The 110898-nt window shown below is 39.1% G+C and overlaps 2 protein-coding genes, 1 long non-coding RNA gene and 1 pseudogene across 5 annotated transcripts; 1 reads left to right on the plus strand and 3 right to left on the minus strand.

The window, feature by feature from the left end:
* Positions 1–13259: 13259 nt before the first annotated feature.
* Positions 13260–60703, minus strand: LOC125247246 (anoctamin-1). 3 transcript variants are annotated; one of them, XM_048158505.1, is made up of 26 exons: positions 59828–60703; positions 55243–55392; positions 46144–46473; positions 39705–39803; positions 39468–39619; positions 38379–38433; positions 38239–38290; positions 38048–38103; positions 37681–37722; positions 36221–36285; positions 36015–36149; positions 34875–35035; positions 31263–31345; positions 31142–31153; positions 30791–30862; positions 29230–29304; positions 23422–23623; positions 23171–23282; positions 21437–21494; positions 21252–21352; positions 21009–21151; positions 20614–20766; positions 20356–20408; positions 16147–16331; positions 15971–16076; positions 13260–15658 (listed from the first exon to the last, which is right to left on the minus strand). In XM_048158505.1, the coding sequence occupies exons 2-26, from the start codon at positions 55330–55332 to the stop codon at positions 15434–15436; spliced, it is 2817 nt and encodes a 938-aa protein (XP_048014462.1). In that variant the 5' UTR covers positions 55333–55392; positions 59828–60703; the 3' UTR covers positions 13260–15433. The 3 variants fall into 3 exon arrangements, with proteins under 3 accessions (XP_048014462.1, XP_048014461.1, XP_048014464.1); XM_048158504.1 differs by lacking the exons at positions 55243–55392; positions 59828–60703 and adding an exon at positions 49431–49671; XM_048158507.1 differs by lacking the exons at positions 31142–31153; positions 55243–55392; positions 59828–60703 and adding an exon at positions 49431–49671.
* On the plus strand, positions 46364–77228 carry LOC125247326. Its single transcript, XR_007180058.1, has 4 exons — positions 46364–46502; positions 49626–49766; positions 55311–55421; positions 76172–77228. It is a non-coding gene; the product is annotated as an uncharacterized LOC125247326 (long non-coding RNA).
* A 149-nt stretch (positions 77229–77377) lies between these two features.
* On the minus strand, positions 77378–79642 carry LOC125247265 (annotated as a pseudogene).
* A 399-nt stretch (positions 79643–80041) lies between these two features.
* Positions 80042–107213, minus strand: LOC125247315 (receptor-type tyrosine-protein phosphatase beta-like). Its single transcript, XM_048158567.1, is given in 33 exon segments — positions 80042–80302; positions 80381–80501; positions 80600–80735; positions 80852–81015; positions 81098–81220; positions 81307–81441; positions 81650–81726; positions 81804–81894; positions 81982–82063; positions 82293–82310; positions 82511–82588; positions 83700–83805; positions 83885–83991; positions 84260–84533; positions 84617–84760; positions 84847–85125; positions 86610–86894; positions 87016–87282; positions 87493–87756; positions 87848–88117; positions 88407–88670; positions 88795–89058; positions 91904–92167; positions 92262–92516; positions 93619–93885; positions 93987–94247; positions 95363–95629; positions 95985–96248; positions 102072–102205; positions 102207–102340; positions 102873–103933; positions 104199–104600; positions 107053–107213. Coding segments are annotated over 33 exon segments (6933 nt in total). The 5' UTR covers positions 107105–107213; the 3' UTR covers positions 80042–80279.
* Positions 107214–110898: the final 3685 nt, after the last annotated feature.

A 110898-nucleotide genomic window follows, 5' to 3' on the forward strand; every position in this document is an offset into this window, starting at 1 on the left:
TACATCACCAAGAGCAATGCAAAGCGTGGGATGCAGTGGTGTAAAGCACGCCGTCACTGGACTCTAGAGCAGTGGAGACGTGTTCTCTGGAGTGACCAATCACGCTTCTCTGTCTGGCAATCTGATGGACGAGTCTGGGTTTGGCGGTTCCAGGAGAACGGTACTTGCCTGACTGCATTGTGCCAAGTGTAAAGTTTGGTGGAGGGGGATTATGGTGTGGGGTTGTTTTTAACCCTTAGTTCCAGTGAAAGGAACTCTTAATGCTTCAGCAGAGTCCTGACGTCAACCCGACAGAACACCTTTGGGATGAATTAGAGCGGAGACTGTGAGCCAGACCTTCTCGCCAACACCACTGCCTGATCTCACAAATGAGCTTCTAGAAGAATGGTCAAAAATTCCCATAAACACACTCCTAAACCTTGTGGAAAACCTTCCCAGAAGAGTTGAGGCTGTTATAGCTGCAAAGGGTGGGCCAACTCCATATTAAACCCTACGGATTAAGAATGGGGTGCCATTAAATTAATATAATCTAATATGGAAATTAATATAATGAAATTGCTTAAATGAATGACTACTAGTTGACTAGAAAAATCATTAGTCGCTGGCAGCTCTCATCAATACATTAACTTAGTTAACATTATTTAGTAATTCAGCTCTTCTACAGCTTCTTCTTCATAAGTTGAGTTAATATAATTAGTTGATAAACTAATAAGATAATAAAATAAAGATTAAATTAAGATGCTCACCACATATTTCTATATGTAGGTGCATTGCATGTTCCTGTCACCACCACACAAAGCACCATTTTTAAGATGTCAATCCGTTATAAATATGAAGATTGTACTGTATCTTGAAGATTGTATTGTATCTTCTATTATAAAGATGAAGATAGACATTGTGTTAATAAAAAAAAGCACTTCTTGTAAAAAATAAACAATTTATGCTTCGTTAGATGTGTTTTGAATACTTGTTGTATGTTGTTTCATTATATCTCTAGATAACAAAGATATATTAACAAAAATCTTAGAAGAGTCTCATTGATTAATTTTGCCGCCACTTCATTTTTCATTTGCCCCTGGGTGTGTGAGTCTCATTATCTCCACTACTTACGTTCAGTTCTGTTTGAGTTTCATGGTCGGGTTTCATCCGTGTGTACATTGTGTTGGACTGCTAATCTGATTTGGAATTTGCCTTGTGAATTATTAAAGCTGGTTATACTTAATTCTTCTTCATTTTGGGTTTGTCTTGCGCCACAGCTTGTGACAGCTAATATTCCAGTATCACACAGACATAAAGCACACAGTTTATAATAAACTGATAACCACCATGAATAGACAGATGGTATGACGGAAGGCCTCATAATGACTTAGACATCATCAAAGTGGCCTATCTAAGCTACATGTACAATAGAAATGAACAGACAGTGCACAGTGTTACCCATACACAAGACAAATCAGCATCAGGGTAACATACATGACACTGAAATAACAGAAAATGCAACATAAAGCACCTACATTTTTATAACATCCTCCTTTTGTGATACTTTCTGTCACAATCTTTCTTTTTCTCTCCTTTTCTATCTATTTCCACAATGCAAAACTAGAGCATTTCTGCTGATCAGAGCATGCTCTAGCTAACAGTTAGCACAGATTCTCCAGATACGTTGAGCTGTGATTCTTACCTTCATGAAACCTCATACAGCATGTTACTTAAGATTGGGAGATGCAATGGTGGTACATTGAACCTCAGGCAAACATTCATACAGTGTGTACAGAATTATTAGGCAAGTTGATTTTCTGATCATATTTTTTTCCCAAGCACATTTTACCAATTCCAATCCACATCAATCTTAATAACTACTATTAATATTGTTTTTAATCATTTATAAGTGATATATAATTGTTCATGAAGGCTGGAAATGAAAAATGCCTTATATTTAGGTGTGCAGAATTATTAGGCAGGTTTTCTTTTACAGGCAAAATGAGCCAAAAAAGAGATTTAACTCAGACTGAAAAGTCAAAAATTATTAAATACTCATGAGAAGGACGCAATACTAATGCAATATTAGAAATTGCAAAGTTAAAGCATGACCAAGGGACAGCAAAATGCTCATTGGGTCAGCGGGGTCAGACAAAAACAGGTGGAAAAGAAAAGACACATGTTAACTGCAAAATAATTAAGAATTAAGGTGAAGAATTAAGTGTGAAACCATCAGGAACCCTTTAGTCTCCAGCGCCACCATTTTCCAGAACTGCAACCTACCTGGAGTCTCCAGAAGTGCAAGGTGTTAGGATCTCAGAGACTTAGGTTAGCTAAAGAATCCTAAAAAATGACCCGCACTTGATAAGAATCACAAGCTGAAGTGTTATAAAATACATGAAGACTGGGTTTTTATAGGCCTTATAGACAGACAGCTTGAGAGTGACTCCTGATGGACCAGCACCACATCCTCTTGTACCACTGTTTGAAGAATTTATCCAGAATCTGGCAGTAAAGTGTGGGAGTTCACTTTTAGTCCATCTCTTATCCTGAAATGTCTGTCTTGCAGAGATGGACTAAAAATGATCTTCCAAAACTTACTGCCAGATTCTGGAAGATAAATTCTTCAAACAGTGGTACAAGAGGATGTGGTGCTGGTCCTTCAGGAGTCACTCTCAAGCTGTCTGTTTATAAGGCTGACAGCCTATGCGAGTAATGATCGGGGTTCCCAGCTGTGTATGCTTGTTAGGTACTGTCTAGTCTCGTGTAGCTAGCGCTTCAGACTGACCGCAGAAGGTCTGGACTCTATTGCAGCTTTCATTGGCCAAGGACCACCCAAGAGGACGTTTGACGCAACCAATCACAGTTCGTTTTGCTCCACGTCATGATAGGGGAAATGTAAAGTCGATGTCCCTACAGTAACAGACCGGCATGCATCTAAAAAATTATTCATTCAAGAATGTTATGCAAGTTTACTGCAGCAATGGAGCCTTGAACTTCAGCATTTAGTTGATTTAGTTGACACGACACACACGGCTCCCGGACATCCTGTAGAATTCAACCAACCAGATGACGACTTTGAAAATCTTTAAGTGTTTCTAATTAAGTGTGCCATATGTGTCAGGCCTTCAGCCAACGGTCCATGGGTGTGACGTTTGAGGCTGAGACTAGGCACTGTCATTGTTTGTTCTGTAAGGAAGCCCCCGTCAGCCCAAAAATGGATTCCGATGGCCTGGGCGAAGGTATAATACGTACATGTCTTTTCAGCGCCCCTGTGAAGTTCACTCAATTTTTAGAATTTAGTTTCAATTTTACTTTAGCTGCTTGTTTAATCTGACTCCAATTTCAAATGATTATTACTCTTAGATTGTGTTTCTAATTAGAAATTAATCATTGATCATGTATTAATTTAGATATTTGATATCCCGTACATTTAATAATTTTTTCATTGCGGACACAATATCACTTAGAGTCACAGGGTTACTAATGCATTTGAGTCGAATCACCACATGCTTGTTCATACAAAAACAGTTTTCTTAGTCACGATACTGCAACTTGCTAAGTCAGTGATAGACAGAAATCCGAAGGTCTCACATGATGTGCAACATGCTCCTTTCATTGAGCCTTAGTTAGACCTATCCTGACACAGATTTGCGGAAATATGGACTCCAATAATCTACTGGTCATAATGATTTCAGAAGAATCCAGAGTAAATCAAATATAACATTTTTTTTGTCAGGTAAAAATGTATCATGCCAATTACATAGATAGACAATCAGCAGCCATATCACCCTGTAGCCCAAGACGGGTTGCCCACTGAAGCTAAGCAGGGCTGAGCCTGGTTAGTACCTGGATGGGAGACCTCCTGGGAAAACTAGGTTGCTGCAGTTCCTGCACTAGCTCTGGCCTGCATTCTGTGATGTCTGATGTGTCATCCACTCTGATCACTGTTTCGCCATCACTGGCCACTGGCTGCTGTCCTTTCTCCCTGCATCTTAGTAATTAAACTGGGCGGAGTGCTTAGCCCTTCACAAATCTACATGTTTGAGCCTGTATAACGTGCCACACATCCACATAAGACCGCAGATTCATCTTTCCCAAACACTGACCTCTCCACCTCCGGCCGTGCGGCCTCCAGGTGAGTTTCAGTCTGAAGATGTTCACCGACATTAAGCTCTGGGAGGTCTTTGGCTTTCACGTCATAATGGAATTTTGTCATGGGCCGTTTCCAACTTAGTTTCTCTGAAACTAACCACCGGACAACTCTTAGTAGTTTATCTCCTTATCTATTGACATATTAAAGCACATCAAACATAGTGAAACAAATATGTAAGCTAGAAGCTGCGTCGGCATGTCAGCCACAGGCACATTAGAAAGGTCACTCGTGACGTAGGAGGAAGTACCGATCAAATGTTTACATAGTGAATGTGCAAAGACTAAGTCAAACAGCCTTTACAAAAAAGATAAAACAACGATATTGGATGATTTTGAAGTTGTAAGAGAAAAGGAGATGGAGTTTTTCACCCTACCGTGGTACTTTCTGCGTCACACGGGCTTTCCAACGTGATTATGTAATATATGGTGCATTGCAGAGCAATGCAAGAAGAGCATTTGTGGTTAAAAAGTATAAATATGTATATATTTATTTATTTATTTGAAAAAGACTAGTGACCTTATACCTCGTCTGGGATCATGTAGAGCTCTTTGAAGCTACACTGAAACTGACATTTGGATCTTCAGCCCGTTGAACCCCAGTGAAGTCCACTATATGGAGAAAAATCCTGTAATGTTTTCCTCAAAAACCTTCATTTCTTTTCCACTGAAGAAAGAAAGACATGAACATCTTGGATGACATGCTCATGAGTAAATTATCAGAAAATTTGAATTCTGAAGTGAACTAATCCTTTAAAAAGAGACCAATCTTAGGTATATGATTATGAATTACAACTGTTTGTGCTGAGAAAGACATTGAACAGGTTAATCTAGTGTCTTTTCTCCAGCTGGACTGAGTCTCGTATCTGTACAGATTTACGGTCATACAGCTTTAAAAGCATTCATGCCACCTCAGAGCAGCATGAAACAGTCTGTGTAGAGACCCTTAAAACCACTTAAGTGTTTCTGCAGTGTCGATTTGGCAACATGCTGCGTAAGACGAGAATGAACCTCATTGGTTCTTGAAGAAGCTCAAATGTGCTGCGTAACACGAGAACGAACCTCATTGGTTCTTGCTGAAGCTCAAACGTGCTGCGTAACACGAGAACGAACCTCATTGGTTCTTGCTGAAGCTCAAACGTGCTGCGTAACACGAGAATGAACCTCATTGGTTCTTGCTGAAGCTCAAACGTGCTGCGTAACACGAGAACGAACCTCATTGGTTCTTGCTGAAGCTCAAACGCGCTGCGTAACACGAGAATGAACCTCATTGGTTCTTGCTGAAGCTCAAACGTGCTGTGTAACAAGAGAATGAACCTCATTGGTTCTTGCTGAAGCTCAAATGTGCTGCGTAACACGAGAATGAACCTCATTGGTTCTTGCTGAAGCTCAAACGTGCTGCGTAACACGAGAATGAACCTCATTGGTTCTTGCTGAAGCTCAAACGTGCTGCATAACACACGAAAATGAACCTCATTGGTTCTTAAAGCTCAAACATGCTGCGTAACAAGAGAATGAACCTCATTGGTTCTTGTTGAAGCTCAAACGTGCTGCGTAACAAGAGAATGAACCTCATTGGTTCTTGAAGCTCAAACGTGCTGCGTAACACGAGAATGAACCTCATTGGTTCTTGCTGAAGCTCAAACGTGCTGCGTAACACGAGAATGAACCTCATTGGTTCTTGCTGAAGCTCAAACGTGCTGCGTAACACGAGAACGAACCTCATTGGTTCTTGCTGAAGCTCAAACGTGCTGCGTAACACGAGAACGAACCTCATTGGTTTTTGCTGAAGCTCAAACGTGCTGCGTAACAAGAGAATGAACCTCATTGGTTCTTGCTGAAGCTCAAACGTGCTGCATAACAAGAGAATGAAGCTCATTGGTTCTTGCTGAAGCTCAAACGTGCTGCGTAACACACGAGAATGAACCTCATTGGTTCTTGTTGAAGCTCAAACGTGCTGCCTAACAAGAGAATGAACCTCATTGGTTCTTGATGAAGCTCAAACGTGCTGCGTAACACGAGAATGAACCTCATTGGTTCTTGTTGAAGCTCAAACGTGCTGCGTAACAAGAGAATGAACCTCATTGGTTCTTGTTGAAGCTCAAACGTGCTGCGTAACAAGAGAATGAACCTCATTGGTTCTTGTTGAAGCTCAAACGTGCTGCGTAACACACGAGAATGAACCTCATTGGTTCTTGTTGAAGCTCAAACGTGATGCTTAACAAGAGAATGAACCTCATTGGTTCTTGCTGAAGCTCAAACGTGCTGCGTAACACGAGAATGAACCTCATTGGTTCTTGTTGAAGCTCAAACGTGCTGTGTAACAAGAGAATGAACCTCATTGGTTCTTGCTGAAGCTCAAACGTGCTGCGTAACACGAGAATGAACCTCATTGGTTCTTACTGAAGCTCAAACGTGCTTGCGTAACACAAGAATAAACCTCATTGGTTCTTGCAGAAGCTCAAACGTGCTGCGTAACAGGAGAATGAACCTCATTGGTTCTGGTTGAAGCTCAAACGTGCTGCGTAACAAGAGAATGAACCTCATTGGTTCTTGCTGAAGCTCAAACGTGCTGCGTAACATGAGAACGAACCTGATTGGTTCTTGTTGAAGCTTAAATGTGCTGCGTAATACAGTTTCAGCAGAAAAAACATCATTGATGCAAGTGAACCTATATTTGCTTTGGTTGGTGATATTGAACATATTAGTCCCTTGAGCTGTCACATCCTTTTTGCCGCTCTTTAATGTGGCATGACAGATAATGAGTGAAATGTGCCACTTCTCAGGAGCAGGAGTCTTGAATGGGATTGATGGGTACCGCTGACGACAGGCCGGCGGTGACATGACCTGTATATCAGAAATTTATACAATCTATAACTTTTGTGTTTAGCTGTTACGTTGGTGTTGAAGTGAAGCACAAATGAAACATTTTCAGACAATTAGTAAAGGCCTTCTTTTTGCGCTTGGACACTACAAATAGAGAAGCCAGTGCCGCCCTGTTTTAAAATGACATTATTAGGTATATGCGTCAACTTATTTTATCACCCTTGCCCATTATTTCACAAAGTATTAAGCTGTATTTCACAACACTGAAGAACAATTCCAGACTGTCATTTCTACTACTTCACCCCGTGTCCTGCATATCAAGTCTGCATATCAGTCTCGACATCAAATGAGGGAAACCTCATTGATTTCCAAGTCTTAAAAAGCAATGAATGAAAAATCACAGCTTTAGATAAACATACAGGTTTTATGCACAAGTTGAGGCCAATAATTAGAAATATCCCAACTGATACCTGAAATTGGTGTTATAAAGACGAGACTTGCAGTAAACATTTTGTTATTTATTTAAATATCTATATCTACACAAAAGGTGTGTGTGTGAAAGAGCATGCATAATGGGGTTAACATGGAAATTTGTGGTGGAAAACATAAACATAAAATAACCATTATAAGCAGTAGATGGCAGCAGAGGACAACTTATTGGCTCATTCTACTCACTGATATGATCAAAGTTTACCACTTCATTTGGTTTCACTAGTTTTCAGAATCAGAATGAGATTTATTGTCAAGTATCCTTACACGCACAAGGAATTTGTCTTGGTGACAGATCCACAGTCCAGTGCACAGACAGAAGGACAACAATAAGACAGATAATAAAAATGAAATAAGTGAATAAATATATATACGTATGCAATAGACAAAAATAGAGTATGAGTATAAATAAGTATGTACAGATGTTATATACAACATATATAGCAAATAAATATAATCATGTTGGGTATTGCACATGTTTTTAGTGGGGAGATCTTTAAACTGTTCAAGAGGTAGATGGTCTGAGGAGATGGTCTCATCTACTTTCTTGTGTCTGGCAGTTCTGGTGTTCAGCTCTCTGTAGCACTGACAAGATGACAATAGTTCCAAGAGGAGCTCTGGATGAGTCCAGGGTGATTTCCTTTTCCTCCCTCTGGATGAGTACAGTTCTTGGAGAGTGGGAAGAGGAGTACCAATAATTCTCTCAGCAGACCTGTAGTCTTCTGAAGTCTGATTTAGTAGCTGAACCGAACCTGACAGTTATTAAAGTGAAGTTTTTACAATTAAGCCACATTGTGATTACAGTGAAACAGTGTCAGACATACATTTAGGGGTGGCCAAGACCCTAACAGCATAAGTAATAAAACTCTTAAAGGGGGCATATCATGACTTTTTCTGTGTTTAAGTTTTTATGTAAATAAATTATAGCTGCGTTAATCTGCACGTTTCCACCCACGGGGCTGCCATTGTGTTTTCACAAGCGACAATGGTGTACCAGTTCTAATGCCAAGACAAAACATGCAACAAAGGCCATGTTGGGCTGCTTTAGAGAAGAGGAAGAGTAGTTGTAGTAGAGTGTTGTTGCCATCATTTTACACCGGACTGCTTCACAAACGAGGGTCAATTCAATTCTTCCTGAGTCTCTCCATCAGTGTCGACTCCGGTTTGAACAATGTAAGGCTGAACACCGTTACTGACAATCCTCATTTTGGCTGCGTGAGATTCTCCAGCTTTTTTGTTGTTGAGCAACCGAAGAGTGAGCTGTTAAAGTTCCGCCCTCTTCTGGAGCAGCAGTTCATTTGCATTTAAAGGGACACACACAAAAACACCCAAATAGGGGCAAATTTGATAAGCTATAATACAAACCCGATTCCAAAAAAGTTGGGACACTGTACAAATTGTGAATAAAAACAGAATGCAATGATGTGGAAGTTTCAAATTCCAATATTTTATTCAGAATACAACATAGATGACATATCAAATGTTTAAACTGAGAAAATGTATCATTTTAAGGGAAAAATAACTTGATTTTAAATTTCATGGCATCAACACGTCTCAAAAAGTTGGGACAAGGCCATGTTTACCACTGTGTGGCATCCCCTCTTCTTTTTATAACAGCCTGCAAACGTCTGAGGACTGAGGAGACAAGTTGCTCAAGTTTAGGAATAGGAATGTTGTCCCATTCTTGTCTAATACAGGCATCTAGTTGCTCAAATGTCTTAGGTCTTCTTTGTCACATCTTCCTCTTTATGATGCGCCAAATGTTTTCTATGGGTGAAAGATCTGGACTGCAGGCTGGCCATTTCAGTACCTGGATCCTTCTTCTATGCAGCCATGATGTTGTAATTGATGCAGTATGTGGTCTGGCATTGTCATGTTGGAAAATGCAAGGTCTTCCCTGAAAGAGACGACGTCTGGATGGGAGCATATGTTGTTCTAGAACTTGGATATACCTTTCAGCATTGATGGTGCCTTTCCAGATGTGTAAGCTGCCCATGCCACACGCACTCATGCAACCCCATACCATCAGAGATGCAGGCTTCTGAACGGAGCGCTGATAACAACTTGGGTTGTCCTTGTCCTCTTTAGTCCGGATGACATGGTGTCCCAGTTTTCCAAAAAGAACTTCAAATTTCGATTCGTCTGACCACAGAACAGTTTTCCACTTTGCCACAGTCCATTTTAAATGAGCCTTGGCCCAGAGAAAACGCCTACGCTTCTGGATCATGTTTAGATATGGCTTCTTTTTTGACCTATAGAGATTTAGCCGGCAACGGCGAATGGAACGGTGGATTGTGTTCACCGACAATGTTTTCTGGAAGTATTCCTGAACCCATGTTGTGATTTCCATTACAGTAGCATTCCTGTATGTGATGCAGTGCCGTCTAAGGGCCCGAAGATCACGGGCATCCAGTATGGTTTTCTGGCCTTGACCCTTATGCACAGAGATTGTTCCAGATTCTCTGAATCTTTGGATGATATTATGCACTGTAGATGATGATAACTTCAAACTCTTTGCAATTTTTCTCTGAGAAACTCCTTTCTGATATTGCTCCACTATTTTTCGCCGCAGCATTGGGGGAATTGGTGATCCTCTGCCCATCTTGACTTCTGAGAGACACTGCCACTCTGAGAGGCTCTTTTTATACCCAATCATGTTGCCAATTGACCTAATAAGTTGCAGATTGGTCCTCCAGCTGTTCCTTATATGTACATTTAACTTTTCCGCCCTCTTATTGCTACCTGTCCCAACTTTTTTGGAATGCGTAGCTCTCATGAAATCCAAAATGAGCCAATATTTGGCATGACATTTCAAAATGTCTCACTTTCAACATTTGATATGTTATCTATATTCTATTGTGAATAAAATATAAGTTTATGAGATTTGTAAATTATTGCATTCCTTTGTTATTCACAATTTGTACAGTGTCCCAACTTTTTTGGAATCGGGTTTGTAAATGATCTGTGGGGTATTTTGAGCTGAAACTTCACAGACACATTCTGGAGACACCAGAGACTTATATTACATCTTGTGAAAGGGGCATAATAGCGTTTGAACCCCGATAATTGCCTGCAGATTTCTTAGAATTTTTTTTATTAATCTAGTATTCTGACAACCCAAAACTTATAATGATTGAGTAAGTTATTATGGCTTGAGTTGACAGACCACTTCCCCCAATATACAATATTGCAGTGACAATTTTTTCATTCTTAGCTTTATTCCATTGAGCAAGCACAAACAGTGCTTTCAAGTGATTGCATCTGAAAACAGCAAAACACAGAGTCAACAAAAATAAATTAGAATGGGAAAAAAATACTCAAAAAAAGGATAAACAATCAATTGACAGGTTGAAGGCTAAAACTGATAAACAGGTATTATAAATATTACTGGTGTCAAGTTTACTGAAGCAAATCAATAAAATGAGCCATTGTGTTTATTATGAGGAAGCCAAAAATCATATCATTGAGGGACTTGGACAGCTTCTGCGACTTTGGTAAACAACCAGGGAGACAGGGACAGCCCAAGGGTGAAGACCTTTTATTGGTACGCCCGACCCTCGAAGGTAAACCGAAGAAACGGTCTGTGTTGAGGTAGAATCGAGACATAAAAGTACACATCCTTCAGGCCGATTGCTGCGAACCAATCTTAGGAATGAACCCATGTGAACCCATGTCCGTCTGCTTCTGGCCTGCCGAAAACTGATGGACGAAGTCCTCGACAGTACTGCCAAAGAGCTCACCTTGCAAGATGAGGGCTAGCCAAAGATGCCACCTGTGGACCACCAAGGTGGACATCATCTGGGCGAGGGCCTGTGCTGTGAATGTCATCACCTGGAGGGTGAGGTCAGTCTCCGTACGCAGGTCCTGCATCAACCCCAGCTCAGAACTACCCTACTGTGCAGTTAGTTCGGTGCTTTGGCCTGGTGTACTTGCAGGATGGCCATTGCATGCAAGGCAGAGGCGGCCTGACCAATGGCACTGTAAGCATTAGCAGCCAGGGCTGTCGTCATCTTACAGGCTTTGGATGGGAAACACGGACGGTACTGCCAGGTGGCCACAATTTGCGGGCACTAGTGCACCACAATTGCACGCTCCACCTAGGAGAATATCCACATACCTTCTGGTGGCCCCACCATTGAGCATAGTGAGAGTGGGTAGGCTGCAGAGTGGCTTTGGGCAGTAAAATGTACTTTCCACAAATTCTGAACCTCATGCACTTCCGGGAAGAAAGGCACCAGGGCAAAACGTGGCTGTGAACCGGGCGCCACACCCAGGAACCAATCATCCATCTGTGAGGACTCAAGGTGGAGGATTCCATTTGAGTCAGATACACGCGGCAGCCTGGGCAAGCATGGCCGTCAACTCTGAATCAGACTCAGTATGAGTAATCAACCTGAAGGGGAAAGCTAAGCCTCATCTTCCTCTCCAGAGTCAATCGACATCTGATCCTCAGCTAGAACAACGAATGACATGATGGGTCCCCTGTAAAGCCCGGGTATACTTCACTTTCCGCACCCGGACGCGTCACGCGCGCAGTCACGTCCGCGCATCTTTCAAAGTATACTAAACCAAGGATGTGTGCGGATGAACGAGTTCGACATGCGCAGTGCAACTTTTTCTGTACTTTTACCAGACATAATGTCATCAACCGGACATTCGCTGGGCAAGATCGGAGAAGAAAAATAGTGCATCCACCATTGCAGCATAGTTCAGAAGATACACCAAGAGAACAGGAATCAAAAACGATGGAAAAGGCATGCTTTTGAGTTTATTCATCTTATTTTTGAATCACTCTTCTTCGACGACTGCACATTGTGCTCAGTACTGTGCATATTGCCACCTAGTGGACTCTTCTTTCCTGCGTGCGCATGCACTGTTGTCCGCGCGGTCTCGAAATTTGGGCTGCACGCGGACAGGGTGTGCGGCTGGCCGCGAGCCCTCCGCGTGACGAAAATTACGTCATGTGGACTGTGCACGAACACGGACGGCTGAAGTATACCTGGGGCTTAAGAAGAAGGCTTAGGGGCACACGACACCCTAGAGGAGCGGGGACTGGCCTGGTGGAAACGCTCCCACTACAACCCTCTGGACTGCAGTGTTGACATGATTGTCTTCGCAGGCAAAACACCACTGACTGCACCTTAGATCTTCCAGCTAAGAGAGATCCCTTCTGCAACTCTTTTAAGCTCTTTTTAGCAGGTGAATGGAAAGACCGACTGCTGTGTGCAACCACTCGGCTCCGAAGTAAAAATCTGAATGAGTAGATGCTTATATACGGGGGAGAGGCTCGGCATGCAAATTCTAATTTCATTGGCCGGCGAGAGCCTGGCATGAGAGTGACAAAGACCACACAATAATAGCACAAACACATCTTTCCATTGATTTGTCTTTGGGGGCTTTGGGTTTTTTACATAAAAACAACCATCCAGACATACAGTGTGACTACTGACTCTAATAGTAATAGATAATAGACTCTAATAGACTCTAATAATAACAGCTCTTTTAATGAATTATTCAAAGACTCGCAAACTCACGAGTTACCTGTTTAAATAAGTCTGACAAATCCTTCACTGAAAGAACTCATCCGAATCTGTTGAAATATTTGTTAATAAATCAGATTTAAAATTAATTACAGACATCCTGAAATTAATCAAAGATGGTGTGATCAGTCATAGAGAAAATCGTAATTGCAGCTGTCGGGCATATGGATTAATCTGACATTACAACCCAAAATACTTCCACCTACACAAAATTACTTACTAAATTATATAATTACAACTAAATTACTGAAACTGCAAAAGTAAGCAATACAATTTGACAACTGAAGTAGACTTTATTTCTTTGAAGTCATACATTACAGTACACAGCTACACAAATCACTAAAGAACATTGTGTTTCTGGTTTAAGGCAAGCAAACAAGATATAATTTATATGCGTTAATTTAGTAGACATGTAAGGCAGTAAATAATAAACATCATACTTAAAAAAACAATATGACTGTTCTGCTTTATATTTAAGACCATATAAATATAACAGCACAGAAATGGTTTATCTTTGGAGCTTGAAAGTTAGTTTGTGTCTTTATGTGGTTCCTCGTGAGGTTGAGCTGTGTTTGCTTTTACTGTACAATCCATTTGGTGCAAAAGTAAATGTTGATCAAACCCAGAAACCTCAGTATACAGATGTGTTAAAAATCTAACAGTCTATGTGACTTTCTAAATGATTCTGTATAAAAGCTAAAACATTACTGGACCTATCATGGAATTTATGGTTTTCAAGTCTGTTACACTCTATGAACACGATGTGAATAATGTTCCACAAAGTTAATGCTTGCTCAATGTACAGATAATGAATACGCTATTAAGCACCATTAAATATGAAAAGCGTCAAATGTACAAAAGAATTAAAGGCATCAGAAAAATACCATCATACAACGAATGTGAAAACATGAATTTCCGAGGTACGTTAGATTAAAAGAATTAAAGAATCATCACAACGACGGTGTCTTCTGTCAGGGAGCCTCGCATTCAGAAGAATCAGTAAAGGCCGTCCACTTAAAATAAGCTTGGACGATCCAAAAATTAATATAAATATTTAAAATTAATATCTATAAGGATCAGCGTAGGATCTAACTGCATTGTGACCTCTGATTATGTTTTGATGTCAATTTGTCCTAATAATTGAAATGTTCATTAAATTAATAAAGTTCCTATAAATCCTTACGATTTCTCCCATATTTAGGCTTTGTCATTAAATAAGGATTGGAGATATTTTCAATCACATGAAACTGCAAACAAAACAACCAGAAACCTTAAGGGTTGAAATAAACTAAATTAAATATCACATTTCAATCAAAATATCTAGCAGCCCTTTTTATGGTCAAACTGGTAAATTGTTAATTCGATGGAGGTTTTTAATGCCTATGAGCATTTCATCAATGTATAAAAACAGTTCAATTTGATTTAATGTGATGGTTAAGATATTTACATATGTAATTTGTTTAAAGAATCAATTAGTAGGAATAATAATTATTCATAGGCTAGAAACATACTCAAGTATGTAAAAGTGAATGCTTGGCCAACGTGTTGCAAGCATGTGGTTTCGTACCTTACATACTTTAACATTTGAGCTTGGTATCAATCTATGATAATAGGTGCTAAAAACCTCAGGACTCATATGGGCGATAGATTTACAATGTTTGTTTTTATTTCATAGGACTACTTGAATATTACAGGCAGGTAAACTGCTTTACGCTGATGTCCGCCACCTGCTACATTATGAATCATACTCTGACGCAAAGATGCACAAAACCAAGCTCACGTAGCCAGAAATGTTTTTGTTCACATGCTTGCGTAGAGTATGTTTTGGGCCTTAGCACTTTCCCAGGCAACAGGGAACGTTCTCAGAACTTTAACGTTCTGGCAAGGTTCTCTCAAAGTTATGAACAAACGTTATTCCAGTAACATTAATAGAATGTTCGTTTAAAGTGATCTGCTCTTTAATAATGTTCTCAAAATGTTAGCACAAAAACATTATTTATACATCAGTCGTGGAATTTTTTCTGAAACGTTTTAGTTGGACGTGCAACTAATGTTTTTTAATGTTACTATTTGTTTCAGAACATTCAAAAGTAACGTTGCCATAATGTTTGAAGAATGAGAAAATGGAAAAAACTGGACATTTTGAATGTTGAGAGAACATTCCGAAATAACGTTTTCCTAACTTAATGGGAACGTTCTTAGAACATATTTTGTTAGCTGGGTTGTTGTCATTAGTAAAGTTCATGGCTGCTGTGGCACATTCATTGAAAGAGAAAAACTGAGGAAAATGAATATGATAAAAAGAAGCGTTGAGCACACAAATCAGTGTGAAGAACTGTACAATATGAAGGCAAAGGCAGTGTGCACTGGTCACAGGCTTTACTTTAGACCTAACGGCACGTCTTCATCAGTGGAATGTAAGGGTAGAGACTCTGAGGCTGCTGACGTCAGTAGTTTTTGCAGGGCGTGTGCGATATGGAGCGTGAGCGCATTAGAGGACTGTGACGCGTCTCCTTACTCGTCACGCTGTCCTCCGTCCGTGTTTTTCCCTTCTCCTCCTTCATGAACAGATCCATCATGAGGATCTTCTCCTTATGGATCTGCAAGCTGATGTCTTTGGGAATATCTGGGATGATCCAGTCCACAACATCACTCATCAACATCACCACATTCTGCACAAATAAATCACAAAGTTCACCACAGTCTCATCCATGACGGCACTACAATAAGAAACATCCAGGGGAGCATTTCCCGAAAGCATCGTTAGGCAACTATGGTCGTAAGTCCCATTGAACTCTATTGGTAACGACGAAACTTGCGACCATAGTTCGCTTTGGGAAACGCACCCCAGTTCAACTGATGTTCTGTACTCATTTTCTGAGCAACTAATTGTATTTGATTTTATTTTTATTGACTTAATCATTTAAGGTAGCGCTGCACTGATACCGTAAGTCTCCATGAGCCGTTAGATATCAGACACTCACCTGAAAGACAATGACAAATGCTAGTCTGGCTGCCAACACAGCCCAGAACTCCTTAGAGATCTCGTACGGTGTTGGAGACCATGGAGGCTCTCTGTAGTCTTTATACCTGGAGGAGAAGGTCATTAAACACTATGTAGAGTGGTAATGGAGTTGTTCTGATAGTGAGTACTCCGTACCTGCAGATGTCCACACGGAAGCCCAGGTGGAACGGCTCCAATGGGGCGGTGCCGTTCTGGAAGTGACTGACGTTGAAGTAAGACAGCGTGTGATTGACAAAGCCGTGCATCGAGCCATCTGGACTGTACATGTACTGATAGACCAGCCGTGGAATGAAGTCTGAAGTGAAGGAGATCACAAATGCCTGCAGGAAAGATGGTGGTTTATAAGAGGTTTCTGAGATGTGATTGCGCAAAGGTGTTGTACTAATGGTATAGTTACTTTTTTCATAAATTTAGAAAAATATTAATGAGGACCTATAATGCCCCTTTTTACAAGATGTAAAATAAGTCTCTAGTGTCCCCAGTGTGTGTGTGTGAAGTTTTAGCTCAAAATACCCAACAGGTAATTTTTTTATAGCATGATAAAATTGCCACTTTTTGGGGGTGAGCAAACAAATGTTTTTGTGTGTGTCCCTGTAAATGCAAATGAGCTGCTGCTCCCAGCCACATTTCAAGAAGAGGGCGAAGATTTAAGAGCTGATACTCCGGCATACCAGCAACAAAACAAAAACAGGACAATCTCACGCACTGAAAATGTCAGAAACTGTCAGTAGCAGTGTTCGGCCTTATATTTTCAGCTATCTGACTGTATTGTGCATAATAAATGTGCGTTTATGAATTATGCAGGTGGTGAGCATGGTGGGACAAAAATAATGACATAGCCCTGGTCTCCTGGTGCCTTCACGTGCTATCAGAAAATTACAAGCTTTCTTCGGGACATTTCCTCTGAAAATAAATTTAAACCACGGTGTCCTCAGTGACTCAGATGGCAGGAGTCTATGGAGAATCTTATGTGCATTGTTACATCCTAAAACAACACTTATAATGCCTCTTTGGTGCAGATATTGTACAACTCCAGCTGCTACAGCGAGGATACAGAAATGGCGGACTGTGTGCTACTCACTCAGGGCAGTGTCTCTGCTAATGGAGCAGATCCAAAGATAAACCGTCTGTGAGCGGGGCTTCTCCTTACCATGATGCATTGTTGGGGGGAATGTGAATCAATGCATTTGAAGAGACTCTTTTGATTTATGGGAATTCTAAAATAAATGAGTGAGTGGATTTTTATTACAGGCTGGTTTTTCTCACACTGCGGACACCTTATTAAAGTGAATTTGGAATAATAGGTACCCTTTAATATGAACTCATGAATCATAATCAATTTGTAGAATCTTTAGCTTTCAGGTTTTACAACTTCTGAGCAGTTTTACAATCTTAAGACCCTGAAGATGACTCGTTTGTGGTCATTTTTGACTTCTCTCCAATTCCTGTCAAGTGAAGCTCGCAGACATCCCAAGTCTCCCGGAAGTTCCGGGAGTCTCCTGCATATTGATAGCGGCTCCCTGATGCCCGCAATGTTAAAATCTCCCGGAATCTAGAGCGAGCAAGCAAGAGCGCGCATGCGAGACAGAGACTGAGTTTCAAACCGTGAGTGGTCTCAAACTGACTTCGGTAAAGTTGGTTTTATGTTCGCACATTCGGACATCCGTATTCAATAGCCTTGTTAATCACACTATGGGAATTCAGTGGACATTCAAAGTAAAATGCCATTAAAACAATACTTGCCTATTTTGATCGACTGGAAAAATGTTTAAGTTGACAATCGTTGGTTTCAACACATGTCGCTGCTTAAAATTCGCAAACATTAATTTATTGCACATTTCACGAGTTCACACTAACAAATAAGTCAGGTAAATAAATTGGTAAACGTATTTGGCGTGCTGTCCGGGGAGAGGGCTCCGAGCTCGGTAATCGGCCCGAACACAGAGTAGCTTTCTCCTTCTTTTCAAAGCGCTTGCGCTCCCGTGGCGTCTGTCGTTGCTATGGAACCTGAACTACGATTCCAAAGAGCAAAGAAAAATGGATTTCTAGCCCTTGCAATAGCTCTACTAATAATTTGGAGATATAGCTATGATAGTTCGGCTGAGCTTTCGAGTTGTAAGGAAAGGCCGAAGCTCATTGGTTGGTCCTTTAATAGTTGAGATGTTTTCACTGCCGCGGCATAAGCACGCCTGGAAAAACGAGCGCGCCGTACCAATGCCTAAATTAAATAAAAGCATTGCGCAAGTCGCGAGCGTCGATTTAAACCACAACGCTCCGATGCGCTCAAACGGATCTTGGCATGTGGCTCCGCGTGTGAGCAGAAGCGCTTACAGAAGCGCTGTCAGGTGTTGGCAAGACCTCTGTATTCAGGGATTGATTTGTTCAGTACAGTGTTGTTCAGTCAAGATTTTGATGTTATTTAAGCAAAAATAAAGTAGGGAAAATATTTCATAACATGATAGAGACACTGCTGTTTAATGGGGGGTCTCGGGATACCTCCCTGAAAAGACTTTTTGCAGGTTGGGATGTCTGAGCTCGCCAAAATAAAAACAGGAAAGGTGCAAACATAAACTGTTGTTATGTGACTTTTGGAGTATTTGTGGAGCAACTTTAGTTTAGACCGTCTCTAGTTTTAGTCTTTTAATAAGTTTAAGTGAAATCTGGAAAAACATTTAGTTGTTGTGTTTGTTGAGGGATATCTCTGGATCTGGATTGTGAGTATGACAACAGCTATTCAGAAACTCATTGGTTTCTGCTACATCAATCACACTGCCTCCAATGTTATCAAATAGAACGGGTAACAGACGTAGGCTGGTAAGAGCTGTGCGTGTAAACCTCACTCTAGCGCGTTACTTCGTTAGCGCGACTAATGCTAGAGACTGTGTTCTTTAGCTTCTTTGTTAGAGCACCCGACTCACGTGCGGATGGACCGGGGTTCAAGTCCCGCTTAGAGCGGGCAGTTCGAACTGGAGAGGCTACAGTGGTGGCACCGTATGGGAATGGGAGTGTGGTTTAGGGGTGTGAGTGTAACAGCAGTAGGGTAGTAAGAGCTGTGCATGTAAACCTCACTCCCCTGAACTCAAGAGGCACAACTAGAGACTGCGGTCTTTAGCCTCCTTGTTAGAGTACCAGTCTCCAGGGTTTGAGTCTCACTTAGAGTGGGCTGTTTAAACCGGAGGGGCTACAACACAAGTCCTATTGCTACAATTTTAGATTTCAATGGAATTAACTGAATGGGGAGTTGAGGCACTAGAGCAGGGGTAGGCAAGTTCAGTCCTAGAGAGCCACTGTCCTGCTCCAACCTTCTAATCAAGCTCTTCAGGATTACTAAGGCTATAGGCAGCTGAAGGTTTTTTTTTTCAGGGTTGGAGCTAAACTCTGCAGGACAGCGTCTCTCTAGGACCGAACTTGCCTACCCCTGCACTAGAGTTTGATTAATTCATCTCATCTAAGTCATCACAGTTGGAATCCACACTGAAAATCAGTGGTCTCAAACTCCTGGAGAGCACTGTCCTGCAGAGTTCAGCTGTAATCCTAATGAAACACACCTGAATCAGGCTCATCAAGCTCTTCAGGATCACTAGGAACTTCCAGACAGGTGAGTTGGAGCTGGTTGGAGCTAAACTCTGCAGGAGCAGCATTTGAGACCACTGCTGTGAAGAATCCTGCCTGATGGACTATAGCCCTATATGGAATGTAATTGCTTCTCATGCGGACATAAGATAATTTCAACATTTACAGGGGTTTGTCAGTGATTTTATTGCCGTCCGACTCCAGATTGTTAGTCTTTTTCTCTTGCCTCCCTCATAAAAATTCCTAGTCGAATCACAGACAAACAACAAGGTCTGAGTTTATAAGAGGGGATCAATCCAGAAGTCATTTTGTAAATTCTTTCTGTCCTACTGTCGAGCACCATACGGTAATTGTTGCGCTTCATGATAAAGTGCACACTTTTCAAAGATGAAGGCAATAACAGACATTTGTTTACGTGAGCAGCGTGTTCCCGGGTTCGTAGGATCACAGAACTCAGACACCATGCAGTTTCTACAGAAGTCCTTCATGAGAAACTGTTATCATCTGAATAGGTTGAGAAATGTTCACATGCAAATTTGACTAGTGAATTTGCAGTGCTGACCGATAAGAAGTTGCTTGCTTTGGCAGTGACGTCGGTGTGGGCGATGCTTCATCAACGCAACACTAAACTTTCAGTATCTATTCAGACACTTCTTTATAATGGCACTGTTCAAGACTATGAAGTGCAGGAGAAATAGAGGTGGATTCTGTTCAAAGGTAAATGTGATTCACTAGCATTAGAAGGACCACATAACAAACAAACAGACTTACATTGACAATAACTGCCACTTTTGCGACTCCTCTGAGAATATTATACCAGATTCCTGTAAAGACATCATGAAGAACACCATCAGTTCATCAGGTGAACCTCTTATAATACACCCAATGGATGATGCAAAAAGAGTTATTGATGTAAAGCTTTGCAAAAATATTTCAATAATATAATCTATATTCCATAAATATTCCACTCTTTTTCTCAAACTGGTGGACAAGTTCAAATGTTTTTTTTTTAAAAGTGCAAATACAGACCGATGTCTTTGCCTCTGGCTGCATCTGGTCTTCTGAGTTCTGCCACGAACTTCTTGGCATCCAGTCGTATTTCAATGATGTTGTTGAGGAGGGCAAACAGAGGCGCCAGCGGGAAAGATGCCACAAACAGAGTCACAAAGCCAAACTGGATTACTGCAGGAATGGAACAGTAATAATTACTGCAGTAATACCAGAAATGAGCCATCTTACAGCTGAAGCTTTATTACAAGATCATTACAGCTCATGAGTCAGCGTTTCTGGTGTTAGTTTGACCCATATCAGATCTAAATGAGAATTAAAAAAGACCCACACCATTCTGTTCCAGTGAAATAGATATGAAAACAGAGAAGTGATGAAGAGTTTATGTGGTCTGATGATTTGGTCTGGACACTCACTCATCTCCATGTACTCAGGCGTGAGGCCAACAAAGGGCTCCAGGAAATAATCCGTCTCATAACGCTGCAACTTCTTCTCATTTTCCTGTTCCTGGTAAGAGCCTCTCTTGGATTTAATGTATCTGATCAGTTTCTTCAGTTTACTGCAATAAAGCAAATATGACCCAAACCACAGCAAGGCAAAGCGTTCAGCATGTCCATAAAGCCGGTCATGTTAAAGTGTGTGTTAGTTGCAGTACTCACGGGATGCCGATCTCAAACAAGTTGTTCTGGATGAGCTGTTTTCCCAGCATTGTGATGCTGAGCTGGATGCAGAGCTCCATGAGACAGCCGCCGTGAGCGCACTGATCAAACACATCAAAGCAGCCGTCATTCACCCGCTGCAATCAATCTGCTCATTACAGAATTCACATGTGTCTGATTTATACCTCCTCCATGCGATAGGACTCAAACACGTAGAGATAACTGCCTGGACGCCCACCGAGTCTGTGCGGAAACACGGCTTCAGCATGAACACATTCATATTCAGCGTGGATTCAACAATACCTTTTAATGATAAGTCTTTAATAAACTCTCCTCATCATTTCAAAAAGACTGTGAGATAAAACTGGTCTGCAAATGATGGAAGCTTGTTTCCACCACAGAATAAAAAAAATAAAAAAATGTAATTGCTACTTTTTCTCACAATTCTGACTTTTTCTTGTAAGTTCGCATTTATAACTCACAATTCTGACTTTTTCCTCACAATTTCGAGTTTATATCCCACAGTTCTGACTTTATTTCTTACAATTCAGATTTTTTCTGGGAATTTTAAGTTTATATCTCACAATTCTGACTTTTTTCCTCACAATTGCGAGTTTATATCAATATTTGGTTTATTTCTCGCAATTCTGACTTTATTTCTCACAATTCTGACTTTTTCTTGCAATTTTGAGTTTATATACCACAATTCTGATTTTATTTCTTACAATTCTGACTTTTTTCTTGCAATTCCAAGTTTATATCCAGCAATTCTGTTGTTTTCTTCCAATTTCGAGTTTATATCCTAAAATTCTGACTTTATTTCTTACATTTCTGGCTCTTTTTTTGCAATTCCATGTTTATTTCTCATAATTCTGACTTTTTCTCACAATTGTGAGTTTATATCTTACAATTCAGACTTTTTCTTGCAATTTCGAGTTTATATCCCACAATTCTGACTTTATTTCTTACAATTCTGACTTTTTTTTTTGCAATTACAAGTTTATTTTCTCATAATTTCGTGTTCATATCTCACAATTCTGACTTTTTCTTGCAAATTCGAGATTATATACCACAATTCTGATTTTATTTCTTACAATTCTGACTTTTTTCTTGCAATTCTAAGTTTATATCTCACAATTCTGACTTTTTTCTCACAATTTTGAGTTTATATCCCACAGTTCTGACTTTATTTCTTACAATTCAGATTTTTTCTTGAAATTCTAAGTTTATATCTCACAATTCTGACTTTTTTCACACAATTGCAAGTTTATATCAATATTTGGTTTATTTCTCACAATTCTGACTTTTTCTTGCAAGTTTGAGTTTATATCCAGCAATTCTTGATTTTATTTCTTACAATTCTGACTTTTTTCTTGCAACTCCAAGTTTATATCCAGCAATTCTGATGTTTTCTTCCAATTTCGAGTTTATATCCTACAATTCTGACTTTATTTCTTACAGTTCTGGCTCTTTTTTTGCAATTCCATGTTTATTTCTCATAATTCTGACTTTTTCTCGCAATTGTGAGTTTATATCTTACAATTCAGACTTTTTCTTGCAATTTCGAGTTTATATCCCACAATTCTGACTTTATTTCTTACAATTCTGACTTTTTTTTTGCAATTCCAAGTTTATTTTCTCATAATTTCGTGTTCATATCTCACAATTCTGACTTTTTCTTGCAAATCAAGATTATATCACAATTCTGACTTTTTCTTGCAAATTCGAGATTATATACCACAATTCTGACTTTATTACAATTCTGACTTTTTTCTTGCAATTCCATGTTTAGATGTAAACTCAAAATTGTGAGATATAAACTTGGAATTGCAAGAAAAAAGAATTGTGAGATAAAAAGTTGCAATTAATTGCTTCATTTTGTGGCAGAAACAAGCATCCATAGGATATTGAATACCCACCTGCCTCTGAAAAATGCGATGTATATGATGGGAGTGAACGCATTCACAAACTTCAGGATGAAGGTTTTGAAGATCAACCTTTCTTCAAAGCTCTTGTCTGTTTTAGGAACCTCTGGGAAAACCAACAGAAGACAAATGATTGAAGTAACCCTTCCGTTTAAAGTTTCACACAAGAAGTCAAATGTCATTAAGCCTGGTGAGATAAACGGCATCACATGATGAGAGAAGCACTGCTAATCGAAGCGACTGACCGAGGACAGTGAGCCAGCGTGCCACGGCCCCGTACACTTCATCCAGGATGAGAATGACCACCAGGTTGATGATGGCCGCAGTGGTTTTAACCGTCAGCCTGACGTTGGAGCGGGTCATGGGGTTTGAGCTCATAGCGAGAGCGGCTTTGGTGGAGATCCGGTATAAAATCACACCAAACACAATAGCAAAAGTCACACCGATCTGTAAAACAGTGAGGGTGCACTTCATTCAGCGTGTTTTCAAGCACATACATGCGTTTTATTTTAAATGAAGACAGCTATCATGAGTACACAACTGAAAGTACAATCAGATAAACACTAGAATGAAAGCTGTGAAAAACAGGATAAAATAATAAAAATGATATGCCGTGATATGATGATGATATTAAGTATTTAAGTACATGTTGAATGCACTTACTATATCAATGACAGTAAATTATGTATAATTACATGCAACTAACCCAAAACCAAGTTTAGGTTTAGTTGCATGTTGTTAATTAATAGTATGCAGTACTTAAATGTATATTCTACACAGTAACAACAACACCTCAAAATAAAGTAACTAAAAATCTATATATATATATAAAAAACACTGAACAGATTTTGAGTATCATATTAAATGAATATTTGCAGGTGTTTATTTACCAATTATTGCTTTGAGTCAGGATGAAAAAAAATAAACAATAATATAAAAGTTACTATGAATCTTTCAGTGCATTATCAACAAAGGACACATTGCTTTATTAAATTAAAACAATCTTTAATTTAATATTTTTAGTTTTCATGTTAATTTTAGTTTAATTTTTAGTCGTTTTTTAGTAATTTTTAACATTTAATTTTTTGCTGTGGCTTTTTATTTTATTAGTATTTATTTATTTATTTATTTATTTTTATTTCCACTTAATTTTAGTGCTTCAAGTTTTTCAGCTAATATGTTTATTTCAGCTTTATTTTAAGGAACAGAAATGCCTTTAATAGTTTTAGTTAAGGATAATAACCTCGCTCTGTACTTGACATTTAAACAGTCAACAGGGTGTGCGAGACTCATCAGATTGTGTTGAGAAGCTGGAGGCGTTTTGGCCCAGTCCCCGTTATACTGAACTATTTCTGTTCATGTGTATTTTTGGGATGTCCCAAAAGCTTCAGTGTTTGACCGTAAGGTCGTGATTCTGGACCAGTTTTTTTGCTTTTCTTGCCATGTGTTGTGAGTTTGAGATAACAGCAGATGCCTGGACATTCTGCTGGAGAACGTATGACTACATGATGGGGATGAAACCAGAAAATTCTGCCCTCTTTACCAGCCCAAAACAAACTGCGTGCCACATTTAAGGATAAGACAGCTGTTCATTTTGTAGGGGTTCATATCAGGAACTTTCAATAGACAACTGTCTACTGAATACATTCAATAGACAGCTGCAACCTCATTTAAAGCAAAAAAGTTGGAAGACTATCTGGAATCTGGATCACCTCAGACACATTAATGGGTGTAGGACTCGAGAATAAACAGCAAACAATATAGAAAAAAATAAGATTCAGTTTTCAGTGGGCAACAAGAACTGACCCACACTACCAATCAGACATTTGTTTTTGTTTTTTTAAAATGTTTTTTGAAAAAAAGTATTTTATGCTCACCAAGTCTGCATTTATTTAAACAAACATGCAATCTCACAACTTAATGCTTAAGTAAATTTTCAATACTGAAATTTTAAAAATGTAACGATACTAGTAATACCAAGTACTGACTCATTTCGGTACCGGATACTTTCAAACACTATTTGCATTTGTGCAAAGGTTTCTATTACAATGTGTATCTGCAGCATTGAGCACTGTTTATTCAAGCACATCATTATTTGTTTAAATTCATGTGCCTCAGAAGCTTGGATCAAAATAACGTCCTTTCCTCTTGCAGCAACAATCTTTTCTCTTCTCTGATGATGAGGGCGGGGCAACCTGTCACTCACATGAGATCCACTAACAGCAAACCACAACCATCCAATCAATTCCTCATGGACAAAATCAATGTGAATATATTGTAAAATGTAATTTATTCCTGTGGTCAAAGCTAAATTTTCAGCATCGTTACTCCAGTCTTCAATGTCACGTGATACTTCAGAAATCATTCTATTATGCTGATTTGCTGCTCAAGAAACATTTATGATTATTATCAATATTAAAAGTGGTTCCCTTTCAAAGTGGAACTTCAACGCTGTGTCTTGGTGTTGATGGTATGGGGAACCCCATCAGCGTGACAGGTGTCTGAGGCAAAGGTAAACAAATGTGCCACAGTAGTCATTGGTAGAATGCAGTCCATGATGTCACATGCAGAACGCCAGTGAGTATAAAAGGGAGCTTGTGTTACACTTCATCAGCTTTTTTGTTTTCAGGATTTGCTTGATTGTATGTGTAAGATAAGAGTCTGTTGGAGCGTGTTCAACTCTTCGAGGGAGCTGTTGCATTCCCGGTAAGAATCTTTCTCCTCGATGCTTTGATCTCACACTCTGAACTCTTGGGTCTCCCGATGAAGATTACAGTTGTAAGAAGATTACAGAGCTGGGGTCTCAATCAGCAGCTTTCAGGAGATGTATCCCTCTCTGGGGGTCTGTGAGGGCTAAAGGTTACACCATTATGGTTGATGCAGGGTGAATGGAGTTATGCAGGGCAGTATAGATTCCCTCTACTTCATTCACCTCCTTCCCAAATACTGTTGGGTTTTGAAGTAGGAATATATGCTTTCCTTTGGATGGGTGCTCTACTATAGCTCTGGTTCGACAAAACTCATAGGTAGAGGAAATTTGATGTGGGACAACCGTCCTTATCTGTCGCATACTGTGGTCTAGTACTAAAAGATAAAGATGAAGTGCTAGCTATAGCGGGAGTTAGGTATAGTGCCTTGACTCAAGGCAGTGTATGATCTGCTCTCCCCAAGTTACATTGAAGCCCCTATGCCCCTTGGGCTTTACAGCCTGGGTGATAAGAGTTATGTCCTGCTCTCGTTTGCCTCCCTTTCCTGAGTAAGGGTAAGGATGTATGCTTCCCCTTGGATGAGTGGCAATAGCAATTACTGAGGTTGTTAGCATTTTACATGCTCCCTTTGGTAGGCTGCTCAAGTACCCTTTAGGGAGCTATGATGGGCAATTCACAAGAGTCCCTCTGTTTCATTTACCTCCCACCCAAACTGTTGTTGGGTCTTGAAGAATGGATATTCTCCCCTCTATAGGGATGATCAATGTTACAAACTGATGAGTAGAGGTGGCTCACTGATGGCATCCCACCTTATCATTGTAGCATTCTATAATTTAGTCATAGAGTCCTGAAGAAGTGCCTTTACTGTCAGGGTATGAGATATTCTCCCCTGATCACTCTAGGATCATTAAAATGGAGTAGAAGCTCCCCTGCAGTAGGCTGCTCCCTAAGAGCCTTGTCAAATATTGCTAAGCTATGCCTGACATGGCTGAGGCTATGTTGGGTATTTCCCCTTAGAGCTCTGCTCTTGGGGCCGTATAAGGCTAAGGTATGTCCCACAGGGAGGAGGAAGGTGTAACAGCGGGGACTTCCCTTCCTGTAGAGCATAGAAGCTTGGGGATCCTTCTTAGTATTGCGGGGTATTGGCTTAGGGAGCAGCGCCACTATATGAGTCACATGGGATGTGCCCCTGGGGTTGAAACGCTCCTGACACCAGCTGGGTAATCAATAGTGTCAATTTACGTTATGCCCACTTTGTTTGTGCATATTCACAGCCCAGTGAGACAGGCATTCCCTCAGCATGGTGTAGTAAGTATTGGTTCCCCATAGCGTCATTACCAAAATGCAGCATTGAGGTTCCATTTTGAAAGAGAACCTTTTAAGTTACGACTGTAACCCTGGTTCCCTGAGAAGGGGAATGAGACCCCTTTTCCACCAAGGCGGTTTGAGTGCTGGTTCAGAGCCAGAGCCTAGTTTCAAATCAGTTTTTTGTCTTTCAACACCCAAACACCAGTTCTGAACCAGGAAAAGTGGTTCTTAAGTAGCACCCAAACATTGCTGTTCTAGAAGTAAGAACCATTTGCGTCAGGGGCTGGGTTACCGTGACCAACAAGATGAACAGAAACTTGTGACTGCCATTTTTGAAATAGCTGCTAATCGAGCTAATAGCAGCTCAATTGTAATCTCAGTTTATACAAATTATGGCAAGCTGCACAAACGAGTTGGATTCAGCATGTTTGGATGCCAATGTAGGTTCACAAAGCCATGAGCATCAATAGTAATGCAACATCTGCCATTGATGATGGAAGGCTTGTTCGAGATGCATTGGCGCTTTGCAGACTGATCAGCATATGACCTATATTAAAGTACAGTGAGAGCGTTTGGAGAGCATATGACTCCTTATGCTTTTGAATCACTTTCACAGTACTTTGATGTCATACATGGATCGGGCTGCGAGAAGCCGATGCATCTCAAACAAGCCTGGTGTATTTGTGGTTGGCACTGCTGCGAGACATATACAGTGACAAAAGACCTGGCTCTTTGGTGGCTCTCCAGCCTGTGGAAAGGCAAACGAGTTCTTAGAAGGCTCGTCAGTCGAACCAAATTTCGAACCGGCAATAGCACTAGCTCTGAACTAGCACCACAGTTCATGCTGGTGGAAAAGGGGTATGAGACGCTACTTCTATGGCACCTGCCCATCTCCTTTAGACAAAATGATGACATGTAACTCAGGCACCCTTTTATACTTGCAGGTGCTCTGTGTGTGACGTCATGGACTGCTGTCTGCCATTGATTATTAATGTTTGTTCACACGTGTTTCAGACACCGGTCACACTGATGGCGTTCCCCATTCGCATCGATACCAAGACCCAGCGTATCGTTCCCCTTCTCAGGGAACCAGGGTTACAGTCATAAGAGGAGATGTTTTCAACACTGCAATACATCTTTTCAGACTTTTTATTCTTTACTGTCACTTTTGACTTTTGATCAGTTTAATGCATCCTTTCTGACTCTACGTATTCATTGCTGACCTCAAACTGTTGAATGTTAGTTTATATTGTAAATGCCCAGCGAAGAGATGTACATGATGCATGGTGCCCACTACCACAGTGAATAGCAACAAATACATTAACAATACCCAGTGTTCCTAAGATTGTATTCTATTGAAAAGTGTATTTTTACCTGTCTGGATCTCCTGGAATAAAAGACAGAAGCTGATATTCCAGAGGCAGTTGATGCTTCATCACTTTCGTCAGCCATGTTGAATTTATGTTGTCGTAAATAAAGAACACAACGACATATAAAGAGCACAGTCATATAGAGTGATGGGTAAGGGTCAAAGGTCATCGCCCGTGGTGGTTTGGATGGTTAAAATGGTAAAGATCTCTAGTGGACACCATGCATCAGAGGGTTACATGAAATCATGATTTCTATCTGTGCTATTCATGACATTCATGACATGCTATTCTATCTGTGGTATTCATGACAAAATATTCATATTCACATGCGAGACTGAATATGAATATTGGATTTCAAATGGGGGTAACACTTTACATTAAGGTTTCATTTATTAGCATTATTTAATAGCAATTACCAATGCTTTTACAGCATTTATTCATCTTAGTCTATGCTAATTTCGACATTTACTACTGCAAAATCAAACACTGTATCAACAGTTAATGAACATGAACAAACATTAAATAACTGCATCTCTATTAATAACATGAAGGTTAAGAAATGCTGTTAGCTAACGCATGAACTAATGTTAACAAATAAGACTTTATGGTAAAGTGTTACCCAGAGGTGGGGTCAGATGTATGGATTCATAGGAAACACAAACCTTACCATTAAAAGCATCATGATGAGGTTTGTCATGTATGCAGGGAATCTGTCTCTACATGTCAGCTTCTCTTTCTCTGGCTAAAGAAGAAAAGATCAATAAAACATGTCAGAAAGAGACTGAAGCACAAAACATATTGAGCTACGCTGCAAAAAAAAAATGATGTTCTTCCTCAGTATTTTTGCCTTTTTTTGCAGTACAAATATCTAAACATTCTTAAAGGGGACCTATAATGCCCCCTTCACAAGATGTAATATCAGTCTCTGGTGTCTCCAGAATGTGTCTGTGAAGTTTCAGCACAAAATACCCCACAGATCATTTATAATAGCATGTCAAATTTGGGTGTGAGCAAAAACACGCCGTTTTTGTGTGTGTCCCTTTAAATGCAAATGGGCTGCTGCTCCCGCCCCCTTTCCAGAAGAGGGCGGAGCTTTAACAGCTCAACAACAACAAAGCTGGAGAATCTCACGCAGCCAAAATGAGGATTGTCAGTAACGGTGTTCAGCCTTACATTGTTCAAACCGGAGTCGACACTGATGGAGAGACTCAGGAAGAAGTTACAACTTTTAGACGTTTCTGAATGGTTAGTGGATAAATTTATGTAGTTGCTGTGGAGTTGATTCAACTCATCCACTAGCATGTGCCGTCATGTTCATCTTTTGTGTTGAATTGACCCTCGTTTGTGAAGCAGTCCGGCGTAAAATGACGGCATGACAACAACACTCTACTACAACAACTCTTCCTCTTCTCTAAAGCAGCCCAACATGGTCCCGCCCCCTTTGTTGTGTGTTCTCGGGGGCGGGGTTTATGTAAATTTTAGGGTTTGTGATGTCACCAACCCAGGAAGAAGCTCGTTGTAGTCCCTATCAGCCATTTGTTGTAGTCCTTAAACAGAGATTTCTGTAAAAGAAAATATCTCTCTTTGCATTGAACTTTGAGCGTCATAACTTTGCAGATGTTGTTTATGATCAAACAGCAACATTACACACTAACTAAAGTTAAAAAGTCAAATCATAATCAAGGACCCCTTTAAAGATAATTTTACTGGAGAAGAAAAAGTCTTGTTTACTAAAAAAAATAAACAAAACTGAGTGACTTTGTGCTTAAAACAAGACCAAATGTAATATCTGGCAATGGGTTCAGAAAAATAACTAGTTTCGCCTTTTAATTAATTCTGTTTTTTCTGACCCCACTGGCAGATACTTGTTCTTGTTTTCAGCAAAAAAAAAAAAAAAAAAATTGCTTCTCTAGTAAATCTTTCTTGATTTAAGAATGTTTACATATTTGTGCTGGAAAACAAAGACAGAGATACTGAGGAAGAACACCATTTCTTTCAGTGCATTTTTAGTGCTGGCAAGGTCAGGTATCTTATTTTAATCTAGTAATTCTATGGTTATAAATATTTAATAAAAATCTATAACTATTAAATAATTTAAATAATAGATGTACTTGCAAACATTATAGGCTACTGCACATATTTCCTTTCATTTCGGCAATACATACTGTTTCAAAGCAGCTTCACAGAAATACTATAGAGCAGCGCAAACATATTCATAACAAAATCACCTTCTGTGATTTGTGGTCTTTCTTCAACGTTTTTTGCATGACTCTGAATTCATATTCGGCTCGCGGGTGATCCTGACATAAACAAATGACAAAATATATGAAAAATTGACACAAAACCATTGCGAAAGAAAGAAAGAAAGAAAGAAAGAAAGAAAGAAAGAAAGAAAGAAAGAAAGAAAGAAGCAAATTCTTTCTGTATGGTTTTCTTCAGGTGAGTGTTTCTGAGAGCTTTCAGCACTGTAAGAAAGCGCATGCTAGAAATCCTGCGAAAGATTGGTTAGGAAAGTTGTGAGTGGAGGATAAAGGGAAAACAGTCAGAGATGATGTGGAGAGATTTTAACATGTTCAAACCTTTAGTGCTTCCTACACACACACACACCGGGGAAGAAGAGGATGACAACATTAAATGACAGACTAGAGAAATGAGCTGCAGTGATCATGTGACTGTGTGTGTGTGGTCATGTGTTCAGACCTCCTCGTCCTCAAAGCCGGTGAGATCCCACTCGTAGTTGAGGCGCATCTGTCTCCTCTTCCAGTGCTCCATGAAGAACGCCGCTGAAACACACACATTAATCACACTGACACCAGGAAATGAACTCCATCACACACCTGAGGAACTGCTGCTAAATGTAGCAGGAAATGATCAAATATTAACATTTCAATTATAAAGGTGACTAATAATGATGAGAGCAGCTAAATCAGTCTGAGTGTGCAGCAGACTTTCACACATTGGCCGAATTAATGGATGAGAATTCAAATGATCGAACACAGACGCTTCAGTTTTCCATCCATACAAGAGCTCAAATAAAGAACAATGAAGATTTCTGCCCACGGCTCTTGAGCTGTTCCTCCAGGCCTTCGGTGTACTTTAAAACCTTCGCTGATACTCGTATCTTTGTATTCAAAGAGCAGCAGCTGTCATGTCTCTCTTCCAAACAGATGGAAGCGCACTAAATCTGGTGTGTGAACTTCTGCCCTCCTAACAGAGCCGAAGTCACGACTTCCTGTCCAAATCCCACAGCACACGACACTGAGCAGAGCAGAGAAACCTCACAGAAACGAGCAGGTCTGCCTACAGTCACACAGACACACGGATGATAAACCCACCAGACGAGAGATGTTTAGTTTAAAACAGAGAGAACGGTGAGATATAGAGACGCACACTGAGAGAACGGCTCCAGATTCTCCAACAAACACAAATTCACAAAATAGTTGCTAAATTGAGCTACTCACAGATTGCACTTGTAAGGCAATATACTAAACTGTGTCTAGAACACAGAAAATGATAATTTAAGACACTTGTAAACAGCTAATATTCAGCATATGATGGTTAGTTTTGACCCTTGAATGTGTGTTTTTTTTATTTTTTGTTTTTTTCGAGGGACGATCCAAGCCTGCTGATATAACAGTCCAACAGCACAGCGATGCTTCACTGTTACAGACCGAGCGCTCAAGCTCAAGATCTGAACCATTTTATTCTAGCTTCATGCATTCTGCATTCTTGAATTCTTGAAAATCATGTTTTTGTAAAAGACTTTATCCAGATGGGATTCCGAGCGATGATCAAAACACAGATGGAGTAGATTGAGTCCATCAACACCTCAAATCGTCACAGTCCTATAGCTCGTCCTGGGTCGACATTTCATTCAGTAACGTTACGCAGTTTTGATTTAAGCAATGCTTCTATCGCTCGATTCTGCTTCTTCTTCACCTGTGTTTTGATCGGGAGATTCAGTACTCTTTCAGAAGATGTGTAATAGCGCCTCCTACTGTATAACATTAAAAACATGGATTGACGGAAAAGAGTTAAGATTTGTCACAGTGTTTACAATTACACAAACAAGTACTGAGTATTATTAATGAACAACATTATGGTTTAGTTGCTTAGTTGTTATGGATAATTTACTGTTATTTACTGGAGGAAGTACATGTGACATGTAACAAGCACACTGTACACTCTTATAAAAAAGGTTCTATGGGGTTCTATAGAACTCTATTGTTCTCGACTTGATTTTAAAGAACTCTTTAAGCCAAAAAGGGTTCTACATAAGGAGAAATGTCTTAACTGACAGCATAATACTTTCATTTTTAATGGGTTATTTCCATCTTTTTTCTAGAGATAAAGTATTTTACAAGCTGCTTAATTCATAAAATGTAACTAAACAAAAATGAATTAAAACTAAATTAATGAATAATAACTAAATCCATAAAATTATCCCATAAAAGGCTCTAATTATAAAGCTCCTGGCAAGCTTTTAAACAAATTTTCTTCTAAGGGGCTGTTTACATTTTCAACAAAAAACGGAAAACTTTTTATGCGTTTTGGCCATTCATTTACATGATAATGGTGTTTTAGTGGCCTGAAAAATCAAACTTTTGAAACTGGGTTTCATAGTTTTAAAAAATGGTACAATTATCATCTCTGTGTAAACTACAAAAAAGCAAATCTGTGAAAACGTGTGTATTAAGCGTTTAGTCTATCCAGCTTATATTTCAGAGAGTTTTCTGTGAATGTGCGAGACTTCTTTATTAGCCGCTACAGGGAAATAGTGATAATATCAAAGTGCAGTAAACTATAAAAATAAGGTGGATAGACATGCGCGAGGCGAGTGCTCTGTAAAAGAATGCATATGCGCAGGTGTTTGCGCAGATCGGTGTGAACAAAGATAGTTTTAATAATGTTGTCATCTGTACAAAGAAAAAACTTTTACATTTTTAGTACATCGTTGTCATGTAAACATACCCTAAGGGTGTAAAATAAAGTGTTACCAAATTTGGTAAAAGTTTGGCCTATTATAGTTTGGCACAAGTTTTCATTTTGCAACTAAAATTATTTTATATTTCAGTCAGAGTGAAATGTACTAGGATGACAATGAAATGTTGACTAAAATTATAGGATTTCTTTGTCAAAAACAAATAAAAGTACAAATCAAAGACACTGTCAAAGAGAGCTGTTGTCTTGGCCAATGATGAGAAATTATGGAGAAGAGTGTTATGACCAGGTATATATTCAGATATATACAGCACAGATTGGGTGTCTTTAACTTAAATTAAATTTGGTAACATTATTTAGTAGCAATTTATTTTACAGTCCTGCTCTGCATGTACATATTATCTACTTATTATAGCAATTACAATACCTGGGTGATAACTAGGTACTAACCCTGAACCTACCTCTAAACCACACCTTAACCCCAAGTTACCCAGTAGTCTCTTTGGTAAGTTCACTGTTAGTGAATGTAACTGTACTGTACTGTAAACTTCAGCACAACCCTTTTGGCACATGCATTTAAAGGTGCCCTTTATAAAATTCTTTTTCACAAGATGTAATATAAGTCTAAGGTGTCCCCTGAATGTGTCTGTGAAGTTTCAGCTCAAAATACCCCATAGATTTTTTTTATAAATTGTTGTAACTGCCTATTTTGGGGCATCATTAGCTATGCACCGATTCAGGCTGCGGCCCCTTTAAATCGCGCGCTCCCTGCCGCCCGAGCTCTCGACTATAATACAGTGCATTTACAAAGTTCACACAGCTGATATAACCCTCAAAATGGATCTTTACAAATGTTCGTCATGCATGCTTCGGATCATGTAAGTATAGTATTTATTTGGATGTTTACATTTGATTCTGAATGAGTTTGAGGCTATATGCTCCGTGGCTAAAGCTAACATTACACACTGTTGGAGAGATTTATAAAGAATGAAGTTTGTTTATGAATTATATAGACTGCAAGTGTTTAATAATGAAAATAACAACATGACTCTGATCTCCGTGAATACAGTAATAAACGATGGTAGCTTTAACCACATTTAACAGTACATTAGCAACATGCTAACGAAACGTTTAGAAAAACAGTTTACAAACATCACTAAAAATATCATGATATCATGAATCATGTCAGTTATTTTCCATTCTCTGGCACCTTTAAAGGACATCGCTGACTGCCTTTCAACCCTGAATCACCTGCATCTACCCGTATACAATCCTCAGTAGGTGCAAAAGTAAATCTGGCGAGAGTGTGCAGAACAGCATGTGTGTGAGTCCGAACAAACAGGAGTAGAAATGAGGAAGGCCTGATCTCACCCCACAGTGCCATGAAGATGGAGAAGAAGACGGTGGTGGGGTTATCAAACAGATGGCTGGCCCGGGCCGTCCCACACGCGATGCTCAGGTTCCAGTAACTGCACACGCGGTCACACAGCGGACACATGGTGATGTTCTTCCGCTGGTCACAGATTTCCATACTGCCAAACAGGAAAAAAAGGCTTGTGTAGAGTTACTAACACATGTAACTACCCCACAACTGATTCAGGGTCAGTTTACAACCCTGTTACCTGTTTTTACATACTTCTCTTCATTTCATTTTCTGAAGGTTAATCAATTTCCAACTCCCGTTCTGTCTTCACTCTCATGGACAAACACTATAAAGCATAATTTTAAATTAAACTAAAATTAAACTATTTTATAGCTATTAAACTATTTTAGGTGTAGTTTCTGGATAAAAGCCGCAGGATCAGTTCCAGCAGGCTCTTTTCAGACTGTCATAATATCCTGACAGTGACAAACTCCAGAGGGACTTTCAGACAGATGTTTGGTTTTATATGCTCTTTCTCAGAGTATGAACTTCCTCTTGAGCAGTTTGAGGGTTTAAGCTCAGGATGGGGGGCTCGCACTTTATTACCCAACAGTGTTTTTTGGCGTCACAAAGCAAGACTGTTCAGAAACTGTTATGCAACTGTGCTTAACTGAGACATGAGTTAAAAGTAGTTCCAGTTATTAAAATAGAACTTGTCAAAGATGTTATGGAGAATACACTGTTATTTTTTACCCAGACTGCTGGGTTCGGTCGTTTTGGTGAGTTATTTTAAAAAGTGTTGGGTAATGTTGGGTTCCTAGATAAATGTAATTGTTTAGCAATATACAATGCTGGGTAGTAACTGATTACATGTAATGTGGATTACGTAATCAGATATATATAGTGCTGGGTAGAGCTAAATTCTATCATACTTAATAATATGTTATTTTGGTCCATTATTTAATTATTTGGTCCGTACTAAAATAAGGTGAACCACTTTACTTCTGACATCTAACATTTGTCATTTTCTGATTGAGAGTAATTATGAAAACGCAATGATAACACTGCTTTCTTTTACAGTTATTAACAACAAACGCATATGAGATTGTGTCTCGCACTTTAGAGCATTTTGATTGGTGTCCACTGACCTGGGAATGTCATCATCAACAGTAACACATCCATAGAGGAACACAATGACGCCTACTAAGGAAGCAGGGATCAGCATTTGGGTATAAACCCCAAGCCAAGCGAAGTAGAGGCCGATCTTCTCCCCGAAGTACTTCCTGTCAGATAAGCGAGAGATTACTAATGAACCTGCAGCTCTGAAAGAGCAGTTTGAGAGTTTGAGATGTACCTGATCAAGCCGATGGGCTGGTACTTATAGAAGACACTGTAGCTGGCCCACTCTTCATACAGCAGCTGGAATACAGGCAGAAACATCATGACCGGCCTCACACACAGAACTCGTCTTCACAATCAAATGAGACCGTCGGCTTTTCAACTGCTTGCTGCGGCAAGCAGGGCGGGGCCGAGAGCCATGGGAACGGAGCGAGGCCGGTAGTGCGAGTGTTAATGAGCGTCACCTGCATGACACATCGGTCTTGAGCCACACAGAGGAGCTCCGGAAGGGTAAAAGGAGGAGTGATGACAATGAAGGATGAGAGAGAACAAGTCCAGGACGTTACGTTGTGTTTTGTTTATGTTTGTGAAGCAGTCGTCCGTGAGGGGCTACCACTTTACTTTCATTCTGTTGTTTGTTTATTTTATGATTAAAGTTACGTTGATCATTTGCCGGTTCCTGTCTCCTTCTTCCTTGAACTTTAAACATGGTGGGTCTCCAAACTCTTAAAAGTAAAAGTTTTTATTTGCATCGATGGTTCCATGAAGAACCATCAACATCCGTGGAATCTTTCTTTTGCACAGAAAGTTCTTATATTATTAAAATGTTCTTCACACTAAGAAAAAGTAGTTCTTTTAAGAAATGATCACAGGTTTTCTTTGGGAAACCAAAATGGTTCTTCTATGGCATCACCTTTTGGAGACTTTATTTTTAGGAGTACAGGACCAGGATTGAAAACCTGATGGATATGGTGACGGATGAATAGTTTATTGTGTTCTGCACATGTGGCTTCCTCAAGCTGATGACACATTAGCTACGTTTACCTGCACTCAAATCATCTGTTAGTGATGGGATTGATGGCTCAATTGGAGTGAAAAGACATGTAAACACCTCAATCCGACTGAGCTCGATCCCAGTGACATTTCGAGAAAACTGAAAGCTCTGCTGACGTTATTGCAGTGGCTCTCTCAGCGACCGACTCACTGCGCATACGCTGAAGTTTTGTTCGGAATACGTGTAATGCACATATAAAAGAATATGTTAATCAGATTGCAACATTTAAATAAACAGAGCATTCAGAATCTGAAATTGGTTTGGTTTCATTTCAATTGATGAAAATTAGTGCATGCAACCTATGTTTGGCTCAACCCATGCTGTTAGCCACCATCTAAGCCACCACTATGCTGTTATCAGGGTGTTGTGTTTGGTCAGTATCCTGATTTATAAAGAGATCAGCTCTAGTTTCTTCCAAATGGTTTGGGTTTTTTCCACAGACATGACGTAATTAACTTCATTCTACCGTTTCAATGACTATTGGTTTCTCTCGATGAGACACTGTCAGTCAGTGTGAACTTCTTGTCTGGTTGCTTAATTGCACAAATCCATTTACTTCTGTTAAAAGTCTCAATCCTTTTTTCACATTCACACAGAAGACACTACACACATCTAGAGGTACAGACGGCACTGAAACTCACCTTCCTGTCATTTGGTTCAGCATTTTCCCCTTCTACATCACCCTGTTAGTAAAGAAAATAATCTATCATATTTAACAGATCTGAAAAAGCCCATACATTTACCCACCCATAGACCCTCCCCTCGAAGAAACAAAGAGACAGATTAAAACACCAGGCGTAAACAGGAATGTCTTCCTCGTCTACTTGTGATCCAAATGCATCTTAATGCCATGTGGAAACAGAGCCCTACAGATCCATCCAGTGCTACTAATGTGCTTCCATTAATCAAACAAGTCTGTCACTACAATAATGCAACTGTTGATCAGCTCTGTACATATAGCTTAAGATCCACAGAAACAGTTCAACAGCAGTAGTGACGGATACTCACATCATGTAGTGGATAGGCAGCCAGATAAACGCCGCTCCCAAGCAGGCTAGTTATTCCTGAACAACATGTCAAAAGGATTATTCCGTCAAGTAATTGTCAATGGTGCAAATTAACTGGGTACCAAAGTGTATGGAGCACTGGAACGTATGTACAAACAAAACAAAAACTGTATAGACAAAGTAGCTACTTACCCATGCTAAATTTGGCTTTTGTGCACTTGGTTCGCTTCAAAACTTCACATACCTAAAACAATACACATTATAAACCTCAAAACATTCAAATGATAAAATATGGCAGTAACACTGCGCATTTGACAATACTTTATACTTACTAATGAACTTCTTGTTTTACTGTCGAAAAAGGAATCTCTGTCGGACAAATCAAACCTGTAAAGACAAAAGGTCACAAGTATGTTTTTCAATGCGTTTTCTGCATCCATCCGATGATTTGATCATTTTCTAGTTTTAAGGCCCATTCACACAAATTATATGTGAAAATCTCATTCTAAACACCTGAACAAAATCAACTGCACTCTGGCCATTAACTTGCTGTAAACATTGATCAAATGTCAGGTAACAATTTAATTTAATTTTGAATCACTTGTTTTAAACAAACGCCGAACAGAGGAAGAGTCTGCTGGCAAAAAGACAACGAGACAGAGCTCGTAATAAAACAAGAATCAACATCGGCTCGGCTTTTCAGAGATGGCGAGAACTGAGGGATGTGAAAGATGTGAAGATGTGGAGATGATTGTTTTTTTTATTAGTTAACAGGTGAGTAAGGTGTGAACAGCTAAATTACTATATGTAGCGCTCTAATAGAGTTTCACTGTAAAGCATTATCTATTGTGAAGGCTCATTTCATTATGGTTGTTGTAGCTGTGCTGGAATTTATTTTCAAGGAAGTACCTGTCTATTAATGGGTAAAGCTACAGTAACGTCTTCAGTTAGTCAGCTTGAGATCCTTTCCATCTAAACTGGTTATAAGCCTTAACCTCTTAGCCTCTTAAGCCTAGTAGAGAATGTTTTATGAGCAGTAGGATAAACATATTCATCCGCATAGTCCTGCAGAGTCAAAGCACAACCAAAACAATGTTCTTCCGCAAAATATATTTAGTTTTTTAACCACTAGACGGTGAAAAGTTACATAGTGTACCTTTAAGCATGAAGGTCTTTTGAAAAAGTAGTTAGTAGCACTACAAGCTACTGACAAACACCACGCATCAAAGCTGAATTATACTTGTGCAGAACATCTCAAGGGGCGTGTTCCTCTTTATATTCTTGTCACGCTGAAAACTGAACTCAGTGAGAATAGGCCTTTGAAAGGTGAGCATGATGAAAGTGTCACACTGACCGTCTAACCGTACATGCAACAGACATTAAGATGTGTTTGGTGCTTGAGAATGGAGGCAGACACTAACAGATGCTGCTTTTCTCTGGAGAACGGGTACGAGAGGTGCTTCACGTTCTGTATCCGGTTCTCTTCTAGGTTGGGATGAAGAGGATCTGTGAGCTTGCTGATGAACGCGTTGATCTTTTCCATGACGCCGCTGCTGTGTTTGACTTCATACACCTACAGTAGGAGCACAGCATCATCACAGTCACTCATCACATCTCTGCTTCACACACAGCAGCCCTGCATGCTGGACAAACCTTACTTTTTTGGTAGGCATCTTCAGTTTCATGAACTCAGCCTCGCGGCAGAGCACGTTCCACGGAGCATGAATCTTCACAAAGCCCACTCCTGGAGTCTTGGTCTGGAAACACACAACAGATTTTGAAGCAAACACTTTTCATGATGTCGCCATGTAGGTAGAAGCTCTGTTTGCTTCTGCAACTTCAGAGTCTGAACTTCACTGTTGGAGCATAAAGCAACTGGCTCATCCCTGCAGAAGCACACATTAATACAGGCACAGTCTCTCTGAAACCTGGGAACGACTTTATTTCCTGGAGGACTGATATAAATCCAATCAGACTGGAGCTCTCGGTTTAGCTTGACATGTTTGAACGCAGTGTATCTCAGACCTGTGTTTTCTGCAGCACTACACAGAACCAGCAAAATATGTGATTTGTGAACTTGCAGTCTGAATAAAATGAAAGGAGTTAAAAGACAGTGAAATAGCCACAAAATAACACTCAATATAAACATATTGCATGCAAACTCTCAACATAAACGCACTAATGTAGCCTCATATTTATAATAAATCGCACAAAATTACTCACTGTGTGCCTAATATATAATATTAAAGATTTTTTTTACTGTACTTGCAGATAATATAATATTAATGAAATAAAAAGTCCACTTAAATGTACTTTAAGCGAAAACACTTTCATAATTATGTTTCTTACAGAACTTCTGCTTTTAAACAAACAAAAATTTTATTCTAGCTTCATGCATTCCTTTTCATCAACACTTGAATGTGGGTAAGTTTCTTTAAAAAAGTAACATTTTGAACAAAAAGCTAAGAAAATTGTGTTTTTATAAAAAACTTCACAGTCTTCACAGTCCTATAGCTCGACTTTATACGCTGTTTAATGTTTGATGAACATGAGCATCAGCAATTTTATATCACTTGTTTCTGCTTCTTCTTCACCTGTGTTTTGATCCGGAGATTCTGTACTCTTTCAGAAGATGCAATAGCAGCGCCCCCTATAGTATAACAGTGAAAACATGGATTGCTGGCGGGGAAAGTGAAAAAATTAAAAAGTGCACTTTCTCTATCAAATAATATCAAATTAAAAATTGTACTGTAAAGTACATTTACAATTATTATGTTGTACAAATCTTCTGTCATGTTTTAAAGAAGCATGCTTATTTTGTTGTTAACAGACTAAAGCACATGTGAAGTCCTTGAAACTTAATCATTAAAAGGGTGTAATTACAAATACATTAAATACATGACGTTCAAGTTTCAACAGAAATGACATTAATATAAAGTATATTTTAGTTTACCATAAATGCCTGTCAGTACATTCAGCAGATACACTTCTTTGGAACATTCATGCTCCATGTTTTGTCTCTTGTTGTGAGCTCACGGGTTAAAGGATTAGTTCACTTTAAAATAAAAATTAGCCCAAGCTTTACTCTCCCTCAAGCCATCCTAGGTGTATATGACTTTCTTCTTCCTGATGAACACAATCGGAGTTATATTAATAAACATCCTGACGCATCCGAGCTTTATAATGGCACTGAACGGGATCAATGAGTATGAGCTGAAGAAAGTACCTCCATCCATCATAAACGTACTCCACACGGCTGCAGGGGGGTTAATAAAGGCCTTCTGAAGCGAAGCGATGCATTTGTGTAAGAAAAATATCCATATTTAACAATTTATGAAGTAAAATATCTAGCTTCTGCCAGACCGCCTTCTGTATACAACTTAAGAAGAAGTTCAAAATGCTTCCTATGCCTTCCATACTCAAATTACAACTTTTTCCTAAATTGAATATGGAAGGCAGTCTGGGAGAATCTAGTTATTTTACTTTATAATGTGTTAAATATGGATACATATATGTATATATATATATATATATATATATTTTTTTTTTTTTTTTTTTTTTTTTTTTTACACAAACGCATCGCTTCACTTCAGAAGGCTTTTATTAACCCCCCTGGAGCCGTGTGGAGTACGTTTATGATGGATGGATGTACTTTTTTGAGTTTCAAATAGGTGGATTTAGTTCACTGCCATTATAAAGCTCGGATGCATCAGGATATTTATTAATATTTCTCAGATTGTGTTCATCAGAAAGAAGAAAGTCATGTACACCTAGGATGGCTTGAGGGTGAGTAAAGCTTGGGCTAATTTTCACTTTAAAGTCAACTAATCCTTTGAGTGTTCATTGACTCATTGTGTGCTCGTGTCTCGTGTATTTTTGTAGAGCGTCTGGTTTATGTGTTCAGTGTAGCACACGGCTTGTGTTTTCCATTGGCCATGTGCTTTTATGTAATGTTTTGTGTGACACACAGTGGGTGAGAGCTCTCATTGGCCGTGTGTTCTTGTGTCATGTTTTGTGCGGACACATGGTATTGTTTTGTTTGTTTCTATGTGCCATGCTCTTCGCTGTCTAATGTGTTAACCCCGCACGTCTTGTTACCTGATTTAACTGCCCCACCTGCTCTCCCTTGTTACCCTCATAATTTCCTCTCGTATTTATTCCCCTAGTGTTTTCTGTCCTGTGCCAGTTCATTTTGTAACCCTACTTGTGCTTCCAGTTGCCATCTAGTCTATAGTCTGTGTATCTACTGCCCATTTTCCCTGTTGTGTTTTGTTTCACAGATCTGCTGGCTGATGTCTGGGTTTGTTTTTGCCCAGTTTTTTTTTTTTTTTTCTATTGCCTTTTTAATTTGTGTTAATAAAGATATTTTTGAGATATTTTTTTTGCTTCCCTGGCTGTCCTTTGCTTGGTTTCTGTTTGCAAATCTGTATTTTTACTGACTGGCTATCTACAATGACACAAAGTAAAATAAATGCAGGGTTTTGTTAAAAAAATCTATTTAAATTTCGATAAAAACGTTACATTATATTTTACATAATTAAAACATCTAAATATGCTATCAACATATCAACAAGTATTCATATAACTTTAACGGCGTGTCTATTTACAGTAAGAGTAAATAGCCCACACGGTTGGCAGAGGCTGTTTTCAGTAACTCCGCCCACCAACATGTGATTGAGCCAGACAAAATCACATAGAAACCTGTTTGCTCAGGTTTGAATCTGCCTTTTTTCCAAGCTCATTGTTCACCCTTTTCCCATCGCATATCATCTCGGAGAGGAAAATATTCGAAAGGTGGAAATAAAATGTCCCAATAAGGCAGCATCCATTTATGATTTTAATAAATATAAATATATACACTGAATATGTTGTTTTGTTGCTGCCTATATTTAAAGAGACCCTGCTTTGGAAGCACTTCAGTGAAGACATGCCAAGAAGTGACAGTGAGAAGACGGAGTGTTGGAATCAGGAAATGAGGCGATCAGATTGGGTTTCCTCACACACAAGCGTCACACACGGTATGTTGGAGCATGTGCACTACTATGAGCCCTACATAGACTGCAGCACAGCGGATCCCATGTCACAGTCTCACAGCCAAGACCAAAAAAACAAACAGCTGCTATCATCATTACTTTTGCCAATTATCAAATTCATAAAACTTTACAAGGCATTTAATGACATAAGCACATGAGCTGGACTATACGTGGTTTTATATGCATTCACACACTCTCAGAAACCATGTACTGAGACATCATGTACATGTACAGAACATCATCTCATTCATTCAATAGACCAGATTAATCACAGTCTGAAGAAGACACATTACGACACATCTAAAGGCCGTTATGTCTAGATTCACAACATTGCACGGTCCTTCATTGCTAATAAGGCCACACACCAGTTAAAAAAAACAACCTGCTGTTTTATTTAAATATACTGTATAAATAACAGAGAAACAATTTCACAGCAGATGCATGTGATTCATTTGACCCTTGGAACCGATTGAATGAGTTCTTGAGTTATTTGGATCATGTGTTGCTACTGTCTCACTGCTGAAGTTGTGCCAAAACTGGTATCAGGTGACAAAACTAGTTTGCTTTATTAAAAAAATATATTAATAAATCAAACACAGTCTAATATGATTTGAGCCAAAATAAGATTTAATGCTGTCTGTAATTATATTCCAGAAATATACATATGTCTTTCCAGCCATGCAATATTCTACAAGTATCACCACCGTTTCACATTTAAATATAGTAATAATAGGTGAGAATGTAGTTGTTTTGACCTTAAATATGCGATTTATATGAAAACATAGTACCTAAATTTGTTTAAATGCTCTTGGAGATGTGAGCTCCAGGCCGTCAGCAGCCGTTCAGCGCTCATGTACCCGCAGAGAACAGCCTCATCTCTGCCATTCCTTTGGGAATTTGCCGCTGGATCTTATGTAGATAGTGTTGAAACATGAGGTATAATTCGTTTCGGGTACATCAAATGGGCAGTCTTTGGTATTATTAATATATTACTTGTTCCAGAGCTAATAGATTTGGCTTAAGGGCTATATAGCACTGCTTTTGTACGTTTGACTGAACTGTTTGCTTGTGTTTATTTCCTATTTTATACTTTTTATACTGTTATAATGGCTGTTGTTGTTAATTATAAATATTATTGTTCAATAAATAATATTTTATACAAATAACATTGAAAAAGTCCGTTATTGATTTCGACTTCAGTGAAAGTTAGACTTTTATATTGAAAGGGACTGAAACAAGGAAACAAGGACGTTGTTTTTATTTTAAACAACATCTTATGGGATGCAACTGACAGATGCATTGACTAGCGCTGTCATAGGAAATCCTCTTAAATGTTAAAAGGACCAAAATATTGTTTTCCTCAGCAGACATTCAAACTGATTTTGTGATTATGAATATAAGATTGACCTGAAGAATATCAGCTAGACACAGGTAATACACTCACTCAGGCGATCTCTCTTTCATAATACTCTACATATTACAATGAGTTTCATTTAAGCGACTCAACGTTACTTCGTTACTTGTTTTACGAATTAGTAACGAAGGCTTGGGCTCAACTGTTAAACTATATATATATATATATATATATATATATATATATATATATATATATATATATATATATATATATATATATATATACAGTACAGTCCAAAAGTTTGGAACCACTAAGATTTTTAATGTTTTTAAAAGAAGTTTCGTCTGCTCACCAAGGCTACATTTATTTAATTAAAAATACAGTAAAAAACAGTAATATTGTGAAATATTATTACAATTTAAAATAACTGTGTACTATTTAAATATATTTGACAAAGTAATTTATTCCTGTGATGCAAAGCTGAATTTTCAGCATCGTTACTCCAGTCTTCAGTGTCACATGATCCTTCAGAAATCATTCTAATATGCTGATTTGCTGCTCAATGAATTTCCTTCATCTATGACTTTTATTGTATGGAAAAAAAATTGAGATAGTATACATTAAAAGAATAAGTGTGAACTGAATGTAATGTCTGCCAAATAAATAAATGTAAATGTAAAATGTAATGTTTCTGGACAATTAATTGCATGTTAAAAGAAATTAAATGAAAATGTATTATAGTTTACATTTGTATCAAATGCAGTTAGCTGAATTTGACAAGCATTTATGGCAAAATAAATTATACTATAATGTCATTGATATTGAAACTTGAATGTCATGTTTTTAAATACATTTGTAATCACATATTTTAATGAAGTAGAAATTTCATACATTTAAAATTTAATAACGGATATAATTATAATTTTGTGCTGTATGTGCTTTATTATGTTAGTCAACACATCAAAATGAGTGTGAAATTACAATAAAAGATGATTACAACATAATGTTTTAATATGTACTTTACAGTAAAGTGTTTAATTTGACATCACATTACTTTTTAAAAGTTAAAACGTAAAGTATGTTAAGAAAATGTCATGAAAGTGTATCCTCTTTACGTAAACTTAAGTGGCCTTTTATTTCATTATATAATCTGCAAGTACATGTTTCATGAGTGTTTGAATAAGACATTATTCTTTGACGTAATTCCCTTCTTTCTGGAAAGCTATTCAGAAACAAGAATGCATGGAAATTTGGTCGAGCAAATTAAGTTAAGGTCACAAATCAAATGTTCTTTTACTGGTGTTACTATATATTGTAGTTCGCTCCTCAAACGTGATTGTTTGAGCAATAAGTGCTGACAGTCCAACAGCAATGAGACGTTTCACTGTTTGTAATTGCTTCCAGTACAGAGAGAGCGAGTGATATTCAGTGCAACAACACTATTGAGCAATATGTTAGCATGGCTGGACTGCTTTACTGACCAATCAGCATTCAGGACCACAGCTTGAATTGTACAACAGCAAACAGCACGAACGAGCAGCTGCAAGTGTGTCCGCTCCACACAGGAGTTTTGAGTCATAGTCAGAGCCGTGTGACACGACAATGTGTCTTTTGTGCTGAAGTAAAACAGCTGAGCTCAGCCGAAAGACAAAACAAACCTGCAGCAGACAAAAGCCCTGTGAAGCAGGACTGGACAAACACACGTACCTCCTCGTCTCGCTCCAGCTCCAGGCCCATCTCCAGCAGGTTGCTCTCGAACTCTTCCCGCCGTAAAGCCTTGTCGTCGTCGTGGTGGTCCGCGCTGTGGTCGGGCGAGCCCAGCTCGGCGTCGCCTCGGTGCGCGGGCGGAGGCGGGTGGCGACCCCGCCGCAGGGTGCGCGTGAAGGCGTTGTCTCTGAGACGGGACGCGTGCCGCCACGTGCTGCTGCTCTTCTTGATGTGGTAGGTGAGGATGTAGTCCACTCGCCTCCTGCCGTCCTGGAAGTACAGACCCTGCCGGCATTGAGTGTTCTCCTCGGGAGTGAGAGACTTCAGGAGCTGAGAGGAGAGAGGAGGCCAGAACATGAGTGAGTGTGTGTGTGTGTATGTGTGTGTGTGGGACTGCAGTGGCCGGTCAAAGGTCAAGATCAGGCAGCATCTGAACTCAACACATCAGCTCTAAGTGTTTGTTAGACCTCATTGTCCTCAATAATGAGTTGAGCAAGTAAACTCAAATCAGCAGATGATGATGATCGTTTTGGATCAAAAGTTTTGGAATGTATGTTTCATGACCTTAAAAAACGTTTTGATCTCAGGGCTTCTGCTTGGACGTAGTTTGAAGACAAATATAAGTTGTTGCTTATTATCATATTCTTTAGTAAACTAAAGGCACAGTTGCAGTGGATGTGGAATGAAAAGGAAGAGTGAATGTTCAGAGTCAGCAGAAAGTGTTCAGGTGTGTCACTACATCATTCTCATACTTGCATTATTTCACAGACATGGTAAAAATGATTTTTCGGATGACTGGAGTGCATATTACAAGAAAACACTTTCTCGTTTAATTAAGTGTGTTACTGGACATTTCTTTGGAATTATTTGTGAAATTTACTAGCAATTCCTGAGTAAAAATTGTTTCAAAGTCATTTCCCCCCCAGTGTATTTACTGTTATTCTAAAATGTGAAAAGCAGTAGGCTGATTATCTGACTTATGGCACAGGATCCAACAGGAGGACATTGACATTTGACAAATGTGACTCTGAACCACAAAACCAGTCAATTTTTTTTTAAATTGTGGATTTATACAACATCTGAAAGCTGAATAAGTAAGCTTTCCATATATGTATGGTTGTATGGAAAATCGCCTTCAAAGTTGTCCAAATGAAGTCCTTAGCAATGCATATCCACTCACAAAAATAAATCTTTTGATATATTTACAGTAGGAAATTTACAAAATATCTTCATGGAACATAATCTTTACTTAATATGATATTTTTGGCATAAAATAAAAATCTTTAATTTTGACTCATACAATGTATTGTTGGCTATTTTGTTGTTGCTATAATATTGTTGACTGGATTTTGTGGTCCAGGGTCACAAATGTGTATTGAGCAAATCACAAGTGATCAATGTGATGGAAATCTTTTAGCTTTCTTAAGTTAATCAAAGACAATAGGGACACAATATGAATGATGGTAATGCACTTTGGTTATTGAAAATGTACACAATAACCAAGAATACAAAAGCATTTGGTAAATGCCTTTATAAGACACTCAGTGCTACCATTCAAAAGTATAGAACAATTCAGATTTTTTTTTTATGTTTATTTTAAATTTAACTATTAATTTATTTGATCAAAAATACAGTATTAAAAATTGTAATTTATTCCTGTGATGCAATTTTTCATTTTTTTTTTTGTGGAAACTGATACACCACCATTCAAAAGTTTGGAGTGAGATTTTTTTGTTTAATTATTCAACAATATCATTAAATTGATAAAAAGTGACAGTACAGACATTTATAATGATTTCTATTTCAAATAAATGCTTTCAAAAAAAATATATCCACAAAAATATGAGCAGCAAAATCTGTTTTCAACACTGATAATAGTAGGAATCATTATTAATTATTGCACACCAATAACAACTGATAACTGAGCAGTAAATCACCATATTAGAATGATTTCTGACAGATCATGTCAAAATACAGTTATCTGAAATTGTAATATTTCACAATATTACTGTTTTTACTGTATTAATGGAGCCTTTGTGTCTTTTTTCCAGAAACATTTCAAAAACTGATTTAATCCAAACTTTTGACTGGTACTGTAATAAATATAAATGAAGATAAAAAAAAAAAATAAGGTCCAACATTAATATAGGCCTTCTTTGATCTGCCAAATGAATATATTCTTAATTATGAAAATTATTTCACATGAAATTTGTGACTAATATGTTTTACACAAACGGACAAAAGAATTAATGGTGAGTCTATGCTAAATGTCTGCCTTTCTTCCTCCTCCTCATCCTCTTCTATACAGTAGAATATGGTAGTCATGAGTAATATTGCACAATGCAGTGATGATCTATGAATGAACCGGTGTTAACCAGCAATGTGAGGTTCAGCATGACTTGATAATCTTATCGTCAGTTGAAGGAGCACGACTCAATCAGGTGAATATTCATTCATCTCTGTGTAGTTTTGTGAAAGCCATAATTATTACTCCTATAATGTTTCTTAACTTCTCAACCTCTCAACAAAACAAAAGGAACATTAATTTTAGCGTTGGAGTTTAAACTGCTGGAGGTGTTGGTGAATGTTTTGATCTTAGTTCAGCACCTTTGTTCCTGACAGCTCCCAAAACGATGGCAGATCTGAGTCATGTTTGACATGCAGCTGCTAATACACTGTTAAATCATGTTCGACATTAACAACCTTGAACTTGAGACTGTCAACTATGAGCTTCTATTACATCCATATGAACCACAATTAATAACAGAACATAAATAAATGGTGCACAATATGAGATTTATATATACTATGGACAACTGAGGTACAGTAAGCAGGTTTCTGTTGCACTGTTTAGATAAGTAGGTCTGATGTGTTCCCTGCGAAATGTGCTCTGGACTCCAGCACAAACACACTATGCGACAGTAATCTTAGATAGAAAATATTTTTTGAAGTCCATATTTATGAGGTCAGCTTTTTCTGTAGAGCGACTGCAACAGATCCAGCAACTGCTGACTGTGTTATGGGGTGTAAGATTTCCTCTGGCATCCCCCTTCATCTTATGGGGACATGCGCTCATATTTTAGGAGCAAAAAGCATTAGTACATATAGATCTAGCACGTACTCGTGTACTGTACCTATTGATCTATATGTACTTCAAGTACGTTTATCAAACTGTCAATTTCCGTAATATTCATCATTAACAGCAGATATTGGGTATACATTATTAAATATTGGGTATAAAAAGTCCTAAAACTTCCTGAATAATCATTGATACATGCCACACGCACCTGAAATTTGCCATGAAACAGCACATCCCTTAAGAAGTGTGCTTGCGTGCAGGCAGTCTGAGGTTGAGAGCCGCCAATTTCATTCTCTGTTAAATCCATCTCCCAATCACAGTAAGAAACCTGCCTCCAATCTGTTCTCACACTCCCTTAATCTATAACTCTGTTCTCTTTCTGTCTGTTCTTTCTGTCTTTCAGATTGAAGCAAGCCGCGGGTCACCAAGTGATCCCTGTTGTTACTTGAGAGGAGTGAGAGGAGCCAGGAGCTAATATTAGATTCAACTATAAAGCCATACATCAAAGCCTCCAAGATGCCCTTACTCACACACATGGCTTTTGGTAAGAAGTCAGCTTAAGTCTGTGTATAAATGGAACTTTTGGAATTGTGTCAACATAATTAGGTATGTTGTTTTTACCTTTGTAAAATCTCTGTAATATGGAAACTTATTTCCACCATGGAATAAAAAAATAAAAAAGGTAAATGCGACTCTTTATCTCGCAATTCTGACTTTTTTTCTCGCAGTTCTGACACATTATCTGTCACGATTATATCTTGCCTCGCCCACACTCCCGTCGCTGAGGTTTATGCTATGAGCTGGGTCCCCGCTAAATTATAGTTATGTGATAAACTGGATTATGACCTACAGTCTCCACTGGTCCTGCCTAGCTCCAAGTCTTTTTCATCACGGATAGCCCCATCTAGCGTCAAGTCTCCTTCACTGTGGTTGGTCCCGTCGAGCTCCAAGTCTCCTTCATCTCAGATGGTTCTGTCGAGCTCCAAGTCTCCTTCATCATGGATGATCTCGTCCAACTCCAACTCTCCTTTACCATGGTTGGTCCCGTCCAACTACAAGTTTCCTTTATTGCAGATGGTCCCGTCCAGCTCCAAGTCTCCTTCATCGTGGATGGTCCGGTCCAGCTCCAAGTTTTTTTCATCATGGATGGTCCCACTCAGCTCCAAGTCTCCTTCATCGCAGATGGTCCCATCCAGCTCCAAGTCTCCTTCATCGCAGTTGGTAGCGTCCAGCTCCAAATCTCCTTCATCATAGATGATCCTATCCAGCTCTAAGTCTCCTGCATCACAAATGGTCCCACTCAGCTCCAAGTCCCCTTCATCGTGGATGGTCCAGACCAGCTCCAAGTCTTCTTCATTGCAAATGGTCCCATCCAGCTCCAAGTCTTCTTCATCGCAGAGGGTCTTGTCCAGCTCCAAGTCTCCATGTCAGATGGTCCCATCCAGCTCCAAGTTTCCTTCATCATGGATGGTCCCATCTAACTCCAAGTCTCCTTCACTGTGGATGGTCCCATCCAGCTCCAAGTCTCCTTCATCATAGGTGGTCCCATCTAGCTCCAAATCTCCTTCATCACAGATGGTCCCATCTAGCTCCAAGTCTCCTTCACTGTGGATGGTCCCGTCCAGCTCCAAGTTTCATCATGGATGGTCCCATCTAGCTCCAAGTCTCCTTCATCATGGATGCTCTCGTCCAGCTCCAAGTCTCCTTCATCATGGATGCTCTCGTCCAGCTCCAAGTCTCCTTCATTGCAGATGGTCACGTCCAGCTTCAAGCCTCCTTCATCATGGATGCTCTCGTCCAGCTCCAAGTCTCCTTCATTGCAGATGGTCACGTCCAGCTCCAAGTCTCCTTCACTGTGGATGGTCCCGTCCAGCTCCAAGTTTCATCATGGATGGTCCCATCTAGCTCCAAGTCTCCTTCATCATGGATGCTCTCGTCCAGCTCCAAGTCTCCTTCATCATGGATGCTCTCGTCCAGCTCCAAGTCTCCTTCATTGCAGATGGTCACGTCCAGCTTCAAGCCTCCTTCATCATGGATGGTCCCACCCAGCTCCAAGTCTCCGTTGTGGATGGTCCCATCCAGTTCCAAGTCTTGTTCATTGTGAATGGTCCCTTCCAGATCCAAGTCTTCTTCATCACGTACGGTCTCGTCCAGCTCCAAGTCTCCTTCATCATGGATGGTCCCATCTAGCTCCAAGTCTATGTCACTGTGGATGGTCCCATCCAGCTCCAAGTGTCCTTCATCACAGATGGTCCCATTTAGCTCCAAGTCTCCTTCATCATGGATGGTCTCATCTAGCTCCAAGTCTCCTTCATCGCAAATGGTCACACCCAGCTCCAAGTCTCCTTCATCATGGATATTCACATCCAGCTACAAGTCTCCACCATGGATGGTCCCGTCCAACTACAAGTCTCCTTCATTGCAGATGGTCCCGTCCAGATCCAAGTGGATATTCCTGCCAACTCCAAGTCTCCTTCACAGTGGATGGTCCCATCCAGTTCCAAGTCTCCTTCATCACAGATGGTCCGGTCCAGCTCCAAGTCTCCTTCATCATGGATGGTCCCATCTAGCTCCAAGTCTATGTCACTGTGGATGGTCCCATCCAGCTCCAAGTGTCCTTCATCACAGATGGTCCCATTTAGCTCCAAGTCTCCTTCATCATGGATGGTCTCATCTAGCTCCAAGTCTCCTTCATCGCAAATGGTCACACCCAGCTCCAAGTCTCCTTCATCATGGATATTCACATCCAGCTACAAGTCTCCACCATGGATGGTCCCGTCCAACTACAAGTCTCCTTCATTGCAGATGGTCCCGTCCAGATCCAAGTGGATATTCCTGCCAACTCCAAGTCTCCTTCACCGTGGATGGTCCCATCCAGTTCCAAGTCTCCTTCATCGCAGATGGTCCGGTCCAGCTCCAAGTCTCCTTCATCACGGTATAGTCCCATCCAGCTCCAAGTCTCCTTTGTCACTGCTGTTCCCACTCAACTCCAAGTCTCCTTCATTATGGATATTCCTGCCAAATCCAAGTCTCCTTCATTGCAGATTGTCCCATCCAGCTCCAAGTCTCCTTCATCATGGATGGTCCCACCAGCTCCAAGTCTCCTTCATCGCAGTTGGTCCCATCCAGCTCCAAGTCTCCTTTGTTGCTGCTGGTGCCTCCCAGCTCTAAATCTCCTTCATCATGGATATTCCCGCCAACTCCAAGTCTCCTTCATTGCGGATGGTCCAGTCCAGCTCCAAGTCTCCTTCATCGCAGTTGGTCCCGTCCAGCTCCAAGTCTCCTTTGTTGCTGCTGGTCCCTCCCTGCTCCAAGTCTCCTTCATTGCAGATAGTCCCATCCAGGTCCAAGTCTCCTTCGTCGCTGCTGGTCCCACCCAACTCCAAGTCTCCTTCATTGTGGATATTCCTGCAAACTCCAAGTCTCCTTCATCACAGATTGTCCCATCCAGCTCCAAGTCTCCTTCATCGTGGATGGTCCTGCCAGCTCCAAGTCTCCTTTATCACAGATGGTCTCATCCAGCTCCAAGTCTCCTTTATCATGGATGGTCCCATCCAACTCCAAGTCTCCTTCGTCACTGCTGGTCCCACCCAGCTCCAAGTCTCCTTCATCGTGGATGGTCCCACCAGCACCAAGTCTTCTTCATCATGGATGGTCCCAATCAGCTCCAAGTCTCCTTCAACATGGATTTCCCTGCCCAGCTCCAAGTCTACATCGTGGATGGTCCTGTCCAGTTCCAAGTCTTCTTCATTGTGGATGGTCCCATCCAGCTCCAAGTCTCCTTTGTCACTGCTGTTCCCACTCAACTCCAAGTCTCCTTCATTATGGATATTCCTGCCAACTCCAAGTCTCCTTCATTGCAGATTGTCCCATCTAGCTCCAAGTCTATGTCACTGTGGATGGTCCCATCCAGCTACAAGTGTCCTTCATCACAGATGGTCCCATTTAGCTCCAAGTCTCCTTCATCATGGATGGTCTCATTCTAGCTCCAAGTCTCCTTCATCGCAAATGGTCACACCCAGCTCCAAGTCTCCTTCATCATGGATATTCACATCCAGCTACAAGTCTCCACCATGGATGGTCCCGTCCAACTACAAGTCTTCTTCATTGCAGATGGTCCCGTCCAGATCCAAGTGGATATTCCTGCCAACTCCAAGTCTCCTTCACCGTGGATGGTCCCATCCAGTTCCAAGTCTCCTTCATCGCAGATGGTCCAGTCCAGCTCCAAGTCTCCTTCATCATGGATAGTCCCATCCAGCTCCAAGTCTCCTTTGTCACTGCTGTTCCCACTCAACTCCAAGTCTCCTTCATTATGGATATTCCTGCCAACTCCAAGTCTCCTTCATTGCAGATTGTCCCATCCAGCTCCAAGTCTCCTTCATCGTGGATGGTCCCACCAGCTCCAAGTCTCCTTCATCGCAGTTGGTCCCATCCAGCTCCAAGTCTCCTTTGTTGCTGCTGGTGCCTCCCAGCTCTAAATCTCCTTCATCATGGATATTCCCGACAACTCCAAGTCTCCTTCATCGCGGATGGTCCAGTCCAGCTCCAAGTCTCCTTCATCGCAGTTGGTCCCGTCCAGCTCCAAGTCTCCTTTGTTGCTGCTGGTCCCTCCCTGCTCCAAGTCTTCTTCATCATGGATGGTCCCACCCAACTCCAAGTCTCCTTCATTGTGGATATTCCTGCAAACTCCAAGTCTCCTTCATCACAGATTGTCCCATCCAGCTCCAAGTCTCCTTCATTGTGGATGGTCCTGCCAGCTCCAAGTCTCCTTTATCACAGATGGTCTCATCCAGCTCCAAGTCTCCTTTATCATGGATGGTCCCATCCAACTCCAAGTCTCCTTCGTCACTGCTTGTCCCACCCAGCTCCAAGTCTCCTTCATTGTGGATGGTCCCACCAGCACCAAGTCTTCTTCATCATGGATGGTCCCAATCAGCTCCAAGTCTCCTTCAACATGGATTTCCCTGCCCAGCTCCAAGTCTCCATCGTGGATGGTCCTGTCCAGTTCCAAGTCTTCTTCATTGTGGATGGTCCCATCCAGCTCAAAGTCTTAGGGTGCGTTCACACTTGTAGTTCGGTTCATTTGGTTCATTTGGTCAAAAAAAAAAAACAACAAAAAAAAACCATTTAGTCCAGGTCCGATTAGCATTTAGATTTTATCACTGAACGAAAAGATACCGAACCTAAAGGCACAGGGATACCTTCACAACCTGATTGGTCTGATTTTATGACATATTGTCTATTTTGAGACAGAACTTGCCAAACATCCAAAACAATGCTGTGTGCTGAAATAAATGCACTTGTTGTGTGTGCGTAGCCTGCATATGATGGTATTTTGGCCAGCTGGGAACTCGTGAAGAGCTTATAAAATCTGTAAAAGAGTCAAAACAGTGGCGGGAATCCCTCCGTCACACACACAAACGATCTTCTGCCTGGAGATGTGCGTCTGATGCCTGTGATGGGCAAACCCGCGACTATGACAAGAAAAACCAATATGTGTGAGGATTCTGTCCTTTTTAGGGTCTCATCTTCCTGTTTTTGGTTCGTTCTCTGTGTCATCTCCTCAGCTCCTCCATCACCTCAGTCGGTCAGGCTTCTGCCCTGGGCCTTCATCCTGGCTCTGCTCTGGGTCATCCTCTGGTTCCTTCGTCTATTCCCTGTCCCAGTATCCTTAGTTCTTAGTTCTTAAGTTTGCCTTAGTTCTCATTTGTTGTTTGTTACTATGGTTTCTGAGTTTACATATAAACTAGGAAGTGCAAAAAAGTAAGAATTGTTAGATATAAACTCACAATTCTGAGAAAAACATCAGAATTGTGAGATAAATGTCGCAATTATCTTTTTATTTTTATTTTTTATTATGTGGTGGAAACAAGCTTCCATTATGTCATCTCTTTTTAAACTTTTAGACTTTTTAAGTTTATGAGACAAGTGCCACAGTGTGTTGTCTTGCATGTTGGCCATCATTCAAAGTAAAAAGTGTTGCTTGTGTAAAACGTATAAATAAATTTGAATGGACTTACTACAGAATCTTGAGGATCATAACAAATAGCACTAACGATGTTCTGTTGCTTGTCTTTGATTGGTACAGAAGGGAACTCTTCATTGTTCATGATGGGCGCTTGTGTTTCCAGCACTGAATTCCTCCAATAGATTGTGGATCAGAGTTTAACCTGTAGATGAAAAACAACATGAAATACAGGTAAACGTCACAAAATCACAACTACAATTACGAATCCCATCTGAGTGTAAAACACATGTTAAAATGAAAAATAATAAACAGAATTAACCCATCCTACAAACACCCATCTGATTAAGGGCCGCTGATCACAAACATGGTTGTGTCCCAGGAATGTGTGCCGAATTTCTTCCAATAGTGATGATTGATTCTTGAACTAATCATTCTTTTAAGCCAGTATCCAGTCGAGCTGGTTCACAGATTGAACTGAATCGAGAACTTCCATTAAGTAAACTGAATGAGAACTTAATTTGTTGAATTAATATCTGGTCCTTTACATGCAGTCTGTAAGTAATCACATCATTACCGAATGGCACAAGCTGATTGGCCTCTGCTGATCCTGCAGCCAATGAGATTGCTTGTTTATCATTTAAATATTCTAGTTCAGCGTTTGCTGTAGGCTAGTCCAGCAGTGCACTCCGAGTTCCTCTCTTAAAATAGTCAATGGTCTTTTTATTATTTCAAAACACTAAACAATGTTGAATGATCTGCATTATCAATGAATCAAACACGTTCAAAATCATGTTTGATGTTTTACAGTTGCGCATGATGCAAAAGAGTGAATAACTAAGCATATAAGCAAAGCTAGCTTGAAAATATGCATTCACACATGAAAGTTGAGACATATGCACTGTGACAGCAGGTTTAGAGGTTCAGAGTCTGCAAAGCAGATGTATGCAAATACATATGTGACACGTGCTGGCAAAATGAGTCTGAATGTGCATGGGCTAAATGCGAGCTAGAGGCAAAACAAGTGAAAAAATGCCAATTTTGGTCGAATTTGAGGTTTTCACAAAAATTAGCTCATTAAGCCCTCATCTAGTGATCCCAATGCTCCAAATATCAATTAAACATCTAAAAGTATCTTTATTTGTACGTTTTCTGAGAGGAGTACCTTTCCTTTGTCCATGAAAAATGCAGTTTTTCTCTGCTCGCTTCTGGACGACTGGCGCTTCCCTCAGCACAAGTTTGATATCATTTTAAAGCATAGCATTCCAACTTTGTAAATATTCATAGCGAATTTTCAATGGCATGTGATTTTCAAATTCATGCTGATGTAAATGTAATGATCTTACTCATGCTGACTGACAGATCCAAAGTGCTCGCACAAAGACACCTCAGACAGCGCACGATCCCGATATACACATATACACAGAATTACAGTATTTCAAAAAATGTGTTTTAGCGAGTATTCACGCAAACATTGGGCCCTATCATACACCCGGTGCAATGCGGCGCCAGGCTCATCACAAGTGTTTTTTGCTAGTTTCAACCCTTTGAGACCATGTGCCAGGCACGCTGACCATTTTATCCATCGTTAAACTAGCAAAAGAGGATTCAGACATGCCCTAAGTGCACTTGCGCCATGCGCTTTAGACCATGCCCTTAGATCATTAAAATAGGGCGCTCAATCTGTTATGTCTTAAGTGAACGTTTAGTTAACTGTTGGGGAAAAAAAAACATCTGATGTGTAACATTATATTTGGTACAGTAGGTCTTAATATATAGGCTGTCTGTTTCATTAATGTTAATCAAACAATTGTAGAATTATGGAAAAAAGGTTGAATATAGGCCTATATTTTCCTATAGATATTTGGTTTTGACTTGGTGTGTGTCAGATTTGGTGTTATTACCAGGGATTTAAGGTTGTTTTGGAACATTTATAAAACTTTAACTCGATTTTTCTCAAAATTGACTTTGCTAACTCTATTGACTTCAAACAGGTGTAGCTCAGTCATTCTTTGTCTGATTCCAACAAATCATACATTGAAGGTTTTTTGGAAAAAAAAACTCATTTTTGAAAATTTGCTCATTGCGACCCATTTTGCTAGCACGGGTCTCGTATGTTTTAGGGATGTGTCACGATTTTTGAATATTCGATTAGTTTATTTAATTATAGAATATTGAATAGGTTGTGCGATTGTCGTCCTTAAAAAAATCCGTCATGTTTTCAATGGCGACACGTTCATGTAACCAGAGGGTGGCGCACGCTGCCAATAACGCACCTAAAGAGCTGTCAATCAACTTCAAATCAACAGTAGAACACAGACTAGCGTGGCATATAACAGAGACGTTAAAATTAATGTTCACATGACACAAGTGCCGTCATTTAGGCTGTTCACAATGTTTGAAATGCGTTTAGGCAGCCTAAAATCAACATGGCTTGAGGTAGGCTTGCTGCGATAGTCGGTGTTGCCGGTGTTCAGGAAAAACACCGGTATCATCACTTGTCACCGCTCCTGAATTGGCGCTAATTTGAAAGTGAAAGTGAAATCCCCTCGGTCATTCATGGTGCGTGTCCACTGGCGGAGAGCGAGCGTTTTCAGCTAATTCCTATGGAAGCTCAACGTAAGAATTAATTGAAAACGCTTGCTCGGCTTTGCACCGTTATGAATGGCCGTGCAGATTTTACTTTCACTTATATATATGCATTACAATCATTATATGGCTTGAGTTAAGACAGCATATTCCCCAATGAATTAACAAGTTAACGAGAATTAACGAGTTTCAACCAGTATAAGAAAAAGTGCATATGTTAAAAAATTGCTTACTGTACCTTTAACATTGCCATATTCATTAATATGCTAAAACAACATGCAGCAAAATTCACTTGCCCTTTTTGATCGAGCTACTTTTGAAATTAAAGCATTGAGCCAAAGAGTAACTGTTTCAAGTCAATTTAACATGAAACAATCAATGTTTCAAGGACAAACCTGATTCAGTGGTGTAAAATGAATTGTTCAAATACAGTGAACAGCATCAAACATCTTGTTTAAACCCATTCTTTCCCATTATTCTCTCTAGCTTTAATGTGCCCAAGAACTATGAGCATAACTGTGGGCTTTTACATGATGTTTGATGTTTACGACCTGTGATTGTTGCTTGTAGCAATATTTATTATTTGTTTCTTTGTTTACGATCAAGTTTTTATCATTCAAATGAACTGTTTGACTTATCCCTTTGTAATCTTCTTCTAACAATGAAGTTTAACATGAAAACTTAGGAAAATCACAAAACACTGACCATCCTCAAAGCTCTGGATCTGCTTATTACTCTCTATAAATACATTAGGATGCTTGACTTGACTTTTCTGACTAAATGAATAAGAGTAATGCAATAATGTTAACAACAAGCTGATCGCCGTCTATAAAACATTATCATCCATTTTTTCCAACAGGGATTCTGCATTTCTGACAGTTACATTTTACATTCATGTTTAACTCGTGAATGTGTAAGGAGACTTTAAATCAGCAAGTATTAATCAAACAACTTCATCTTGTGAGAACTCTGGCATACATTAAAAGGGAGCGCTTATTATGAAAATAATGCACTTTAAAAGATTAAACTTCATTGCGAAATGAATGTAGTTTTCTGGATGTAAATTGCAATTAATTGAATATGTATTATAGTTTAAATTTATCAAATGCAATTAGTCCACTTAAGCAGGACTTAAAATACAGCTTATGTAATTTCATAATTTCACTTGTATTGTCTTTGAAATACGGTTAAAGTTTAGTGAATGTACTGACAAGCATTTACGGTAAACTAAAATATAATTTAATGTCATTTCTACTGAAATTTGTATGTCATGTATTTAAATACATTTTTAATAATAAAGTTGCAGTTTAGTCAATTTAAACACATTATAACTTTAAATGTAATAGCAAACAAACAGTTAAAATTATAATCAAGTAGTTCACATGTGCTTCAGTGTGTTAGTCAACACATCAAAACAAGTGTGCTTCTTTAGAGATCACTGAAACATGACCTAATTCATAATATCCTCTATAGAAATAGTGACCGCTTTGTGGAAAAGTATTAATGTTGCACTGTAGCATAAAACATCATATTAATGCAGCTCTAAAAAACTGTAAAACATTCAATTCATTCGTGTCAATCCTGTCATAGAGACAGAAAAGTGTTATTAAATGCCTTATTCAGCATTTAAACAAAATTCAGGATTTAACACAAGTGTTTAAACATGTCTGTGTCATAAAGCCACACATGGATATTGTCAAATGTCATGCCTTCACATTCGAGGAAAACATATTACAGCGAATATTATCAGCAACAGAATGAACAAAATAAAATAAACAACCGTAAAGAATTAACCTACCTGATGATGCTCGTCCTGTTATAAATCTAACTAAAGATACAAAATATCCACAACAATCCACCACAACGTTTGAAATTGTAAAGCCTATTATTTAAATTCTTGCCAAGTATTTCGGTGCTACTTTGTGCTACTTTATATGTGTAATAAGCGATACAAAAAAAAAGTCAAAATAGACAAAAGTTACAAAACTCATTTAGAAATTGGTAGTTTATAACGTGGAGCGTATTTCAGTGAGATTTGATTTTAATAGTACCTCAGACAAACAGAAGTCCCGTGACAGTCTACAGGTGAAGCGGGTCCGCGTGAGGAAACATCACTGTAGCGCGCGCTCTTCACGCGATTCTTAAAAAAGCGCGCGGGCGACAGCCTCCCTCCAGAGAGCGCGCGCCTCTCTTCACGCGCTCCTCTGTGACTATCTATCTATCTATCTATCTATCTATCTATCTATCTATCTATCTATCTATCTATCTATCTATCTATCTATCTATCTATCTCATCATTCAGATGAATGTGTCATTAATTTGAACTGTGTCATGTTTGGATGGCTGTTCTCTGGAGTGGCGGAATCCCTCAGGGATCTGACCCTGGATGAAACAGACCGTGGGAAGGACATCGCATCCCATGTTAGAGTTTGAAACAATCAACAAGTTTGTTTACATATTCTTAAAAAAAAAAGCTGTCAGGATGATAAATTTACAGTCCATGCAGAGGAGCATAAAATATCCTCATTATAATTACTTTTTTTATATATATATATATTTTTTTATTGTCACAAGGCCCACGAGAGGCAAAGTTCACGTTTCTTTGTTTTAAGCTTTACTTGATTCGATTATGGCTAATCAAATAACATGAGATTTGATGCCAAACTCAGATACAGACTGTAGTCTCCTCAGGGTTTATGGATATTTATGAGCACTTGATAAGCGAATGTTTTGGGGAACAGATCAAAATTTAGGATCAAAAGCCAAAATTATTTTATTCTGTAGTCTCTGCCACTTTCTGGCACGCGAAATTATTGCGGAACGAGAAAGGGCCAAAATGATTGGTAGAAAAACAGACGGTCTAATTAGAATATTACTATGATGAAGGCTCGACTCATGAATATTAATCAGAGTGATAATTAATTAATCATTAATGACTATATATCTAGTTATATCATTATATCGAAACCCTCTTTGGATTCAGAAAGTCTTTTTAAAGGGGTTTTTAAAAGAGAAATATATATTGTAGAGCAGCTGGTGTGTCAAAAGAACCGAATGGGTTTGGTGGTGTATTACTGTAGGCTCCAGCTAACGCCACTAGGTGGCAGTGTTTACTGACTGAAGAATCTCTTGCCAAAACAGGCAAATTCTGATCTCAGTTCTGATCCTTTTTTATCATGCGTAACATGCTCAGTGTGGATCAGTTAAGTCTTTTAAATGCAGGAGATGTTGATGGGTTTTTTTTTTTTTCTGTCACGTACACTCGTTTAAAAGTCTATGAGATTTAAAAGGCTTTAATTATTTAATCACAGTATAAATTGTGAAATATTACAATTTAAAATATGTTTTCTATGTGAATATATAATAAACTGTAATTTGCATCATTACTCCAGTCTTCAGTGTCACATGATCCTCCAGAAATCATTCTGATGATTTGCTGCTCAAGAAACATTTCTGATTATTAATAAATGTTTGATTATTATCAATGTTGTAAATGTATGATTATTATCAATGTTGTAAACAGCTGCTTCAGATTTGTGTGGAAACTGTGATAAATTTAATTTTTCAGGATTCTTTGATGAATAGAAAGTTCAAAAGAAAAAAAAGATGTTTTGTAACATTATAAATGTATTTACTGACATTATAGATGTATTTATTTGATCAGCTTAATACATCCTTTATGAATAAAAATATTTCAATCATGACAGCTCTCAGAATGAATTTAACCAGTCTATATTAATAAGTATGTAATGTAAATAGGTTTGGTCTTGGCAGACTAGATCTTCTACACTGCTGCTGCTGCTGCTGCTGCTGAATGAGTGAGGATACATCTAAAATGCACATGAATTGAATTCGGGCTGCTGCAAGGAAACATAGGGGGAACCCCTGAGCAGATCTTGGCAGGTGGTGCTGGGGAAGGTGGAGGGCTAACGAAATCCCACGGCACGCTGCAGTGAACTGATCCGATTCGAAGTCAGGAATAAATAGGTTACGTATAGAAAGAAGAAACAAAATGATTGGATAACCAATCGGCTTTAGGTGGACCAAAATTTTTCAAGAGTTTCATGACTGTATATACACTGATCAGACATAACATTATGAGCACTGACAGGTGAAGTGATTAACACTGATCATCTCTTCATCACGGCACCTGTTAGTGGGTGGATATATAAGGCAGCAAGTGAACATTTTGTCCTCAAAGTTGATGAGTTAGAAGCAGGAAAAATGGGCAAGCGTAAGGATTTGAGTGAGTTTGACAAGGGGCAAATTGTGATGGCTAGACAACTGGGTCAGAGCATCTCCAAAACTGCAGCTCTTGTGGGGTGTTCCCGGTCTGCAGTGGTCAGTATCTATCAAAAGTGCTCCAAGGAAGGAACAGTGGTGAACCGGCGACAGGGTCATGGGCGGCCGAGGCTTATTAAAGGCTGACCCGTGTGGTCCGATCCAACAGACGAGCTCCTGTAGTTCAGATTACTGCCATGCATGTGGATGTTACTTTGACATGTACCACCTACCCAAGCATTGTTGCAGGCCATGTACACCCTTTAATGGAAACGGTATTCCCTGGTGGCTGTGGACTCTTTCAGCAGGATAATGCTTCTGACATAAAGCAAAAATGGTTCTGGAATGGTTTGAGGAGCACAACAACGAGTTTGAGGTGTTGACTTGGTTGACTTGATTCCCCAATCGAGCATCTGTGGGATGTGCTGAACAAACAAGTACGATCCATGGAGCCCCCAGCTCACAACTTACAGGACTTAAAGGATCTGCTGCTAACATCTTGGTGCCAGATACAGACGTGGACAAAAATGTTGGTACCCTTGGTAAACATGATCAAAGATGACTATAAAAATAAATTTGCATTGTTTATCCTTTTGATCTTTAATTCATAAAATTAACAAAAATCTAACCTTTCATTGAAGGAAAAGAATTGAAAGTGGGGAAAAAATCACATTGTGAAATAAATGTTTTCCTCCAAAACACATTGGCCACAATTATTGGCACCCTTTTATTCAATACTTTTTGCAACCTCCTTTTGCCAAGATAACAGCTCTGAGTCTTCTCCTATAATGCCTGATGAGTTTGGAGAACACCTGACAAGATATCAGAGATCATTCCTCCATACAGAATCTCTCCAGATCCTTCAGATTCCAGCTCCATGTTGGTGCTTCTTCTCTTCAGTTCACCTCACTCATTTTCTTTAGGGTTCAGGTCAGAGGACTGAGATGGACATGGCAGAAGCTTCATTTTGTGCTCAGTGACACATTTTTGTGTTGATTTTGATGTTTGTTTTGTATCACTGTCCTGATGGAAGATCCAGCCACAGCCCATTATAAGATTTCTAGCAGAAGCGGTCAGGTTTTGATTTTTTATCTGTTGGTATTTGATAGAATCCATGATACCATGTATCTGAACAAGATGTCCAGGACCTCCAGCAGAAAAACAGGCCCACAACATTAAAGATCCAGCAGTATATTTAACCGTGGACATGGGGTACTTTTTATCCATGTGTGCACCAAACCCATCTGGTGGGTTTGCTGCCAAAAAAGCTCTTTTTTAGTTTCATCTGACCATAGAAGCTGGTCCCGTTTGAAGTTCCAGTCGTGTATATGCTGGAGATTGTTTCTGGATGAGAGCAAAGGATTTTTCTTGAAACCCTCCTGAACAAACATGTGGGGATGTAAATTGATCATTTTTTTAGTCTTTCTGAGACTCAAGACTCAACTAATCTCTGCAATTCTCCAGCTGTGACCCTTGGAGATAAGTGTACTATCAGAGAAGTAATAAAGATGTTTGCCGTCGTAATGATGACATCAGTGCAAACAAAGTAGTAACTGTTCTTTGCTCAGGCATGGTTAGCGCTCACACTGCATGTGAGCCCAACCAAACCGTGCCCTGGCCCACCTCTTCCAAGCAGGCCAGGGACAGCTAAACGAACCACGCCAGGGCATGGAACGGAGCGATCACACTTGTCAAACGAACTGGGCTTTGAGGGTCAAATGCACTCGGGCACGGTTCAGAGCGCCTAGTGTGAGTACACCCTTAGACACACACCCTCTTCCAGACAGATCTGTAACATCTTTAGTTGATTGGAACTTCTTAATTATTGCCCTGATAGTGGAAATGGGGATTTTCAATGCTTTAGCTATTTTCTTACAGCTACTTTCTATTTTGTGAAGCTCAACAATCTTTTGCTGCACATCAGAAATATATTCTTTGGTTTTTCTCATTGTGATGAATGATTGGCCTGTGTTTCCTCATGTTTATACTCCTGTGGAACAGGAAGTCATGGCTGGACAATTTCATGTTCATGATCACTCTGGTGTGCTAAAAAAATGTAAATATGAATAAAAATCTGAATATACTTCAGAGATATTTTATTCATAAAAAATTCTAGATTTTTGATAATTTTATGAATTAAAGATCAAAAGTATAAACAATGCAGATTTATTTTTACAGTTATATATATGAAGAGTTTCGTTGCAAAACGAGATAACTCCGTTTTTAACATTTTTGTCAAAACATGTTTATTATTATGTTATCATGTTATTATTTTGTTTTATGGTGCTACTTAGCTGTATTTTTTAAGTTATGAAGGTTTAAATCAAAACAAACCAACTGCAGTTGAATTGATATTAATTGGAATGCACAACCAAAAAACAAGATTTTTGAAAAAAAAAAAAAAAGTTATCTCTTTTTGCAACGAAACTCTTCATATACAGTTATATATATATATATATATATATATATATATATATATATACAGTAATGCAACAATGAAACAGCCCGTGACTCTAGTGTGACTGTGAGTATAAATGGAGCACCTGGAGCACACGTCAACAGCATTTTGTCTGAAAGTAACCCGGCCGAGTAAACCGAAGCATGGCAGCGAGACGCAATGCCTTGTTCCCCTTCTCTGGGAACCATGGTTAAATGCATAATCTGAGACGTTCCCTTTCAAATGGGAACTGCACAGTGCATCAAAGGCACTTTGGGGAACAAAATACCCACTCCGCCTTGCTGAGGGAATAACTACCTAAATGGGGATGACATGAAACAAGAAGTCTAAATGGAAAAAAAATACGGGAAGCCAATTCCTTCACCATGTCAGCACACTGTCAGTGACACTCTTCCTTAAGGCCAAAACCCTACCTCAATCCCAAAAGCAGAGCAGAGCTCAGGTCTGTTAATACCAAAACAGAAAGATAAGTATCACCTTCAAGGGAATACAGGCAAGGAAAACAAGTTCCATCACCTTCTCACTATATGGGGGGGATCTGGTTCAACCCCTAACGGACTCAGGAGAGATGAGAGACAGAAAACTCCAAGTCAGTGTCTCTGCCTGAGAAGAAATAAGGTAAACCTTATTCTGAATTCAATAAATACATCAAGAGATTATTAACTGATTATTAACTGATATCAGCTATGCAAAATCTAATGCAAATTACATAATCATATACTGACAATATACACTAATGCCAAGGTCTCTAGAAAGAGGTTTGGTTAGTGATATTTACGTCTGCCTGATTGTGCTGAATCCGAGGGTGACGTCTTCCACTTGTTGAGCTGGGAAGCGTTGCAGTGGGAAGAAAGGAGTTGGGTTCCGTTTCACAGCCTTGAACAAAAGGAATTTGAAAGTTGAATTTCTGAAGCACAGAGAAGGTCCTTTTCCTGGAACCATGCAGAAGAAGAAAGCCTTGAATTTAAAAGTTCTGATGTCTGTGAAAACAATCCTTATTCTCTGGAACATGCAGACGGAAGGATCTTTAGATTCTGATGTCAACTGGGGATCCAGGCAATCTGGAGGACGACAAGATGTGGAGGATCTCTGATGAGAGGATTTTGAAGTTGGTGCAGAAGATATTTTGAAAATGGGGGTGTTGTCTCCGTTTCAGTTTTCTGACTCCCCAAATTCACTTCTTGCAGAACTTCCTTGTGTCTCTCTTTAAAGCTTCAGAGTCTTGAGAGAGCAACTTTGCAACTTTTATATAGTTGGACTTAGCTTTGCACATCTTGGGACCATAACCTTGAACCAGGACTGGAACAGGAACTGGAGTCTGGAACCAGAAACGGGAAAACTGCAGCAACCCAGAAACTGGAACAACTCTCTGTCTCAGAGACAAGTCTTTTAATCTCTAATGAAATGAATTTGCATTTCATTAGAGCCTTTCAGATCCAGTGTTTTGATTAGCTGATACTGTCAGAGGTGGCCACTGGATGGCTTCTCTCTTGCATGAGGTTCATTTGCATAGCTTAAAGTTCATGCTTAGAACAATGTCTTTAAGGTTTTTCCTACGCATAATTCACTTCCCAAACCAATTTCAGATTAACCTAAGCGTTGTGCTGAAAACATAAAGTCAAAACATCATTGGGCTATGTTGAACTACCTTAACAGGTAACACCAGAGGGATTGTCATGGGCATGCAAAATGAAAAAGAAAAATTGTCTGGACAATTGAGACTGGTTGGTAAAATGTTAACAGGAGTTTGACAACTGATGAATCCTTCTTTGGCTGAAGGTGAAGCTTGGCAAAGTACAGGCAGGGATGGGCAAAAATACATCAAAATGTATTTTAAAATAAAATACAAAATACCTTAATTTTAAATGTATCAAAATAAACTACTGTATTTTTGTATTTTGAAAATACTACAAAATACTTTTACAAGGGAGCATGAAATTTCTTTCGCAAACCTTCCATCATTTGGCCCATTTGATCTATCCCTTCCACCATTAACATTGACTTGATTAAGTACACAATGTTTGATAGCAACAGCTTTTCTTTGCCCGAATCATGCAATAAATCTGACATATGCAACCAGTTAAAGGCACAAATATGTAGGATTTTTAGATTAAAATATTCAAAAACCACTAAAACAATGGTATATTTTTTGTTGACTTGTGTACTTACATTATCCCAAATGTATGAAATATGAAAGAAATAAGCAATTTTAACCAGGACACACACTGTGTCCATGTGTCACCTATCAATGACATCATTACCCTTGATTTCCCATTTTATTTTGTCGAAAAACCATGGAAACATCAAAGACACTTTAGTACTGTATATTATGAGTTTTATTAGACAGGGAATCAACTGTTTGGATACATTCATCGACAGAAAACTCATCATGTTATATCGTTTAACACATTAAGGGCCAGATTTACTAAAGGGGCAAATTATCGTGAGAGCACAATTCCACAATGTGTTGATGGGAGTGGCAAGTTTTGCACGTGATCATTTACATAATGACTAACGCAATCTACCAAGAGCAAATTAGTGTTGGGTCGCAAATAAACAGAGCTGAATCCTGATGCTGATGCTCTCATCAGATGCGGGTCGACACAGGCGCAACTTAACATGTAATCTGACAAACATAGGCCAACATAGCTTGGCAAACGATATGTACGGATAAGGTCTTACTCTGGCATTTCAAAGAAATGAATAATCCTTCTACCACATGCTCTCTGTTCTCTGCGGTGCCTCCTCCTAACAGCAACAGTTGCAGCCATGTCACAAAATGGGTTCAGACATGCTTTTTAGGGCGTTAAATAATGGTGTAAATACCAGTAAATTGACGAGCGCAAACATTAGTAAATCACATTGTGTGATTGATTTAAATACTCTCCTCCCATAAGTTTTGCATCTGAAAGGGAAACTCCTAAAAATGCATATGCAATAAGGTCAGCTGCAAACACAACTCAGTCCACGTGTTTTCAGTGCTAATTTTATACTGCATGTCTTTAGTAAATCCCGACAGTAGTTTTTTAATGGCAAAAGAGGGTTTGCGCTGGCACAAGCTGTTAGTAAATCTGGCTTTTTGTTTGAATCTCGTTTTCTTGATTTATCGCGAGTACCATGTTTTACCATGACTAATATCAATCTAGCTTACTGCAGTGTGCAACAAGTGTCTCATAGCAGCACTATACCAACTTTCAACACACAAATGTATCTAATATGATAAGCAGCGCTGTTTTACCCTACGTGAACATGACCGGAAGAAGCGAAAGCGGCGACTGTGGCATAATAAAAGATCCGCTGCTGTCGAGCCGTGTGTCGCGCTCGCAATCACTCCAGCGGCCTTGTTCAGCTCTCACAGCATTCGGTCCTGCTCTGCTTCATACTACAGTAACGTTAATAATCTCTCCATGAACATGATTTCTGCCTGAGTCCTGTCCCGATTCTTTTCCACCGGCTGCAGACGTGAAGACAATACATCCCACGATTCCGTGAAATCAAGGTGTCATCGAGCTTCGCCTTTGTTTTGAATTAGCGATCTTTAGATCAAAAATTGACATATTGTGGCTTTAACAGATCAAATATTCACATATCACTGTGATCTCCCAGATGAAGGTTAATTTTAAAGTAACCAACAGTATAATGTTTGCAAATGACTCTAATGATTATATCCTAATTTAGTTACTTTGTGTTTGGTAATGAAGGGCCTACTTTGCATCAGCAACACTAACTCAATGACAAACAAGTCATTCATAAGAAGACAACTGACGGCACCTGTATTCATAGCAACTAGTTTTTAAACAATTAATCATTTGATTGTTAATCATAAATGTAGGGGGCTGTTGCTCGGTAATGTTTTCAAGAACATTATGTAAATTGGTATACTATTTAGCCTAGGCTACCAAAATGAACACCAAATCTTAACATGAACTGTTAAAAAATAAAGCAATTCATGCTAAAAATTGATGGAAAGCTGGCAGCCTGCACGTTTCTTGACCACCTTCTTCCATATGGATCAGTTTTCTGTTCTGATCGCAAGTCTCTGCAAACTATTGAGTAGGCACCAATCAGAGGCCGCAATTTTATGATGTCATCATGTAGACTTCTTACAAAGTATTTTACAGTATTTTAAAAATACAAAAATACAAAACACTAAAGTATTTTGATACAAAATACAAAGCCATTTTCATCAACCCTATCAAATACAAATTACAAAATACTATTTTGTATTTGAAATACGTATCATAAATACTGCCCATCCCTGAGTACAGGGACTGAGTGTCTGCTAACTCTGATGACCCTGTTCAGTTATGGGCTACCTCCCTTTCCCTTGTTGTTCTCCACTGAGATGTTAGGTGGAGGAAGAGATGGAGATAGAGATGTGCTCCTCTGACTTGGGGTCTTTGATGGCTTCAAGGAGTATGTCTCGGGATTCTGCTAATTCCTCATCATCCTTTATTTTAATCTCTCTAGTTCAGGGGTGGGCAAACTCGGTCCAGGAGGGCCACTGTCCCTGCAGAGTTTTGCTCAAACCCTAATCAAACACTCCTGAACTAGCTAATCAAGGTCTTCAGGATTACACACAGGTGAGTTTTATCAGGGTTGGAGCTAAACTCTGCAGGGACAGCGGCCCTCGAGGACCGAGTTTGCCCACCCCGCTCTCAGAGTGATTTCTGTCCTTACTCTCCCTAGCAGAGGCAGGGACCTGGGTGCTCTGCTGGAGATCAAAGGACATTGATTGGGAGGCAAACCTGTTATTGCTGGTATGAGCAAACATATTCTGGTGAAGTTCTGACACTTCTTCAAGCTGAAGGGGAGTCTTATTGTCATGCCTGGGTTCAAGCACAGAAGCAAATGGCTTTCTGCCTTTCCTGTCTGTGCCTACATTCCCATTGTCCCAAGCTCGCATGGCAAGCTACCTCAATTCACCTGCAGACATGCAGCCAGTGTCTACAAGGAGTGTGAGTGCTTTTCTCACTGTGGGATAAAGGTTACTCACAAACAAACTCTTAAACATGACATTCTCCTCTGCCCTAGGGTCATCCCTACCAGCCAGCAAATATATCTTCCTTAAACTCTCATAGTACTCTCTAGGAGACTCGTGGTGGCCTTGCTAAAGTTACTTCTATTGTTTATCTTTCAGTGCATTGACTTGTGTTGATAAAACAGAAGGCTCATTTCAATCTAAGTTAGCCTCACACGGGACACCACAAATGTAGTTATTTATGGTCTTAAATATTAATAATATTATTTTTTTTAACTAATATTGAGTTTTTGGCCACACATCACCTAAGGTGAGTGTGAGAGCGTCAGATGATTCCTTTCAATATTTCGGGGCACCAGCCAAGGAATCTCACCTTGACAATAAAGAGCAATCATGGAAGATTGTTGACTGAATTACAATTATATAAATGGCAGGAAGTTCGTCATCTGACCAATCTGACAGATTTGTGAGATATTGTGAACTTGTAAAGCCTCTTACTGTATTATCAACACAAGGAAGACACACGTGTAATAAAATGATTTCATTAACAAAAGGATATACAAGGATAACAACTACTAAATGGATCATGTGCAAGTGAATGAGTAGGATGTTACTATGACATTTACAAGTTACTCTGATGGAAAGATAAACTGTAGTTTCCCTAGAAGAAATAAGGTAAAACCTTCAACTAATAAATCAAGAAACTATTTTGTTATCAACTGATATCAGTTATGCAAAATCTAATGCAAATTAGATAATCATATACTGACAATATACACTAATGCCAAGGTCTCTGGAAAGAGGTTTGGTTAGTGGTATTTACGTCTGCTGGTTGTGCTGAATCCGACAGTGACGTTTTCCACTTGTTGAGCTGGGAAGCGTTGCAGTGGGAAGAAAGGAGTTGGATTCCATTTCACAGCGTTGAAGAACATCCTTGTTTCACATTTTTTTAATGAGGATAAAACATTGATGTGTATGTTATATATATATATATTGAATCTCTTTTATCTTTTTCACTGCTGTGCTGGTTTAATTCTCTAAATGTGAGAAATAGGAATTGTATTGAGAGGATTGTAAATCAGGGAAATAAAATAATGGGGAGGAAGCAGATGGCTATGGACGAGTTATATCATAGACGATAGATAGATAGATGGTTCACAACCTATGTATCATGAGTTTCATCTCCTCCCTTCTGGCATTTGGTATAGAACTCCTATTACTAAAATAAATGGGTTTGGACCTTCATTTATCCCCTCAGCTGTAACTCTCTGTCTCAGAGACAAGACTTTTAATCTCTAATGAAATGCAAATTGGCACCTTTCAGATCCAGTGTTTTGATTGGCTGATGCTGTTGGAAGTGTCCACTGGACTGCATGAGGTTCATTTGCATAGATTAAAGTTCTTGTTTAGAACATGTTTAGAAGGTTTTTCCTATGCATAATTCACTTTCCAAACCAATTTCAGATTAACCTTGTGTTGAAAACATAAAGTCCAAACATCATTGGGTTATGCTGAACTACCTATGCATTAATGCACACCTTAATAGGCAAGTTTGTATATTTTGCATGTACATGTATATACAGTTCTGATAATAGAAATGGAGATTTGCTCCATTTTGTCCACTGTGTGTCCATTTTTATATAGAAAATACATCTTTTGTGGCTTCAAGCCTGGTGGGTGGAGTCAGTTCACACTTCAGGTAAGGACTGATGGACTGGGGTGAACAATGGGAAGAATGGTGATAGGAATAGTCTGCTCAATAACATGCAAATGTCATCATTCTTCTTTTGCACAAATAGTCAGGGTGATTGTCTTTGCAGGCTTACCTCCTAGCCCATCTATTTCCTTGTTTGTGGAACATGTCTTGAAGGTGTGAGTTCTAGAGTCCTGTGCTTTTCATTATGGCAGATGAAAGGGACTATTGATGTAATGGGGGAGCCTGCCGTAATGTCTGCCTGTTGATCACTACAAATTCACACACTTTTGATGTCGATTGAGTGTAGCATTGTACTTTTTTGCTCTTTTTACATACATCAATGTTAAAATTTCATCATAAACAGAGCTGTACAGTGCAGTCGCATGCATTTGAGTCAGAGCGCTCATGCAACATGAGTGCATGTTGTGCTTGTTCGCATTGTAGTGCGTTGTTAATGATGACACAGGTTACAGTTAATGATTATATTTCATTTTAGAAAAGCACAAAGCAAAGAATGACACAGCATATTCGCCTCCATCATTCTCCCCATGAATGCAAGCAGAGAAACCCCAAACACGACCATAACATTTCAAGCTGAAGTATTTACGGGCCGTTGCTTGCTTTTGTCAATCTCATGGGGCATCTAGTGTTGAAATGACTTCCTTTTGCGATCTGACGTGGCTTCGTATCATTTTGAGGCAGAAACAAGATTATAGCCTAGTTCTGTGCGGGGTGATAAAGGCTATGTCATTTGCGAACATTAATGTCATGTATGTCAGCTTCATGCCTGTTTAAGTAATGAACTGCCCTACATGTTATTTTCAGAGATGGTAACAAATGTTTTAATACTTGTGCTACATTGGTGTGGCCTGTGCAAAAACCTCAGTAGCACCAGCGCTATATTGCTTATCATTGCTGTAATATTTTAAAATGGTGCATCACCGTCACTATGATTCACGTTCACAACAGCACAGTGAACATCAGAGTTACTCTGCGATCAGGGCTCTGCACCTGGTCATAAGTGTGCTTGTGCTTTATCGTGCCCCCATCCATTTGCATAGTTCTCTCGAGTATCTCTTCGCTAAGGTATCGAGCGACGACGCTCATGTCGTTATCATTTTGCAAAGGTTTGCATAAACTATGCTAGCATTTGCTGGCTTCAATAGCTATCTTAGGTTTAATTAGCTAGTAGAGCATTATCAAGTAAAAGCGTTCTTATCACTCTGTAAGAGTATTGTACAATGACGCTTATCCATCTTCGTCTTTGTTCTATGTATTTTGAGTATTTCATGATGATCTGGTTTTCATTTTTGGGGTTCTCTCAGCAGATTCTGACACCTTCTCATTCTTTTCGGACTGGTGCTGCTTTGAACTCAGCCGAACGTGGGTTTTCAGCCTCCTCTATCAAAGTGCTCTGTACTTGGTCAAGCCTCAGTATTCAAACTCCCAACAAGATCTGACTCTAAAATGAACTCAAACGCCCAGCAGGCACAGTCAAGTAATAATCAGGGTATATTTCTTCTTGCGAGCTACTGGTGGTGGTTTCATTCTGTTTTCCTATGATATCGACTGGCTTCAGTCTCCACAAATGCTTGTCTTCTTTGCATAAATAACACGGCCTACCGCAGCCCTTCGCATTACATGGTTGATCGGTGCCCCGTGCTTACACAGCCTAACATGGCCATCAGGCAAGACTGACAACTATCCTTTTACGTAACCCAGCATATTTTGACCCTTCACATATTTGGCCATTCATGGCCTTTCATCATTTTATTTACATAATTGGCATATCGTGGCCCTTCGCATAGTACGGCCTGTCTATTTATTTGTTTTCGCTACATTTCACTGTGGATTCTTTGGTAAATCGATCGCATTTCGGCGTAGGCTTAGCAAACTTTTATGATATGGACTCGGCAGTAATGCAACAACATGTCAGTAACTGTGTTCATTCTAATGCCTGATCTGATATTAATGATTCATGTACAGTCAGATGATCTTTGTCTGTGTGTCAGTAAATCAAACCAGTGACTAAACGCTCAACTTCACCTTGTTTCTCTTAGTAGGATGAAAACAATCTGTTATTAGATTAAATGATATATTGAAAGCAATCAAAGAATGCTCCCTTTGCAATCGCTGGAGCTGTCAATCAAACAGTGTGAATTTATCAGTGTCTGAGTTCTGGACAAATTTGTGCCAAAACTCCCGTTTTATTCAACGAATCTCTTAGTTACATCACGTTTGCACTGTTATTTATGATGAAAGCGTTCGTTACTGTGCAGAAATTGAGTTGTGATGATGAGATTATGGCTATTTCATAGGCAAAGATGCCAAAAACACATCTCAGATGTGATCTGCATGTGCCAAGCAAACATCCAGCAAGAAATGAAGTTAGTACAGTGTGCATTCATTCCTGTTCAAGAGTTTAGTTTAGTTTCTCAATCACTGTCATTATGTGACGGTGATTATGATACCACTGGCATCATCTCCTCCTGTGCTGCCGTACAGTCAGGGGTTAGTGGCATACAAAGACAATACAGCAAAACTCAATGGTAGTCTGTCTCCAGAGGAAGAACATTAATGACTGGAGAAACGGTCTTCTTGTGGTTTGGGACACTTTACTTGACAATATAAAAGGCCTTTTCTCTTTGAAAAACATGTATAATCCACCAGGGGTCAGCAGAGTACTAGTAGATTTTATACAACAGGCTTTTCTTCAGTAAACTAAATCATGTATTAAAAATGAGATGTTAGGCATTATAGGGTTAAATTTGAAACAGATGATGCCACAATAATAAGTCACTGTGGGAGAAACATGTTAAAATCTCTATCAAAGATTTGATAAACATTACAAACTAGTTCTTCTTCACAAGCGCTCACAACCTAGAGGCTTACAACCTAGGTTTTGTACACAGCCTAAGAAGACAAATTAATTATGTTTATTTGTGGTGCTGTACTTTGTAAAAGCATAACTGTACAGTTAATTTTCCATTGTTTTCACACACTGAGGGATGAGTCCAAGCTTATTCAACAAATACTGTTGATGAATATATATATATACAGTATATATTATACAGCAATACACTGCTGCACAAATAGCATATATCAATAACCCATAGCAGATCTACACAGGTGGAGCTGGGGAACTTGGAGGGTTTTAGAGGAACTCTCTAGCACACTGCAAACTGCTGTAGTGAATGTAACCCGCCATTTAAATGTGTGCGCAGCTCATTGGCTGCAGATGTGACATCAACCAATCAGCTTGTGCCAGTAGTTAAAGGATTAGTTCACTTTCAAATGAAAATTTCCTGATAATTTACTCACCCCCATGTCATCCAAGATGTTCATGTCTTTCTTTCTTCAGTCAAAAAGAAATGAAGGTTTTTGATGAAAACATCCAGGATTTTTCTCCATATAGTGGACTTCACTGGACTCCAAACGGTTGAAGGTCAAAATTACAGTTTCAGTGCAGCTTCAAAGAGCTTTAAATGATACCAGATGAGGAATAAGGGTCTTATCTAGAGAAACCATCAGTAATTTTCGAAAAAAAAAAAAAAAAAAAAATGTATACATTTTAACCATAAATGCTCATCTTGAACTAGCTCTCTTCTTCTTCTTCTCTATTAGAATTCCAGCAGTGTAGACACTGATAAGTGTATTACTGCCCTCCTCAGGTCAAAGTTTGAACTAAATTGTCATATACAACATGCTAGTGCAAGTTTGGAGGCCATTGAAGTCCACTATATGGAGAAAAATCCTGGAATGTTTTCATCAAAAACCTTAATTTCTTTTTGACTGAAGAGAGAAGGACATGAACATCTTGGATGACATGGGGGTGAGTTGAGATTGTGTTGAAAGCCAATGATCACTGTGAGCTGCTCCAGAGGAGAATGATGAAATGATAAAGTTGAGCTGATAATAAAGATCAGATTTAGAAGCAGATTTAGTTTTGCATGTGCACTTCTCAGCAGTCTAATTGATGCTTCCCCATTAGAGAGAAAACACAGGTGCATCCTATACAGAAGTCTTGTGTGCTGAACCACCTGACATACTTACATGACTTCTCTAGCACAGTTTCAAACAATGCTGCACTGACCTTATTATTTCTCTGTTCCTTTGTTTTGCATGCTTGTTATTTGCATTTGATGTGTATTGTTACTGACTGTTATTAGATGCATTAAAAAGTTATTAAAGTGTTTGAATAAACCATCAATTCTTCTACATACTTTAGTAATGTTTATTAGGAAGAATTATCAATAACACCACACTTCACACAGAGCCCATGTCTTCATCCATCAGTGCTTGCAGAGCACATTGCTCCTTTTGTAGGAGTGAAGGCAGATGAAGATGGATGATTAAAAAAAGAGAAGCACCCTCCTGTGGCCTGTTTGATTGTGATTTGTATTTATCAGTTTTGTTTCTTTTGTGGGTGGTTGTGGTGGTGGCTGATTAATCCGCAAAGAAATTGCGGCATATAATATCTCGGACTACACTTCCATCCTGGAAATCTGCAGGGAGGATGGGGTCTTCCTCTGGGTCTTGTATTTGTTGGGCAGGGTGTTTTCTTATTGAATGTTACATAGTTTCATGGAAAATTAACTGAGATATAGTTTAATGGCCATAGTTCAGAGGTGTTTATTCCTCTATACGTTTAGCTCCACCTGCCTGGAAGTGTTCATTGATCCTAATGACCTTGATTAGCTGCTTCAGGAGTGTTTAATTAGGGCTGGAGGACCTGGGTGGAAAGATAGGACACCCCCTACCATAGTGCTTTCTTTTGATATTGAAGCATTGAAAAATAGATTACATAAAGAGTTTAATGATTCTATAATCATAGTTAGAATATTTTGTGTTGAGTTTTTTTTAAAGTGATATATACAGTATATATATTGTGTTTATTACATTAACATTCTGGAATGTGACTGTATGTATGACAACTGAATTGACTTGTTCTGAAGTAACATCATGTTTTCTGTTTTCAGAGAACCCAAAGGAAAAGAGGCAGTAGTTTCTGATGCAATCCAGATGTTTAAAACCTCAGCCGTCGGACCACCTGATAGACTATAGTTATAATGACATCAGACTTCTGAAGCTAATTTATTTTTAAAGGTTGTAATGCTTTTGTCCTATTTTCTTATTTCTTTTCTTTTTTAAAAGAATATTTTTATTATTATTATTATTATTATTATTTTGTCATTGATTGTTAAACTGTTAAATGAAATCAATTGACTCCAGCTTCTGTAAAGGTGTCGTTTATATTTGAAAAAGGTTTTCCCCAAACTCTGAAATGGTCAGGAATTTGTTCACACCATTGAAGTGTAGATGAAATATTAATGTTGTTTCAACATTAACTTGGTACATCAGATGGAAACACTGTTTTATGTTGTCATTACATTTCAGTTGAATCAATATTGATTCAGCATCTGTATTATTCAGCATTGGTATTCAGCATGTTGAATTATTCTTTCAATATTTAATATTGTTTCAATATTAAATGTGGATACAAATATGATACTGAACCAACATCACTTCATAATGTTGATTCAGTGATATTATCATTGATTTTTTCATTATCATTGAACATTGCTTCAACATTAACAGAGGGTGCAAGAGTGATACTGAAGCAACATCACATGTTACAGTGATGTGTCAAAGCACTTAGTGTTAACACATCAACACTTGAAATATTTACATGCTATCTGGGTCTGTTCAGTGTGTATAACTAATGTGAGTGAGGAATAACAGTGATAGGTGAGCTGCATTAGAGATGGCTATAGCCTATGATTGAATTAGTTTAGAGTTCAGCTAACTGACTGACTGCACACACTTCAGTAAATTATTCCATCAGGATTTTCTCAATAGCTAATGAATAACAATTCACTGCCTCTATTTAAAATCCACAGCACAGTTTTTCATCAGATAAGAGTTCGTGTACGGCTGCTGAGTGCAGGACGATAAGAGGACTGTTGGGTTTAACCGCAGTATCAAACTGTGCCATGGCTGTTGGGCTGCATTAAAATATTTCACCACACATTAAGACACATTTGCACACTGTCTTTATTGAATATATCTGATTATAGCATTTAAGCATACATGTTGATCTAGTAACAGTGAAGCAGTGAAGTGGACAAAGATGTCAAGAGATTTAAATGCTTTAGAGATGGCAATAACAGAAAGCATAAAGTCATGATCTACAGTATGAAGAATTGACATCAGAAAAAGATATACAGTATATGCGAACTGATCCATGTCTAGCTTTTATAGGCTATCGGTTACAACCATGTAGTGGTATTTTGCGATTTGGGAAAATTAGAATATTGTAATATTTTTTCAGCATTTCCTGTAGCTTTGCAATTGTTAATGAATCCACTCTGCCATTGTTATTAGGTCCATAGTAACCCTTCTCAATGACCTCACCGTTCTTTACACACCAGGTGGCTCTCCAGTAATACTTTGAGACAGTAACTCTTATTTTTTGGAATTTGCATGTTGATATCAGGAACTACACCAGTCACCACATAAGCCACACAAGCCTTGTCACAGCCTTCCAGATCTTTAATAACAGCCTTCTCATGTGTCTTCCATGCACCCTGATTGAACGTTGAGTTCTGTGGAGCGGCGTTGGTCAGGTGGCCAGCATGGAGAGATGATTGTTCATGTGCTGCACCGGGTAGAGATGACCTCTGTCATAGTCAGAGCCCACGTAGTCACTATTCACAGCCTGATTATCACCAGTACCTTCAGGACTCATACATGGATAAGCATTATTTCCTAGATCCAGCTGAAGGACATGAGAGAAAAATGTAAAAAAGCAAACAACAACTCAGACTGTCTCATTCATTATTAAAATTTATTATTATTGACATTTCAAATATGTGTAGGCCTACTATAATAATGAACAGTTACCTGAGGTTCGATGTACCAAGCATCACACCTCCCAACATTCTGGTGCCCCTCAAACAGATACGCTGAGTAGATGGGGATCCTCCATTCTGTGCTGTACAAAGTTGCATAAAGATACATTTTCTGACGATTGCCAACTGAAACACACTGACAGATGTGCTGGACTTGCTTGACTGAGTCGTCTGCCGGTAGTGTGATCTGAGGAGGGCCATTATTCAAAAAGAACCAACTGCATTTATTAAAATCCTTCCCGAAAAACCTCACTCAGAGAGAGGTAAGGCAACAGAAGAAACACCAGAAGCTTCATGATGTGAGAGCAGACACTGAATCTGTGAGTTTCTCTGGGTCAGAAGAGAGCGAGAGAGTAGAGAATATAGATGTACTCTGTCTTTTATAGAGTTTAAGACACAAGAGGAGGGAATAGAGTCACACATTTGTATTACAGAAAGGCTTCACTAACAAAATAAGTGTTTGAAATACAGCTGAAGTTGTTAACAGGGCTTGTTTTTCACACTAAAATGCATGAACTGTATCTGAACCATGTTCAGCAGCTCGTTTTCACACCTGCATACACGACTTCTGTCACATGATCATCTTATCTCCTTCTCAGTATAATGCTACAGCTAAAGTTTACAGTTTAAAGTTTCCTTTTTATTTGTTTGTGCATTATGACTTTTGACCTAGAAAAAGTCTTGTATACTTCTGTACATGACAATGGACTGTAAATGATCACATGATTATTGAAAAGATTTATTTTCAAAGATTTTTCTGTGTGTCTAAGTGTCAAAAATGGACTGTAAATCAATTTTAAATACATTTAGCATATTTTCAGCTAATTAGTCTATGTATGGGCAGTCAAATTTTATTATTTCAGAATCAAGTTTTAGTTTCAACAATTACAAAGTGCATCTATCTTTAAAAAGCATATAATGAATGAAAGAAAACTGAACACTAAATCATAACTACATGAGTGAGTGATCCACCAGTGAAAAGTAAAACAGTGTTTTCTAGAAACTCTCATGTGAGTGACATCGTTCAAACAGATTTGATTAAAATACTATTCATTGAGCATAAAACACATTCACACTTAATCTAATCTAATAAAATAACAAAATGACATTACTGTATATCATGATCTGTTAATAATGACATTCCAGTTTCAGTCATTTAAATACATTAGTTATTTTTCTCTTATGTCTTGGCACAAATATAAAGTCAGTGTTAGTGACAGAGTTCAATGACAGTTAATGTGTGAATGGGGTGAGTTTGGTGTTGCATTTTCAACCACATCCTTTTCTCACCTAATTAGAGGACAAAACACTTTAACGTTATTTTCTCTTTAATATTGGCCCCAAAGATGCAAATATAATGCATTTACTGCTATTTCACTAAAATCAAATGCCACAGGACTTGAAAAACCTCTGGCACAGACACACTTCATATAAAACACGCATATCAGCACATCTGGAAGGAAATGACATGAATACAGTGTAAATGAGGTAGAATTTGCAGGCCTAACTCTTGAGATTCACACCCCTGGTATTGAATATGGTGTCACATGAGATATATATATATATATATATATATATATATATATATATATATATATATATATTGCTGAATGAGTAAGGATACATCTAAACCCCTGAGCAGATCATGGCAGGTGGTGCTGGGGAAGGTGGAGGGCTAACAAAATCCCATGGCACGCTGCAGTGAACCGATCCGAAGTCAGGAATAAATAGGTTACATATAGAAAAAACAAACAAAATGACTGGATGGCCAGTCGGCTTTGGGTGAACCAAGAAGAGTTTCATGACTGAACTATATATTCATGTCTTTCAAAAACCTGTTTGACTGACCTCAAACATTTGGACGGTAGTGTAGGTTAAAGCATCTGTAAAGCATTGAAGTACGCTTTCATCTGCAGTACAGGAAAACACATCATACTGTTGTTTCATAATGTTTTTATTCATATAAAATAAGCTACAACTTTTAATTAGTGATGCGCATTATATTATGCAAGAATTAGCATAGACTCTGAATTAATATCGAATAACATATGTACATTATATAATTCTGTTACATCTAGGTATAAACATAGCATATTACCTTCATATTACATTAATTTCAGATCAGTTTTTACAAATGTGTTTGACAATAAAGTGTTTGTTTGTATCCTCCTGCAGATCAGCGTTTGGAGTAGATCACATCTGTATGAAGAAACACAAGCTATCAGTTAGACATCAGAGAAGACCTGCTCCTCACTCACACATCAACAGCACACTGACCTCTGTGCTGATCCGGATGCACATTTTCATAGATGGGATATAAGAGGTTTTCCTGTTCACTGCGCAGTTTTCTGGCCCGAAGCACGTCTCGCACACACTGATAGAGGTACGAGTACTGGCACTAGTTTGACAAATACGTTTGATTTCAGAGTTAGCTGACATGTATTTGACGATTTACCATGGGAATAAAGAGTAACCCGTATGTGTTGTGTGCCTCACCTCCGTCTGCACCATGTGTGTGCGATGAAGCCTCAGATCGAACACAGCGCTGTAGATGTCCACCGTGTCTCTGGTGTCCAGCTGCTGAAGGACTCTGTCCAGAGCGATGAAGGTCCCGGTGCGGCCCACTCCAGCACTGTCCGACAGAAACACAAGGAAACGCTCACTCCTCCAGCATTTATACACTTGGGATGAGGTGGATTCATGGACTTCTTCAGACTTTGAGGAAGGTAATGCTGTAATAATGTTCACCTGCAGTGCACGACAGTGGCTCCAGAGAAGGGCGTCCGGTTGATGTAGTCTCTCACGGTTCGCACGAACTGAATGAGCGACTGTGTGATCTCTGGCACGCCGTGATCCGGCCACACAGTGTAGTGGAACTGACGCACGACTCTGGAGTAGCTCAGGTGTTCCTCCTGCACACACATCACACACAGATCACATCTGCGTTCCCATTGGAGTTCATGTGCGAGGGACAAAGTCGACGATTATACCCACATTACAGATCTTGAACTCTCGGATGGTCCACTCCGGAAGCACAGACTCCGACTGCATCTGGACTATCAGATCGCCGTAGTACAGCGCCTCCTGATCGAACGGCCAGTAATGGTCACACTTTACCTAAATAAGAGAGTGAAACTCAAATTCACTGAGTTGATGCCAAAAGAGCCTCATGAGCAGAAGAATCATATGATCATTTCACATACCCTTCCTTTCTCAACACATTGAGTCACCATAACTATGTTGTGCACATTCTGCTCCCAGACCATCTTCCAGAAGTCGTCTTTAGTGCCGGGTAAAGGACCCTGAGTCGCGATGTACTCCCGTCTAAAGTTATTGCCCTTCAAAAGAAACCTTTGGTCAGCTGTCATTGGATACTTTATGATTTCATGCAAACTGTATCTGCCACTATTTACTGTATTTTTAATGATGAAATCATGATTTTTAATTGAAATAAAATGCATGCTCAAAAAACTCAATTAGTGCTTTTTTTGTATCTAAGACGTTTGCCTTTTGTCATTAATGTACTTCCATGACCAAAGATCTTACAGGAATATAGCTGGCATTAATATAATCCGAGCAGGAGTCGTCGTCAACGTAGGACAGCTTCACCCGAGTGGAATCATCTGTCAAAATAAACCACTGTTTTAGAAAAAAATTATATTAGATCATTTAATGAAGACTCTGATTTGTATAGACGTACAGGGCAGTATATTGTTGTAGCGATTTTTGCCTCTGTTTTCAGGCAATAACGCAGAGTCTTGTGGTTGGTTTCGACCAACATCCTTCAGGTCCTGAAAGCAGAACAAAGAGGTACTGTGTTCAATCTGAAACATGAATCCTGTCGAATATCATATTAAGAAATAAGGAGGACATTTTACCTCGTATTCCTCAGAAAGGAGGTAGTTTGAATCTGCTCGAAGTTTAGTTAAATGTGCCTCAAAATTTGAGATACTGATGGGGCTGTGTTAGAAAAAAACAACACTATCTTATAATAGATAATGGAAATATTCAGAGCATGTTTAAAGAACATACAGTATACTGAAAAAGTCATTTTGAAAATATATGTCCCTAAAAATATGCTCAGTTATAATACATAAATATAACATAATTGAACACAATTGTAATGTGATTCAGGAGCACCAGTCTTAATGCAGTGTGCAGTTACTGTGAATGTGGTGCAGTACAGTACCTCGAGACACGGCGGTTCCTAAAACACAGAGGAAAATAACATTGTTATAAGAATTTATGCTTTTAACATCATTGAACGTATATAGTATAGTCTTTATAAAAGTATAATATGATTTTTCCTGATATATAAAATATCTTTTTTTATAATGAAAATAAAACAGCACATCAGTAAACTGCTAGTATAAGCTTTATTGATAATATAAATGCAGTCGTTTGTACCCTCTAACAATGACGTGTGTTCCTGTAGATGGTCTTTCTCTTCTCAAACTCATTCTGACCACAGGCTCTTGTGCACTCCTGGAAAAGACAAACACCTGTTATGACTAAATAATAAAGACTTTCTGATGCTACAATAAGCGAATACATATTACTCTGTTTAGTCAATACTAAGCCTGTGTGACGTGACGCAACAAAAGCAAACAGAACCCATTATAGTCAGTGATGCTGTCTACACTGGATGCAGTGCAACACGATACAACACGTCAAATTGCCTACAGTAAACTGATGAACAGATCTATTTCTGAGGTACGCCAAGCGCTCAAATTCTGATACGAATTTTGATATGAAGGACGAATGGATTTGCACTGGTTGCTTCCAGTCTGGACAGCTTCTAGCTGTTGTGGCAGTGTTAATACTTTCTAAGGCTGCATTTAACTCCACTTTTAGACACACATTCGTGAACTTCCCTAAGCACTTCCCCATGGAAGAATCCCCGCCGTCATTTTGAAGTGCATTCAACTTCGTCAAGTGGACGAGGAAGTTTATTTGGACTGAACATCAACCCCTCGATTTTGACAGAGGGAGCAAGTATACTTAATATGCACACTTTAGGCAGAGCCATAGACCACAATGCAACACATAGACCACAATGTGCTATAGAAATAACATCACAACAGTAACTCCCATAGCAGATTCCAAGTGATCGAGGGTTTAGGTCGTTAGTAGTGGACACTCGCGCAATGTAAACAATGATGTACATCTGAGTGAATGAGGCCGAGGGAAGTTAGCGAGGGAAGGGTGTGAAATAGTGCAAAAGCAATGAAAACATACTGTATATACCTTGGGGCAGTCGTGGCCTAATAGTTAGAGAGTTAGACTGGTAACCTGAAGGTTGCAGTTTCGATTCTCAATACCTACAGTAAATGACTGAGGTGCCCTTGAGCAATCCCCAGTCGGTCCCTGGGCACCACAGTGATTGGCTGCCCACTGCTCCGGGTGTGTGTGTCCAAGGTTTGTAGTGTGTGTGTTTACTACTCGCTACTCCTAATGTGAAAGCACTAACTAGATGGGTTAAATGCAGAGGACACAATCTGCGTATGGGTTACAATACTTGACCTTAATGATGTTTAGGACCATCACTGATTGTATTTGAGCTTTAGATTTGATATACTGATAAAGATGGACTCACATTTTGTGGACTTTCTGTCTGCAGATGAGCAGGACAATTAATCCCACCATGGTGGCGATAAGGAAGAGTCCAGCGCTGACCCCTTCGATGACCCCAGTCAACGGCTCTGAACACACACAGATAGGAAGAGTTAACAAACACATCTTACCGAACATCCTTCAGTATGGCCGATCCGTGTGTAATACCTGCATCTGTCATGAAGGGCTTGGATAGGTACGTATCAGTGTAGAGTGGAGAGAGAAAGTCCTCATGATCCTCATCAAACAGTTTTGTAAACGCTCGAACACTGAGTCTAAAGATCACGAGACAAACAGTTGAAGAGATCACCAACAATAACCAGACTGCAGACTCAAATATTAGTGTGATGGCAGCATTGGTAAGCATTTAACCTTCACATAGCCTTCACAGATGTGACCGGACTAGAATCATATGTGTTTGAGGGCTAACTATGAGGGGAAGGTTAAGTTTAACCCTGATCCATCTCCTGATACATGGGTCAAGTTTTGGACACATCGGTCAATACTAGCAACCAACAGCACAGGCTAATGAGTGACCATCACCTGTATGCTGTCTTGGGTTTCAATGGCCCATCGCAGAAGATCGACTGATCCTGAGCTGCATCAGTCAGTGGTTCTTTCTGATCACACCGTCCTCCGAGACTCTCCATGCCTGATCCCAGATGAATCTCAAACTCCTGCATTGTGCTCTGGCTCTCGTCACAGTGGCTACGGAAGTAATTGGTCTGATACGCTTTGACAGAGCTGTTGGATTTGTAGTCCAGGTATGAGGGAAGAGGATGATGTTGGTATGGCTGCTGGTTTTCACTGTCTGGATCTAACCAAAGAGAGGGATCATTGCATTACTTTTGTTGTGTAAGGAGACAATCTGTGCATAATGCTGAAAAGATGTCTCCCAACCATCAGATTCAGTTACGATGATGGTAAAGAATTTCACAGCGCCATTGATATCACTGAACCAGCTGCAGTTGAACTGGAAGAATATGGTTGACTTGGTGATCTGAACTGTATTCCCATCAACTCGAATCGAGGGCACAGGTGGACCTAAGAACACATGAACAACAAGTCTAATAAATAAACATTACTGACAGAAATTGATCATTTATATCAAATGAAAAGCCCTAACTCACGGTCTATCATTGTGACCACATTTTCCATGACCGCTTCGCTGGTCATGCTGTCAGAGATGACTTTGACGGAGACCATGTACTGTTTATGAGGCTCCAGATCTTTGATCAGATAGACAGTGTTCTCTTTGACTGTACGCTGTGAGTACACCATTTTCTGAGAGTCCTTTCTTGAGCACTCGATGCTGTACGAGTCAAAGTCAGATTCTGGCAGATTCCAGGAACAGGAAATGGCTGTGGAGTTCTGAGGACGGCAGTGCAGACTCTGAACACGCTCGGGCTCTGAAGACAGGAAAAAACACACAGTTCACTAGTGACAAGAACTGGTGCTATACCTACAGTTTATTACAGTACTATTAAGCTTTAGATACTTTGGACAACCTGTCAATCATATGAGATCGACCAATAGAAAACCTCAACCATCTAATCAATTCCCCATGGACAGAATCAAGCTCTGCCCTACATTTGTTCTTGTTCTAGAAGCCATTTCACTAGGATATACAAACCCGATTCCAAAAAAGTTGGGACACTGTACAAATTGTGAATAAAAAAGGAATGCAATAATTTACAAATCTCATAAACTTATATTTTATCCACAGTAGAATATAGATAACATATCAAATGTTGAAAGTGAGACATTTTGAAATGTCATGCCAAATATTGGCTAATTTTGGATATGAGAGCTACACATCCAAAAAAGTTGGACATAGCAATAAGAGGCCAGAAAAGTTAAATGTACATTAAGGAAAGTGGAGGACCAATTTGACATTTTGCAACAATTGGGTATAAAAAGAGCCTCTCAGAAGTGTCTCTCAGAAGCAAGATGGGCAAATCACCAATCCCCCAATGGCTGAAAAATTGGAGCAATTCAGAAAGGATTTCTCAGAGAAAAATTCAAAGAGTTTGAGTTATCATCATCTACAGTGCATAATACATCCAAAGATTCAGAGAATCTGGAACAATCTCTGTGCATAAGGGTCATGGCCAAGTTGTTATCAGCTCAGTTCAGCCTGCATCTCTGATGGTATGGGGTTGCATAAGTGCGTGTGGGATGGGCAGCTTACACATCTGGAAAGGCACCATCAATGCTGAAAGGTATATCCAAGTTCTAGAACAACATATGCTCCCATCCAGACGTCGTCTCTTTCAGGGAAGACCTTGCATTTTCCAACATGACAATGCCAGACCACATACTGCATCAATTACAACATCATGGCTGCGTAGAAGAAGGATCCGGGTACTGAAATGGCCAGCCTGCAGTCCAGATCTTTCACCCATAGAAAACATTTGGTGCATCATAAAGAGGGAGATGTGACAAAGAAGACCTAAGACAGTTGAGCAACTAGAAGCCTGTATTAGACAAGAATGGGACAACATTCCTATTCCTAAACTTGAGCAACTTGTCTCCTCAGTCCCCAGACGTTTACAGACTGTTATAAAAAAGAAGAGGGGATGCCACACAGTGGTAAACATGGCCTTGTCCCAACTTTTTTGAGATGTGTTGATGCCATGAAATTTAAAATCAACTTATTTTTCCCTTAAAATTATACATTTTCTCAGTTTAAACATTTGATATGTCATCTATGTTGCATTCTGAATAAAATCTTGAAATTTGAAACTTCCACATCATTGCATTCTGTTTTTATTCACAATTTGTACAGTGTCCCAACTTTTTTGGAATTGGGTTTGCAACTTCTTTCATGTCGACTGGTTGGGATATACAGAGAGGACTGATAAACTAATTCTTATACATGTGTGTCACTGACTTGTCCTGATGCTCCTGTAGATGGGAAGGCTGTAGGCGGGGTTGTTGGTTCCAGCACCACTGACCGTACGCAGGCTGATGTTGTACTGCCGGCCGGGGTACATCCCTTTAAGGATACGATTGCCGGATGTGGGCCTGTGGTAGGGGTTGAACACAGACAGATGGTCCCTGGGGCTCCACTGAAGGTCAAAGTCATCATAATCTGTGTTTTCTGGACCACTCCAGGTCATCTCCAGTGAGGTGTTAGTGATCTCTCCAAAGGAGAACGAGACTGGTGGCCTGGGGTCTACAACATATCAAAGCCATAAAGTGGATCAGTGCTACAATTATAAAGTACTGATTGTACAGTTATGATGAAGGAAACTCTACCAATGACTGATCTTCAGGTCTTTTAAGATAGCTCTTACCCGTCCTGCCGTTAGTAGTTGCCATGTTAGTGAGATCTCCACTGTGTGTAAGGACAACCGCCTGGTAGAGTCGTCCAGACACCAGGCTCTGAAACACATGACTTCTGCTCTCTGGTCCCAGACTCTGCTTTGCTTCTTGAGTCCCATTGGGGTTGTAGATCAGGAGGGTGTAGCTGCTCACTTCACCCCCGGCCTGCTTCCAGCTCAACCACAGACTCTCAGAGCTTCTTTTGCTGTCAGCACGCAAGAACGTCACAGCCGCAGGAACTGCAAAACATGTTTAACCAAGCTACTGATTACAGTATGGACATTTACTACAGGTTTTACAGTATTTGTTGACTTGACTTTCTTGGTCAAATGTGAACAAAACAGTAACTGTGATGAATATATGATCGTGTTTTCTGTTAAACCGCCACAACATTAAACTATATCACATAACTACACTAAAAAACTGGCAAATTTGTGTATGTTGTTCACCTGTCCGGGCCCAGATTGATGTGTCGTTGGTCTGATCTCCACTGCGGGTCACAACAACCACCTTGTACAGCGTCCCAGGTCGAAGGTTATGGAAAGAACAGTCCTGCATGGTCATTATTCCGGGTTTCTTATCATGCAAGCTTTCATCTCCATTATACAGAAAAACATCAAATGCATCAAACTCCCCGTCCGGCGGAGCCCAGTGGAACGACAGGCTTGTGGTCGTGTTGCTTAAAACGGACAGGTTATTGACAGATGCTGGGCCTACAACAAACATGTTAAGACACTGTAACAGGCCAGTTCATCTGCTGTATTATCATGTATGTTAAAAACAGGACCAAGACAATCTACTCACTGGTTCTGCCCTCAGCAATGACATCTTTGCTGCTGATTCCTCCGCTGATGGTCTGCATCAGGATTTGGTATTTTTTCCCTGGAGTGAGCTGTCTGAAATAATACTGACTGGTTTCTGCGGTTTGAGAGCTATTAGACACCAGAGTTCCCCTCTCATCCAGAAGCTGCAGCCGATAGCTGTCGTACACTCCTTGACCCGCCTGCCACGACACCAACAGACTGGACGTGCTGCGCTGGTTCTCCACCTGTAGAGCCGTCACCGAGGAGGGAACTGCAGAGTTTCAAGAGAGGACATGAGTAATAGAGGAACTGATGCTTGGATTATATTGATCTGTCTGAATTTAGAAATGGGTTTAAGTAGGCTTAAACTGCATGTTTCAGTATTTATATTGACAGAATAATTCAAAGCACAGTACAGTGTCTGGACATTTAATCAATAAACCACTCCAGGCTGATTTTACCATGATGTTGATAGGCATGGTAATTGCTTTTATAAAACAACAGCAACAACAATATGATAAAAGACACCAATGTAAAAACACCATAAATTGTTATTTCACCTGTTCGTCCTGTTTCTGTGCTGTTATTGATAAGAGATCCACTGATTGATGTAATGGTTATTGTGTACTGCTGTCCCGGCAATAGACCCTGGAAACTCATCTCATTCACATGTTTATGGACTGGTCTCTCCTCAGCCCGACCGCCCATCTGAGACAGGGACACAGTGTACTGGTCCACATCACCCTGTCCAGGAGTCCAATTCACTCTCAGACTGCTGCTCTGACCGTCATTACTGATATGAATGTTCTTCACTTTACTGGGAACTGAAATATAAAGAAAACAGCACAACCTTTAAGATTTTGCAAGATAACTACAATGAAAAATCACATTTTTCCACTGTTATACTACAATATTTCTCCGATATCCACATGCAACAGTGAGACGTACCTGTTCTGCCTTTGATAACTTGCACACTGAGGTTTGGTCCACTGAAGGTGGACACCACAATTTTGTAGAGTCTTCCAGGAGTGAGTGATGAGAGCAGGTATCTGTTCGTGCTGCTGGTCAGTGTGATGGGTGGAAACACCTTCATGTCATTAAACAGCAGCTGAACCTCATAATGGTCAACATCTCCAGGAGCAGAAACCCACGTCACCAGTAGATCCTCTGTGCCACTGTCAGCTAGTGAGAGGTTCCTTACTCCTGCTGGCACTGAGAGAGAGAATAACATAATAGTAAACTAAAGTACAGAGCTACAGAACTACAGTAAACTAAACTACAGAACAACGTAACTGCAGTAAATTAATGTACAGAATGACATAACTACAGCAAACTACAAATCCATGTAACTACAGTAAACTAAACCACAGAATTACAGTAAACTGTTCTAATGAACTGTAGAACTGTGGTAACTAAACTATTAGGCAAAACAATTACAGTTAACTAAACTACAGAGCTACCAACTATGGTAAAATACATTACAGAGTTACAGAACTATGGTAAACACTGCAAAGCTACAGAACTACTGTAAACTATACTACAGAACTATGGTAAAATACACTACAGAGCTACAAAACTGTGGTAACAACACTGCAAAGCTACAGAACTACTATAAACTACACAACAGAACTATGGTAAAATATACTACAAAGCTATCATAAACTAAACTACAGAATAACATAACTACAACAAACTACAAATCCATGTATCTACATTAAACTAAAAACAAAGCTAAATATCTTCAATAAACTAAACCATATAATTACAGTTAACAATTCTATGGACTAAGTAACTGTAGAATTGTGGAAACTAAACTATTAAGCAAAATAATTAGTTAACTAAATTACAGACTAACTAAAATACAGACTTACTTTTGAAAAACAAAAGCACTTGTCTCTTTGGAGGAAATGCCCTGCTACAGAACTACTGTAAAATGAAATATGGAGCTACAAAACTACAGTAAAATGAACTATGGTTCTTCAGAACTACAGTAAAATGAACTATGGCTCTTCAGATGTACAGTGAAATGAACTATGGAGCTTCAGAAGTATAGTAAAATGAACTGGAGCTACATAACTACAGTAAAACGAACTATGGTTATTCAGAACTACACTAAAATGAACTATGGAGCTACAGAACTACAGTGAAATGAGCTATGGTTCTTCAGAACTACAGTAAAATGAACTATGGAGCTACAGAACTACAGTAAAATGAGCTATGGTTCTTCAGATGTACAGTAAAATGAACTATGGAGCTTCAGAACTACAGTAAAATTAACTATGGTTCTTCAGAACTACAGTAAAATGAGCTATGGTCGTTCAGAACTACAGTAAATTAACTGTGGAGCTACAGAACTACAGTAAAATGAACTATGGTTCTTCAGAACTACAGTAAAATGAACTATGGAGCTACAGAACTACAGTAAAATTAGCTATGGTTCTTCAGAACTACAGTAAAATTAGCTATGGTTCATCAGAACTACAGTAAAATGAACTATGGAGCTACAGAACTACAGTGAAATGAGCTATGGTTCTTCAGAACTACAGTAAAATGAACTATGGAGCTACAGAACTACAGTAAAATGAGCTATGGTTCTTCAGATGTACAGTAAAATGAACTATGGAGCTTCAGAACTACAGTAAAATGAACTATGGTTCTTCAGAACTACAGTAAAATGAGCTATGGTCCTTCAGAACTACAGTAAAATTAACTGTGGAGCTACAGAACTACAGTAAAATGAGCTATGGTTCTTCAGAACTACAGTAAAATGAACTATGGAGCTTCAGAACTACAGTAAAATGAACTGTGGAGCTACAGAACTACAGTAAAATAAGCTATGGTTCTTAAGAACTACAGTAAAATGAGCTATGGTTCATCAGAACTACAGTAAAATGAACTATGGAGCTACAGAACTACAGTAAAATGAGCTATGGTTCTTCAGAACTACAGTAAAATGAACTATGTAGCTTCACAACTACAGTAAAATGAATATTGGTTCTTCAGAACTACAGTAAAATGAGCTATGGTTCATCAGAACTGTAGTAAAATTAACTATGGAGCTACAGAACTACAGTAAAATGAGCTATGGTTCTTCAGAACTACAGTAAAATGAACTATGTAGCTTCAGAACTACAGTAAAATGAGCTATGGTTCTTCAGAACTACAGTAAAATGAATATTGGTTCTTCAGAACTACAGTAAAATGAACCGTGGAGCTACAGAACTACAGTAAAATGAACTATGGAGCTTCAGAACTACAGTAAAATGAACCGTGGAGCTTCAGATGTACAGTAAAATGAACTATGGAGCTTCAGAACTACAGTAAAATGATCTATGGTTCTTCAGAACTACAGTAAAATGAACTGTGGAGCTACAGAACTACAGTAAAATGAGCTATGTTTCTTCAGAACTACAGTAAAATTAACTATGGAGCTTCAGAACTACAGTAAAATTAACTGTGGAGCTACAGAACTACAGTAAAATCAACTATGGAAGTACAGAACTACAGTAAAATGAGCTATGGATCTTCAGAACTACAGTAAAATGAGCTATGGTTCTTCAGAACTACAGTAAAATGAGCTATGGTTCTTCAGAACTACAGTAAAATGAACTATGTAGCTTCAGAACTACAGTAAAATGAGCTATGGTTCTTCAGAACTACAGTAAAATCAACTATGGAAGTACAGAACTACAGTAAAATGAGCTATGGTTCTTCAGAACTACAGTAAAATGAACTATGTAGCTTCAGAACTACAGTAAAATGAGCTATGGATCTTCAGAACTACAGTAAAATGAACTATGGTTCTTCAGAACTACAGTAAAAGGAACTGTGGAGCTACAAAACTACAGTAAAATGAGCTATGGTTCTTCAGAACTACAGTAAAATGAACTGTGGAGCTACAGAACTACAGTAAAATGAACTGTGGAGCTACAGAACTACAGTAAAATGAACGATGGAGCTACAGAACTACAGTAAAAAGAGCTATGGAGCTACAGAACTACAGTAAAAAGAGCTATGGTTCTTCAGAGCTACAGTAAACCAGCATAGGCATACTTACATGTCCTTCCATGAGTTGAGACACTAGACTCATATTTCCCACTCCATGTACTGACAATCACAGTATAGAGTCGGCCTGGTACCAGCTCACTGAACACACATTCATTCTGAGTCTTGGGGACCGTCTTGTTCTGGTGGAAGATGTTGTTGTGCTTGATGGAGACATGATAGTAGTCAAAGTCTCCAGCCGCGTGGCGCCAGTAAACCTTCAGATGGTCATCACGAGCCATGTGTGTGGCTGTAGGGTTCAACACTGTGGAAGGTTCTAGAGCAGAGAAACAGAATAATGTGAAAACCAACTGCAAACACCTCCATTACAGTACCTAAAATGGGACAAAACTGCTTATGAACATTCTTACGTGTACGCTCCTGAACCATGGTGTGGTTTTCAAACTCTCCACTGTGGGTGGTGACGGAGATGTTGTAGAGACGTCCAGACACCAGAGACTTAAAAACACACTCCGTACTGGACTTGAGCGTATGAACCGTTCTCTCCTGATCTCTCAGAGTGACAGAGTAACTGTCCACGTCTCCTTCAGCTGCCCTCCACGACACACTCAGGAAGTCCATGCGCCCATTGTTGCTCACCGTCACATCTCTCACAGCGGCTGGAACTGAGCGACACACAACACGTACCTATATAAACTTCACTGCAAAATAAGTGCAGACCCACAAAAAGCACTTTGTTTATTCAATTAATAAAGAAAAATATGATCATGATGGCTGGTAGTGCTTTATTTGTTCGGTATGTTTATTTTCAATATTATTACATATAAATATTGTCTGGCTAAATGATTAAATGTGAATATGCAGTTGTAAGTTATATTAAACCCTATTATTACAAATGCTACTCCAAACACAGCCATAAACTACTCAGATTTGCACACGTTACGGCTCCCAAACTGCAGTTTTGAACTACAACATTCTTGTAGTCTTAAGGCAATCACTGATGCAAATTTGATGATATATTTATGTATAAATTAATTAAATTTAATGATATATTCATGTATAAATTAAACTCATTTCATAGTTACTGAACTGAATCTACACTGATCTGACTTGATCTGAATAATGACACTATTGTCTTTTAGAGCAGCTGTACAGCAGAATTGAATTCTGTTTGCGTCACTGATCAATATCTTCCCGTTTAACCCTGTAAAGCTGCTTCGAAACAATCTGTATTGAATAACGTGTTAAAATAAAATAAATAAATGTGACTTGACTATAAATTACATATTCAGATTTATATAATTCTTTAAATAATTTAATAATGATTTTTTTTTAAAATATAAGATAAAGATGTAATGTTGAGGAGTATCAATGTCTAAACTTACGAGTGACTCTGAAGACAAGCTACTTGTTACTTTGGTAACAATAATAAAATGTTGAGTTTAAGTATGATTGTTCGCTCAAAAGAGAACAACATCCTCCCTCCACAACAACATTCCCTGCAGGAAGTCGCACAAATGACCTTGACATATTCAAGGCTTCCTGAAAATTCCAGGAGCATTCCTGCAGCTCCAGATAAGAGTGCGTGTGAAGTTCAGCATACCTGTGTCATCCCTCAAGAAAAGCTCACTGACATTCTGAAGAAACTAAGCACAGCGTTCAGTTTTCTTTAAGTGCAGTGCATGCCAGTCTCACTTATCCCACTGTTACTCTGGTATAATAAGCACCCTGTGTGTGTGATTGTGTGTGATGTTGTGTGTGTGGCACCTGTGCGTCCATCAGCCACCGTCTGGCGTGAGAGGGCGTTCCTGTGCATGGTGGTCACCACCGTCCTGTACAGAGCACCAGATCGCAGGCCCTGAAAGTGGTAGGAGGTGACGTTGGGCGGCACGCTTTCGTTCTTCATGACCACGCTGTTGTGGATGAGCAGCACCCGGTACAGATCCACCTCTCCGATCGCCCTGTCCCAGCGTACCTGCAGAGCATCTGTGCTGCCCTGATTGCTGACCTGCAGGTGTGTGACCTGTGCAGGGACTGACCACACACACAAACACAGTTCAGCACAGTGAATACAAATCAATCAGAACCCTGCAGCAGTTCATTAAAACTCCACTCTGGACATCTGAATGACTCACTGGTGTTTCCTTTGACGTGGGCAGAGCTACTCAGATCTCCACTATTGGTTGTCACAGTGATCGTGTAGGTGTGTCCAGGCATCAGATTGTTGAAGCTGAATTGCTGAACATCATGATCTAATGTCCTTCTGTCCACGGTCGTGTCTCCGTCCCTCAGCAGGACGGTGTAGTTGTCCCACTCGCCGACAGGACGGGTCCACACTGCGCTCAGAGACGTCTCGCTACTGTGACGGATGTTCAGCAACTGAACGGGCCGGGGAGCTAAACAGAGAGGAACAAGGAATATTTCATGTCTCATATGCCTGGTCTGAACTATCCTGGTCTCTAGCTATGGACACAGTTAATTGTGATACAGTTATTTTGAGTGAATCTGTTCTGCGTGTTCATTAGGGCTGGGATTCATTTACAAAAAGAATATATATTCTTCAGTTCGGGAGCATTGTGTGCTCAGAGTCAAGTCAAATTTTCAGTTCACTTTTTAGAAGTGTGTAAAGGGGTGGCTGATTATGATTTGACTTTTTAAACTTTAGTTAGTGTGTAATGTTGCTGTTTGATCATAAACAACATCTGCAAAGTTATGATGCTCAAAGTTCAATGCAAGGGAGATATTTTCTTTTACAGAAATCTCTGTTTAAGGACTACAACAAATGGCTGGTAGGGACTACAACGAGCTTCTTCCTGGGTTAGTGACATCACAAACCCTAAAATTTACATAAACCCCACCCCCGAGATTACACAACAAAGGGGGCGGGGCCATGTTGGGCTGCTTTAGAGAAGAGGAAGAGTTGTTGTAGTAGAGTGTTGTTGACATGCCGTCATTTTACGCCGGACTGCTTCACAGACGAGGGTCAATTCAACACAAAAGATGAACATGACGGCACATGCTAGTGGATGAGTTGAATCAACTCCACAGCAACTACATAAATTTATCCACTAACCATTCAGAAACGTCTAAAAGTTGTAACTTCTTCCTGAGTCTCTCCATCAGTGTCGACTCCGGTTTGAACAATGTAAGGCTGAACACCGTTACTGACAATCCTCATTTTGGCTGCGTGAGATTCTCCAGCTTTGTTGTTGTTGAGCTGTTAAAGATCCGCCCTCTTCTGGAAAGGGGGCGGGAGCAGCAGCTCATTTGCATTTAAAGGGACACACACAAAAACGGCGTGTTTTTGCTCACACCCAAATAGGGGCAAATTTGACAAGCTATAATAAATGATCTGTGGAGTATTTTGAGCTGAAACTTCACTGACACATTCTGGAGACACCAGAGACTGATATTACATCTTGTGAAAGGGGCATTATAGGTTTCCTTTAAGAAACAACTATGAAGGTGTGCTCACTTCAAGTTCACTTAAGTAGTTGAATCATTCACACACCTAATCTCCCATGGCAGTCTGTGGCTGAGCTCAGATCTCCGCTCTCCACGCTGACGGACGCTCTGTACAGTCGGCCTGGAATCAGAGTCCAGTTGGTGAAGCTGAACTCCAGCAGACTCCTGTCAATGGTGCGGTTCATCAGCACAGATGAGCCATTGAACAGCAGGATCCGGTAGAAATCCCAGCTGCCGTCAGGAGGAGACCAGGACAAGCGCAGACTCTTCTCATTCAGGGCCTCCAGCTTCAGATGAGCCGCCCGTCCTGGAGCTGATGAGCAGCAGACACAACAACAACACACAGAAGCTCCGATTATTTCTCTCCAAGCAAACAAGCTTATGCTATAAAAACATTAATGATTAAAACCATGATTAGAATGTTATTTAAACATTCTTTGAACGTTTATTTGTAATATTCCAAGAACTTTAACATTTAACATTAAAGAATGGTTTATCTTCACCTTTACAAAATGTTAGTGAAAGTTGTGGAAAATGAAAGTTCCCTATAGTTGACAAGGCAATGAATCATTTGTTATTCATATATGCATATCTTAGAGTATCTATGTATTCATATAAAACCAGTTTTATAGTGGTATGTTTTTAATGTTTTTCATCATATTTCTTGCCTGTTCTTCCTGTCTTCCTGGTCTCAGCTGTTAGTTCTCCACTCTTTGTCTTCACCGACACCTGATAAACGTTTCCGGGTGTCAAGCCGCTAAAAACCCACTGAGACGTGTTTTGAGGAAGGGTAAGGGCCAGCTCAGAGGAGCCGGGGGAAGACAGAGAGAGCTGGTAGGAGTCCACGAATCCGACTGCAGGAATCCAGACGGCTTTAAGAGAGTCCTGACTGCCGTCGCTCTGCAGAGTCAATGATGTGACGGGGGCAGGAGCTACAGAAACGACAAGAGAGTCTTTACATTTACTTGATGTCACTGGAGGTCTACTACACCACATGCCTTAGTGACTTAACCTGTTAACCTTAAAACTTCTTTCATGTCAGCAATAATATGCCAAGCGTCTTCTTTAAAAAGAGACCAACCTTAGATCTGTATTTTAAAGCTTTCATTTTCACACCTATGTTCAAAAAGGAGGGTGAAAGTTTTTAATCTCATCATTTCCTCACCCTCATGTCATGAAAAACCCAAATGACTTTCATTCTTCTGTGGAACACAAAAGGGGACGTTTAGCAGTACATACAGTGAAAGTGGACAATGACCAGGAGTTGTGAAGCTTTGTGTGAGAAACTGAACAATCTCAGTCCGCTCAACAGACTCCTCACAACAACTTTTGACAGCGATTGTGACAGTTCAGATTTTAAGGTGCTGTTTGAGTGCCGCTTGAAGTTCTCTTTCAGTTTCACCGTATGGAAAAGAGCAACGTGAACATTCTCCTTTAGTGAAGAAACTGAAGAAAGTCGTCTGGATTAAAGGGTTAATTCACCCACAAATGAACTCTGACTCATGCCATTCTCAACCTGTATGACTCTCTTTCTTCTGTGAAACATAAAAAGGTATTTTTAGAAACGTCTGGGAGTCAGTGGTAATCAAAGCAAATCTTCTTTAGTGTCAAACAGATTTGGAACGACACGAGGATGAGTAAATAATGACAGAATTAATCTCAGTCAGCATTGGTGAAATATTCACCATCATCTCATCACCAGTGTTTCCTCAAGCAGAGGTGAAGACACACAGTTCAGGAGTGTGTGTATGTGACAATACATGAGTGTGTGTGCATCATGGGTAATAATGGGCAGTAAAAGGCAGGATATGTAGGCGGGTTGTCTGGTAAAGCAGGAAGGGAGGAGGCAAGCTGAAAATATCCTGGAAAAAATGATAAAAAAGCTGATGGCCTTTGGTTAGGAGTGAACGCAACAGCTGGTTAGATGTGTTTCTGCGTCCTGTGGAACATGATAACTGTACCAGTGTAAAATGAGTGCACATAAATGATTTATGCCACGAATGATCAAACTGTTTGGTGTAAGAACATTAAAAAAGTAAGCTGTTTAGTTCGTTAATTAGGCTACTGTGTACTTTTTTTGCCTTTTTATTGTTATTATTTTATTAAACATTTTTAATTGGGTAAAAATGTGTATGTCTGTAATTTAATGTCACCAATGCTTTGGCAATGTAAAGAGTTTTTGCCATGCCAATAAAGCAACTTGAATCTGAATCCGAGTTGTTTACTTAAGTCTATCCATGTCCACCAGTTTGACCAACTCAAGCCTATCTGTGGACTGATATGTGCCGTTCAGACACATCTGTCTTGGTTTAAACTGATGGTTTAACCCAGACAACATACAAAACGCAATGACACTCAACACGGACACATGCTTGCAGGGTGCATGCTGGGAACTGCAGTTGTTGTATGGTTCAGCTATACATTACAATTTGCAAAATGAGCAAACCTTGTGTCATATTGGCTTAGGAAAAGGATACTCAGCTCTACCCTAATTCACCAAGATCCTGCCTTTGTCTCGGTCTGAAAAAGCTACAGTTACTCAGCATGTATAAAAATATACAGCACAGTCACATATTTTAAAATGCTAAGCTCATTTGTAGTCAAATTTGACTCATATTTCATGGAACAGTAGCATTACACAACACAGACATTGAAGTTGTTGCATGGCTTCAGATTATTAAGAATATAGAGCACAAATCATATGAATGACAGCATGACAGCCTCAGTTCCCATTCACTGTCACTGTGTGAAAAAGAGCACAACATGGTGACGAGGACAGAAGTTTCATTTGGGTCACAATCCCCACAGAACTACCTCATTCAAGGCCTGGTCTTTCATCGCTGTTTAAATGAGTTCACTCCAAACATGAGTTTGTTCAGATAGGGTCAGAGGTGAGAGCTTAGGGTCAGGGGTCAGGCTTCACTGGAACGTGATCAGGTGTCAGTTTGTTTTGAAAGCTTGTTGGTTGACTGATGAATTGATTTCTCTTTCATCTGAGTGTAATAGGAGTAAAATTATTTTTCCAACAGATTAACTGGTACAAATTATTACAAGTTTGACGTGAGACCAGAATGAAAAAAAAGGTACTGTAACATTTAATTTTGATGGTCCACTTTAGAGATTTTTCAAACTATTAGTATCTTTGCAACTACATGTCAACTAACTCTCATTAGTCAGCTTAATATCTGCTAACACTTTATTCTGATGCTCCCCAATAGAAACTCTACTGATTATTGACATGTAGTTGCAAATTAATGAGTTAGTTGACATATAAATGCAAATTAATGAGTTAGTTGACATGTAGTTGCAAATTAATGAGAGTTATTTGACATGTAGTTGCAAATTAATGAGTTAGTTGACATGTAGTTGCAAATTAATGAGAGTTACTTGACATGTAGTTGCAAATGAATGAGTTAGTTGACATATAAATGCAAATTAATGAGTTAGTTGACATGTAGTTGCAAATTAATGAGAGTTATTTGACATGTAGTTGCAAATTAATGAGTTAGTTGACATATAAATAGCTGGAAATTAATGAGAGTTAGTTGACATGTAGTTGCAAATTAATGAGTTAAGTTGACATGTAGTTGCAAATTAATGAGTTAGTTGACATATAAATGCAAATTAATGAGTTAGTTGACATGTAGTTGCAAATTAATGAGAGTTATTTGACATGTAGTTGCAAATTAATGAGTAAGTTGACATGTAGTTGCAAATGAGTTAGTTGACATGTAGTTGCAAATCAATGAGTTAACTGACATGTAGTTGCAAATAAATGAGTTAGTTGACATATAGTTGCAAATAAATGAGTTAACTGACATGTAGTTGCAAATTCAATGAGTTAACTGACATGTAGTTGCAAATAAATGAGTTAGTTGACATATAGTTGCAAATAAATGAGTTAACTGACATGTAGTTGCAAATCAATGAGTTAACTGACATGTAGTTGCAAATTAATGAGTTAGTTGACATGGTTGCAAATTAATGAGTTAGTTGACATGTAGTTGCAAATTAATGAGAGTTGCTTGACATATAAATGCAAATTAATGAGTTAGTTGACATGTAGTTGCAAATTAATGAGAGTTATTTGACATGTAGTTGCAAATTAATGAGTAAGTTGACATGTAGTTGCAAATTAATGAGTTAACTGACATGTAGTTGCAAATTAATGAGTTAACTGACATGTAGTTGCAAATAAATGAGTTAGTTGACATGTAGTTGCAAATAAATGAGTTAACTGACATGTAGTTGCAAATTAATGAGAGTTGTTTGACATGTAGTTGCAAATTAATGAGAGTTAGTTGACATGTAGTTGCAAATTAATGAGTTAGTTGACATGTAGCTGGAAATTAATGAGTTAGTTGACATGTAGTTGCAAATTAATGAGTTAGTTGACATGTAGCTGGAAATTAATGAGTTAGTTGACATATAAATGCAAATTAATGAGTTAGTTGACATGTAGTTGCAAATTAATGAGAGTTAGTTGACATGTAGTTGCAAATTAATGAGTAAGTTGAAATTTAGTTGCAAATAAATGAGTTAACTGACATGTAGTTGCAAATTAATGAGTTAGTTGACATGTAGTTGCAAATAAATGAGTTAACTGACATGTAGTTGCAAATTAATGAGTTAGTTGACATGTAGTTGCAAATAAATGAGTTAACTGACATGTAGTTGCAAATAAATGAGTTAACTGACATGTAGTTGCAAATTAATGAGAGTTGAGTCATTCTACGAAACATTTCCACTTTGCATTTTTCAACATTTTCATTATGAACAAACTTTTTTTTAAACAAACCTACAAATTGAAAGATATGTTAATCCTCCAAAAAAACATATTTTCCCACCTCAGGCACAAAATATTTATAAATATTATCCTTTTTATTCAGACCCTTGTCAACAAGCCATTCTTGTACCACCCCATCATGCCATTGGAGTAGTAAAACAAGAAATAGATTTTTAAAATCTAATGTTTTCCTAATAGAAAAATGTCCCTTTTTTGGAAACCATCAATAGAAAGTCTGTAATTTAATATATTTTTTTATTTTTAGATTTTTAATCTTGAAACATGAATTTGACCTTTCAGTGGCCTCATTGTACTGAAAAAATGAATTTACTTAAAAAATACAAATAAAGTTACATTTATCTGATCAGTCCACACAACAAGAACATCATTCAACATTAATTTATGTAATATTTCATTTTCTTTCCATAAACCTTTACCAAAATGACCTGTGACGGGGTGTAACTGATGACGGGGTGGTATGGACAAAGTGTTTCTCTATATGTTCTGCTGGTTTTAAACTTTAAAAACTGGGGAAGGGGAGACATTCAAATTGAGTAAAAAGTGTGTGAGTGATATAGTGAGAAATATAATTATCTTTGTATTAATAAGTAAAAAAATAATAAAAAACAGTTTTCCCTATCTATTTTGCGTGACGGGGTGAGTGAGCTTGACGGGCCCTGCCTAATGAACCAAACAGTGTTGGCAAATTAATAAAGTCATGTAGTTGCAAATTAATGAGGTTTTCTAATGAGTTCCACAATATGTAGTTGCATATTAATGGATTAGTTGTCATGTAGTTGCGAATTGAGTTAATTGACATGTAGTTGCAAAGTTAATTGTAGTTAGTTTAAAGTCTAAAGTGGACCATTGAAATAAAGTGTAATTAAATAAAACTTAACTTAAATTTGTACACCCCTATATAGAATTATAACAAGGTGCACAAATTAGTAGAATCAACCACTCCAATAAACACAGTTAACCTGTTAACTGTCACCGGCCATTTTGAGAACAGCTCTGAACTTTAATGCTGGTGGTTCATGAATGCTTTGAAATACAGACCAAAGGCTGGTCTCATTTTAAGGAAGACAAGTGAAAGCAGCTTCAAAGGTTATAGAAGTTTAGGTTCACTGTCAAGCAAATGTATTGAACTAAACATTTGTATTTAATTGTATAAAATATATATATTTTACCAAATAATATAAACTCTAAAATTGCCAGAAAATCTAATTCTTACATATGTGCTCCAAATCTGAAGTTGATTTCACAAAAATTTTGCTGCTAAAAGGTTTTAAAGTATAATTTCAAAATTATTGTCACAGGACAAATTTTGAGTGCTTAAACGTTCAAAAGTGTAAGTAATAATCTACTTATACTATAATGTACTTGTAACATGTATGTTCTGTTTTGGTTCTGTTTTCTTGTTCATATGTTTTAGAAATGGAGTATTAAGAAATGAGGAATTTACAGGAACTATTCAGAGGAGCTAGAAAACATAGTTAGGAACTGATTACTTTTTGAGTAACTTTGAGTAACCACCCCACTTCTCTCCTAAATGACTGCTACTCTATCCATTAACAATAGAGTTCACACATAATAATATCTGTCCAGAGAATGTCTCCCTATGAACCCAGAAATCATTCATTTATGTTATTGTCTTGGCAGTCCGAACATGCCTTGAGTGAGGAAATGCAAGTCGGAGAAAGAACACACTGTTCTGCACGAGTGCCAAGACTTGAGAGAAAAAACGCTAAAATCCTGCATGCCTAAAACACTGTGTAAATGCAGGTGCTTTATCAAATCTGTCAGAACAATGTGTTCCACCAGATCAACGTGAACAAGAAGAACAATGAAAAACAACCATAAATCACTGCATGCTATTGTGAAGTCTCTTCCAGTTCAAGACACTTCTGTTCTCAGGTATCTTCTGATTCAGAAAACTAAAGCTATGAAGGAATGTAAGAGGTCTTACCGGTTTGAACTGTAACGTTCAAGCGAGCGCCACCTATCTGAGAAATGATCTCAAACACATAGGTATCTCCGGGAATCAGACCCTTTATCAGGCATGTGTAATGGTTGGGTCGCTCCGTGTCTTCAGAACAGCTTCGTGAAGTGAGAAGTGTTGGCCATGATGAAGCTGCAGGATTTTCCAGGTGTTGTGAAATTGATCACACAATAATCCATATGAATACTCGTTGCAGTTACGTTCACCAGACACCCAACGGCCTCCGTCGTTTCAAGCTACAAACAAGAAACATACAACAGACATTTAAAAAGATCTAAAAAGATATCAGATATTACATTTCAAATCTCTTCATAATATTGTTGTAGCTCAAACAAAAGAGCATTGTGCTAGAAATGCCATGGTTTGATTCCCAGGGAATGCATGAACCAATGAAGTGTAAACCTTGAAATCAATGTAAATGTGTTGAGCGGTGCATTGATGTGACTTGTGTGAAAGAATCTTGAGAACGACAGCAAAGATCTTCCTTAGTTTCTTACGGTTACAAGAAAACCTCAAGCAGACAGCCAATCAGATTAGAGGTTGAGATTTTTGCCAGACAGTATGTGAAAAATTTGGCATCGCTTGGTAGACAGATTCCAAAACTACCAATGAAACCTTGCATTTGAAATATCTATAGTGAACTGTCATCTAGTGAATCACGTCAGATGTTGTATTTGCAGGAATTCTTTAAGACTCAAGTTCTTGATAGTATTAAACAAGACTATGCACAGATCGGTGAGAATCTAGACCTAGCGTGTCACTTCTCACCGTCGATGTGGAGGCCGCAGTAGGAGTGACTGTAGATGGTGGAAGTGATGCTGTGGTGCTCGGAGCAGCAGCGGTGATGATGACGGTGGTAGATGTGGACATTTCTACAGCTGTAGTCGCAGTTGTTGAAGTTGTAGGTGTTGTAGTTGAATCTGTAGTCGTAGTTGTAGTTGTAGTTAAATCTGTAGTCGTAGTTGTAGTTGAAGCTGTAGTTGTAGTTGAATCTGTAGTCGTAGTTGTAGTTGAAGCTGTAGTTGTAGTTGAATCTGTAGTCGTAGTTGAAGTTGTAGTTTCTGCAGTCGCTGATGTGAATGTGTCTGTGTTCAGGGCAGGTGTAGATGTGTACGGGGCTGTCGGGGTGGTCGATGTACTCGCTCTATCTTTAGGAGAAGTGGTGGCTGTATTTGGAGCAGATCTAGTATCCGTATCGGTAAGAACTTCAGTAATTGCTCGGGTCGTTCTGGTTTTGAATGGCAACATGGTCTGAACGTCTTTGATGATCTTTGAGCTTTTGGTTGTGGCATTTGTCCACGCGCCATCTGTGTTTGACACTGGTAAACTTCTGGTTGAGCTCTCAGTCAATGCATGATGTGCCTCAGTGCTGATGCTGTTACCTTCTGACGCTTCTGTGAGAGAATCAGTCTGAGTTTCAGTGCTTGCATCAGAGGAAACTAAAGGCTCAGCATCTGTCGTGGACAACATGAACTCTGTCTGAGAAATCAGAGGGTCATGGGTCTGCTCCGGATCATCTGAGCTCATGTGAAGCATATTCTGGGTGAAGTTCTGAGGTTCACGAAGGGTTCCGGTCACCATCAGAGCGGTGGAGGACACATCTGTCCCATCGTAGGGTGATTCTGTCTCCAGCGTTTCAGTGTGGTTCTCCTTAAGGTCTGTTTCGGCTGTGAATGTCATCAGATCATCTAGACCAGAGGTAGCGGTCCGTTTAGTTCTGCTTCTGACGGTGTTGCTGTGGTGGGTCACTGCTCCGCTTTGAGTAATGAGAGGGACTGTCAGAGTGGTAATTTCCCCAGTGGATTTCACTGTTGAAACTGTGGATGGGCCTGATGAAAAGAGACTGGTGTTAGCATTATGCAGCATGATGTCTGGTATAATATACATTCGTCAAGCTACTGTTAGTAACCTCATTGATTATGTTAACATTTAGTCACTCCTCTTCACTTAACCGTACTGTATTATACTGTACTTCACTGTTCAAGCACGCCAAAAGCAAGACAAATCAGCCTAAATGTTTACTTTTTTATTCCATGGTACAAGCTTCCATAGATATAAGTGAAGTTGCATGCGATGGCAAGGAAGTCAGCTGACCTGTGGCGGGGCAGAGAGACGTGGTCACCCGTCTCCCCTCAGAGTCCACCGTCATCATAGACCAGTTTGAGTACCTTTGCCCAGAGCGGACAACCACCCGCATTCCCTGCTTTTTCAGGAACATCGGCGTCTCTGCCAATCCAAAGATCCCTCTGTTGTCGTAGCACTTCCACGCTGGCGCGGTGTCACAGTCGCTGAGTTTGGCCAGGCGAGCGTGGCGCGGGACGGCAGCTCTCTGATCGACCCACAGACATCTGGACTCCAGCTTATGATTAAGTCTCCTGCCGCTGGTCCACATCCACTGCTGAAACGGGTCGCTCTCATTACACCTACTCAGGACCACTACACTCGGACCGGTGCTCAGACACAAGCCTTTATTAGTGTGTTCGATCAGAAAGCCACCTGCCAGAAAAGAAAAGGATTGTGTGCATGTGTTAGTTTGATTTTCTGAGTAACTCGGTAGCAATTTACAATGTGGGTGCACTAATGTGCATTAACTCATGCTTAACTAATGCACTGATTAATGTATGACTCATGAAGAACTAAACCATTGGAATGGTTTTGTTCATGCATTAACTCAAGATTAAATGTGCATTAGTTAACCAAAGGGTAGGCAATTTTTTATAAACACTTTTTCTACAGACCTACTGGTTGAAACTCTCTTCACACCTAAATATTAAAAAAACTTACATATATCTTCTGTGGAAGTCTCAGGGTCAAAAAAGTTTGTCCAATCACTGCATTCGATGCTTTCAAAGCTAGCTTGCTATTGCTAGCCTCTCTGAAATTACCTGCCCTACCTTAAGCATGAACTGATGCACATTAGTACATCCGTATTGTAAAGTGTTACCAATATCTCTGAATCTTCTCAATCCTGGGGAAGATTGTCATGCTCTAAAGTCTTATGCAGATAACCTGAATTTTGGCCACTTTATTGTAAAGAAAGTCTGAGTTGAGAAAGTCTTATCGTAAATTTCACTCACGATAATTTAATGATCAGCAGATAGGACCTAACTGTGTGTCTTCTAGATTTTTCTGCATATTTAGAGGCCATTCATAGAAAAAATGTGTTTTTTTAAATTTTACGCAAGATCATAAGTGTTTTTTGTAGCACTCAGAATATATTTAAATTACTTTCATCTTTAAACCCTATAATGAATGTGTCTGTGAGATCTGATTTAGGCAGACTGTCCTCCAAAAAAAAAAAAAAAACGACCCTATAGTTAGTTTTTCAAGTACCTTATTACGACCTATATTTACATTTTAAAATCATGCGCATTCTAGCTGGTGTAAAAATAATGACAGTGTCGTGTTACGTCTGACTGTCATTACCAATCAAAATGCGTGTTCATTTAAATGCAGTGTGTGGCTTTTTTACACCATTTGTCCTATTTCCATTTAGCAACTCATTTTTTTATTAACGACTACACCCACCCCACCCCTAATCCTACCCTTAGTGATTTATAGTGCATACACTTCATGATCACATGCGTTCCCTGGGATCGAACCCATATTGTAAATTGTAATGCAATTGATATATATATATATATATATAGGCATATTGGTTGGAGAACATGTTGGATTTAGGGGTACATGGTCCCATTAACGTGGAAATTGCTGAGGCATACAAACAATATTGTTTTTTTGTTTATTTTACAATTCTGTTCGACTACATTAGTGCAGAAATTACACACTTAACCTTTAAGTGAAGTCAAATCCCTCATGGTGTTCCACAGGGTTCAATTTTGGGACCTCTTCTTTTTTGTTTATAAGTATGATTCCCCAAGATCATATTATTCAGAAACACAACTTATTATATCATTTCTATGCTGATGACACTCAGCTTTATCTTCCTGTTAACAGTTGTCTAATCTGTTTGAATGTTTTAGTGACATTAAATGCTGGATGAACATAATTTTTTTTTTACAGTTAACTAGCAATAAAAATGATATAATTGCCTTTGCCATCAGTTATAACTTCTGGCCTTATCAATCAAAATGCATAAACATCAGCTAGACGGACATGTTTAACTGTTGCGCTCGCCTCTCACGTCTTTTGCAGCGTCTCGCTCATAGTATCACTCGACATTCTAAAAACGTGGCGCTCAACTTAATTATTTTTTAAACGCGTATCTAGACCTTTCGTTTTATTTCATTCCACTTACACATTAGCAATGTAAGTTGTAAACAAATAATGAAGGAAATCAGTCGTGACAGTAGCTGAAGGAGTCAGAAAGTCCTCAGGCCTCGACACAAACAGCAGACCTGAGCTATAGGGAGCGAGGTGATAAATCCACACGGACACATTCTCATTACTAAAATACAAAAGCAAAAAACAAAACAACAACTCTTTTTTCTACTTACTGTTACACGACTCGTGTTAGCTGTTCATATGAATCAATGAATTCTGCTTTATCACTGATGGTTGTTTTTGAAATGTGAGAGATTGTGTTGAAATTGGCAAGATTAAAGTTTAAAGTAATGATTTATCATATACTATAATAGCATTAATAATACTAAAAATAAAAACATTATATAATGCTAAACTGCTCAGTAACTTATGAACACTCGGAAATAAATATTAAAATATCCCAAATAAAAAATATTATGATATTGCCAAAAATGAATGTACATAATAATAATAATAATAACAATGACTGTTATTACTGTTATGAATGTATACACTGTTAATGTTATGAATGTATACACTGTTAACGCACACTTGATCAGTTCAGCTAACCTGCTATAGTTCAAACAACAGTTCAAAGCAGCTCACAGATTTTCACTTGGATTTTCTCTGTAACCAACAAATTCAAGCAGCCAGAAGAGTGAAGAATGATCATATCAATACTCACTCAATGCAGAAAACCGCTCCAGTGTTAATAAGAGGAGAAAGAGCTTCTCCATGTTACTGGTTGGCGAGTTTCTCTGAGCTCAAATGAGAGTTCGAGCGCTCAGGAGGAAATTCTCTTTCAGGGGAAGGAAAAGTCACTGACCGCCGTTTCCTTCTATTCAATAGTGTGAGGCTAGTGACAGTACAGGGATCTTTACACGCAAACGCCTCAGACACCAGCCTTGGGTTAATCGTCTTTGATGAAATAAGTGGTATTAAATATTGCTGTTAAATCTGTGTTGACAACTAGAGTCTGCTTGGCATGTCTGAAATCCTAAAGATTACGGAAGTTCAGAATAGTTCAAGACATGCAGAGATTTCTGGAAGGCCTATGAGAAGATCTTCAGATCATCAGAGATCTCTATTAGAGAATGGCAGTCCTTCAGGAAATACAATGGCTGAACACACCCAGGATGGCATTCCCACCTCACCACAACACAAAGACCCCATCTTTGTTGACAAAAACTCAGTGCATTAAACTAATTTATTGAATGACATGCGTTAACTTTGATAGCTAAGGTTATGTTATGTTTCACTTTGTGCCAGACGGAGCTTATAAGGCACAATTCTGTCACCAGAAACAAGCTGGATTGGGATTTGAGCGAGCACAAGTGGGGTCTCTGGTTTACTTTAACAACATCAGACATCATTAAGGGGGAAAAAAAACATACGTTTTAACTAATTAGTAGTTCTTTTTAGGATCCCTGATGATTCCTGGCATTGATTCTGAACACAGGATCTCAGCTGATAGCGAGTACATACCAGTGTTCTGTTTGCTTGCTATTGTTTATGTGTAAAGAAACACAAACTCCTAATGTACATTAAATTCTAGGCTTTGAAATCTGGCCAGCAGGACTGCAACTGGAAATGCATCTTCAGCACATTCCTATACAAATGTACACTCTGAAAAATGCTGGCTTAAAAACAACTAGAGTTATGTTGAACATGGACAAACCCAGCGATTGGGTTAAATGTTTGCCCAACCTGCTGGGTAGCTTTATTTAACTCAACTATTGTTTAAAAATGACTGTACTGCTGGCTTAAAATGAACCCAAAATAGGTTGGAAATGAACATTTATTAATATGTTTAATATATAAATGTTTAATATGAATAATAATTAAACAATAAACATTTATTAAATTGCTTATTAATAAATGTTCACCTTTTGATTAATATCTCTCTGATTTTTGGTAACACTTCAGAATAATGGTCCGTCATTAATAAGTAACTATGCAGGAAGTAATGCAGGACCAATGAGTACAACTACATTAACACTTCAGCTACTTCTATTAACTAATATAGAAACAAGCTTAACTAATCAGTAAGTAATATCGAATTTAGAAGATAGTTATATATGCACATTGAGTAAAACTCATGCTTAGTCATCATGGCATCTTCTCTATTATTATTACAACATTCCCCATCCTCCACAACAGCATTCTCACTTACCGCTACAGTTTAAGAGAGAACTATTGCTTCAGTAATGAAAATTTAGTCATACTGACTATTGTGTTGAGCTAATAATTTAAATATTACCATTCCTTACTGCTGATATTTAGCTTTATTTCCTGTTTCACTGTAGAAAGTCAGCAAGTGACAAAGATATCTAGCGAAGGCAAGGTTGACAATATACTGAGAGAGAAAAAAAGGTAACATGGTAAAATCGAGAACAATATCGTACAAAGAAGCAATATGAAAAGGAGATAAAACAGTGGTGGGGAAACTCAAAATGATATTACAGAAGAAAAAAAAAGTAGCTTTATTGGAAAATACACCAACAGGCGAGGAAGACGAAGCAATTCAACATGTTCAAGAAGCAAATTAAGTTATTGAAAATCTTCAAGGAGAGCAAGAGAACAGCCATTCTCACCTCAGCAGGGAAATTACCCATCCATCGACTCAAGTCCTTAAAGACACTACAGGACCTAATGAAGACATCACCCCAGAAATGAAGAACACTACCAGAACTGAGCTCAAAGCTGTGTTACACATGAAGAGAAGCTTCACAACCTGAAGAAAAGACTGGAGAGAACTGAGATGGTCATGGAGAGAAGAAGGTTATTGTCAACATGGAAGACTGGAAAGAGTTGTGATCAGAGAACATCAACCCTTCCTTCATCAAGAGTCTCCACTGAAATAATGGGAAATCTGGAGAAATTAAAAATATTCAGTAAGAGTGTCTTGCAAATCTTCATTGACTGAGAATCTCAAGCACAAACCTTCCACTTCTGTAAACTTAAGCCATTTTGGATTGGCCAGCAAAGAGTCATGGACAGAGAAACATGTGCTTGCAAAATCTGAAATCAGGTGAAGAAGCTGAACCAGCTTTGGGTCACAGAAACTTCATTCAATGACTTGTCCTGCATCTCACACTTTATAAAGTTAGAGTTACTCAAAAATGTAATCTGATTACATAATGCAACTTTCTTGTAACGAGTTACCCCCAATACTGGTCCTAATTCTGCTCCTAAAATCAGATGGAAATTATGATTTGAGGAGACCAGACGAACAGAGTGACTAATATGTGAGTGATTGATAGGACCAGCATGGATTCATATCCTAGAGATCACACAATTTTCATGCTTTGGCTAAAGAAGAGAGAGATGAGACTGAAGTCTAGCGTGACTCCACCTGGAGCTGTTAAAACACATCTACCATAGAGGAAGCTACACCCGCCACAGGAAGACATGGAGCGCAACCTCCTGCCGTGCTGCTCCCGCCGTCTCTACAAACAAGACCCAGAGTACCTGAGCTCAAGAAACAAAATAAAGATCTGCAAGACCGACAAGAACCGGTTTATAGTGCATTGCGTAAGGTTACGTTCTGAAGCGGATAAATCCAGTGAAATCAAACAGATCCAACACAAAACACTCGCTGGTTACATAACTCTATTGTTCTGACTGTTCTCCTAACATCTCTCTCCTCAGGAGACGTGTCATCAAACTCTTCCTCTGGACTCTCACTCATGTCCATGTACGGCATTTCATCCTCGGATAGGAAACTCTTCCCACGCCGCAATCACCGATTTCCTGCTTCACTGCAGCGACGAGGCCTTGACAGCACCAGTCTGATGGTCACAAACCCAGCAGAAACTGAATCTGTGTGAACAATCACTTCCGTGCGGTCTTGCACCATAACATCTTTAAATGTGGAGTTTTTGTGCAGTAGTAAACAATATTCTTGATGGATGTGAGATTTACCTCCAATTGCCTGTATATATATATTTTAATTCTATAATCCATTTATTACATTTACAAATTGTGTATTATTGTTTGTTCTTTTTATAAAGTATTTAAAAATAAGTAAAAGAACAAACTGCAATGCCAAGAATGGAGCATCAGAAATCATTTTTGGAAGGACACAGCATCCGGAGTCAGGAAAACACTGCTGCGCGAACACCCGTCCCTTCCTTTATTAATCAGACACAGATCCCCAAAGAACCATCTGAAGGTGTTACGAGTTTCTCTGGACTTAAACGAGTCTGTATAGAAATAACATCAGGGGCCAGTTGTTCAAAAAAGTTTAATCTGGATCAGAATGATCTGCATTTGGAAATACTGCATTTTGCTATTCAGGATCAGGTAATCAGTCTTACTTTTGTGCAGCAAAATTGTATTGGATCACACATAATAAATGTGTATGTATATTACATGATTAAAATGTTTTAAAGTTTCATTACATTTTTGTTCATGAAATCCACCCTTCTGATGGGATTTTTTGGATCAAAGGTATCCCAATCTTAAGTTTTGAACAACACAAACTGATGATTTGATCCAGATCAAAACCAAGATTGGATTTTGTGATCTA

The sequence above is a fragment of the Megalobrama amblycephala genome, linkage group LG15 (assembly GCF_018812025.1).
Source record: "Megalobrama amblycephala isolate DHTTF-2021 linkage group LG15, ASM1881202v1, whole genome shotgun sequence".
Taxonomy (NCBI): Eukaryota; Metazoa; Chordata; class Actinopteri; order Cypriniformes; family Xenocyprididae; genus Megalobrama; species Megalobrama amblycephala.

Excerpts from the sequence above, each read along its gene's own strand:
- LOC125247246 (XM_048158504.1), bottom strand. The coding sequence starts at position 49,529 with ATGGATTTAACAGAGAATGAAATTGGCGGCTCTCAACCTCAGACTGCC. Across the intron at positions 38,434-39,467 it reads TCCAGAGAAAAGCAGCATCT|GTTTGATTTGTCCGACAGAG; the intron begins GTTAGTGTCTGC and ends TTGTCTTTACAG. Across the intron at positions 38,104-38,238 it reads AAAAGCCAAATTTAGCATGG|GAATAACTAGCCTGCTTGGG; the intron begins GTAAGTAGCTAC and ends CATGTTGTTCAG.